This window comes from Phalacrocorax aristotelis, chromosome 13 (assembly GCF_949628215.1).
Source record: "Phalacrocorax aristotelis chromosome 13, bGulAri2.1, whole genome shotgun sequence".
In the NCBI taxonomy this organism is placed as follows: Eukaryota; Metazoa; Chordata; class Aves; order Suliformes; family Phalacrocoracidae; genus Phalacrocorax; species Phalacrocorax aristotelis.
In genome coordinates, this window is record NC_134288.1 from 2,168,192 (window position 1) to 2,305,316 (window position 137,125).

The window sequence follows — 137,125 nt, forward strand, 5'->3', positions numbered from 1 at the left end:
CTTAGCGAGACTGGAAACAGTCCTTTTTTGTGCCAGGCAGGAAGTTAAAACATCACTTTTTGCTACTTAGCAAAATAATGGCAAAAATAATCAAAAGAATTGTGTAGCAGGGACCCCATGAGCATCTCTCTGCTGGGCATCACAACTAGCAGTTACCGTCTGCAGCAATGACAGCTCTGGCTCTGCCGGGCCAGACTCTGCTGTGTCCCATGTTAGACATGTCCGATGCCTTGGCAAACCCTGGGCAGCTGGTCTTCAAAAAATGAACCACTGTTTGCAATATACCAAAGTTACCCAAGGATTTACATTAACGAGAGATAATTAAACTTCCAAATCAGACTCTCACAAGATGTCTGGTGGCACACCAGCGGCTGGCCCTGCAGCACCGGGACACCAGCTGAGCCACCCGATGCTCACCGAGTGCTGTCTGGCTGCTCCTGGCTTCACCCACACCTAACGCGGGGCTGTGGGCCTGACGTGCGAAATGGTTGACCTGCCGTTGGCTACAGCAACCTCAGTGGAAATGGTACTTTGCATCAAGTCCTAGTCAGATTTGTGGAAGCAGGTTTAGGTGGATCCAGGGACAAGAGGCAAAGGGGAGGCTGAGCAGGGCATGTCCTCGTACCTCTGCCTGATGAGAAGTGGCTCATCTGAGGATGCTCCCAGATGATAGCCTCACTGTCTTCTCAAGTGCTGATGAATGTGACATGTAGGATGAGCACTTCTGGGTCTCTGGTAAGAGCTGATTATACGCAGCTAGGCTAATATCAGCAACCAGACAAGCTCTTTGGTGTGGAAAGGGAAAAAGCAGACTGGAAAAACTAAAAAACTAACCTGATCCCAAATCACTCCCAAAGAAGTTAACATCTTCAGTGATCCATCCACAAGAATAAACCCTGGAAAATCCCCTGGATTGTGATCAGCCATTGAGAGACTGGATCTGCAGGCTACAACAGCGAGGACTGAATGTGTCAATGGAATGGGACAGACTGAGTTGTTGGTCTACATTGGGAAAATTAACTGCAGCTCAAAAAACAACACAGAAATTAATTCTTCCTGCTCTCTCTATGTGGCAGTCACTGCAGCAGGGAATCGATACCGACATTTCTGAAGGTTAGGAGCAGTGCCACGCTCCCCTTCACCTTCCCTGGGAGCACCCCCTACCCCAGCACCCCTCTCTCCTTGGCCCATCCACTTGGCTGCAAAGGCAGCCCACTGCTTCCAGCACCCGCAGCACCCTGGGCTACCACCATGGGGATTTTCCTTCCATGGGGACACTCACCCTGTGGAGTGCCCACAGGATGGTGGGGAGCTGCCTGCTGCCCAGCACTGCGCTTGGGCACCTCCAGGTCCCACGGGTGGCAGCAGGGGCAGCTTGTGACATTTACATGGGTGCTCATCCCTGAGCAAAGAGCTTTATCGAGCCACTGCAGTCAGAGAAGGGTTGCATTCAGCCGTGAGCACTCAGGCTTGTGACTGGTCCAGGGAGCAAAGGGAAGTGACAGCTCAGGCAGGACTGGGGTGCAGCATCTCCTGGGAACGGGAAGCACCCTGCAGCCTTTGAGATCATATGTGGTGTACTGGGCTGATCTCCATTCCTGGATGCCCAGGAGCCTGCTCGCTTCTCCTGCATGTGGAGACCTCTGGCAGCCAGCCAGCATGTGAGAGCATGTCTGGAGCTCACCACAGGCTTTGTTCCATCTGCTGGGGATGATGCCACTTGAGAGAGGAGGACAGCTTCCTTTCCCACTGCAGGGAAGCTGCTCCTGAACCAGTCCCTGAGCCCTGTTGGGAAGAGCACAGAAGTTTTGGGCAGTGCAAAGGAGGAGAGCGGTGACTGCAGTGCCCCAGCAATGGCTGATGAGCAGTTCAGGGCAGGGTATCAGATCCCTGCCCTGCTCAGCACTCCCCACACCTGCTGTCCAACCAACCTTTAAGCCGCATCCCAAGGATGCCCACCGAGGGAGGCTAAGACACATCCAGGACAAGAAGGTGTCCCAGACCTGCTCTCTGCAGCAGGAAATCACTCACACATGTGCATGGGGGCACAAGACCCAGGGCGTTGTGCTAGGAGCTCTCCGGTGCCTGCTCCACCACCCACTGCCAGCACCAAGCAGGCTGTGTCCACCTCTGCTGCAGGAAGGCAAAGAGATCATTAGCACTGGACTTTGCTGACACCCAGATGAGAACATGGGGTCTTGCTGGGGTGTCTGGACTTCTCTCTCCGGCTCCATCTCAGTGTCCTCATCACAGAACTAACAGGACCTCTGCATCGCCTAGGGTGGAGTCGGCAGTGAGTGTCTGGGGTGAGATCAGGAGTGCGTGCTTGGCTGATCCCATCCCACCAGATGCCACCTCCCCTCTCTCCCACCACTTACAGTTCTCTTACCTCCCACCATCTTGCTTTATTAATTGGGCCTATTGCCTTTGCACTAGTCCCTGTGGGCCAGGATGCTCTTTTCAACCTGCAGACCTTCGGAGCAAGAGCAAGAGCAAACCACACTCATGGGGATATGCTCCTAAAGCACATGGCAGGCAGCAATGCATCAAGTTTTATCCCTTTTCCTGGATGAGGGGAAACTATTTCCCTGGTTCTCATTCTCCTGCCTGGTGGGTGGAAAAGGCAAATCCTTCCATTGTGCCCTTTGGATTTGTGTCTGGTGCTCAGCCCTGCTCCCTGCTGGAGCTCCAGCCTGGCAGGGTTCTGCGATGCTACAGTCCCCCCAGTCCTATGGGAAGCTCTGCATGGTAGTGGCCTTCTGTGCCCATCATGCTCACCAGTGTCCTCCTTCAACATCTCCTCCTCTCCTCAGCACCCACCTCAGGAGGCAAAGACATAGGAAAGATGCTCAGGAGGTCACAAGCCTGGCAATCCATGAATCCCAAGCAGAACTCCTAGATCATCACCTCTTCTGGCTGTTACCCTGTCTTGCTTTCTTTTTACTCATGAGAAACATGCTTCTTTAACTTACTCTGCTACCTCCTCAAAGACCTGGAGATGTTCTGGGGTCAGCAGCAGCTGGCTGGTGGTTGGAGGGACTGCAGGCTCCTCTAACAAGTCCTACCTGCTTGGTACTGAGGACATGAGCACTGGAGGAACTCTGGTCTTGCTGCTTTTTTCAGTCACCTGGGGAAATCAATGCTGTTCCCTGTCAGCAAACTCTACCCCTGGGGAGATGCTCTTGGAGAATCTAACATGTGCAAATTGCTTCAGAGAGAATGCTGCAGCTACTGCCCCAAGCCCATTACAAGAGAGAGCAGTGGGGAAAGAAAGAGAAAAACCCATGTCAGCTGGTTAAATCAGAGGCTGATTCAGCAGCCAACAATTATTTGGACAGAAGATCTCCAAAGAGATCTCCAAAGAGAGTTTGGGAAGAGCCCAAGCCCTCTACTACAAAGGGCCCTGTTCCAGACAGAGAAAACCTTTTTCTGGCAAAGGAATTTGAAGAAAGCACTTATATTATCTCCGGGAGGAGAGAGCTCATGTTTGCCGCCTGACTGTCAGGTTTCTCCTACTTAGTTTGCACAGCAAACATCTTTTTGCCCTGCCGCTGTGTAGCACTGCGGACTACAAAGTCCCAGCCCGTGCCTGGTCTTCTAACATGCTGCCGGCATCCTGGGAACCTGCAGGCAGTGCAGACGAGATCTGCAAGTGTGAATTCTTTTGCACTATTGCCTGTCTCAAAGTGGTCCAGTCCTGCAACATGGGCTGCTGCCGGGAGGAAGCCCAATGTGCCAGGAGCAGCACAGATTTCAGTCACTGCTGGCCCAGTTCCCTTCATCTGCAGGAGGACTCGGAGGAGGAGGCTAAATGCTAGTAAATAGGGCAGTGTCAGGTCAAACAATCTATTTTTTCATCCCCTCCCAGCAACTCCAGCATTATTAGAAGGTGCTGATGTCTCCAGATTGATAAACAAGAGCAGAGGAGCTACAAGGGAAGGCCACTGGTAATAACATGTGAGACAGGCTGATTGCTTTTTCATGTAGCCAAATGAGGCATTTTGCTTGTGAAGTGTCACCCTCCAGGCTGAACTTTACCCTCAGGGATACCTTATCGCAGAGAGGGCACATGATACACGGGGTCCAGGCCAGTTTCTAACCTGCCCTCCCGCAGCTCTCCCTGTCCAGGCGTGGGAGCACAGGGCTGAAATGCAGCCACTCCACTCCAGTGCCTGTACTGCCTAAACAAAACCAGCTTTCCTTTCCCACTGTCCCTACAGACGGCTGAACGTGTTTTCAGCTCTAATGCCTCTAATGCTCACCCTGCACACTCTCCTTTTCTTCTGTGTCCCTGTATCTCCCTGACTGTATCCACCTGTGCAGTGTGTTTCATACAGGGACTATAAGCCAGGGCTGCGTTAAGGTCTGGCCTAGGGCAACCTTAAGTGCATCCGGAGGTCAGACTTGCTGTAAGGACTTGAAAGCACAGATTCAGCTGGCCAAGTTGCACCTAAACCTCTTATTAGCTGCTCAAGGCTTCATTCCCAATGACTGCTACGCAGAGGTAGAAACAAGCCATTTAAGAAGCTTTCAGAAGTGGTTGGTGGGTCAATTCCCTGAGAAAGATACAGAGTTCTTTAAAAAGGTTGTGTCTGCCCCTGATAACCAGGTCTTTCCCAGGGCTGTCGTGGTGATCACCAACGCAGTGCCCCGTCTGAGAGGACTGTGGGATATCTTGCTCCAGGGCTCAGCCCAGCTTATGAGGGCTCCCGGTTGGAGCAGGATCAGATGCTGGAGGCAGTGGGAAAATCGCTGCTCATCACCCACACCACCACAGATGTAACATGTGGTAAGATCACTGTACTGATAGCAAGAGGTTTTCAAGGTCCTCTGTGCTGTCTCATTGAAAACCTCTGATCCACACCTGGTTTCAGCTGAAACCCACAGACCTGCTCCCCACGGCCCCGAGGAGCCTGGGCAAGCTCTCTGCGCTGCTGTATGCAGGAACCACCAACGTGCTAGGAGTGTAGCCAGCCCCAGTGTCTTCGTACCACATGGCAAATGCTACAGGCATGGTTGATAACCCAGTTTTTGTTATTCTGAAACAATGGATGCATTTTAGGTTTTATTGAAATGGAAAAAAAAAAAAGATTTAGCTTATTAAATAACTCCCAATCTTCTACCTAGGTTTGTACTCAGTGAAAACTAAACCATTCTTATAAGCAGGCTTGTCAGCAAGCCAGCAAGTCGTGGGGAAAGGGTAAAATTAAGCCATGCATGGAAATCTTTTTTTTATATGAAAATCTGTAATGCCTTCAAAATGGAAGGAAACTAAAAAACAATTGACTCAATGAAAACTGGGGAGAGGCAAATTAATGAACTATTCTTACAGAGGCTACCTTTTCCTGAAAATCCACAAGCACACTGATCTCCTACGCTGTGTCATTTAAAAGGCACAAAAATGTTCTCATTTCAGTAGCGCCTTCCATCCCGGGCTCTGTAAGCACAACGCAAAAGACTGCCCAATTGTGCAAGCAGTTACCTGCACCAGAGTCATTCTTCCATTTAGTTCTGTGTGGCATTAAATCTCTCTCACACACACACATGGCATAGCCCAGAGAAGTTTTGCTGGATTCACCAGGTTAATTCTGAAGTCTGATCATGTAAAGCTGTGGCAGAGAAAAATAAACTCAAGGCATCTTAATTCAAAGCCCAAAGATATAACCTTCAAGAAAAGCAGTTTCACTGCTGAGAATAAATCTCTATCTCTGATCATGTATAAAGATCTAAGAATAAATTATTTGATAATGCTTACCCTTGCAACATGTGTGAAAATCTTGTGTCATTCTTTAGATGTTTGGCTTTCAGGATAAGCAGATGAACACTGGCTGCTTGTCTCTTGATTTGACAGAAATGCTCTGAGGTCCTACCAGAGTGAATGAATTACTTTTTCCCTCCCTGGGCAGTAAGGGGCCATTGCCTGAAGGCCATTGCTGAGCCCAGTCCTGCTCCTGTGCACCAGGAAGCCTCCGTCTGCCCACCAGCCCTGGCCCGGCGAGGTGGCGTTACCTCATCCATCACCATCGCATTTCCTGCCTGCTCTTCCCCAACACCTGTGCTCTGCTCACCAGATCTCCTGGGGCTGGGGCTCCTCCACACTTCTCCAGAGTCTCTGACAGCAGGGTCCCACTCTCCTGCTTGGCTCCATCACAGTGCTCCGGCTGAAATCCCTACCAGCATCCCAAGGAGAGCCTCTCACCCACCAGGCCAGCACAGTTTGGAAGACCGAAGGGCACGTGCACAACCTCCACCAGTTCCATGACGGCTGCACTAGCAGGCCAGACATTTTGCTTCAAGCCTTAACCCTCCACTTCCTTCCAGAAACATTTTTATTCATGCTCCCCCTGTCGCAAACCCTGCTCCTTCCCTGTGGTTTGGAAGGAGTTCTGACAGGTTCCTTCTCTTAGGTAGATCATGTCTTTGAATTTCCAGCCCATAAGGGTTTAGGTTTTATTAACACTGTTGAGAGTGGGTTTTTAATGCTAAATAAGTTTCAGCCTGACCCAAGTGTCATGGGCAGGATAGAGAAGGATTCAAAGAAGTTAGATTTTGGGGCTTTTGGGTTTTTTTTATATAAAAAAGAGCTGTCATGAATCTTCTTAATGCAAAGAGCATTTTCTATGACATCAGTTTAATGAGTCAACACTTCTGTCACAGTGTTGCTAAGTCCCTCCAATCATCAGCTCCTGAAGTCCAGAGAATTTCTGCTTTTTATTCAGAGTAAAAAGTGCTGAAACCCAGGAAGAAGGAGAAGAGCCGGAGATGCACCTGGATGGCATGCAAAGAGGCTCAGCAAATCACCATTCTCACACCAGACTTGAGGTTTTGGTGCCCCGTCTCAACCCACCTGCAAACCTATGCCTACACCCAGGCTTTTCATACCCGCTCCCCCGAGATCCCCCCACGCTGGAGGCCACCATCCTGATCTCTGCTGTGCTAGAGGAGGGCTGTAAGAGCAGGGCACGAGCCCTTCCTCTGCCCACGTCTCCTGGACAGGGACACAGGGACTGCCTGCGGGGACAGGCAGGGCTGGGTTGGGCAGACCCTGCCTGCGCTGCGGTGGCCAGGCACTGATAGGCATCATGGCCACAGATCCGGCAGGTGGCATGGGCAGTGTCAGGGACGGGCAGGCAAGCACTCATCAGGGCATCCCAGCGGGCTGCTTGCACTGCGCCTCCAAAGAGCCATCCCGTGGTGGCAAATTTCAGCCAGGCCTGACACAAACCGAGAGCAGATGGACGGAGGCTGGAAAGCAGATGGAAAGAAGGAAATTTGGACATAATTTGAAGGCCCTGAAGTGTCTCCTTAGGAAAACACACATCACAGCAGTGGCAGACCAGCCTATCATGAATGCGATGGTGGAAAGGAGAGGATGCAAGAGGAGGCAAAGCACCACTACCACTCATGAGCAAGTCATGACCTGCTCCAGTCACCAGTGGGGTCAAAGGACAGCCAGAGCTCCTGAGAGGTACCACGCACCTTGCATCAAGCTTGCCAGCCTGCCCAGATGCGGACAGAGATGGCAGGTTTTCTCAGTTCTTGAAGACATCCAGCCCACACCACTCCAAGCAAATAAAGCCAGGAAAGGCTGGAATCTCTGTCAGCCCCTGAAACAGCCTGCCTTCACCTCACACAGCAGCAGAGCAATCCTGGGGGTTTCCTTCACCTCGTGCCCTCAGCCAGAAACCCTCGTGCTGGCAGACGCTAGGCTGCTGTCTCGTCCAGGCGCTGCCTGCAGCACGGGAGCAATGGGCAAAGCACATCTCCAGCACTGTCCCCAAAGCAGGTCAGTGGAACTGGGCCACAACACTGCAAGCTCCTGGCTGGCTTGGCAGGCTTCTCATCTCCTCCATTATCATCTCCTTCCCTGCCTTCTCTCTTTCCCTGCCACCCCCACGCCAGCCCCATGCCTGCCTGTGGGCAGCAGGGCTGGCTCCAGCACTGTGGCTCAGCAGATGAGTCCCCCTGGGACCTGTGAGCCTGTGGTCCTCAGCCCTGAGGCTGCCAGCGCTCAGGATGCCGAAATGAGAGCAGGAGCTGCTTGCCAGAGAGCAGGATGGGAAAATGGGGGAAACTGGGAGTGAGTTTGCTGTCTGTATATTGTTTTCTACATCCCTCTGCTGGACAGTCAGCACAATTGCTAAATGATGTGGCAGAGTATCGCAGTGATGGGCAGGAATGAGGGCTGGCAGGATTTCCCAGTGTGGGACACCGGAAATTTCCCAGTGTGGAAGATCTCCACTGGCCCTACGGCCAGCCAAGCTTAAGTCCGTGTTAAAATCCCCTGGCCCTGTTCTGCCTGGGGCGGGATAGGATCAACTTGGAGATTTTCTTCAGGAGAATCACTGAAAGAAAAATAAGCTGGGAATCCTTGCCCTGCTCTTCCAGATATCTGGATATCTAGAAGACCTGGAGAGGAGGCATATATAAAAAAAATCCCTCATCTTTTATATTCTCATAAGGCAGCACAGGTTGGGGATTCAGGCTTGGAGGCATCCCAGATCAGAGTTTTTTTAGTCTAAGATCAGCCAAAGGTTTCACAGGCATCTGTGACACGTGTGTTATGGTTTAAACCCAGCCAGCAACTCAGCCCTACACAGCCGCTCGCTCGCTCCCCCCACAGTGACGTGGGGGAGAGAATTGGAAGGGTAAAAGTGAGAAAACTCGTGGGTTGAGATAAAGAGAGTTTAACAGGGAAAGCAAAAGCCGCATGCACAAGCAAAGCAAAAGAAGGAATTCATTCACTCCTCCCCACGGGCAGGCGGGTGCTCAGCCATCCCCAGGACAGCAGGGCTCCATCACACGTAACGGTGACTGGGGAGGACAAATGCCATCACTCTGAACATCCCCTCCTTCCTCCTGTTTCCAGCACAAATCCAAACCGTAGCCCCATACTAGCTACAGTGAAGAAAATTAACTCTATCCCAGCCAAAACCAGCAAATCTCCACCATTTATGTCATGCTCAGGTCCCACACTATCCAATACATCCTCATTAACCACCGGCCTCCTTCCCATCCTTTGATATAATACACAGATATCATTCCCTTAGTCTCTGGACCACCGCTGTAAAAAGTCCATAAAATGTAATGTCCACAATTGTCCACAAAATGTCCACTGAGTTAATTCACTCCATGACTTTGGTCTCCACCTGTTCTTGTGGTCACGCAGGACAGGAGAGGTGGGGTGTTGCGTGGAGTTACTGGGCACCAAAGCCAGCTCAGGCCGGGTCACTGCTGCACTCGCACCGCTCCTTGAAAGGCTTGTCCTCCCTCGGGTCGGCTGCTTCCTGCTGTGGTAACATGCAACTCAAATAATGGGCTACAACAATTCAAAGGTATTTCCATCACAATCTCCACCCCTGGTCCCTTTGGACCAGACCATCGAGGTTAACGTTGCAATGAACTCCTCCTCTCCTTGCCCTCGCTCCAGCTTGGACTTACCCACAGACTGCAGTCCTTAGGGGTGTACCTGCTCCAAGTGGAACCTTACCTATGAGCCACAGCCTCTCCAGGGGTGTTACCTGCTGCAGTATAGGCTTATCCACAGCCACAGTCACTTTGAACTGCACCTGTTCCAGCGTGGCCTTCTCCATGAGCCACAATGCCTCTAGAGATATACCTGCTCCAGCATGGCCTTACCCGCAGCCACAGTCCCTTCAGAAGTGAACCTGCTCTGACATGGCCTCCCCCATGGCTGCAGTCCCTCCAGCAGCGTCCCTGCTCTGTTGTGGGCTGACCCATGGCCACACACTCCGAGGTGCTCCAGCATGACCTCCTGCACAGCCACTGATGCTTCGTGGTGTACTTGCTGCAGCATGGACTTATCCACAGCATCAGATGCTTTGTGGTGTACCTTCTCCAGCGTGGAATTACCCCCAGGCCACAACCCCTTCAGAAGTATGCCTGCTGTGGCACAGACATAACCACAGTCACAGATGCTTCGAGTTACACCTGCTTTGACATGGGCTTATCCACGGCCACAGACGCTTCAGGGTGTCCTGCTCCTACGTGGACTCATCCACAGGTCACAGTCCCTTCGACTCAAGTTCACAGCCTGTCCAGTGCAGCAGCACAGAAGCAGTAGTGATGCGCTGGCCATCTGCCAGCCCAGGCGTGTCCCCATTGCTGTTATCAGAGAGTTCCCAGGCACAGCAGAGGAAGGTGATAAGCAGTACAGCAGTACAGCACGCAGTGAAAGCAAAAAGCAACCACTAACAAGCACTAGACTCTAACACATTGGGCGCCAAAAAGGACTATCATGGTTTAAACCCAGCCCTCATGGTTTAAACTCAGCCCTACACAGCCGCTCGCTCGCTCCCCCCACAGTGACATGGGGGAGAGAATTGGAAGGGTAAAAGTGAGAAAACTCGTGGGTTGAGATAAAGACAGTTTAACAGGGAAAGCAAAAGCCGCATGCACAAGCAAAGCAAAAGAAGGAATTCATTCACTCCTCCCCACGGGCAGGCGGGTGCTCAGCCATCCCCAGGACAGCAGGGCTCCATCACGCGTAACGGTGACTGGGGAGGACAAACACCATCACCCTGAACATCCCCCCTTTCTCCTTCTTCCCCCAGCTCTATATGCTGAGCATGACATCATATGGTGTGGGACATCCCTGGGGTCAGGTGGGGTCAGCTGTCCCGGCTGTGTCCCCCCCAGCTCCTTGTGCCCCCCAGCCCCTTGCTGGTGGGGTGGGGTGAGGGGCAGAAAAGATATGTGCTTACTTGGTGTAAGCACAGCTGAGCAGGAATGAAAACTTCCCTGGGTTATCAGCACTGTTTTCAGGACAAATCCAAACCATAGCCCCATACTCGCTACTGTGAAGACTATCCCAGCCAAAAGCAACACATTATCAACCCAGCAATGTGTCAGCTATATCTAGGCACTTCATATAGATAGGTCAATTGATTTTATGCAAATATACATAGGATGAGCTGCAATGACAGGCCTTTGTACACAGTCCGAAATTGAATAATACACGAAATTTGGGTTCAGAGGGTAATTTGTGCTTTGGCTGGGCACAGAATGGATGGCATTCCTCCTGTGACCTTCCTCAGGGGCAGGCAGGACCTCCACCTGGAGTAGAGAGGGAATTTTTGCTGGAGTCTATGAGCACGTAGGAGATGCAGTAGTACACATAACATCAGGCAGTGCTACTGGGGAGAAGCACAAACACTTTCACAGCCCCAGGATATCCATTTTCCCCTGTATGTGTATGTCCTAGCTGTATAAACACCCATTCAGACCCATGCTGGGTCCCCCTGCTCAGACAGAGGGTCCATAGGGGAATGAGACCCATTTGCAGAAGAGAGAGCAAGAGACTGAAAGCCACTAAGGCCCACATGCATCTGTGCTTGGCTGCTGTCCTGAACTGGGTGCTTCAAAGAATATGCCCAGAGGGGACTCACAAGGAATATGAAGACATTCACTCACATATTGCAAAAAAAAGCAGCAGAAAAAGTCACACCCTAGCCACCAATGCATAGAAACAGCCACGGTGAGCTCACCAGTTCTCTACCTATGTGTCAGGGGTCCCATTTTGGTCCAAAGCCCAGACTGATGCTCATGAGCCAGTGTCTGAGCTGACCTAGCGTGGTGGTTCCCAAGGAGCTGCTAAGGCACGGCAGATGAATGAGCTGCTTGAACAACAGCTCCTGGGAGCTGTTAACATCTCCCAGCCTTGGCTCACTTAGAGACATTTTTAGTTTGTGCCATGACTGGATGACGATAGCTTTTGTAGCTCTCATGTTTTAACAGGTTGGTGCAGCTGGAGGACTAAACATCCATAGGAAATCACCCATTTAAACCACGCTGATTTGCAGTGGCCTGTCTCTGAGACAGCACTTCTTTGTCATTATGCTTTCTTCCCCCCTTCCTATGGAAAAGAACTTTATCCCCTGCAGTGCTCCTTGATCCTGAATTTTGGGGAGGAGGAGCCACATGCGAGAAGATGGGACCCTTGCAGGCAGGGCCTGCCAGACAGCTGTGGGGAGACCTCATGCCCCCTGGTCCCCCTAAGCCTCCATCCCCCACAAACAAAATGAAGGTGCAGGAAGGTCCACAGTGAATTACCCAACGATCACAGTACCCAGACACACCTGCCAAAGACTTGAACCACGTTTTGCATGTGAAGCCCTCAGGGTCAGTGCCTATGGGATTCACACAAAGGAGCTGTGGGAAAAGGTGAGGAAACCAGGCAGCGTGCCAGCCTGCCCATTTTGCCTCTTGAGCAGCACCCGGGTTCAGAACTGGCTTCTCTGTCAGAGAGATGTGATGAGGGCAAGGCGATGGGACAGGGAAGTGTAACACAAACAGCCAGCATCCTGAGATGTCAGCCTTGCAGCAAACAGTTGGTGCATAAGGAATTCATGATATGGATATTTTATACTGTTTTCATGAGACACTCGCATATGGCCATACCCGCTGCTGACAAGACTGGAGAAAGAACACGAATTTCACAGTGAGGGCTCCTCTGACAACAGATTATAAGAAATAATCACTAGCCAAATATGAGCCCTCGACAAGCCAGATGAATTACATGTGCTACTTTTTATTGGACTAACAATAAAAGACTCGTAAAAGGTTACCAGAGCTCTGCTTTGGATCTCACAGATTATAATTAATTACAGACTTCAAGCCTTTGTACCGAGACATTAGAGCCTTTCACCCTTAGGAGGAAAGAAGATCAATTGCAATTTCTTCTTATGACGCTCCTCCCACCTTCCACTGTGGAAGTGGTACAAAAAGACTGTAATACTTACCTTTCTCCATTTCTCTCTGTCTTAAGTGCCCAGGAAAAAGCAGCAAAGGTTTGAACTATGTAGCTGAAATTTTCCAGTTCTGCCATGCAGATTTGGCGGATCAGGCCCTAAAACTAATGCATTTGAGATGCTTATCCCAGGTTCCTGGGGGTCAGGAACACATGTCCCTCTGCATGTGAGAAAGGCTATTGATTCAAAGGCTGAACCTGGCTGCTGCATGTGCTCTTGTACTTCAGGAATAGGACTGTTAAGTCAAGGGTGTAAGAATAATAGGACACAACAGAGATCGGTCAGGGAAATGGCCTGGGACCACTGATCCAAAAGGATGAAGAAGATAATTGGATCTTATCTGCACCTCCTTTGAGCAACATCCACCAGCCTGTCCGGACTGTGTAAGAGGTGAGGTTCATCTCTGGTCACTACGTCACTCTTTTACAGCCACTTCTTGCCTGCCAGGGTTACCAACAGACCATAAGAGAATGCATAAGACTGCACAGGGCTGAGGTCATTCTAATTACAGCCAAGGCTGGTCAGAGAGGTCCCTAAATGGCCTTGGAACAGGGGGAGGTTTTGTCCTTCTTCTAGGCATCAGGCCAGTCCTAACTCAGCCATAAGGCCCCGCAACGTGGGAGAAGGCTAGAGGAAGAAGAAACAATCTGAGGGACAATTATGAGGGACAAGTTTCGAAAAAAGGGCAAGGATGTGAGAATCAAGGATTTGAAAATGGCTGGTGCGGGCACTGGAGGGGGACATGGAGCATGGCATCCAGCGAGGGGGCACACTGAAGGCTCTTTATCCCTCCTCATGTATAGGAACAGAAAAATGAAACAAGGCTGCAAGATCCTAATGTGAATCCTCCCTCACTATCCATGTGGCCTCAGCAAATCTCTGTCTGTTGTCACCTGTCAAGAGCTTTGAGATGTCCTCCCAGAGAGGGCCATCATATAATGGGGGACCCTTGGAAGCCTGAAAAACACACCAGCCAGTGCTGGTGCACCAGTATCCCGTGGAACATGGGACATAACATCCCAGATGGTCACAACCTCTGTATACTTCTAAAAAGCACATAAGGCGCAGGCACTGACACTTCTTTGGAGAAGCAGGCACTGCGCGTGTGGAGATACCTGCATCCAGATACTCTGTCACTGGATGCGCTCAGCACATGTACAGTGGAGAGCTGTTCTGCAGGTGCGATTTCTGGTCCAGAACCAGGGCGGTCCCCAGTGCCTCGGGCCCAGGCGGCTCTGCTCGCCTCATCAGATGTGCGCTTGCTAGTAACAAGCCAGACCAGGCAGAGACGGAACCAGGCAACTGTCTCTCCTTTCCCTTCCTAGACACTCCCTTCACCCAGCAAATGCATTTCTAGTGCCATGTGTCCCTTTCCCGACCCCTCTCTCTTCTGCGCTGCTTTGTTTCTTACTCACTTGGGGATTTTTTCAACCTGACGTTGCATTTGGGAGTGGGTTTGTCTGATCGTCTCATTACAGGAGGACCGACTCACTTGTTTGCTTTTGTTTGTTACTGCTTGACCTCCAGCGCTCAGGATAGGTCCCAAGCTCAGCTCTTTGCATAGAGAAAAACAGGCCAGAAAGTGCAGGACTGCTTGTGCTCTTCACGCTCCATACAGCCCCTAGCTGAGCAGACTTGTTTTCATCCATTTCTAGGGTACTGGGTGGGGATATTCTCCTGAGAAAAGGCAGTGATGTAAACACCAGCTGAGGTCTCAGAGCTCAGAGGATGCATGGACAGTGCTTTTGTCATGAAGAATTTATTCTTCCCTGTTGGAAGGGGGAAAGAAATTCCTTATACTGAGAGGCAGAGATGCTGAAATGAGTGTCATCACCTGTGACAGAGCAGCTTTTATGGGCTATGGGGAAAGTACAGAAGTGCAGATCTTTCGGGAAAGGCAGTTATTTAAGGCTCTGATCCTGAAGATCACCCACTTGCAGGGAAGCCCTTAAGAACAGACTTAGTTTTCCTTCTTACCCTTGAACTTCAGTACAGGCTTACATACTGCCTTCAACTTAGCACAGGATGCTTTAGCAAGATCTAATCGAGTTGTTTCCAGTGAGTCTTAGGGTGCAGCTCTCCTACTCCATAGGTGCCAGCACAGACAATTTCAGAAGAATGCTCCTATCCAAGGTTTTTAAAATTTGGGCCAGTGAATCATTATACTCTTATGAGAACAGGAGTGGAAAATAACGCAATATAGCTGTAGCGGGGAGAGGACCTTTATGATCAGACATTATAACCTGCAGTGATTTCAGAAAAGACACAAATGACTTAAACAAATGGATCTTTTCATACTTCTAAGTTTTTGGTAGAAGAAGCCATCCTTTCGGTCTGTGTATACAACACTCAGTGCAATGGTACTGCTGTCCATGGGAGAGGCTCAGAGACAGTTACATTTTGGCAATAAACAGCTATACTACTTTTCCCACTGACCTGCTTCGGAGAAAGCACTGGTACTTCAGAGCCTTTTCTCTAAACAGAACAGCTGAAAGTTGAAGACCGTGAGTGTGAGATACACCCTAACTCTTCCAGGAGAGCTTTTATTTCAGTAGGCTCAGGGCAAGATACCACATACTTTGTGCTGTTCCCCTCTGTGCCAAGCTATTCAGGATGAAAAAAAAAGCACCTTTTGAATTCTCTACACAGAGCTGATAAACACTACAGCCTGGCTAATGGTCAAACTTACCCTCAAGTCAAAATACCTCCTGGTGATATAGAATGAAAAAACTACAGAGGACTGTAAATTAGTGACTTATCTGCGTAAGCCTTCCTAAAAGCAGACAGAAAATACTCAATGAACTCATGAAATCTTCCAAGCACCATCCACTATAATGAAAGAAAAAAAGAGGTTACTCATCATCTGTTGTACTATACAGATCAAGCTTTCATTTAATGAGAAAAAAAATGAGACTCAAGAGATTCCTCCCCCCCAACTCAGACTCAGCAGTTCCTTTGTTACAGATTAACTCAGGGCAATGTCCCAAAAATTGAAGGCAATCGTGTTATCTTTGGTGTGTTGCATTGCTGACATCAATGCTCACAGTATTGAAGCTGTAGGTGAACGAGCTGCTTTCCATGCAGCTGGGAAAAATCCAGCAGTAGGGAGTAAACGCAGCCTTTTCACCTTGAAGTTGTGGAGTACACAATACAAAAATATCACATGCATTTCAATAGAATATATACTTTCTATCAAACATACAAATTGTAGCATACACTACAAAACGGTGTTACTGAAAGAGCGGTTTTATTAATGTATTGGGAGGGTTTTTCTAAATCAGAACTTATATTAAGAGACACCAGGACACAGGGCTTGGCACCTTTGGGCTAGCGCTAGTGAACGCTCCAGCAGCTCCACAGAGAAAGGCCTCCGGCCTCCCTGGCCCGTGAGGGCCCAGCCGGGCGCGCAAGGGCCGCTCCTGCCCTCCCATCCGTACAGCTGGCTGCAGCGGGCCCGCCCGGAGCCGACCAACAAAGGCGGACCGGGCTGAGGGGACTCTTGCAGCCACGGTGCCGTGAAGAGCAGCCGCCTCAGCGGGACGAAGCGGGAGGGGCGTGGGACGGCACAGCAACAGCGTAGCGCACAGAGCTGGCGAGCCCGACCCTGGGCCGCCCCCTCACGCCCGGGTAGGCGCTCGTGCGCATGCGCCAGCGCAGCCACCCCCCCCGGAGCCCGCCAGCGTTACGCGCATGCGCAGGGTGGGCCGACGCCTCGCGAGTACGGCCACGGAACCTCCGCGCATGCGCGCGGCCACGCTCCCTTCTCCCCGCCTCGCCACCAGAGCGTGATGACGTCAACGCCCCGCGTCCCCACTCCCCTCCCGGCCCGCGCCGTGACGCCAGCGCCGGTCCCCGCCCCCCACTATAAAAGAGGCGGCGGGCGGCAGGCGCCATTGTGCTGCGGAGCGGGCCGCGGCTGTGGCAGTGTGTGGGCCTGGCAGCACCGCTCCCCGAGCCCCTCGCGCCGCCTTGCTTGCTCTCCTCTCTTTCCTTTTCCTCTTCTCCTCTCTCTTTCCCTCCTCTCTCTCCCCTTTCTCCTCCTCGTCCTCCTCTCTCCCCCTCCCCCCCCCCCCGCCGCGGAAATGCCGCGCGTCTATATCGGCCGCCTGAGCTACCACGTCCGGGAGAAGGACATCCAGCGCTTCTTCAGCGGCTATGGCCGCCTGCTCGAGGTCGACCTCAAAAACGGGTGAGGGCCGTCCTGCGGCCTAGGGTCCCCCTATCCCAACCACTCCCGCCGCCCCCGGGGCCGGGCGGGCCGCGCCCGCCGCCCCTCCCCCCCTCCCCCATGTTGCCGCGCTGCCGCGTGGCGCCCGGCTCAAGATGGCGGCGGCGCGGGGGGAGCGGGGGCGCTGCGGCGGGGCCGGCTGCCATTGTCCCGCCTCGGCTCCCGCCGCGCCCCCCCCCCGCCCCGGGTGCTGCCTGTGACGGGACCGGGTCTTCCTTCTTGTTCCCACCCCTCAGTTACGGCTTCGTGGAGTTCGAGGACTCCCGAGACGCCGACGATGCCGTTTACGAGCTGAACGGCAAGGATCTGTGCGGGGAGCGCGTTATCGTGGAGCACGCCCGCGGCCCCCGCCGCGACAGGGACGGGTACAGCTACAGTAGTCGCAGTGAGTACGGGCCCGTCTTCCTGCGTGGTTACAGGGCGGCGCGGGGGGCGGCTCGGCTGTGTCGGCAGGGCAGAGCCGGGGGTGGCTGAGCGGATGGGGCTGAGTCCCGCGGGGCTGAGGGGCGTTATTTGGCGGGGCGGGGGGAGGGTCGCTGTCCCTGCGAGCGTGGTGGTGGGGGATACCTGGTGCATCGCTGGGAGCGGGCGAGCTGCTGGCTGAGCGCTGCAGGCGTTTTGCCTGCCACCAGCGTTGCACTCAGATATCCCCTCAGAAACTTAGCAGGGCAGATAGTGAAGCCGTTCTGGCTGCAAAATTGTGGCCTTCTAGAAAGGGTCTCGTGTTAACTAGGAACGATATGCTCTGCTAATTTATGGGCTCCGGTGTTTTTGGGAGCGTTTTAGATGAAACAGTGATGTTGCATCACTAATGTTAATAAGTAAATACCGTTGCATAATTGGGGTAGAAGCACTCCGCTTCTAACCTTCGTGTGAATGTTTCAGCTGAATTTGTAGAAGGGGTGGGGGGAGGTTTTCAAGCAGGAATCTGTTGTACTAAGTGGGGGATACTGTAAATATTTCTGCGCTCGGCTAACTTGTATAGCTGCTTGAGCTGAGCTATGTAGAGCTTAATTGGCTTAGTACTGTAATTAAAAGTACTAAGGCTTGCCTTTCAGTAGTCTCTAGAAGCTTGGTGTTTGGGGGGGGTGGGTATCTGTCTTTTTTAAAAAAGAATCAAATGTATGTTGTTTAAAATTGTTGCATGTTCAATTCAAACTTTTTAACAAGTCCTTGATGTTTCAATTTAAAAGTGACCAGTGGGGCTGAGGCTGTGTCCACTGAGGCTAAGATGACTGCCTTTCCTGATTGGCCATGGCTTTTCCATACATTGTGTGACCCTTGCCCTATGACCCTTTGGCTGACCTTACCGGAAGCCATGACGACAGCAGCCTTTTGCCATTAGACGCAGGGTGATGGTGAGGATTCCAAGGGTTAGACAAAACTGGTTAAACTGAACTAGGTGACTGTTACCTTGCGTGTTTTGTGGCCAAACCACCACCAAAAACCTCATACTGTGATGTAAGTACTTAGTGTAACTAGTAAACGTTTTTGTAAAATGTAGAAATGCATGTAATCAGTTAAGTTTTATATTTTACAATGTTCTGTAAAATAAAACTTAGCAAGGTGAATCTAATAAGGAGCAGTCACTCTCTAACAGATCTTAGGAGCACAGACTTGTAGGATTTTAGTCTGTTTGATTTGCCATTAATATAGATTATGGCAAAATTGCAAAGTTTATTGGAGGCTTAGAGAAATAAAGTCCTACTCCAGTAAATATAACTGTTTAACTAACTTTTTCAGAACATTTAGTTTCCTTCATGCTAGGAGACGGTCTAACTTTATTTCTTTGTACAATAAAGGTGGGGGTGGTGGCGGATATAGCAGTCGGAGACAATCTGGAAGAGATAAATACGGACCGCCTGTTCGTACAGAATACAGACTGATTGTTGAAAACCTTTCCAGTCGCTGTAGTTGGCAGGATTTGAAAGTATGTATTAATGTTCTATCGTAGAGTCTGTTGTGACTAGAAGGAAGCAATAACTTCCTTTATCGATGTTTGTTTTGATTTAAGTGGAAGTAATTGAGAAGTATTTGTGCGTGAATGTTTACAGGCAATTAATACCTCTTGTATTTGCTCAGACTTGTCTTAAGCTCATGTACTTGCAGAGTGTAAGTGTGTGGAACGGTTATATAATTCTTCATCTGCTCCCTCAAGGATTTCATGAGGCAAGCTGGTGAGGTAACCTATGCAGATGCTCACAAAGAACGTACAAATGAAGGAGTGATTGAATTCCGATCTTACTCGGACATGAAGCGTGCCCTGGACAAACTGGATGGCACAGAGATAAATGGAAGGAAGATCAGGCTGGTTGAAGACAAGCCACGGTCAAGCCATCGGCGATCTTACTCTGGCAGCAGGTCAAGGTAACTTTCAGGACACAGCAGCCTCTGCAATAAGACTACTTAATTAAGAATGGGTGTAGGTGGCCCTACCTGCAAGAGAGGCTGATGCTCTTCAATTCAGACTCTAAATTCAAATCCCAATATCAAAATTAGAGATTCAAACTCTTACCAGTTCAGTTGATATTTTAGGAATAGGGTGATGCCTGAGAATGTAGAAGGAATTTCTTCACGTAATACAGGAAAGCCAGGCTTGAGAGTTCTTCACATGTGGAGCATCAGGTGTAATTCACTGACAGCATATCGAATCCAAGTGGACTAACAGTATGTCTTGATGTGGCCATGCTTGTTTTAGCAAAGTTCTTCAGCTGCTTTTCTCTGTTAGATAGCACAGCAGGGCACACCAGACAAAGAATAAGAGGCAAATTCCATTTTACATGTTTCTAGGTCACGATCTAGAAGACGGTCTAGAAGCAGAAGTCGTAGAAGTAGGAGCAGCCGCAGCAGGTCCCGTAGTGTCTCCAAAAGCCGTTCGCGGTAAGTGATGCATTGTTTGCTATTAGTACAAGAATTGTATTTATTAACTGGTAGGTATTTAAAACTGCTGTAAGTACAGTTCAGTTCATGCAGAATAAACTCTGTCTCTTTTTGAAAGATCTAAATCCAGGTCACGAAGCAAAGACCGCTCACGTTCCAGATCTAAAAGCAGGAAGTCTAGATCAAAGAGCAAATCGAAACCCAAGTCTGACAGGGGTTCACGCTCTCACAGCAGATCCAAGGAGAAGTCTGAGAAGTCTCGGTCCAGATCCAGGTCCAGGTCTCGATCTCCCAAAGAAAATGGTAAAGGAGATGCTAAGTCTAAGTCCAGGTCAAGGAGTAGGTCTCGTTCCAATTCTCCGCAGCAGCAGCCATCTGCCAAGGCTCGTTCAGAGTCGCCACCCAAAAGAGCTGCATCGAGGTCCCGCTCCAGATCTCGTTCAAAATCTCGCTCACGATCAAGATCTAGTTCAAGAGATTAAGACTAGAACTCTCCTCTTACATTGCACACTATTACGGAACATTTTCCTACTTGTCAGGCCATTAGTGTTACGTTAGTACTTCAGAAGTTGGGTTTTTTTCTCTTGCAGGAGTGAATGGCCTAAGAACTAAGTAATGAGCGTAAAGGTTTAATTTGTATCCCAAATATGAAAATGAGATCGGATGGTGGTACAAAGCAGGAAAAGTCCCCCTTTTGTAGAAATACAGCTAAAAGTTTTGATTTTATAGTATTTCCGCAGGAGTAACTTAAGTACTCTTAAGTGCAAAGTGGTTTTTATATTAAAAATAAACTGAACATAAACATGCTTAAATCTGGGCTTTTTTGAAAGTATCATTTTTTCCTTTTTTTTGATGGTTTTAGAACTATGGGTATCATTAGCTTAATAGGTTGCAGCTTGCTACCAAAGGCAGGATTGCCTTGCTGGGCAGGTCAGATGATTGCCTGGTTTATCTGTGGAAGTGGGCTGCAAACTATATAAACCAGTAACAATACTAGGAAGGTTTTTTAGACCAGCAATAAACTCAAGTTGAAGCATTTCTGTTGTATCTTAACTTGCCAAAAGGGCGTTCTCCCCTGTACTGTGACTGTATTAAAGGTAATAAAGGTACTCTTGGAACCTGTATCATACAGTATTGCTGAAAAATCCTATGTTTCAAATTTGAAAGAATGAAAGCTTTCTGACTTTTTTTTGCTTGAATATCAAGTGTCACTCAGTTGTCAGACACTAACGTGTCTCTTGGATGCGGTCCAAGTCACTAGTATGTTGTATGGTTTGTCAGCCTCTAAATACCTATTGGATATGAAAAGTAGGTAAATAAAAGTCTTTCCTCCCTTTTGACTCACTTATGTTAACATTTTACTTCAGACTGGGAGAACTATAATCCTGTTGTGTGTAAGTCTGAACTTTGTTGGAAATGTAATCTCTTTGAGCTAGAGTTCTAGTCTTAACAAAGGCTTTGCTAAACCACAGTTGCCAATTCACTTAAATTGTGGAATAGGACTCATCCCAAAAATTCCCCTTTATAGTTGAATTGATTTTTTGTAACATGCAATAGCAAACATTAGAACTGCCTTGTACTCTTTATACAATGTGTAGTTTGACTTGTACAAAATTAAATTGGTGACTCAAACTCTTGTGTTTATTGCAGTGTAATGGGATTCTTTTTATGCCTTTCATGCTGAGGAAGTCACTGTTTTCCCTACTTACCTCTTGCTGGAGTAAATTCTTTGTTTTAGTAGGAGACATGGGAGCTCTTGAAATGTGCTTGAGGCCACATGGCCAGCTAAGCACCCTTTCTTCAAGTGTACATTGTCCTTCGAGTGTGAATGCAGAAGCAGCACCTCTGAAGGATCAGAGTTGTCCACATCTGTTCAGACGGTTTGGGTCAGGCACAAGGAGCATGTCAGGTGCACGTTCAAATGCGACTTGCTGCCGACTTCTCTTTCCTGGATTTGCTTTATGATCTAAACAGTTCTCGTGAAAATTAAGGTTCAGTTTTTTACTGTTTCTTGATCATACCTAGAAAGCTTGAGCTTTTGCCTGTTGCGTGTGAGTATCTGTGCTGGTACAAGAAAGGATCCCAGGATGGGGAAAGTTAGTTTCCTCATGGGACCTGAACGGATGATGCGATTGTGTGGCTTGTGTTGCCGTAAAATGGGCTTACTGGTGTTTTTCCATGCTGTTTCTATCCCAAGCATCAAAAAAGCTGTATTTGAGCTGCTCCGTGTAACCATGGAGCCTTAGAGGTGTTTCTGGCATGACCAAAACCACCCTTCTGCAGAGTGCATTTAGTGCTAAAGTTTTGTTCTCTGCACTCGGAACGAGGTGACTCCTGTGTTTAGGTCATTTGTGATACATATTTTTTTTTAATGGGCAGCTGTTCTAGTTAAGCTCTATTATCGTGTAATGACTAGAAAAATGACATGCTGAAGTTGTGATCGCTACAGGTAATACCTTCTCTATGTTGGATTTCAAATGTGAGGGGAACACTGGGAGCTTTGTACGGACATCAGACTGTGCAAGAATAGTTTAATGCAGGTTTACAGCTCCAAGCTACGCCTTGGAAATATTTACCTCCCTTAAACTTGTTGACACAAAAGCATTGTGCCCCTTTGATTTTATATATCATGGAGTAGGTCAGACCTCATGGAGAGCTGCTCTTCGGTGAGCCTCCAGGGGTTATCAGCAAAATATGTGTCACCTTCCTCAAAACAAGAATTGAGCTGGCAGTTCAGTAGATTAAAAGGTATATATGTGTATTTTCAGTATCCTCTATGTGTCTTTGTGGTAATAAAACAAGATGTTAATAATTCCCTTTTTGCGCATCCTTGTACATACTCATAATGGCTTGTTTCTAAAACTGATTTCCAGTGCCAGCATGAGAACGTCTTGGCCTTAGAGCAGCTGTTAGCCCCCCCAGTCTTGGTTAATGATGATTTTTACCAACTATATTCTTAGCTTTCTGAATTGAGGTTGTTATGACAATGGGTATGTTTGAAGTCATCTTTATTCATGAATTACAGGGAGGGCATAAACTGGGTTTAACCCACTTGCCTGTAACTCCTTTAAATATTGAAGATTTTTTTTTTTTCTGTTACTGGCCCCACATGCGATGTCTCTCTTGGCTGCTACACAAAAGAGAAATGGCCCTTTACTGTGCAAATGAAGCAGGAATTGCTTGGCATGACTTACATCCTTCTGGACTTGTTTCCTCTGGAAAGCTAGTAGGATTTCAGTAGTGCCGGATACTGAGCCAGTGCAATTAAGCACAAGGCTTGTGGTAACTCTTCAAAGAACCCACCAACAAAATCCAAACACTGTAATCCCTCTCGTCTGTGAGCACCATTTTTTGTAGGAGTGGAAGACACCGCCTGGTGTGTATTTGTGATCACAAGTGTGATTTTTTCTGAGATCTCTTGTGGATGTTGAAAAAGTGGTTTGGATAAAGGTCTTCATAGGAGAGTAGAAGTCGCGTGCTTGCTGCGCTTTGTAGCTGTAGCATGTGCTTTGCACTGGCCTGCAGTAGTAGCAATAGTCGATGGCAAAACCTTCTGGTGTTGCTCATATCTTGGCTTTTAACCTAACTGTGGAGCCATCTTTTCAGGGATGTGCTTTAGTGTGAGGCATCCTGACTTCCCCCCCCCGCCCCCGTATTTGGGATAACTGATACAAATTTGTTCTTAAAAAAGAAACTCCTCATCTGGTGTGGAGTGCAGGATTGACTTAAAATGTTCATGTCCTATAGCAAATTGTGAAGGAGAAATCAATGCTCTACTCTAAAAAAAAAAAAAAAAAAGTGAAACTTAGAATCTGGGGCTGTATTTGAGCCTGTTCCTAGCCTTTTCCTGTATTTAAAGAAGTGTCCCTCCCTGTAATTTGGTGTTTGACATAAGTGCAAGTTCCATCCTTAAATCAGCAATTCATATGATGTAAAATATCTGCTTTAAAGTTGATGAAAACACCTTTCCCCGTTACTGTGTCTCACTTAAACCCCAGCAGATAGCAGGAAAGCTTTTCTGCTTGACGTAGGTGGTGAGTCAGAGTGCCCTTTGTGGAGCCACCTGCAGCCTTGGAAGCGAATCGAAATCTGCCTTGCGCTGTCCCCCTGGACAGCAGCGATGCTGGCTATCACACACAAATGGGGAAATCTGGTATTAAACAAAATCCATTCTTGCTCAGAGTTTCTCTGACCAATGGGGGATACGTGTGCTTTGAACTTCATCTCTTTGCTTGTGTCAGGAGGTAATCAAAGAGAATTCTTTTTCCTAGCTCAAAAAGGTGTTTTCTTCCATGCTTTGGCTTCTGGCTCAGTGCTTTGATGGAGAAGAGAACAATCCCTAGTGTACCTGGTCTGGTGAGGAAGCAAGCTGCAAAATGTGATTATTCCTGATCTAGGCAGGTGACTGACTCCAGTCCTGAAGCATGAAATGAGGTAGTGCCTCCTGGTTTGGGGACTACAGTGAGCATCTAGCTGGCAAGGAAAGTAATCTGATTGTCCCCAAAGCCAATGAAGGGGGCAGATGATGAGAGGTTTGTACTTTCTCTTTGATGCCAAGGCCCAGAAAGGCTTACCTCAGCCTTTACATCCACAACATGGGATTTTCAGAAGCTGGTAATGCTACTATTGGAGTCCATGCAAGTGCTTCTGCTTCAGCAAGTCCCTGTGCTGTCACAAAAAAGAATGCAGCATGCTTTAATAGGCAGACATATAGGCCTGTTCTGTGCCAAGTGTTCAGAAACCATTGCTTAAAAAAGAGCAGGAGATGGACTAAGAACAAGAGGATTTAAAACCTGCTGTCACAAAACATGCCCTGTGAAATGGCCAATTACATCACTACAAGAAAACAGGCACAGTGTATTGGCTTGCTGTAAGGAAGAGCACAACTTTTGTGTCTGAGGTACACCAGAAGAAATACCTCACCTAGCAATATTACTATGCTTAGAGTGTAACTGCGAGTGGCTAGAATAAGCGACACTCCTTTTTCCTACTGTAACATTCCTACCTCTAAATTTTGTGGTTTTAGAGTCCATTTACTCCTGCCCTAAACAAGATTGTAACTGCCTTTGCATGAGCAATGTGGAGGGGCATTTAAGGTGTCATTGCTGGATTTATTATTCACATGTGGAATAACCTGAACTGTTTCCGATTCCTACTTAAATCTAGTTCGGGTTGGCATTGTAACATCTGCATAGCATCCACAGAGCAGTTACCTAAGTCAAAGAGCAAAAGCTGGGAAAGTAGGAATTTGGCTCAGAAGCCTGGAAATCCAGAAAATTTCATTGAGCTGGTGTTCGGTATGTCCTTGAGAGATGATGCAAAACACTGCGATGATTTGAAAAATGCATAGTTAAAATGTTGATCAGGAGGTAAAGTTCCTGTGACACAATTAGCAGATCTTTGCCGTGTTTGTTTTGCTCTTTGTAATGTCTGTTTGATGTGAATAGGAATGCCTTCCTTCAAAAGGTGAAAAGCAAAACATACAAATACTGCTTTGCATGGTGGCAGCTATTAACTGTTCAAGAATGTTAACTCTCTGTTCTTGGGATCATAACGGTATCTGTTAACATTGTGATCAGTGCTTTCCCCCCGTGTTTTGTTTTGTGGTTAGGTGGAAAGAATCAAATAGCAGAATGTGGGCTCTTAACTCTCAAAGCTTCTTCACACATTACTATTTTTTTGAAATGTGTATGTTGATGCTGGAGGGGAAGTTTCAGTTGTTTCATAATCCAATAAAAGTTTAAATAAACAAACTGCTCTGAAGTGGCTCATAGACTTCCACCCTTTTAGCTACATCTGTCAATAACATGTCCAAGTTGGTTGGATGAGCGTAGCTGCACTCCTGTGTAAGAAGGAATGGACCACAGCAGCTGGTGTGATCCATACCACTGGAAAAGTAGAGGCAATAGGAAGATGTCTACAGGTAACGCGTGCTTCGGGGTGTACTTCACAACAGTTTGTATGAATACCCGAGGTTTGGATGTGATGCTGGGTGATTCTCTGACTCAAGGGCTACATCCTCTTCCTCCTGTTCACAGGAAGTGACTTCTGCAGGGTGGACTACTTTAATTTAGAATATCTCAAATAGTAATTTTTAAAAATTAAGTTTTTTTCATTTTAAAAGCAAAAACCTAAGTTTTGATCCAATGTTTTGCCTTTGGGCAAGAACTGGGGGCAGTGATCTGTCCAAAATCCTAAAAATAGTGAAGGGAGACCTCTGTGGGTGACACCACGGTTGGAGGTGACTGGAAGATGCAGCCTGTGCTGTCATGTAGATGGAGTTGTGGGGGGAATTACTTGTGCAAATTTATTACTGGAGCATGCAGCTCCCGGAACAGGATTATCCTGTAAATGTGAATAAGAACAGTTAGTGCCATTAAGGCAGTAGGTGTTAAATAGATCACATCTTATCTTCTTGCTGTAATCACACCCAGTCTATATGCTAGTCGAAGAGCAATGTTTCTCCTAGAACTGGGTCAAGTCCAAAAAGCTTTCCCATGCAGTGTTTGTATTCCTTGTTCTGCTCAGTGTCAGCTGTCAGCATCCTCGCTCAGCACCAACATGAGAGAAAAATAATACAGCAAATAGTCTCTTGCGATCACAGTGGCACAACAGCGATGCTGTACAGTCAACCTGGGGGGGGCAATGGTGGGGTGCAACAGCTACCCTGGGGTGGCATCTCCTGTTCTGCTCGGCGCTCTGGCACAAGCATGCCACTTAGTGCGGAGCAGGTGCTGACAGTAACTGGGGAGACAGGAGAAAACATTTTGAAAGAGGCTCTCTGCTTACCTCGTCTGGGTCTATTTGCTGACAACTGAAAATTGTTGCTCTGTGAGCTGACAGTGCAATCCACCATTTGCCATAATATAGGTGTCACCTAGGCACGTTTGACAATCCAGAGCAGATTGGTTTTTAGTTCTTCATACACAAAAGCCCCCAGAGAGCATGAAACTGAGGCAGAGAATTGCAGTGAACTGCCTAGTGGGAACAAAAGCTACGAATGCCAGGTTGCACTTCAAACTTACTCCTGTTGCTTCATGTTTTGTAAAGTCTATCAGGCTTTTGCGTCAAACGAGCGTGGGACATGACTGTGGGTGAGGACAAAGGGAACTGCACAACCACCTGCAGATGCTACCATCCGGTGAACAGCAGAACGTGTGGGACTGAATCCTGGCCTAACGTCTCCCAGAGCATCTCCTGTTAAGCACAGCCCTGATGCAGTCTGCACTAGTTAGGCCTGCTGGTATTAATGGCATAGCGGAATCTGATAAGCCATGTCTCAATAAATAAAATTGTAATAGCATTACTAAAAGCTAAGTTTAAATAAACAAAAGTCCATAGAATCACAGAATGTCTCAAGTTGGAAGGAACCCATAAGGATCATCAAGTCCAACTCCTCGCAGGACTACCTAAAACTAAACCATATGACTAAAAGCGTCATCCAGACGCTCCTTGAACTCTGACAGGCTTGGTGCCATGACCACTTCCCGGGGGAGCCTGTTCCAGGGACCGACCACCCTCTAGTGAAGAACCTTTTCCTCATGTCCAGCCTGAACTTCCCCTGACACAGCTTCATCCCATTTCCTTGTATCCTATCGCTGGTCACCAGAGAGAGGAGATCAGCACCTCCCCCTCCGCTGCCCCCCTCGAGGAAGGTGTAGCCTGCGATGAGGGCACCCCTCAGCCTTCTCTTCTCCAAGCTGAACAAGCCAAGTGACCTCAGCTGCTCCTTGTAAGTCTTGCCCTTGAGACCTTTCACCATCTTGGTCGCCCTCCTCTGGAGACGCTCTCATAGTTTGATGTCCTGTGTATACTGAGGCGCCCAAAAGCACGCATAGTGCTCGAGGTGGGGCCACACCAGTGCAGTGTTGGGTGGGCCAATCCCCCCTCCCTCAGCCGGCTCGCTGTGCTGTGCCTGATGCACCCCAGGACACAGCTGGCCCTTTGGGCTGCCAGTGCACACCATTGATTCAACTTGCCATCAACCCAAACCCCCAGATCTGCTTCCATGGGGCTGCTCTCCAGCCTCTCATCCTCCAGTTTGGATGTGTAAGTTAAGAAGTTTTACAACAGAGGTTGTGGATATGGAATTTGAGGCACCAGAGGGAGAAATGGTTGGGTATTACATCAGCCAGAGGGCTTGCTGGGAAGCCAGGGATGCCTTGTTTTTACCTAAAGTAGCTGTTTCCCGGGAATTCATTCTTAATTCATGATTTTTTCATGGCAAGCATAGCCAGGAATGGGGAAGTAACGGGAGAAGGTGAATATTGGGTTGCTTTCCAAGTGATGGGGTTTCACTCTGCTTCCGATTCAAATCTTTTTGAACCTCCCACTGCAGCATAAAAGGATTTATATGGGAAGACCTTTTTCTATATTGTGCCACTGAAGGTCTATTTGAAAAGGGAGAAGGCGGCAGTAGCAGCAAAGCAAATACTTGTTACTTACTTCCTGATTTTCAGGATCTAATTGCTTCATCAGAGTCTCAGACTTCATCTTTTTTAATGCATTAAAATTTGTGGAGAGCAAAACTCAAGGTGATAAAAAGCTAGCAGATCCTCACACTAGAAAAAAAGAGCTTGTTCGCGCACTGCCTGAAGTGAGCAAGAACACGCCTTGCCCTGGGTTCGGTAAGACAGGAGCTGGCTAGCAGGGGAGCAGGCGGTTGCCTCTCCCCGGCCAGTAAAATGTGTGAGTGCCCTTCTCAGCGGCTTTTTGTGCAGTTTGGTCCTGGTGCTTCCAGTCTCAGTTCCTTCCACTACCACCTTCTGCGGACAAGTGGGACAGCCATCACGTAAATGTCTAAAAGGCACACTTCTTGTGTGGCCATAAAATACTACAGGGCGGCAGGCAAGCTGCCCTGGTTTTTGACCAGAGCACTTAGGAAGCACTACTCAGCACCGTGCAAGAGCAAGCCCTGCATCTCCTCCAGCGAACGTTCGAGTGATCCATTTGCTTCCCAGTAACCGTGGGGATTTCCTGTTAATGTTCTCCGATTATTCTTTGGGCCTGTGGTAGGACCGCTGAGGAGGAGAGGCTTCCTCAGCTCTGCTGGGGCCTGCCTGCATCCGGCAAGGCCTGGGGAACTGGTTTGGTCTCCAGGGCCTCTTGGCTGCTAATGTGAGGAGGACACGCTGTGGGCAGCAATGGGGTGCAACTGCTCTCGCAGGGGAGTTAGGTGAATATTACTGACTTAGAGAAAAAGCTGGCTTTCAAGCCCCCCGTCGCATCTAACCCAGGAGAGAACAGCTGAAACCGGTGCGCGGGCTGCCTCGCAGCCCAGGTCCGAGGCGAGGGCGGGGGGCGCAGGGACCCCCGGGGTCCGCCGCGAGGTGACCAGCGCCAGGACCCTCCGCGCCGCGGGGCCTCCGCCATGGGGAGGGACGGAGGGGCGAGGGGTGGCGGCCTCGGGGCTCCCCTCCCGGGCTGGGGGCGCTCCGCGGCCCGGCCCCTGCCATGGCGGACGCCCCCCCGGCAGCTCCCCGAAATCTTGCGGCGGGATTAACCACCGCCACTGCGGCGTGGAGGAACCCGCGGGTTGCCATGGCGACGGCGCTCATTAAGTGCATGCATTCCCACCCTGCCCGATTACCGCCCCCTCCTCCCGCACACACTCACGCACACGCACTCCCGCACAAGCGGCCCGGCCCCGCGCCCCTCCCGCCGCGGGCTCCACCGCCCGCCGCGGCCCTGCTCGCAGCCCCGCCAGCCCCGGGCCGGGCCGGGCCGTGCGGGCCCGAACGCGGCTCTGCGCCGCGCAGGCCGGGCCGTGCAGCCCCCGCCGCGGCTCGGAGGAGCGCCCTGCCCAGGCCCCGGCCGCCGGACCCCGCCGTGGAGGTAAGGAGCGTGGCCGGGCACGGCCCAGCCCGTGGACCGCTCCCCCGGCCAGGCCCGGCCCGGCCGCCTTCGGGTCTCCCCGCGGGCGAGGGCCCGGCCGGGTGAGCGGGCCCGCGGCCTGCCGGGGCTGGGATGGCGGGGCCAGGCCCGCTCCGCGCCGCCCCCTGCAGCCAGGGCGGCCCCGGGCCGGGCGGGGGAGGGACGCTGCGCGGTTGCCGCCGTGTCTCGGCAGCGGCCCCGAGCGGGCGGGGCGGCCCAGGCCCAGGCCCAGGCCCGGCGGCGTCGCCGCGCCCGGGCCGAGGCGGGCGGCGGGGGGACGACGGGGCCTGGGGCCGTGGCTCGGCGGGGGCGGCCGGGAGCGGAGTGGGCCGGGGTTCCTGTCCCGCTCCCCGACGGCCGCCCAGGCGTGGGCCCTCAGGGCTGTAACGTTTATGTGCAGCAAAGCGGTTTTCCTCAAGGCAAGGCACTGCACCCGATAGTGGGGCATAGCTCACCAAAAATTTAAAAAAGGAAGAAAAAAAAAAGAACGTGCAGGTGCTTATCTCCTTTGGACAAGTCCTGTGCTGGTGTACCTGCAGGTCCTACTGGGCTGACTGATCCCACCTGGGGGGTGTGTGCATGTGTGGTGTGAGGCACTGCCCAGGCGTCACCCAGCGGTGCCCAGCAGAGACAGGGAACAGCACTGTTCTTCTCTGGCTTTCCCAAGGGATCCTCTCTGGGACACGCAGAAGTTAGAAGCCCTTTCCAGGGTAGTCGTTGGACCATGTTCCTTCAGGTGTTTCTCAAACACTGCATGAGCACAAGCTGTCCTGGAGCCTGAAGATGTCACCAGTGTGGTCCTTTAAGCGGTCCTGCAGCATGGAGGGTGTTAGTCCAGCCTAGCAGGACACAGATCACACAGCTCTGACTACAGAGAGAATGTTCCACATCCTCTAGGACAGGTTCTGGATTTATTTCTTTACTAGTTATAAAAGACTGGACATGCTGAAACATTTCGGGATCGTGTATCAGTCGCCTTTGGATGTTTCCGCCTGCTTATAAATGTAACTTGCACTTGTGGAAAAATGTCCTGTCTTATGCCCTCCCTCTGCGCAGGGTTGGATGCTGCAGCAGGGCTGGTGCTATCAGTAGGCAGTGGCTTATGGCAGCGGAGTGGAAGGTGGGATACGGGTGTCCCCTTTGTGCTTCTCTCAGCAGTGGCTGGGTGTCTGCGCCCAGTTGGAGCTGCCCAGGCTTCAGGCTGCCTTTTGGCCTCAGTGTTGAGCCTGGATGGCGTCACCTTGAGCCCTTTGAGGTGGCACACGAGATGGCTGGTAACTGCTCATTCTCCCTGCCTACGGGTCTGAGCAGATCCACAGGCTCAAGAGCTAATCCTGGTGGCAGTGACGCTCCTGGGGACAGCAGGTGACACCCACCTCAAGTGTCTCTGCTCTGTTAGCTGTGTCTGAACCTAAAGTGGAAGGCAGTTTACTGCTTTCTCACCCTTCTCCCTCTGATCTCTATCTTCACAGAATCTATTTGCTATTTTGAAACGTGCAACACAAACAGCCTCTTACTGCATGAAAGGACATTTCATCCTGTTTTGAGATGTTGATAAATACCATGGTCCATTCCAGACCTCACCCCGTGCTGCAGCAGCACCTAGGAGGACTTTGTTGGCCCCTGGCTTATTCCAGAGGAGGCATTGCCTCCTGGGATTAAAGCAACAGTCAGATTTGGAAGGGAGGAGGCATCTGTGTTTGCCATTGGGCCACCCGCCTGTGCAAAGGGTGTTACTGAGCATGCTCCTGCGTGTATATGGAGTAAATACTTTTGCAGTGCCATTAGTCTCTTAAATGCCTGCCCTGGGCAGTGCAGAAGATGGGAAGACCCAAGGGACTAGCTCCCAGCCCACCATGTCTCTGCAGTGCTCTGGTGTACCACTTGCAGTTTTAGCATGATCCCAGCTGGTGTTTTCTCTAAGGGCTCAATTTTGCCACGGGGAGTTATTAGTAATCCATACTTCAGCTGTTGTTAAGGATGGAGAAGTTCTCTGTTATGGCCGAGGAAATTCCTGAAAAAAATAATTCACAGAATCACATGATGATTGAGGTTGGAGGCACCACAGGTGGTCACCTCGTGCAGCCCCCTGCTCCATCAGGGCTACTCGGAGCCAGTTGCCCAGGACCGTGTCCAGGCAGCTTTTGAGTGTCTCCACAGATGGAGACCCCACCGCCTCCCTGGGCAACCCGTGCCAGTGCTGGGTCACCCTGACAGTGGAAAAGTGTTTCCTGATGTTCGGAGGGACCCTCCTGTGTGTCAGTTTGTGCCCACGGCCTCTGGTCCTGTCCCTGGGCACCACCGAGAAGAGCCTGGCTCCGTCCCCTCTGCACCCTCCCTCCAGGTACTTACATGCACCGATGAGGTCCCCTGAGCCTGCTCTGCTGCAGGCTGAGCAGTCCCAGCTCTCTCAGCCTCTCCTCATAGCAGAGACACACCAGTCCCTTCATCGCCTTCACGGCCCTTTGCTGGACTCTCTCCAGTATGTCCCTGTCTGTCTTGTACTGGGGAGCCCAGCACTGGACCCAGCACTCCAGGAGTGGCCTCAGCAGTGCTGAGCAGAGGGGAAAGATCCCCTCCCTCCACCTGCTGTGGCACCCCTCCTGATGCAGCCCAGGACACCGTCCGCCTGCCTTGCTGCAAGGGCACATTTCTGGCTCATGTGTCCATCACATCCATGGGGTGTCCATCAGGGCCCCCAGGGCCTTTTCTGTCAAGCTTTAGCTTTCCAGCTGGGTGACCCCCAGCGTATACCAGTGCAGATTTCAGGAATATTTAAAAATCTGAGAGGCCACAAATCCAATAAACATGCTAATATTGTTTGAAATACGTTTTTTTTAAGCCAATTTTGTGATGAAAAGAAACGCACATTTTGACTGACTGTGCTTTATAAATTGTTGATGGGGCTGTAAGTTATCTCTGTGCTGGGAGTTGTTTTTCTCCATGCTGCTCTATGGTGTATCCCTCCTCTTTCCAAACAGTGAATCGTTCCCTGCTTTGCTGTGGTTTTGCAAGAGGGTGGGTGTGAGACTGTGGCAGAGTTGGAGGCTCATGCGTATCGCATTGCTTTCCAAGCCCCTGCGTCAGTGGTCCAGAGCACTCATGTACTAACATCCAACGTTTCTTGTTTGATGATCTAGAAACTTTGTGAGCAGCAGAACCAGTGAAGCGTGGTTGCCTTAAAACGCATGTTTTGTGGCCAGTTTCCTTTGCCTGTGTGAATATGTGTGTGCAGATCAGCCGTCCCCAGCTGCTCTCTGGTGCTCAGGAAGTTCAGCCTGTGCTGAGGCCCTCCGCTGTGAGGTGAGGGGCAAGGCAGAGACCGTGTTCTCTGTGCAGATGCTTGGTTTCCCAAACTGGAAGGTTTTACTCTGATAGAGACCAGTGTTACAGAGATGTCTAATCTTGCTGTCAAAACTGGTTGAAATAGGCTGGTGGGGCCTGACTGCAGACCGATGGCCATACACATGCACTCACTCATACATGGAAAACGTGTTTGCAAGAACTGCTTTACTGGAGAAAAGCAGGGCAAGAAAGGGAGCGCTTCTGGATGAAAGTTGTATTGAAAAATTCCTCCTTCCAGCCAACATGTTGTGGTGGTCTCTGGAGGGACCACGTGTCAATGTGTATGTGTGGCCAGGGTTTCCTAAGGTGGCTTTTCTCCTTTCTGCCTTTTCCAGAGTGGGAGCCTGAGGTCCTTGGCTGTCCCTCAGCAGAAGGCAGAAGAGAGGAGTGGATGTGCGGAGTTTTAGGTTCCTGTGGATCTAAAGAAAAGTCTGAATAGCAGGCTTCTTGGGGAGTGGGGCTGACCTACACCCTCTGTAAGACATACTGAATTATACTCAATACCAGGAAAAATTGCGAACTTGGTGGCCTCACACCAAAATAGCTTTCACCTCTACAATTGCTTGCTATTTTAAAATCTGGATGGTGGGATTTTTGAAAGCTGCTAAGTGTTGGCCTAATTCTGGTCCTGTTGGGATGGGCAGAGTTTTATCAGGTGTCACTGGGGCACATGTAGGCCAAAAGCTTTTTAAGATCCCAAATAAATAAAAAATTTAGAAAATAAATACACCTTTGGTTCATCATCTAGAACAGTCACCAGAAAGGGAACATGTTAGTTTGTTTTGCTAATTGTTGTGCTAATTTGCAGGAAGTATGGTTTCCATCCTGGGAGGTTTTCAAGGCCAGACTGGATAAAGCCCTGAGCAACCTGGCCAATCCCGTAGCTGACCCTGCTGTGAGCAGGAGGTTGGACTACGGACCTCCTGAGGTACTTCCAGCCTGAAATATCTGGCAATCCTTAATGGGTCATACCAGGGCTTGCAGGAGACCACTTGAAGTGATCTCTGGGGTGGTGGTACCTGCTGGGGCTTAGAGATGACCAGGCTTGTCTCAGCCACAGGCATCCTCTCCCTGACATCTGTCAGAGGCCCTGCTGTCAGGGAGCAGGGTTGTCCAAAGGGATGTGTCCCAGTGCCTTTTTCCTGCTGTGACAGTGATGTTAGGGCAGATTGTAGCTGTGGTTGTGCTCCTTTACAGAGATTCTTGTTGTCTTTTCCCCTTTTCCTCATATGCTGCTCCTGGCCTGAGATATTTCACGGCAGTTTGGGTTTCCAGGGGTTTTTCTGCCAGGGTTTTGAAAACTGTGAGCTGCAAACAGTGTCTCCAACCCTGATTCTCACCCCTCTGGGTTGGGGATGGAGCTCTGCAGCCTGGGTGTCCTGTCATGCCCACACCTGTCCCACCAGCAAGGCTCCAGAGCATTGTGGGGCAGTGGTCCAGAGCAGTGCTCTAGGGCTCGGGACTGTTTGCGCGGGGGTTATCTCAGAAGTCCCGAGTTAAAAGTATAACAATGTGTGCTGTGGTTGATGTGAGCAGTGTTGGTGGTAAACTGTTCTCTAATACCATGGAAGCCCTTGACAAGAGGTGTGAGAGCCCTGGGAGTCGCTGGGTTTCAGCTGTGGCAAGGATATGCTTACAGGTTCACACCCCCGATGTTCTTGCTACTCATGTGTGGCCCTGGAATATCTTTGGGCCTCTCTGCCACCATGGATCTTAAAAGAAATGTGGCTTGAGACGTCTGTAAGCATAAGGCTTTGTGGTGTCCAGCACCTCAAAGTCTTTGCTCCCCTGCGGGATGGAGCAGGATATGTGCTGGGGGAGTTATTTGCAGAATTTGTGCTCCACATGTGCCCGAAGGGCAGGAGTTGGGGCAAGGTGTTAGGGAAAGGTTTCCGCCAACAAGGAAGACGTTGCTCTGGCCAGAGGTGCTGGGGGAAGCACGGACACTGCTGTTGAGGGGCAAATAAGAGGAACAGGGGTGACTGTTGCAGGGCAGGGCTGGATGGGCTCCTCTGCCTCCTTCAAGCTCCTTGGAGGGCTCCTGACCCTCTGAGCTGGGCTGCCTAGCTGTGGTGCGGTGGGGGGACATGCCCTGTGCTGCAACGAGGCCTTTCCCAGGAGGTTGTTGGAGGAGGGATTGTCTGGAAGTTAAGTCCTAAATCTCAGTTATTTAGTTCTTCCAGTTTAAGGAATAGCACCACAATCTAATCCAAACTCATTCTGTTCATCCTGAACTCATAAGGCACAGGAGAACCCGTCTTGACAGCAGGCAGCCCTGCAAAGATTTGGAGAGTGTTTGACACATGATTATTACTGCTGGTTATTTCCTGTGCAATTATTTGGTTTTGTGTTCACATCATAGACTGCTGTACAGAGATGAGTTTGAGCATCACCCAGCTTGGGCACTGGATCCAGTTATGTCTTTTCCTTTCTAGGCATTTCCAGTCCCAAGTTCTATTTAAATAATAATTTAAAAAAAGCCAACAGCTCACGCAAAATGAGGAGTTGTCCTTGAAACATTTGACCCAAGTGATGAATCAAGGATAAATATCAGATTTAAGTGCCTAGGAAAACAGATAGGTTCCTAGTGGGTATTAGGAAGCACCAAGATAGGTTGGCTGCCAAATTCATTTTGGAGTCCTGTGTCCAGCTGAGTTACTAATTTCCTTCAGTTCTCCTGACACTTAACAGTGGTTTTCTGACATTTCACCTGGAGGGCCTTAAAGGTCCATACCATCTGTCAGTTAAACATCAGGTATTTCTGATCACAAACCTGACAGCACTGTGATAGAGGAAGAAGTAGATCTTCCCCTAACGCCATCCCACTCTTTTCCCTCTGGTTGTCATACCTGTATCTTAATGTCTCAGGTTTTAAAATTCCATACTTTGCCCTTTGTAGCCAAGTTCTTATTTAACTGTGCTTCACTGAAATGTTTGTCCTGGTTTCCACATGGCTATCTTCTCTTTCAAATTTAGGTTGCATCAAAAATAACCAAGACATGAGCATGGTCCCCTACTTAGCCCCATAGCAGCCCTGCCTCCATCCCAGCAGTCAGTGCTTAGAAGAGTCTGTGGGAAAGAGGAGAGGTCCAAAATCCTTTCCCAGTCCAGTGTCCTCAGACTGTGCAGTCCCTGGGACACTGGGACCATCATTTCCAATAGGCAAGGAGAGATCTGCCTTCCCTGAGACCATCTGATGATACTGCTGGTTTTCTGCTTAGCTCTGTGTGTCTGTTGCGTTTTTCACCAGGGCAGGAGTGGCACCGAGAGCCCTCCCTTGCTGGGGTGCCCTGGGCACCAAGAGACAATGCTGTTCTTCCCTCTGGCTTGCAGGCAGGTCCTGATCTGGGGACATCCTGGTGTAGGCACTGTCCTGCCTGCTGGCAGGAAGGTGGCTGGCAGAGCCACTGTGGCCAGGTCCAGCTAGGAGCTCGGGTCACCAGGCAAGGTCTGAGATGAAGCCAGAATGCCAGCCAGTAGGTCAGGTCCTTCTGCTGCCAGACATCAGCTGGAGACCAGCACTGCTGCAGTGCAGCATAGGCAGGCTGAGGGTGACATGAGGGTGAGCTGACATGGAGCCTCTGGGCCCATGGGTGGGAGTCCCAGGGGAGGCTGGTCAGGGCCGGTAAGGCCCAGTAGTGCCCTCAGGGCCCTGACACCTTGCCTACTCCTTGAAATCCATGGTTAAATGGGTTGAACGTCACCAGTTCTGTGAGAAACTCAGCTGCATGTAGTGGAATTCATGTCTGTGTCATTCCCCTCTGGTTAACTCCTGTCACATGTGAAATTCTCTCATACAGCTGGTTAGAAGACCAAAGGTGACTGCCCAACAGGAGAACTGGAAGGGGAACTTCAGGGACCTCCATCTTCTCCAGGGTAGGATTTGCCAACCCTCTGTCACAGTCTGCATCAGAGTGGTGTAGGCCCCAGAGGGAGCCAGGAGCAGCTGTAGCTTGTGGTGAACCTGCTGTGCTTGTACCATCTTATGGTGGTGTCAGGTAAGAAAAAAACCTTGGTGTTTGCAGGGTCTGAGCTGGGATCTTGCGACGTGGACTTTACTATGTCGTGGTGCTACCAGCTGTGACCTTCATGCTGTTCTCTGCTGGGTTTGATGGGCTTTTAATACGTCTCACACGGGTTTCTGCTGGGAGATGGTGGAAACATCCTCCACAGTCTCTTTCTCACTCCTTTGTTGTGTTTGTACTTGTACCCAACTCAGCTTCTGTCTTGCTGTCTTCCAGTGTCACGCACCGTGCCCAGGTAAGGTGATGGACAGCAGAGCAGAGATGGAGGTTGTGAGAAGCACAAAGGGGAATGCTGCTGGGGAGGTCAGCGTCCATGTGGTCACCACCGAGAGCACTGTGCAGAGCACCCACCTGCCAACAACTGCCTTCATCATACCAGGTATGTGGAACTGTCCTCTCTAAGTAGAGCCTCCCCAGCCTTCTCCCCGCGTATTGATACCTCACACTCCTTGTATATCTGTTCTGCTCCCAAACCTTGGGAGGCAAAGCTGTTGCCATCTTAGAGGTTCTCTGAGCCTATCCCACATCACCAGATGACTTGTGGCTGATCAAAACCTCTTGAATTTTAAACCAAAGCCCTGATGTTTGGGACCTAGTGGGCTGGGAGCCTGCTCTGCAGGGCATGTGGGCTCCTGGGTTGCCGCATTATCATAGAATCACAGTATATCTCAAGTTGGAAGGAACCCATAAGGATCATCAAGTCCAACTCCTCGCAGAACTACCTAAAACTAAACCATATGACTAAGACCATCGTCCAGACGCTCCTTGAACTCTGACAGGCTTGGTGCCATGACCACTTCCCGGGGGAGCCTGTTCCAGGGTCCGACCACCCTCTAGTGAAGAACCTTTCCCTCATGTCCAACCTGAACTTCCCCTGACACAGCTTCATCCCATTTCCTTGTATCCTATCGCTGGTCACCAGAGAGAGGAGATCAGCACCTCCCCCTCCGCTGCCCCCCTCGAGGAAGGTGTAGACTGCGATGAGGGCACCCCTCAGCCTTCTCTTCTCCAAGCTGAACAAGCCAAGTGACCTCAGCTGCTCCTTGTAAGTCTTGCCCTTGAGACCTTTCACCATCTTGGTCGCCCTCCTCTGGAGACGCTCTCATAGTTTGATGTCCTGTGTATACTGAGGCGCCCAAAAGCGCGCATAGTGCTCGAGGTGGGGCCACACCAGTGCAGTGTTGGGTGGGCCAATCCCCCCTCCCTCAGCCGGCTCGCTGTGCTGTGCCCGATGCACCCCAGGACACAGCTGGCCCTTCGGGCTGCCAGGGCACACTGTTGACTCATGTTCAACTTGCCATCAACCCAAACCCCCAGATCTGCTTCCATGGGGCTGCTCTCCAGCCTCTAATCCCCACATTTATACATATGCCCAGGATTACCCTATCCCAGGTGCAGAATCTGACACTTGCTCTTCTTAAATTTCATACAGTCAGTGATTGCTCAACTCTCTACTCAGATCTCTCTGTAAGGCCTCTTTGCCCTCAAGGGAGGCCACAGCTCCTCCTAATTTAGTGTCATCAGCAAACTTATTTAATGTACATTTGACTCCTGCATCCAGATCATTTTTAAAAACATTGAAGATCATTGGCCCTAAAACTGAGCCCTGCGGTACCCCACTGGTGACTGGCTGCTAGCCTGATGTGACCCCATTTACTCTAAGTCTTCGAGCCCGACCTGTCACCCAATTGTTCACCCATTGTACTCTGGACTTGTCTAGCTGTGTGCTGGACATTTTGTCCAGCAGGATACTGTGAGAGACAGTATCAAAAGCTTTGCTAAAATAAAAAAAAAATACCACATATACTGACTTCCCTTTGTCAACCCGATGGGTGACCTTTTCTTAATAGGAAATTAAATTAGTTAAGCAGGACTTTCCCCTTGGGAACCGGTGCTGGCTGTGACCAGTGACTGTGCTGTCTCTCAAGTGTTTTTTCACTAACGTCCAGAATAACCTTCTCCATAATTTTAACAGGCAATGAAGTGAGACTGACAAGGCTATAATTACCAGGGTTGTCCTCCTTACCTTTCTTGAAAACCGGGATGAAAATTTTCAGCCCAGTTGACCAGCATCTTTCAGGAGGTGTGTGAGCAAAGCAAGAACGTGTGTTAGGTGAGAGCAGGGGTGGTCTTTAAAAGCAAATCTCCTGATTTTTCCTGCGCCTGCTGCCTAGGTTCCCACTGCAGAGAGGCCCTGGGCAGCACAGTGTGCTCCTTTTAAATGAAACTAAACTGGAAGATGAAGTCCAGGAGCTCACCAGCACGCTCCTGCCACATCAGGGCATCCTGGTCATGGGGACAGTCTGAGGTTAGGCTGAACCCTTGAATGTGGCTAGTGTCGGTGCCATGCCCCAGCACAAGCCATTGCTGGCTGCAGATCTCGTTGGGTTATGCTGCCGGGTTGTGGGTGCTTTAGCCCACAGCACTGAGCCCTTGTCTGGGAGACTATGTCTGCTCTGTCATTTTGAGCTGCCTTTGAGCCTTGTTTGCATTAGTTAAGTGTTCTGTGTATGCCTCTGGTTGTTTCCTTTCTTCCCTTCTCAAGCAAATGCCACTACCATCAACCTCCCCACGAGCACCTTAGAAATTCAGCGATTCCCCCGGGAACCACAGAGAAGCACAGGGGCTGAGAGGCCAGAGAGGGGAGCAGGGAGTGAGCCCATCACAGCTACTGTCATTCCCCAGATCAGCGGGGTGCAGACCTGCAGCACAGTCCGTGTGCTGGAATGGAAAGATGGGGTGGCTACTTTGCCTGGGAGTAACCTGCGGGTAAGTGGAGCCCTGGGCCACCATGTTTGTTCGTCCCATGTCCCCCTCCCTGCCCCCCCAATCCCTGCAGCTCCTTGCCCCTGTAAGTGGCAGTCCCCCAGCCAGTGCCAGGCAGGGACCACCAGGATGTGATATGGCCCCTGGCAGTGCCTGCCTCCCAGCTGGAGGATCCCTCAGCTGTTCCAGCTCTGCAAGGCTCTTCCTGTGCCCCATCCCTATGCCCTTCCCATCTTGTGAGCTTAGCACACACGTGATGCCTGGGGCCCTGCACAAGGAGGCAGAGGGATGCTAATGTGCTGTGCAGGGCATCTTTTCTTTCCAAGCTGTGCCATGGAGTTGGCTCTCACCAAACTCCTGCACTGACCATGGAAACAGTGGCCGTGAGCTCATCAGACAGCGAGTGCCTTTAGGTATACCCCTTGGTACATGAAATAGTTTGTACAAAATGCATCAATTTCTCAGCTGCTGCTCAGCCTCAGGGCACCACATCCCCCAGCCATCACCCTGCCCCTCATGCAGCCAGCTGGTGCTGGTCTCACCCAGGTGTGGGCAAATGTGCTTGCCCTGGCAGGCTCAGCCGCCAGCACAGACTGCAGGGAGGGGCAGCAGGACAGGTGACTTCGGTGCCGTGCTGGCCTCTATCATTGGAAGAGTCGTCTTCTTGTTGGACACACTAGTGACTGACATGTCTCTCTCATTCTTCAAGCTCACATGCACCCGCTAGCTATCAAGTTATATTTCTATCCTCCTTGTTAACTATGTTTCCATGTTTTTTGGTTCAATGACATAGTTTCGAATAAATGAGTATGGGACGCTGAAGGTGGTGAGCGCCGATAAGATGCCTCCAGTGGAAGCTATAAAGGAGTGTCGTACAGACAAAGATGGGGACTCAGAGGTGGCACCCACCAGCAGGGACAATCCTACTGTGGCTCAAGGTATGGGCACCACAGTGGCACTTCTGGGTTGGGCACTGTCATCCAGCAGTTGCTAACTGGCATAGGCCCTGAGCGAGGCAAATGTCTGCTGCATCTTTCTCTCCTTCCTTTTCTGCACCTTGTGCCTCACTGCTCGCCTTCTCTCTGACTCAGATGTGCTGGAGCAGACCAAGCTGCCAACAGCAGAAAGCATGTGCCACTGTGATACCTGTGGCCGGAGACACGTGTCAGACGGAGCCCGGGAAGGCAGGGGCTTCTGCAGTGAGCACTGTCACCAGCAGTTCAAAGAAAGGTAAAGGAAGGGGAGTCTGCTCCATGCAAAGCCATATCCATCTGTCTGTCTGCCCTCCCTCCCCTGGTCCACATGGTCCAGCAAGGGATGCAAACGCATCTGTCTCCGACAGGTGCAGGGGACCCCACTTTTTCCCCTCTTTCCTGTAGACAGAGGGCCTTGGCTGCAGCGTTGGGGGGGATGAAGACTTGTCCCAGGGGGCAGCAGGAAGCACAGGAGCCAGATTTTCTCCTGCCCAATTTGTGGCTTCATAAACATGTATTTGCTGGAGCCGGGCTGCAGCAGGAGGTTGCTGCAGTGGGTGCTTCCAGGCTGGGCAGCAGTGGGAAGCGTGGGTCACAAGGGCATTTCCAGCCCCTCTGCTTACTAATATGTGACTACTGGGACTTGTTTTGCAGCATCTTGTTCTGATTCTGATGCAGCTCAGAGCCCTGCTATGAAACTAGATCACTTTTGATCCCTCCCTGTGTTCAGATTTCTGACACCCAAGGGTCTGAGGGTGATTTTGGTCTGTACTGGTCTGTACCCTGGTTCTAACCTCTTGCCAACTTGTGCACTAAGAGGAGCACATACAATAGTCAGGAGGGATGGGAACATGTGTGAGTGAGAAATGGAGCGACAGTGATTCTCCAGCAGCCACTCCCTTAATGACACCCCAGCCATTGCTATGTACTGTACCGCAGTGGTTTACTCTCCCTTCCTCCGTGCAGGTCTGTCATTGTGGAAAATTCTTCCAGCAGCACCAATGCCACTGAAATCCTTAAGCCGGTGAAGAAACGAAAGAGGAAGGACTACCAGAGCCCTTCGGAGGAAGAATATGAATCTGAACAAATGGTAGGAATGGGGCAGGGAGGGCATGTGCACACATGTGCCCATGTCAAGGGTAGGCCATGGGCCACCCCTGGATGCACTGTGGGTGTGTGCAGTTCTCATCGGGGCTTTTTAGTGCCATGTCAGCTATATGTTGAAGGGGTAATCTGTTGGCTGTTAATGCCAAAAAGACTTGAATGTTTGGAGCATCAGGGCTTCTAGGCACTTGGCTGGCTGTTTGGCATGCCGAGCACCTCGGATTAGGCAGTGCTAGACACATCTTGATTGGGCTGTAGGAATCAAGCACTCCCAACTGCTCTCTTGAGTCTGGGCTGCCAAAGTAAGTGTTGAAGTAAGAGAGTGTCTATCTGCATGACATGTATCCTGGGGAAGGGATAAGGAAGCTCTGCTTCCCAGCCCTGACTGTAGCAGATCCACTCCAGGTGTGATTGCCACCACTCAGCACCAAAATCCCCCTCAGGCTCCCATCATCAGAACCTCTTGGCTGCCCATTTCTGGGCCAAGTATCAGTCAAATCATGGATGTTGCAGAGGCACGGTATGGCTCTTGGCACTGGTGCAAGGGTACAACACACAGCGTAAACCTCTGTGCAGACCTCCAACACGATGGGTTTCTGTTTTTTCTGCTCTCATGTCTAGGAGGAAAAACAGGAAGAGAAAAAAAACTCTGCAGGAGACTCTGCCATGAGCAATCCGGAGGCTGATGCATGGAACGGGAGCCAACACGGTATGGAGGGCTGGGCAGGTGGTGGGATGAGTGTTCCCCCCCATGGCTGTGGGGTTCCACTGTGGTGCTGTGGGGCTGGACCAGCATTTTGGTGCTCCAGCAGAGTCAAACACTCAGCAATGGCTAGTACATGTTCCTGAAGGCTTATAAGCTCCTCTGCTTGCTTGATCCTGCTCTCTCTGTCTCTTTCCATTTCTCTCCTTTCCTCTCTTTCTCTCCATGGGAAGGGTGCACCCTTACAGATACGGCTGTGTCTTCTTCAGACATTGGGCCGTACTGTACAGTGCTTTCTGGTCCCTCCCCTTGGGAGCTGAATTTCTACTTACTCGTGGATACCATGTTTGCTCTGAGAGGCACTACCCTGAGCAATAATGTGACTCTGTGCCACATCTGGCTTTGCTCCCCCACTTTTGGATGGTCTTATGGGGAACTTCCCTCATATGATTGGGAGCTCACAAGTTTGGTAGCTCCTCTTGTAGGTCCAGTGCCGCTGAAGCTGGGTGATTTGGGGTTGTCTCATCTCACGGGGATCTGTTGCTGGACCGTATCAGAGGAGATCTCCAATGCAGAGCTGTTGACACAGAGGGAAAGGAGACAAGCTGTGGGGTGCAGTGTTTACTTTTTTGTTTTTTTTCCCTGCAGTGCAATGGGAGTGAGGGGGAAGGCAAGCTTGGGAAAATACTGAAAATAAACATTTATGGGAAACCTTTTGTCTTTGAATAGTGAAAGGTCATACTCAAAGTAATTTTAAAATGAAACTGTTCCAGCTCCATACTCCTCTCCATAGCCAAATATAGGGACAGTAGCAGGGGCCAGATGTTGTAACCCTTGATGCTACACTGAGTTAACCGCTATTAAAAAGGGATCTCATACTCGCTTGCCAGGTCCTTTTCTCAATAGTCTGAGCCCTGAGTGTGTAACCTTCCCTGCCGCATACAAATAAGAAATGCTGAGCCTTCTTATTTCAGCATTTTGTTTTCTCTTATTTTAGAAGAACATCAGCAAACAAAATATATGCCTGGATTCTTCAGTGCAGTAGAGTCGGTGTATACTCTATCTCCAGGTGTATTTGTTATTCTCCAGAAGTGCAGAACTTGTACTTGTGGATTCCACAAACATGCCTGCACTTTTTTCCTATGTCCTAAAAAATAATAAAGTTGTTGGTCACTCTTAAGTATTAGTGAAGCATCTAGGTTAGTAACCTTGCTCACTGAAGCTCAGCTTTAATTTCTTCTGCAAGTTCGTGTTTTTTCCATCTCCACTTCCCCTAAGCCGAAGGGAGGAAGGAGTTGGTCTGTTTTTCCACTGCATTTCTGGTCTGATCTACCCAAGGCTGTCTGCCATGGCTGTGAATTACTCAGTGCTGGACTTACTGCACAGCACTCTTGGGGTCCCTTCAGGTGCTACGAAGCAGGGAGAGAAAGTGGCTGGGGAGCAAGACACTTGGGCTGTATCTCATGTGCATCAGGCAAGGCCTTTGTGGCCTTCCCAAGGGGGTTGAAGGCGTGAAGGATCACCTCCCTGCCTATGAAGAGACGATGCTGTCTTCTTTTCGTCAACACCATAAGGGTAAATGTGTCTCTAGGATATCAGGCTGGCCCTGGTGTGCCAAGGGGGGCTTATGTGTTTGTCTCAGAGCAGAGGATGGCAGAGCTGATGCCTCTGGAGTGGCAGCAGGAGATGAGCCTACTGCTGGTTTGACTGGCTGGGAGCCCCTTGCAGCTGGGAGTGATGCCCAGACCTCTGGACGGATCCTGCTGGCTGTCCCAGATCCATCAGTGCTGTGGCCATTTCGGATGTACTGGCTGGAGGAGGACTGGTTGCAGAGGAGTCCTGATGCTTTGCACAGGATGGCTTGTCTCTCAGGCTCCTTAGGTGCCTTAGTAGAGCATTGTACAGCGACAGAGGACATTTGGGTCATGGCGACCTATGTGAGAGGGGGCCTCTTGGCTCTGTCCCTCCTCAGACAGCCAGACAGGTTTGCTGGAGAAGGGGCTCTGGTAGGATGGTGCTGGAGCTTTGCAGGGATGCAGAACTCTGCGTGAGAGCGGGATGCAGCCCCAGCAGGACCCCTGCACTTGCCTGTCCTCCATGCTGTGCCGAGGCAGGCAGGCAGGGACAGAGGCTGGAGCAGACCCTCAGCAGCGCCTCTTGTGTGTGCGTTTGTGCTGCGCTCAGGTGCCAGTGAGGAGAAGAAAGAAGGCTGGTCTTGGGCGTCCTACCTGGAGGAGCAGAAAGCTGTCGCTGCCCCTTTAGATCTCTTCCAGGATGTGAGTTGGGATTTTCCTGTCTTTTTCCCTCTTTCATCTTCTCTTTTCTTTCCCTTTTTTTCCCACCCCTCCTCCTTCTCCTGTCTGTCTTCCTTGCTTCTCTGTTTTGCGGGACTCTGAGCAATAAGCAAGCTCCCATCTTTACCTGGAGGTGACCAGTCACCCTCCAGTTTTGATTTGCCCTGAGTCCCCCTCCCCAGCAGGGTGCTGTCCCCCATCCTAAGCATCCACATTTGCCTAGGACACCCCTGTGGCTCTGGCAGGGTGGCGGAGCTTTTCTGGTCCTTCCTTGAAGCCAGGTGTGGGCTCTCCTGAGACCATGTTGCTGTGCTGCGTCTCTGCTCCCAGGCGTCTTGATTGTCAGGGTGCAAGAAGAGCCAGGCCCATGCCCACTCTCCCTGGCCATGGCTGTTAGCCCAGGGACACCCTGCCCTGCCAGTAGCAAGAGATGCAAACCCACAAGGAGGTGGAGGAATGTGGCTTTCTGTGGGAAAAGAATTAAAATTTGGAAGACAACATAACCTGTGGCCCACAATCTCCTGGTCCCAGCAGCTTCCATTGCCTGATGGTTGCTCCTTGGGATGCTTCTAGACCCAACTACATGTGTCGTTTTTTTACATTGTAGTTTATTTTTGTTTCCAGTACCAAGTAGCTTCCCAGCACAAGAATGGCTTTAAAGTGGGGATGAAGCTGGAGGGGATCGATCCACAGCACCCATCTATGTATTTTATCCTGACAGTGGCTGAGGTAAGGTGCCTCTGGTTCCCCTGTGTCTTGGTTCCTCCTCGTGCCCAAGCTGCGGGAGGCTCTGGGGGAGGGGAGGTGCTGCTGGCTGGCCTGTGGAGGAGACGGGCCTTGGGCCCTCGCCTGCATGTTGCTGCATGAGCTGAGCTGATGCTCCAGCACCTCGGTCAAGCGAATGGGGAGTTTCCTTCCAGTTTGCAGGGGCAGAAGGCAGTCCTGTGGAGCAGCTGTCATGCCCCAGCTAGGCTGGTCTGTCATCACCCTGACACAGCAGGGCCATGGGGAGAAGGACTGTGGTGATGGCAACAGCTTCTTATCTTCAAGGTGATGCTCCTCAGACAGGTCTGAGCCCTTGAGATGGAGGGTGTGGAGGCATCCCATTGCTCTTCCTTGTGTCCATGGAGGCCCTCTGTTTGTGGGGCTCTCCACTCAGACATGTGGTAGCCGAACCAGCCTTGCCTCACAGTGCTCACCAGGCAGCCAGGGAGATCACCCATACAACAGTGGCTGCTGTTCTTGCTGCTGGAGAGATTTCACAAAAGCAGAATGGCATTTACCCAAAACCCCTGTGCCAGCATCTCCCTCGGGTGCAGAAAAGGGAATCTTTGCACTTGCTGGACTCAGGAAGGTGCCCCACTGTGGGATCTCATGCACCAGCCTGAACCTCCCTTCTTAGGGCTGGCTTGTGGTGGCCTTGCACTTACCTTGTTCCGTGCTGGACACCTTTTGGGACTGGCATGTGCCTCCTGTTTGGGCACTGGCCTATGGTTGACCCTTGGCTTCCCAACGTGATATGCTGAGATTGTGTGCAGGAGTGGAGGTGTGTGCGACGCTCAGCCAGGGACAGCAGGAGGTTTCCATGGCCCTTTCCTTTTCCTGCCCTCCCTGCTGGTAGGTGTGCGGTTACCGGATGCGCCTACACTTTGATGGCTACTCTGAGTGCCATGATTTCTGGCTGAATGCTGACTCCCCTGACATCCACCCTGCTGGCTGGTTTGAGGAGACAGGGCACAAACTCCAGCCCCCGAAAGGTAAGGAGTTAGCAGGTCTCAGTTGGTGGGTCCTGTTGAAGGAGGGGGACAAGTAGTGGACCCCCAAACACAGAGCTGGAGATGGGGACAGTGTGGCTCTGTGGGGCTCAGCAGGGGATGCTACTGTGCTGGGGGGGTTCCCACAGGACAACCTTTCAGGTGGCCGTCACACTAAAGGTCTCTGCTTGCTCTCATTTGGGGCAAAGCCCTGTCATCCTGGATGTCCCAGTGCCAGGCTGGAGCCAGGAGCTGTGCCCCAGGGCAAGTGGGACTGGTGGTCTCCAGGGAGAAGCTGAGCTCTGCGTTTCCACTCCACTGCTAACATTTTCTAGCACCCTTTCAAAGTCAGCCATCGGGCCTAAGCCACAGGCTTTGGGTTTCCCAGGGCTGCTGTAGATCCCATCCACCACAGCAGGATGGGCCTGGCAGGGTGAGGGCTGGTCGGGAATGGCTGGGCTCAGCCTCACAACCTCGTGGCTGCTCTCTGTGAACTCACTGCTCTTATTTCTCTTCCTGAGGGGTTGTAGGTTATAAGGAAGAAGAATTCAGCTGGTCAAACTACCTGAAGATAACAAAGGCTCAAGCAGCTCCTAAGCACCTCTTCGTGGTCCGAAACACTGTGAGTAGCAGCTTCTCCTTCCTGCCAGAGCTTACAGGTTCAGGTGTGACTTCTTCCCCTTTGGCTGAGCAGAATGCCTCTGCCAGTGCTAGGCTGTTGTCTGCCCACCTCGCATTTCTCAAGCCCACAGTGCAGAGGGCCAGGAGGGTGTACTGCTGGTATTGCTTAATGAGATGTGGCATGCTTTGCTGCTGAGGATCTGTAGCTTGGACACTAGTACGGTATGCCCCAAACTGGCATGGGTCTGACTCACAGTTTCATCCAGGTCAGTCTCCTGGACAGTTAAATCTCTTGCAAAAGTACTGGTAAGGAGAAGTAACTGCTACTCTCAACAATTACTTTGCCAAAAAACATCAGTTACTGTTTCATAAGTCTAATTCTTTTGTCTCTGTTTTGCATCTTCATTGTTTCTGTCTCTGTGTTTGTTTTTCATGTAGCAATTTGGGTAAGGAAAGTGGGAATATAGCGGGGTGCAAAATGTTGATGATTTCTTTGTCAGCTGCAGGAGACTAAACCTACTGGTAAATCAGTCTCTCTAAGTTATTTATTGTGTCTAAACCCCTCCTGTTCATTGCTGTAGCAATCCCACTAGCGTGTGTGATACGGTGTTTTGCACAGATTTTGGATCCAAGAGATAAAGGCAAGGTGGGATGAAGGGCCCGAGCCCAGTTCCTCCTGACAAGCCTAGGGCATTGGTTGCTGCTAACACTGGAGGAGCGTGATCACAAACAAGTGTTTTGTGACAAAATCTGAATCAGCTTAAGTTGGCGGCTGTTTTTCTCTTGGAGGTTACTGCTTATAGAAGATCCAGAGGGTCTGAAGATTTCTTCTCCTCTTTCTTTGTGTGGTCAAGCTGAGTTACTTACCCTCTGCCTCTCCTCTTGCATGCACAGCAGGGCACCACCCTTCTGGGATCCTAAGTGGTCCTGGGTCTGCCTGGAGGACAGGGAGGGCCTGGTTTTGGGAGGGTTTGGGCTGGTGCCTCTTTGCAGCAGGCAAGGGAAGTGGTGAGGAGGCTGCTGGGACTACAGCTCTGAAAGAAACCTGCCCCTCTCTCCTCCCAGCACGAGGCTTCCCCAGGCTTCGAGGTGGGCATGAAGCTTGAAGCTGTGGACCGCATGAACCCTTCCCTGATCTGTGTTGCCACAGTGACTGACGTGGTGGACAATCGCTTTTTGGTGCACTTTGACAACTGGGATGATACTTATGACTACTGGTAAGTTCACAGAGTCTCTTGGGGTGCCAGTGCTTCAGCCAGCTCGGGAAAGCATGGGACAGTCCCAGCGTGCTTCTGCAGACAGGCCACCAGTGGTTCAGTGAGGTAGAGGGTCACCCCCCTGTGCTGGGGGACAAAGCTTTACTTGTTCCATGTCACCTCCTGGAACGTTGCCATGGCGCTGTAGTTAACATGAGGCAAAGACAGGCGTGATCACATACTGTGCACTTGCCCTGAAACCCACTTGGGAGATGGGCCCACCTGCAGTGCAAAGACTGAAGGCCTGATCTTAAAAGGAGCTCCTGCACCTGTAGGCAGGGGATTGTGGCTGGGGCAGGGAGGTGTCTCAGCTGAGGCTGGTTAAGGCTGGTTAAAATGGCCAATTAGCACAATCAGGGTCCTGAGAGCAACTTTGTTCCCTTTGTGGCTGGAGTCCTCTGACCGTCTCTTACCTCTTGCCCTGAGGAGCTGCGGGGCTGCAGTGTTTGTCCACGGGTCTTCCCCACCCACTGGTGCTGAGCAGCAGGGCAGACCTGTGAAGCAGCAGTACCTGAGTGTGCTGTGGCCTGCTGGGAGCCGTGACCCAGACACGAGATCCCTGACCGCTCAGGTCTCACCATTCCAAGCTCTGAAAGGCATGGCCTGACTCCCCACTTGCAGCAAAGGGTTGCTGTTCCCTGAGCAGCTCTGTGGCAGGGCTTGCACCCGCGGTGTGTTTGTGTCCTGCCCCCTGAGCGGCAGTCCCCCTGCTCTAGCCCGTGCCTTGCCTGGGCCCATGGTTCCCTGGGTCACTCAAGGACAAGGGTGCTGTAGAAGACCTCAGCTTTTGCAGGGGCTTGTGTTGGTGCTGCACAGCTGGGGGCTGCTGCCAAGTGGCCTGCCCTGGGCCCCTGCAGCCCACACTGTCTGGTGGTGATGAGCTGGGTTATCTCAGCCCTGTGTAAGAGTTTGGGTGTGTTTTCTAGGTGTGACCCCAGCAGTCCATACATCCACCCAGTTGGATGGTGTCAGGAGCACGGCAAACCCCTCACACCTCCTCAAGGTGAGTCAGTGTCCTGGGAGTGCTGCCTTCACTGGCACATCCCCTTGGGAACAGGCTTCCCAAGGTGGCATGGGGAGCCTGGAGTGTAAACCCCATGGCTCTTGCTTGTCTGCAGGCCCAGGCAGCTTCCTTCAGCAAGGCCACAGCCAGGGAGGCAGCATGCTTCTGCCAAGGCTCCTGTACACATGTTCAGGTGCAGCATGGTGGTTGTGTTGGGCCAAGTGGAGACACGAGGACCCAAGCTGTCTGTGCAGTGTTTCTGCTTCCTTGTACCCTGGATTTCATGGCCCGTGAGAAAATAGTAGCACTTCTTGATGTCTCTTGGGTTCCTGTGTGCCTGGCACAGGCTTGCTTGGTCCTTCAAGGCAGTAGATGTTCTGGGGTACTTGCTGTCTTCCTGCAGGCATGTCTCACCTTCTGCATCATCCCCCTCTAGATTATCCTGACCCCGACAACTTCACATGGGAAAAGTACTTAAAGGAAACAGGAGCATCTGCTGTCCCAGCTTGGGCCTTTAAAGTGGTGAGTGCTGCATCATCTGCTTCACTGTGCCTGGGCAGGAATTTGGGTCATCACTCCTGCCACAGGCCTGGGGTTCAGATCTACACTCAAGTTTCAGAAGTCAGGGCAAATAGTTCAAAACTGGGAAAATGGGAAGTATGACCATCCTCTCGGCTAGATGGGAGCTGGGTGATGGGAAATCGTTTAGGCTTGCCTGATAGTTTTCTCCAACTGCAGCAGCTGCAGCTGTGTCCAGCCAAATGTGGCTGCAATATAGGTCCCTAAAATGAGTCTCTTGGAGACCTTCTTCCTATGGGCACAGCTTTCCCATCTTGTTAAACACAGCTCAGATATGGAGGGCCTGTCCCCACTTTCTGCTGTTGCTACTGTGAGCTGGGATGGCTCTTACCTGGACAGGCCAGGGCTGGGAGCTGGGCTTGAGGAGCACACGTTGCTGGGAAAGCTGCTGAGGAGCGCGGGAGCCCGAAGCATGGCCCTGCTCCTGGCTGACCTGGATTCTTCCTGGCCCCAGCGCCCACCACACAGCTTCCTGGTCAACATGAAGCTGGAGGCAGTGGACAGGAGGACTCCTTCCTTCATCCGAGTGGCTAGTGTGGAGGACGTGGAAGACCACAGAATAAAGGTGGGTGCTGGAGTCTTGGTGCTGAGCCTGGGTCCAGGCACTGTGCTGGCTTGCTCCTGTCCTTCCCAACTCACTGCCAGTTTCAGTGGCAAAGTGTGTGGAGGTCTTGGAATCACACCATGCAGAGGGTGGCAGGTCCCAGTGCCTGGCTCCAGGAGTGGAGGAGAGCCTTGTGCTGCAGTTCAGCTCTACACTGCTGCTTGCTGTCAGCTTGGAGGGCTCCAGAGCTCCTCAGGGAGGTGCCCTGAGGTTTGAAGGGTGACTTCTCTGCTTGTCTCCCCAGATCCATTTTGATGGCTGGAGCCACGTCTATGATTTCTGGATTGATGCCGATCATCCAGATATCCACCCCATAGGCTGGTGCTCAAAAACTGGACACCCACTGCAGCCTCCTCTCAGTAAGTCCTGCACCTGGGTGAGTCCCTCGTACCAGGGCCCAAGTGTGCCAGATCCCCACTGTCACTACCACCATGTGCAGAAATGGGAGGGCAGGTGCTGGCTGAGGATGGGCAGGGAGGAAGGGCTTTGCTGTGGAGTTGAGAGCTGGAAAAGTCCTCCCTGTTTGGTGCAGGCTGGGAGCCCAGAGCCCTGGCTCTGCGTGCGGCTGCAGCCATGACAGTCTCTCTCCTGTTTCTTCTCCGGTCTAGGGCCAAAGGAACCAGCCTCCTCTGCCCATGGGGGCTGCCCAACCCTGGGCTGCAAGAGCATCCCTCACACCAAGAGCTCCAAGTACAGCTTTCACCACAGGTGAGCTCCCCAGCACAGCTCAGAAGGGCATAGCTTCCCTGCCGGCCTGTGCTTGTCCCTCCTTCACTCCTCCGCACCTGCCACCCCCACCAGCATCCAGCTATTCCCTGCACCCACCCCAGGCTTGGCTCTGCACCCTGCTTAGGGGCTCTCCCCAAGCTGGGCCCCAAGGCAGCCTTGAGCCTGCACCTAGTGTAACTTCCCTAAGCTCCTGCTCTGTGCCTGTCCTGTGGCACGCAGAACCCCTGGGGGTGCCCTATGTGCCCCTCTACCTGTGGAGATGCATAGACTACGTAGGGGACAGTGCCTCTAAGATGCTGTTCACTGATACCAGCTTCGAGGACAATTTTCCTCCCACCCTTCATGGATGCCTTTCACTGTGAGGTTGTGAGGTGGGGAGTCCTGAGAAGGAACAGTGAATCTCCCCCAGCTCAGTCAGTCGCTTGTGTGACCTTTTCCAGGGGAAACCAGCCATGGTGTGGTGCTGACCCCAGCACAGCAGGCTGGTGTCAAGAGGAGTGAATATGGTGGAGCATCCCTGAGGATGGAGAAGGCATGTCTGGCTCCCAGGGTTTTCTCTACTGGCTGCACTTGTGACACTTTCTTCCTCCTCACTCTGAGGCTAGTCTGGATACCTGTGGGGGCAAGGAAGGGAAGAGGGAGACTCTGAACCCCAATGACTTGCTTGATCAGCACTGTGGTGATTTGCACAGGGTCGCTGTGATGGCAGTGGAGAAGGTGGGATGGATATTTTTACCTGGAGGGACTGGGTGTGCCCTGCCCATGCACCCAGTGCCCTTGACCCAGGGAATTTGTTTAGTACATCTTTACTCTGCTTTACGTTGCCAGGGCTACAGCTTCCTATGCTCAGGGGTAGAGGGGTGGCCCTGCTAGCTCGCGCCTCCATGCTCCTCTGAGCCAGGTCCAACACTTGCCTCCACTCTATTCTCTAGGAAGTGCCCCACACCAGGCTGTGATGGGTCAGGACACGTGACTGGGAGATTCACAGCCCATTACTGCCTCTCAGGGTGCCCACTGGCAGAGAAGAACCAGGGCAGGCTTAAGGCGGACTTGTCTGACACTGAGGCCTCAACTCGCAAGAGGAACCTGATTGGCTTCTCTCAGCGAAAGAAATCTCGGCACCACGGGAGGTAGGAGCAAGTCCAGTGAGCACCGTGCAGCAGTGCAGGGCCCCTGTGCCGTGACTGCCATCTCTGGGAGGGATGGCCAAGCCAGAGAGGCTCCATGACTGCGGGGGAGCATGGTTGCTGGCAGCTGGCGTTTGTCCTTCCAGCTCTGTTGGGCACCTCTCTTGGTTTTTCTTCCCACATGTTGTGTCTTTAGCTGTCGACCCTTTGCGTGAGGGTCCAAGAGGTAATCCTTGCTCCCACTGCCAAGGCGTTGCTCTGTGCGGTGTGGAGGAGGGCCCTCGGGCCAGTCCTAACCCAATTGGAAATCACTCTTCCTGTCTCTTTAGAGGGCGACCTCCAAAGTACCGGAAGATCCAGCAGGAAGACTTCCAGAGTAAGTGCTGTCCTCTGCCATGGTGTCATCGCAGGGTCAAGGCTTGAGGAGCTGGGGTGGTGACTGGTGGCAGGTCTCCCTTGGCTCGCTCGGTCAGACCTCATGCAGGTCAGCACTGGTGAGGAGCTTGTGGTCCACTGCCAAAGTTGACCATCTGACAAGGAGCATCCCTGCCTCTTACCAGAGTTCTGCTAGGCCCCTCATCATGTCTCTTGGTTTATGTCTGTGAATCTTTGAGCGCTCTAGGGCAGGGAATTAGGATCCTCTCTCTATGGCAGTGCATTTTCCCTGGCACTTTGTTCTCTTCAGAGAGGGATGCTGTGCCTTCATCCTGTGGCTGCTCTACCCTGAAATGTCAGTGTGGTTGTGAAGCACCAAATTACTGCTGCAGCGCAAAAATCTGATGCTGGACAGTTTGCTTGGCTTTTAGTTCTGATGACTGACATTTATTCCAGCCTGTCTCCATTTTACCATGGGCTGTCCTGCTGCCTACCCCAGTGCTGGGGGTGAATGAAGAGGATCTCTTCTTGGGAGCCATGCTTGACTCCTTGGAGCAGAGAGCAAGGGGAAAGCTTTGTTAAAAACCCAAAATAAAATGAATGATATGGGATGGCATTCTGATGTGAAATTTGATATTGAAATCTAGTTCAGAATGGAAAATGAATGACTGAAGGTGGTAAGAACAAAGCAAAGCCAAGTTCATCTCTGAACTTCTTCCCCTGCCATCCCTAATCCCACCAAACCAAACACTTGGATACACTGATATCCTCCTAATTCAAGGGACAAGCACTAGCTCTTGACACCTGGACCCATGAGACCATCTGCTGCTAGCCCCGTGCCCTCCCCTGAACATGGCCCTCCCCGAGGCTTGTAGGGTAGGATGGGATGGGATGTTCTTATCCTTCTACCTTGTATCACATCTTGCATTTTCATTGCCAGCTATTCCTTCAGACAATATGCACCAGTCGCTCTTCATGTCTGCCCTGTCTGCCCACCCTGACCGCTCCCTGTCGCTCTGCTGGGAGCAGCACTGCAAACTCCTGCCAGGGGTGGCAGGCATCACAGCAACTACAGTGGCCAAGTGGACCATTGATGAGGTAAGATGATTTTGAAGACTGCGTGCTGGCTCCTATCCAATTGGCATGGCTGGGAGCACTCTACCGGTGCTTCAGTGGCCACTCTCCTGGGCTAGCGATATGCTTGTGGGGTACCATGTGGGCAGCTCCAAACATGAGCCGTGATGGCAGCTTCTGGGAAGCACGTGCAGAGCTGCCAGGTTCTTGCTTGGCTTGAATGGGACCCTAGCCTGGGGCAGGCAGCTTAAGGCAAACAGCAGTCTTCATTCAGCATGTTACAGTTTGCCAAAGAGATCAGTTTCATCATTGCCAAGTTAAAAAATTAAACCATAGGCTTTGCAGATAACGAGTTGCTTCCCTGATTCTCTGAAAAAGAAATCTTTACCTCAGATTTTTCATTATCACCTTTATTCACTTGGGCATCTGTGATGGCCCTTCTTAACGCCTGGGTAGCTGGAACTCTGGCACTGGCCCCAGCAGCCAGCCCTGCCTGATTTCCCCATTAACCTCCTGTATGCCCCGCTCCTGTCCCCACCCCTCAGTGGGAATCGTCTTGCTGTGCTGGAGAAGAAGCTGCTGTAGCATTTGCTACTCTGGGGCTGGTGGAGGCTAGCAGCTGTGCCCTGGTCCAAGGGTGATCTCTAGGCATGGGAGGTTGCTGCAACTGCAGCCTTTGCCCTAACAGCCACATGTTACCTTACAGGGCACAAAATGCCTCTGTGGAAGTGAGGGTGTGGGCTGTGGGGGTCTCCAGCCAGAAACATTGTTGGTGTCTTGACATTTTTCTCTGTTTATTCCAAGGTCTTTAGCTTTGTTCAGACTCTAACGGGTTGCGAGGACCAAGCCAAGCTCTTCAAGGATGAGGTGAGAAGGACTGGAGGATGAGTGCAGGTGGCCAAGGGCAGGTGTTTGCCAACAGCGCAGGGAGGAGCAATTGCTCAGTGGCCTTCCTGCAATAGATTGCTGCTGAATGCTGAGAGCATGTCCAGCAGCTGGCAGTGATCCCACCCTGCAGCCCTGGGGGCAGCAGCCCCACTGCATTCGAGTGTGCAGCTGTTTGCCTGTGCGGTACGGGGGCAGGAGGGGAGGTGCTGACCCCCGAGGAGCTGTGCTGTCCAGCCCCTCTTGGCATGGGTGAGGGAGGGCCCCTCTGAGGAGGCTAGGTTGGGGGAGCAGGAGGAGGATGGTGCTGCAGCCTTAATAGCACCATCACCTCCTCAGGGAGGCTGTTTACTCCTCACCTGTTCATCCATCCCTGCCTGCATCCTCTCACCAGCACATCAGTTCGGTAGCACTGCTGTCTGTCAGACAGGTTCATTTTTTTTTAGACCCCTCTGTGGACAGGTGTGCAGGGAGGCTGCTTTCTGTCATGTGCAGTACACCCAGAGCAGGCTGGTCTTGAGCACACGTGGATACAGCAAGTGTCCCAGCCCGCTCATAAATGGCCCCTGTGCTTTAAGGGTACTCAGGCATGCAAAGCTGAGCTGGGGGCAGCCTCCACGTGTGCCAGGAGTGGACGGGTGTTTGCCCAGAGCAGGTTGCCTACTGGCTCTGTGTTGTGCCTGTTATGCTCTGAGGCAAAAGCCCGGGCCAGCTGCAGCGAGAGCTCCTGGGGCAGCCCCTGGAAAGGCCTTTCCCCCTCTCTGCCCTGATCCTGAGGGGTGAGCTCCCAGCTCTGGTTTATCTGGAGCAGTGTGGGAGCACTGTGGGTAGCCCCTGCCCTACTCCCTGGGACCATCTGTGGCACCTGGCTGAGGGTGAGTGCGACTGTGCGTGTCCTCAGGTCATGCCCATTCTGGCTGTCCCTAGGAATTCACAGCCTGTGTTTTCAGTGAGTGCCTTTGTCCCTGCTCTCCTCCAGATGATCGATGGTGAGGCATTCCTCTTGCTGACGCAGGCTGACATCGTCAAGATTATGAGTGTCAAGCTGGGCCCAGCACTCAAGATCTATAATGCCATCCTCATGTTCAAGAATGCTGATGACACCTTAAAGTGACTTTTCCTGGCCCCATTGGGACCCTCCCTCAGCACCGGTGCTGCCAAACTGTCTGGTCAGGACAGATTCTCCCCGACTGACTGCAGCTTGTCACGTCCTGCTCATGTCCTCTCGGATGCTGCATCTCCACTCCTACCAGTTCATCTCCCATCCTCTCCCCTCCACTCCACACTGCTCTCCTCCAGCGCTGGGTACAGGCTGACCCCAAGCTTCAGGGGTGGCTGCAGGGCCAGAGGATGGAATGGGACTAGCCCGTCTTAGAGTGACAGCTGCCCCCCATGTCCTGCTGTGACTGCACCGATTCAGGGGTGTGTGTTGACGGACAGGGGAGCAGTGTGGCGAGTGTAGAAGCTAGGGGCTGAAACCACTACTCAGGTCAGTCAGATGGGAAGGGACTGCCTGCCTGTGTACGTACTTGCACCCATTTAAAGGTTGGTCTTGGCTTTGCTCAGCAGCTAAGAGAGATTTCCCCCCTCCCCCCCCCAATGTGTTCCTCTGGAGGGGGTGCTTGTGCTAACGTCATTTCCAAGGGAGGCTCTCAAGGAGCTTCTGCTCACTTTGCCTTTTTCTTTAAAAAAGAATTCACTTTCCTTTTTAAGGCCAGATGATGACTTTGCTTTGCCCCTTCACCACACTGGGAACCATTGGCCCACCTCTTGCCCGTTCCAGGGAGCAGCGTGTCCTGGCTGCTGCTCTGCCTACAACCAGTGTTTGTGCTTTATTCCTCTTTGCTATAATGCAGCAGCCCCAGGGACCTGCAGGGCCAGGGCCAGGGTGGGTGCAGAACAGACTCCATTTCCTCTTGCACTTCAGGCTGTCTTGGCCAGCACATCTCTGGGAGTAAGGATGTTTGGTTAACTTGTTCTCCTTGCAACAGTTAAAAAATCATCTGCAAAGGAAGGTCAGGCCCGCTTTGGCCCACATATTGGGAGCAAGGCCCTTTCTAGAGCAGAGACAGTTGCCAAGGACAAGAGACAGCCATTCCTCCATAGGCTGATCCACAGCTTGCTTCTGAAGGTGTTCCCGAGTTGGCTGACTCAATCCTGCCAAGGCAGCTTCTCTCCCTTTTTGCCCTTGCTCGAGCCCCCAGGTTTTGCTGTCTTAAGAGCAGGACCTTCTGCTGTCCCTGGGTTCCTTACCTGCAGAGCTAAAAGCAATTCAGCAGTTAACTGGTTGGGGTTTTTTTTCTGTCCTTTTAGTAACATAGCTCCTTTTCAGCAAGGGTGCAGGCACTTTGGGAATGCCCACGTAACACTGTTACTTGTAATGGAGGAGAGGCCGAGTAGGCTAGGACAGCAGAGCCAGGTCCTGCGGAGTCCCAGGCAGCTTCTGATAGTCCCTGTGTCCCCTGGCAGCACCCGTGCTGCTCTCGTTGTGGTCTGTCACCCTGTGCACACCTGCTGTGGGTGCTACTGGAGCGGTGGTGTGGCAGTGCAGTGCTGGAGGGCAGCCACCTGCCCCAAGGGCTCTCTGTAGCCTGCAGTGATGTGATCTGAGTCCCACATCCGCTTTCTTTCCCGTTCCCAAGGATGACATATCAGTAGCAAAACAGTTTTTCCCCCTTTCCCAGTGCCCAAAGACAGGGACGAAGGGATCTTAGCTAGTGCACCAGCAATGTGTCTCAGAGCAGTGCTGCTTTGGGAGCCATTGTCACACCTCGGTCAATCTGTTCTAGGCTTCCCATGGAAATGTAGCATTTGACTCTTTCTTATTGAATATTTGGGGTTGCATTTGACCTGCTCTTGAAATGTCTGCTGCTTGCCCTTCATGCAGGACTTGCAACTAGTCCATGTATTTGTTTTGTCAATGCTTGGGTTTATTTTAGGCAGCTCTCCCTCTCCTTTCCCATTTTATTTTCTTCCATCTCTTCAAGTACTGCAGTGTGGCTGGCTGTGGAGAGAGGGAGTAGGAAGGAACAGCCATGTCCCTGGGTCCTATAGTCACTCCCCAAGTCATCCATCACCTGCAGTAAATGGTCCTGCAGTTGGTCTCTTCAGTCGGTGGGGAGTCTCTGGGCCACTGTGTGCTGGGGGAGAAGCGGAGCCCTGGGACGTTCAGCGGTGAGAGTCTGTGCAAACAGTGCCAAGAGCTCTCGAGGTGTGATCTAGAACAGAATGGCTCCCTTGCACAGGACTTGGTTATTGAGCATATGGGGAGACATCTTATGAAAAGAGCCTATTCTCATCTGCTTCATTCCCTCATGCTAAGTCATTCCTCCTGTTGGGGAAGGGACTAAGCGCCGTCCCTGGGTGCTGGGAGAGGAGTTGCTACCCACGTATCAGATGTGAAGGATGGAGAGCCTTGTTTCTCACAGGGCTGTCTTGGACAGCTGAGGTGGTGGTGAGCTCAGTAGATCCCTGCTGAAGGGGGAGAAGAGCCATGAGCCAAGCCATGGCTGGCCCACAAGACTGGGTGCAACGCCATCAGCTCGTTGGGTGCCATCAAGCCATGCTCTCCAGGCTCTGCCAGCCATGGGCATCAGCAGGAAGCGGTACCCAAGGGGTGTACTGCCTTACCTGGGTTCTTTTGACCTCCCTCTAAGAGAGCAGACGCAAATGGGACAGGACTGCTGAGGTGCTCTCCCTTGGCTGTGGGGTCTGGCTGGAGCCCAGGTCTCTGCTGGGACTGAGCTCTGCGCAGGGAGTGGCTGCCAGGAAAACCAGCCCCACTGGGAGGGTGATGTGAGATGGGAAGGTCTCTGTCGTGCACACTTACCTGCTGTCTTGAGCATCAGTTCATCAGCCTGTTGGGCTGACTCGGCCATTTGAGTACAAAGCTGCTGGATTCATCTGGGTGAGAGCGTTACAGGGTTTGTAAGGTGGTCAAGGGCTATTTACTGTTAAAACTTAGAACCTTCTTGTTTCCTTAAATACCAAACCAAACCCAAAGCATTGTGTGTGTACGTGTGGATGGGTGTTTGCAGAAGTACCACAACGCCATTTCCCCTACTGTTGGTGTGTCGCTGTTTTAATGTGGTGGTCTGTGGAGGCGGCAGGACCTGGTCCCAGGGTCTTGGGTGGTGTGTCCTCTGTTAAGCAGAAGTTGCCTCTGGTCCCAGGAGGGAAGTCAGGAGAAGGAAGATTTGCTGCACCCCTGGCCTTGGCAGGTCCTCCATCTCTACTGAGCCCTGGTTGGGAGTTTCCCCTCAGGGAGCATCAAGGGCAGCTGTGACCAAGGCAGAAGCACCGAAGCTTTTCTTCCTTTCCCTGTTGCCTGACCAGACTCCTCACAGGGCCAGACACTGCAGTGTCACTAAGAAGCTGGAGAGGACAATGGGGCTGAGTCTGGCCCACAGGTTCTTCACTGGGGTCTTTCTGAGAGATGTGACTGCAGCCAAAATTTCTGTCAATGAAGAATTTCTCAAGTCAAATTTTTTTTGAGTGGAGGCCCCCAGGCCTGTGCTCCTGTCATCTGACCCAGTTGCTGCAGATGGTGTTGGCAGGACTTAGGTGGAGCCATGGGAGATGTCCTACCACACACTCCAGGTTTGGGCATAGCGTGTCTTCTGGGGCGGCTGGTCTGCACGTGACTCCGGGTGCACGGGAGCAGTTGGAGCCTCTCTGGAAGGTGTTTCTTCCTCCTCGTGGAATTGGGCAGCACTGTGACAGCACAAGGCTGAGGCCTCCGTTGCTGTCAGAGCAGCCAGCCTGAAGCTCAGCACGGAGGGCGGCTGTGCCCACCTCGCCAGAGCCCAGCTGCCTGCCTCTGCCTTCCTCCAGTGGTATCCGTGGCGATCACAAGCACTTTTCTAAAAGAAAGAAACCTTCCAAGTTGCTTAGGAGGGTTGGGGGCCTAGGGCAGCTGCTGCTTGCAGAGGCAAATCTGGGGACATGAGTGCAATGAGGGGCGTTGGAGGAGGGAGCCATGAGAGGGTTGTGGCTTGGCCGCTGCTGCTCCTCTGCTCCTCACTCCGTAACCTCTGGGAGGGAACCCCTCGGTGCAGAGGAGAGGGAACGGCTGGTGGGCTGCAGCCTGGCGCCCTTCCTCCAATCCCCCCCTCCCCTCTGGGGCCCGAGGCTTGCTTGTCCTGGGAGGGAGGAAAAAGGAGGTGTATTTTGGAAGGAGTGTGATTATGATAACAAAAGCTTTTTTGCACTTTCATTCATTTTGCACTCGTTTTTAATTTCTTTTTTCTGCGTTTTTGATATTTGCACCACCTCTTTGTGTGTTCATAACAGAAATACTTTTGTTGTAGCCAGTGAAGCTATTCTGGAACTTTGTTGTCCTGAGTATACAGAGGTTTAAAGGTCATATATATATAAATTTATACCTGTATAAAAGTAAATTTATATATATAGATCATGGTGTGATGTGTTTTGTCAATGTTTTAAAATAATAAACGAATGTGAGCAATGGAAGTCTTTGCAGCTGGAGACTGGTTATGCAGCCCTGCTGCCTCCCCTGCGGAAAGGTGCTTGTCCCCGCTGAGGACCGGAGGAAGCGGACAGACGCATGGACACACAGCAGGGCGGGGGCAGACGGCGTGGCCCCCGGAGCTCCGCCCCCAGACCGGAGCCCCGCCCCTCCCACGGGTCCTGCTCCGAGCCCCGCCCGGAGGCCCAACCCCTCCCGCGCCCCGCCCCAGCCCGCAAGCCCCGCCCCCGTCCGGCCCCAGCTGCTCCCACCGGGTCCCGCCGCCCGCCCGCCCCGCACTGACTCCCGGAGGCCGCCGGCTGGGGAGGGACGGTTTATTTATCCCACTGCGAGGCGGTGGGGCGGAATCCCAGTGTTCCCTCACTGGTCCCAGTCACGGGCAGCGCGCCGACGCCTCCGGGGGCGGCGGTCCGAGGGGAGCAGGGCCCGCGCCTAGCAGGGCCTTGGCGGGCGCCGGTGGCTGCACATGGCCTCGGCCACGATCAGCCCCAGCAGGACCAGGACGCCGGCACCCAGGGCCAGGCGCACCACGTTGGTCCGGGTGTAATCTGCAGGGGAGGGGAAGGGACGGTCAGTGGGGGACCTTGGAGGAGCCCCCCGGAGCTGCCAGAGCAAAGGTGCAACAGGGGACCCGAGGGGATGGAAGAGGTATGCGTGGGGCTCCCAGGACAAGGGGACAAGCTGGGGAGCTCCTGGTCTAAAGAGGGATAAAGGGAAGTTCACAGGGAGCAAAGGGAGCCCCCAGGTCTCCTGCCGGCTCTGCCTACTACATCCCTGCCCCGGGACACCCCCTGCCCATGGCCGCTGATCCCCCAGAGCGGCACCAAGGACGGGGAAGGAGGAGAGGAACGTGGAGCTGGCCCTCACCTGCCGCTGCCAGCCAGACAGTGCCACTGGGCTGCGACGAGATGTACAGCTTTCCCTGAGGCTGGTAGGTGTGGGCCCAGGTGTCCCCTTGCCCGCCCTCCGCCCCCCCCAGCTGGTAGCCTAGCAACCCTGGGTCTATAGGGTCTATAGGTCACCTGTAGGGTCTCTGGGGAGTTGGCAAGGCTCAAACACAGCTGAAGGAAGCTGTAGTCCTCTGCTTGGACCCCTACCACAGCGGCTTTCTTCCCCTACAACCTCTTTTCTAGTTCCCCCGGGATGTGGCAGGTGCCAGGGAGGAAGAGAAGAGTAGGATGTGGCTGGGGGGATGTCTCACCTCTCACCACCAAATCCAGGGTCTGGCTGGCAGCAGACCATTCAAGTTTGGCGAAACACTGGCAGCTGTAGCGGCCTTCCTTTTCTTTACTGACACGGGGGAGTTTGAAATTCTCTCGTTCCTCTGGGTTTAAGCGCACTGTGAAGTGGCCCTCCAGGTACAAGTAACAGGCAGCACTGGAGTGTTCAATGGTGCAACGGAAAGTCACGTAAGCTCCTGCAGCCACCTCAAGCCCGGGCAGGACAGAGAGGTCAGGTGTGGGGAGATGGAAATCTGTGGAGAGAGGAGAGGACATGAGAAGGTGTGCAGGCCTTTGACATGGTGCCAGGAACGTCAGGATCTCCATGACCCCACCACCTGGCTCAGGCAGAGGTGAAGGTGGTCCCCACCTCTCCAAGACCGGGAAGAGGGGAAAACCCTGCCCACCATGTGGACGGGGAAGCCAAGTAGCGACGTGCTTCCCAGTCTGCCCCTGTGGCGTCTGGCCCCACGCAAAGGGGTAACATCACATCCCTCACCTTGCACCATGACTTCCAGGGTTTCGCTGCGAGCCAGCACAGTGCCTCCATGTATGTAATGGCAGCTGTAGGCACCTGCGTCCTGGTGGGTGGCGTTAGAGATGGAGAACTCGGCCCTGCTGCCATGCAGCTCCAGGGTACGGATCTGGTAGCCGTCCTTGTACAGCACAAAGTTCCCACTGTCACGCTGGCAACTGCAGCAGATGTTGGTGGAGCCTCCCGGTGAGATCACCCCCGGTGGCCTCAGGAAGATGGAGATTTTGGGGGCATCTGCACAGGGAGAGAAATGCTGCCAGGCAGGCAGGCAGACAGACGGAGCCCCCAGTGCCGAGCTGCCCTACGGTGAGCCTGGAGCTGGCTCTGGGCCCCGTCTCCGCACAAGGGCAAGTCTCATTCTGTGGGGCTGGGGAAGAGCCCTGGGAGATGGGCGGCGCTCAGAGATGTGTCCAAACTCCCCTTCTGCCTCCTCGCGATACTCACCTGGCGTAGCCTTGCTCTGTGTCACCAGCCAAGCACCTGCAAGAGAAACAGCCATGTAACATCCCTGTGGAGTCTCCGGAAGCCTCATGTCCCTCTCTGGGAGCCCACACAGCCTCTGGCGCTCACCGAGGGCTAGCATGTGGGTCACAGGCAGCATCATGCCCCTTTTGCTCCCCCTGTCCTCAGGTCAGTCAGGGCTTCTTCAGAGGAAGACGCTGGCCAGAGGCACCGAGCAGCTCTGTGGTTTCTTGTGGGTCCTGATACGCCCTCGTTGCCACAAGCCACCTTCCGTCCCACAGCTTGGCTTCTGCAGACACAGTTGCAGGGCTGCGTTGGTTGAACTGGAGCCAGAACGTCCCGGTTACCTGTCCAGGGCTGGGCACCCGCGATGACCTGGTCTTAGGATCCTGCGGACCTTAGGAGAGAAGCTATCAATCAGGGGCTGTTTGTTTCTCTTTCTCAGCTCCGGTCACTTGATAGGGAAATGGCTTCCTCTCAGCCCTTGCGAAACAGGGTGATGTTCTGCAACTGGGGCGGGGAGAAGAGACAGCACAGGCCTCTGAATCTTGGTGAGAAAGCTCCAACAAGTGGCATCATAAAATAGCTGTTTTATTAATAAGACAGAATAAAAAGGGGACTAGAGATAGCAATTAAATCTTACATCCCTTTGGAGGCAGGGCACCCCACTTTCCCACAGCACTGATGGACCCCGGATAGATTTTCCCGTAGCATGCTGCGCAAATCCCATCTGTGGAGGTGTGCCCAGCACCTGAAGGGGAGTAAGATTTACTTGTGATCTATATTCCTATATTCTGTCCCATTAAAGCAGATATTTTATTACTCTGTTTGTTGTCAGACCTTTCTCACCAAGGTCCGGGAAGACCTCCGCACCAAGTCGTGCCCCCTCGTCATGCCCAGAAGCCTTGCATGGTGCCCCCCGCCACAGTGTGGACCAGGGGGTGGGTGGGGGAAAGGACACCATGTCCAGCCACAGGCTGTGTCTAGGCTGTGCTCATCCCCACGGCTGTGGGGCAGGTTTGGTGGCTCCACAGAGTGGAATTGGAGGGAAGTAACATGGCTTCCCTGTTGGCCCCCTCAGGGGCTGTTTCGTCCCACCTGGCCTGTGGTGTCTTTCGATGGAGGAGGGACAGCAATATCTTCTACCTGTAGGACTGGATCCACCCCACAGGGCTGGCCCCATTCCTCATCCCTCCAGGCCTCCCAAGTCCTGTGCTGAGCAACAGCAAGGTCCTTACTCCAAATAACCGCTCGCTTCCACCACACCTGGAGCCTGGCCTCCAGGCTCCTCAGCTGCCAGCTAGTCTGGGTTGTCCAGTGGTGTGACAGAGCTCCCTTTGGCCATAACGAAGGGCTAATTAAACAGGGGAAGTTGCTTGCACGTTTGGGTGATGTGGGAGTGAGGAGAGCCGGGAAAGAATGGGTTGTGGCACTGGAGTTGTGTGGGACAAGTGGCAGCTTGTCCAGGGATCCCACACTGCTGAAGGCTGCAGCATCTGTAGCTCCCTGCCCTCCTGCCAGCTGCCGGCCAGCACATCCTGCCCTGCTCTGACTGCGCAATCTCTGTGCAGCTGGCCCCAGGAGGAACAAAACCGCAGGGCTCGGGGCTAGGCAGATGGTGTTTATATGACTGTAATCTAGTCCCACATTCCCCACCTGGACACATGTCCTGGTCCTACCTCACCCCAGAAACCCCTATGGATGGCCATAGGTCCAGCTCTGTGCCCAGCTTGAGTCTACAACATGGGTCCTTGCTGCCCCCGTACCTCACCAGTGCCTCTGTCCCTGACTGACCCTGGGCTCAGGGACTCTGCAGTACAGGGACAGCCCAAGTCCTTTGTTTACCAGTGCCTTTCTCAGTGCCCTCCAGGTCCTTGTACCCTCCTATTCCCTCTGTCCCCACATAGTTCTTGTGACTGGGGGATGTGCTCGGCTGCCTGTCCATGGGGACATACCGCATAGGGTCCACCAGGCAGGGACATCCCTCTAAGAAGTGACCTTTTTTAAAGAGTCAGGTGGGCTCATGGCCACCCAGAGTCTCCTTTTGACCAGTGGCACGGGGAGCTGGAAGACACCTGCTAAGACTTCCTTATATGAATCCCACCATAGCCCTTCAACCAATGGCCATGTACCCCCCCACCCCACAGCAATCCCATCCGACAGACTTGTCCCAAAGTCCTCCCTACCCCATAGCTATGCCCCACATGTACCTATCACCCATATACATGCTCCACATCCTCCCTGCCCCACTTCCATGTCTCCATGTTCTCCCACTCCACTGCCATGTCCTCCATGCACCCACCATATAGCCGCATCCCAGTGTCTCCCTGACCCGTAGCAATTCTACCCCATAGCTATGTCTCTATGTCCCCACATGCCATAGTGATGTGGCCCTGCTCAGATCAATCCCACCCCACAGCTATGCCCCACGTAACTCCATCACCCCATAGCTGTATAGCCATGGTTCCCATGCCATTGCCATGGCCCCATGGCCACGTGCCCCATAGCCATATCCCCATGGACCTTGCCCCACTGCCATACCCTAGCGGATCTCATTCCACTGCCACGGTCTTGCGGGCCCTGCCCCATAGCCATAGACCTATGGCCCCTGCCCCATAGCCATGGCCCCGGGCCCCACCTACCACCCATCGCTGTACCCTCCTGACCCTGAGCCTTCCACCCATCCCCCCCTCCCTTCCATGCTTCGGTTCTGGGTCTGGGGAAGAGCAACGAGCCCTGCGCGACTGAGAAACGAAACTACTCGGCCGGGGGGGGCGGGGCCAGGGCCGCGGAGCCGGGAGGACCCGGGCATCCCGGGGCATCTGGGGGCACCTCATCGGCGGGGACGCAGGCGGACCCTCTGCAGCCTCCGAAATGGCCCTCAAGCAGCCGAAAGCGTGAGTGGGGCTGGCGGGGGGGCACTGGGGTGTTATCGGGGTTTTATGGGGCCACAAGGGGAACGGCTGGAGGGTTCCGGCGGTCACTGGGGGCTATTGGTGGGACTGGGGGGCTCCGGGCTTAGTGGCGAGACCGGAAGGCTTACTGAAGGAGGTGGGGATTACGGGGGGCTCAGGGCTTGCTGGGGGGATATGGGGGAGTTTCAGGGTTGCTGGAGGATCCCAGGAAGAGATGGGGGACTTGGGGAGGTGTGTGTGTGTGAGTCCTTGGAGATGGTTGTTTCAGTGGGTCCTGGGAGGAGATAGGGTCCGTTGTCCCCCAAGGAGGGGGGCATCTTGGGGGATCTGAGGAGGACATGGGGATCCTGGTTACCCATGGAGCCCCCCCCCGCCCCCCCTTCTGTCTACTTTGCAGGGAGGCCTTCTGCCAACAGGCACCCATCTTCCTTGACTACCTGCACAGCATCCTGCAGAAGTACCCTGACGGGGGGCAGATCCTTAAGGTGAGACCCCCAGGGAACCCAGCCACCTGGGCCCTCTTGCCCAGCTGGGCATACAGACCCCAGGCAGTTGAGGAGGGCGGTAGTCCTTGCCCAGCACCAGTCCCTGGACCTTGCTGCCCAGCTGGGAGAGTGGGTCAGTGCTTTTTCTCTGGGGGCTAGGGGGACCAGCTGTTCAGGCACTGATTCTCTTAACCCAGGAGCTGGTGCAGAACGCGGACGATGCTGGCGCTAATGAAGTTGTGTTTGTGTCTGACGAGCGGGAGTTTGACATCACCGGAGGGGGCCTGGAGGGCACCCAGGGTGAGAGGCGCTACGGGCACCGGGAGAGTCTGGACGAAGCACAGGGCTGGCACTGGCAGGCACTGGGAGGGATTGGGGGATACTATTGAAGAATTGAAGAGGGATCAGAGCGGAACTCGGGGAACTGAAACCAATGAGGTGTTCTGGGATGTGCTGGGGGCACTGAGGCTACTGGGAGGACTCGGAGGTAGTGGGGGCACTGAGGAGGTTTCTGTGGGACTGGAGGGGGGACTGAAACTGTGGGGACACTGAGTGTGGGTTGTACGTGTCCCAGGTTTCCCCTAACCCATGGTCCTGACCCCCCAGGCCCAGCACTGCTGGCCTACAATGATGCCGTGATGTCCCCCCGGGACTGGACAGGGCTCCTGCGCCCAGGGGTGTCTCACAAGCAGAAGGACCCCAGCACCGTGGGGCGCTTTGGCCTGGGCTTCACTTCTGTCTACCACCTCACTGGTGAGCGGCACTGGGGGCCTCAACTGCAATTGAACTGGGGACATGGGCTGTACTGGAGGCTCTGAACTACAGGGCTGTGGAGTACTGGGGGGGCACTGAGGGAGTGCAAAGTGGAGGGATGTGTCTGAAGTGAGGAAACCTGGAGCACCAGGAGGCTGGGGGGAGGCTGGGTGGCAGTGGAGGGCAAGGCTGCAGCGGCAAACTGAGGGGGGACTGATGAATTGGGATTAAGTTTGGGATCATGGGAGGCACTGTGGGGTTGAATTTGAGGGTACTGGGTGGGCACTTGGGGCACTGATGGGTCTGGACGATCTGGGGAGGCAGTGGTGTCCTTGCCATTGCTGTTACCTCATGGTTCCCATATCCCCAGACCTGCCAGGTGTGCTGAGCCCCCCGTCCTTGGGGGTACTGGACCCGGAATGCCAGGTGCTGCTACTTGCCGGTGCCCGCTGGGATGTCTCTGCAGCCCAGGACCTTCCTGGCCTTTTTGAGCCCTTCTGGGCTGGCCTAGAAGCTGTGGGACAGCACCGTGACTCTGCCCGGGGCACCCTCTTCCGCTTCCCCCTCCGCCGGCAACCCTCGGGAATTTCTGCAGGGGTCTCCAATCCTGAGCGCCTCTGTAGCCTTTTCCAGACCTTCCTCACTGAGGCCCCTCTTGCCCTCCTCTTCCTCCGCCATGTCCGCCGCATGGCCCTGTACCGCGTGGCCCCTGATGGGGTCCAGACCCTCGTGGGGACCCTTGCGGCATCCTCTCAACCTCTCCCTGTCCCAGGGCCATCAGGGGATGCGGGGATGAGTCTGGCATGGCGCCTGGTGGCCCTGCATGGGGATGGGGTGGGAGATGGGAGTGAATGGCTGGTGGGCACGGGCAGGGCAACAGAGGGGCCAGCTGTGGCACTGGGCGCAGGGCTGGGGTGCTGCCCCGAGCTGAGCCTGGCGCACCCTCTCCATGGGCCCTGCCAAGGGCGGCTGTGCTGCTTCCTACCCCTGCCAGCCACGGAGGAGATGGCCACAGGGCTGCCCGTCCATGCCAGCGCCCCTTTTGCCCTCTCCGATGACCGCCGCCACCTCCGCTGGCCCGAGGAGGGTGAGGAGGGCACGGAAGACGCCCGCTGGAATGCTCTGCTGCTCCTTGGCCTTCTGCCGCGGGTCTACGGCCACATGGCTGTCGTGGTCACAGCTCTGCCTGGCACAGAATCGTACAGCATCTGGCCAGACCCAGAGTGCACGCCCAACAGTGGCCGCATCCGCAGTTTGGTGACCCATGTTTGCCGGGAGCTGGCGGCTGCCCACACCCTGGTGCCAGCCACGGAGGGAGCCACAGGGCGGCTGCGGCCCCCTGAGGCTGTGCTGCTGCCGGAGGCTGGAGGCGATGTGGCTGCACGGCGGGTGGTCCAGGCCTTGCTGGTGGCAGCTGGGGAGCCAGTGGCTGATGTCCCAGCCCACGTCCGGAGGGCACTGGCTTTGGGGATGGCAGAAGGCATGCGGGAGGCCACGGCGGGCCATGTGCGGGAGGTGCTGCGGCACCACGGGGCCGTAGGCCTCCCAGCTGCCGACCGGCTCTCCCTGCTGCGCTACGTGGCCAGGGATGGGTGCCATGCTGAGCTGCGGGGTCTCCCCCTCCTGCCTCGTGCCGATGGGACCTTCGTGGCCTTTGGGACTGCGTCAGCCATTGTCTACATGGACACGTCCGACTGCCCCAGGTGAGGCCGCATCCCCAGGCAGCCCCCTTCCCTGCAGGAGTGGGCAGGTGAGCTGGTTGCCCAGGGTGCAGCTCCCGCTCTTGAGCTGAAAGTGGAGCCAGGGTCAAACCTCGACGTTTGGGTACCTCACCACCCTCATCCTCTCCCCCAGTCACACCGAGTGGCAGCTGAGCCAGGTGTCCAGGAAGCTGCCTGCCCCCCATTACCCCTCTAGTTCCCCAGCACCTCTGTTTGTTCCCACAGGGAGCTCCTGCCCGGCCTGGCCGGGTCCTTTGTGCCCTCAGACCTGGAGCCAGGCTTGGACAGCCTCCTGCGAGGCATTGCCAAGGCGGGTAAGAGACGGGGGCCCTGGCCCACCTTTGGATCCCCTAATCTCCCTCTAAACCCCAACGTCCCTAGGCACACTTGTACACCCCTGGGCTCCTCTGCAGGCCCAATATTGCCCTGTACCACACTGATATTCCTTGTACACAGCTGGGGTCCCTGATCGTGCCTGAGGTCCCTTTCATGGCTTCCCCCATCCATTCAACAGCACTCCAGATCTTGAGTCTCACTGCCGCTCTCCATTTTGGGGTGTGTTGTCTGAGCCCAGGGCCACCTCTCCTATCCTGCATCTCCCTGTGTCTCTGGGGACTCGCCTGTCCTTGCTGTTCTTCCCACATTCCTCCGTCCCATCTGTGCTCCCTCGGATCCTGGGTCTCTCTGTGTTTCCCATCTGAGGATCCCAATACTGGTCCCCCTAACACCTCTTTCCCTCAGATCTCCTGTATCACCACCGGTCTGGGGATGCCCTGTTCCTCCTACTTAGCGTATCCGCTGTCCCTCCAGAGCCCAGGTCCTCCCATCCCCAGTATGGGGGCCCCCCATGCCCTGCAGATCTCAGGTTCTTTCCCCAACATCCTGCGTCCCTCTGCCAGGTCCCAGGTCCCATGTACTGCTTGTCCAGCCTCTGCCTCCTACACACAGGTCTCTTCCCCAACCTGGTTCTGCTGGACCCAGCCGTGACTGTCCAGACCCTACGCTCGGCTCTGCCCCTGACCTGGACATCCCAGTCTTCAACCCCAGTGACCTGGTGCCCAGCCCAAGGCCTCCCCCAGCCTCCAGCCTCCTGGTTCCCAGCCCTGTGGAGATTCCTGGCCAGCCACGTGGAAGACCTAGGCCCTCTGGAGGGATTCCCTCTCATCCCCCTGTCCCAACTGGATACCCCCAGCATCCGTCTGGCTCCACTGATACCCCAGTCCAGTCTTATCTTCCAGGCATGGGAGGACCAGTGCCTGCCATCTGCTGTGGCCTCTGTCCTGGAGGTCCTGGGTTGTTCAGTGGTGCCGCCAGGCATGTGGCATCGCTCCCTGCCCTACTATGTCCTGCCTCCATCCCCACTCAATGCCCTGCGGGCCCTAGGCAGGCAGGGGACTTCAAGTGTGGCCTCCCACCTGGCCTTACTGCCTGCTGCAGATGTGCTCACCCTCCGGCTCTACCTGGCAGACATCCCATCCCTGACAAAGCAGGACAGGGACACACTGGCTGCTCTGCCCCTCTTCATCGCACTGCCGTGCTTGGCCACCCCGCAGCCCATGGAGCTGGTACCAGCCGGTGCCACCCCAGCGCTGGAGCCAGAGCTGGAACTGCCGAGAGATGTGGTGCTGCCGAAGGCCATGTTGCAGTGCCGGGATGAAGTTGACCGGCGGCTCCTGGGGCGGCTTCAGAGGCCCCTCATCAGTGCAGCCCACATGGCGCTGGAGGCCATCAACGCCGTGGCCGAGGGCGCCTATGCAGGGCGGGCAGCTGAGATACAGGCTCTGCTGCTCTGGGTGCTGCAGCATGGAGACATCCTCTTTGCACAGAGCCCCTCACTGCAGCAGGCCTGCAGCAGGCTGGCCTTCCTGGAGACTCCCAACGGCCCCAAATGCCCGCAAGACCTCTACGACCCCTGCGAGAGCACCTTGCAGGCACTGCTGGGCCCTGAGCACTTTCCTCCTGCTGCCTTCCACAGTCCGCCTGTCCTCCGTGCCTTGAAAGCCCTGGGTTTGCGGCATGGTGAGGGCTGCCTCGTGCCTTCAGACATCCTAGAGGCTGCAGCAAGTGTGAGTAAGGGTGACGCAGCGGCTCTGGACAGGGCTCAGGCACTGATCGAGGTCTGCAACTGCCCCAAGGAACTGGCTGGCTTCAGCGCTGAAAAGCTCAGGCAGCTCCAGGAGCTGCCATGGGTGCCTCGTTCCAAATGCACTGGAAATCCTGGGCAGCCCTTCCTGCCCCCCAAGGAGCTGCGGTCCACCCAGTACCAGGCCTTGGTGGGGCTTGCCATGCACCTGACTGGTGCCTTTGTGCCAGAGGCAGAGAAGAAGCTGGGGCTGAGCCAGACACCACCGCCAGAGAGAGTGTGGGAGCAACTAAGACAGCTGGCAGCATGCAGCAACATGGATGAGGTAGGTCCTGCACTCCGGCCTGTCTACCAGCACATGCAGGAAGACTTGAAGACCTTTAGGGCTGCTCCGGATGATGCTGTCGTGTGGACTGGTGCTGGGTTTGTCCTGCCATGTGATGCTGTGCTGGGCTATCCAGAGAAGCTGGAGCTGGGGATGCTGGTGCCCTGCGTGCCCCCTGACTTCCTGCCCTATAGCTGCCTCTTTAGGGCTTGGGGGGTGGAGGCAAGGGTGAGTGAGGAGAGGGTGGTTGCAGCTCTGCGCCGCCTGGGCCAAGACATAGACACACGCAGCTCAAGAGCTGGCACTGCAGCAGAGTTGGAGGTGGCTCTAGCTGTCCTGGAGTGGCTTAAGAGCCAGGGGCACCATGGCGAGGGCACAGTGCCGATTCCTGTGAGGATTCTGGATGGCTCAGGCTTTGCCCTCCGCCCGGCTGCCTCTACTGTGTACCTGGACATGGAGCTGGAGGCAGAGGAGGATGTTCAGGAGGTGGTACATGAGGCAGTGCCATGCAGCACGGCCAGATTCCTCGGCACGGAGCTGCTCAGCACGCGGGTGCTAGGGCTGGAGCCATTTACAGCCTGCGGCCCCTCAGAGCCCATCACCTTACGGCTTCACAACATCCTCCAGGAGTATGGTGAGGAGGGTGACCTCTTCACAGAGATTGTCCAGAATGCAGAAGATGCTGGAGCTACTGTGTGCCGCTTCCTCCTGGACCTCCGACACCCCAGAAAGGCCACCTCTGGGCTGCTGGACCCTGGCATGGCTGCCTGCCATGGCCCAGCCCTCTGGGCCTACAACAATGCCCTGTTCACGGAGGATGACCTCCGTAACATCACACGGGTTGGGGCTTCTACGAAGGAGGGCCAGGCAGGCCAGATCGGGCGCTTTGGGCTGGGCTTCAGCTCTGTCTACCGTGTCACAGATGTGCCAGCAGTGCTGAGTGGGGAGACACTGCTCATCTTTGATCCCAATGGCACCCACCTGGCCAAGCACATCCCCAGGGCCGGCTGCCCTGGCATCCGCCTGGACTTCTCCAGCCGACCACGCATCCTCCGTGCCTTTGCTGAGCAGTTCTGGCCGTACCATGGTGTCTTTGGGTGCCACCTGCCTGAGCCAGAACCCTTTCCAGGGAGCCTTTTCCGCCTGCCTTTTCGCACTGAAGAGGAAGCTGTGACATCACAGATTTGCTCAGAGGCCTTTGGTACAGAGCGCATCCAGTCCCTTGGCACCAGCTTCCTTGGCTCGAACCGACTCCTGCTGCTCTTCCTGCAGAGGGTGAGGGAGATGTCCCTGGAGATGCTGCCAGACATGGCTGCCTCTGCAGAGGATACCGTGCCTCTGGCCATGCTGTGGCAAAAGGAGATCCGAGACTTGGGGTCCTCTGGGGAACCCTCAAGCTGGGCAGCCATCAGGCAGCTTACAGCCCGTGAGGAGGCATCCAAGACCACATGGCACTACCTAGTTTTGGTGTGTAAGGATGATGGGGAGTTGCTGGAACTGTTTCACCGGAACACAGAGGCAGGGCTCCATCCTCTACCTCCCATGGCTGGTGTGGCCCTTCCCCTTGCCCTTACTGCAGATGGCAAGTGGGTCCCACATCTGGGTGCTGAGGAGGGGCAAGTCTTCTGCCACCTTCCCATGCCAATTACCTCAGGGCTGCCAATCCACGTGCATGGGGCCTTCAGCATCCTCTCAAACCGCAAGGGGCTGTGGGACACAGCAGAGCGGGGTGAGTGGAACCGGGTGCTGCTCCGCAATGCCGTGCCAGTTGCCTGGCTCCGGGCGCTTGACCACCTCCGCACCATGCATGAGGCAGGTGAGTTGAAGAACTATGAATATCATGTCTTCTGGCCAGACACTGACACTGCCCGTTACCCATTTACGGAAGCTGTGACTGGTTTCTACCATGCTGTGGCAGCCAGGGATGGCCCCAGGCTCTTTTCTGATGGCTACTCATGGTGCTCACTGCAAGATGCCCGCTTCCTTCACCAGGCTGTGGTCAGACACCCCAAGCTGGGTGCTGTGGCAAAGCGTGTCTTTGCCACCACCCTGCCCCATCCCTGGTTAGCTGTGACCTTGCCAGAGAAGGTGCGGAGGGGCCTTGGGAAGGCAGCGGATGCTGGCACCTATGACTGGCCCCGCTTTCACTGCGAGCTTGTGCTTCCCAACTTGAAAGACCTGTTGGCTGTTGACCGGGACCCACTGCTTCTCCATGCGCTGGATATGTCCCATGATGATGTGGACAAAGTGCTGCAGAGAGTGCCCTGTATTCCTGCCACCCCTCACGGCCACCTGCAGCTCATCAATTGCCTGGTGCATCCCAGAGGCCGCATTGCCTCTTTATATGACCCTAAGGATGGGCGCTTCCCCACTGGGGATGCCTTCCTCTCCCCAGAAAGACTAAGCCGTCTGGAGAGGCTGGGCATGGTTAAGGACACAGTAACCCTGCCTGAGCTGCTGGAGCGGGCAAAGACAGTGCAGCTTATCTGGACTGAGGACTGTGCCCAGGGCTGTCAGAGGGCTACCTGCATCCTTGAGCTGCTTCAGGATGCAGTGGAGGAGAGGGTGAACAACACCATTCAGGCAGCTTTCCAGACTGTGCCCTTCCTCCCCGGTACACTGCCAACTGGTGAACATGTGCTGTTGCCAGCTGCCCAGCTCTACCATCACCTCCATGCCCCACTAGTGGGACTTGTCCATGCTACCTTGGCTCCTAAAGTGCTGGGAAAAAAATTCAGCCTTCCCAAGGAGGTTGCATCCTTCTTGGGGCTGGACCGGCAGCCACCAGCAGCTACAGTCCTTGAGCAGCTGAAGGCACTGAGCTGTAGCTCCAACGCTCTCCCTTTGAAGACCCTGCAGGAGAGTGCCTGCTGCTGCTACAGTTACCTACATGAGCTGCTCCAGAGAGATCACGCCAGCTGGGGTGAGGTGGCTTCTGCAGTGGCCCAAGGGGAGCCCTTTATCTTGGTGGGCTCCCGCTTTATGCCGGTCACAGCTGTGGCTAAGATGCTGTTATTTAAGGCTGCCCCATATCTTCACCAGCTCCCAGAGCAGTACCAACACTACAGCCAGCTCTGGGAGTGTGTAGGCCTGCGCCACACATTCACCTGGGATGATTACGCCCAGGTGCTCTGCATCCTGGCAGAGATGCATGCTGGAGAGCCACTGCCTGCTGCAGAGCTGGCTCTGGCCTTGAGGCTGGTGTCTTGTGGCCTGATGGCAGTTGACAAAAAGCCAGATGCCTACCAGACCCAGCAACTCTTTCTACCTGACCAGGAGGGCATTTTGCGTCCACGGGACAAGCTCCACTTCAATGATACACCATGGATGCCAGTGGACAGAGATGTCCTGCTGTGTCATGAACAGCTGTGCCGAGCCACAGCCCTGCACTTTGGGGTGCCTACTACACGCCACCGGGCACTGGAGAAGAGCCGCCTGCTCACTGCAGATCTGAGCCTCTGGGTGCAGCCATTTGGTGCCCATGAAGACTTGCCTACACGGCTGAAGAACATCTTGGGTGAGTACTCAGCAGCCCCTTGCGATATGGTGAAAGAGTTGCTCCAGAATGCAGATGATGCTGGTGCGGGGCTTGTGCATTTTGTGTGGGACCGCCGGCAGCACCCCGTGGATACCACTTTCAGTGAGAACTGGAACTTCCTGCAGGGCCCTGCCCTCTGCATCTACAGTGACAGACCCTTCCAGCAGCAGGACATTGAAGGCATTCAGCAACTGGGGGTAGGTGGCAAGCGAGGCCGGCAGGACGTCACAGGCAAATATGGCCTTGGCTTCAACACTGTCTTTCATTTTACTGACTGCCCAGCCTTCCTTACTGGAGACAGTGCCCTGTGTGTCTTTGACCCCCATCTCTACTACGTGCCCGGAGCCACAACTGAGAGGCCTGGCGGGATGTTTGCTGTCCACCATGAATTCAAGAGGACCTTTCCAGACATTTATGGCACCTTCCTACCTTCGTTCTTCAACCTGAACCAGGGTGTCCTTTTCCGGCTGCCCCTCCGCACTGCAACTGGACCTGCCATCTCCAAGGTATCCGACATGGTTGTGCGGGACCAAGACATCATGGCTGTGGAGACAGTACTGGCTGAGGAAGGTGAGGACTTGATGCTCTTCCTCCGGCACCTCCGCACCGTGATCTTCTCTGAGATCCCCCCAGATGGGGGGCAGATGTTGGAGAAGCTGCGGGTGGCCACACAGCTGACAGATAGTGATGCAGAGCTAAGACAGGCTTTCCAAATGAGATTGAGCCAAGCCATGGATGGGTTTGGCCCCACCTCTGTCTCCTATATCATGAGAGTCAAAACCAGCAAGTCCAGGGCCAGCACCATGTGGAGGGTGATCTCCCAAATTGGGGTGCAGGAAGGGGCTGAGGAGTCTCCAGTGCCTGGGCAGATGCCCTATGGGACTGTGGCTGGCTGCCTGACACCATTGGACTTGAACAAAGTCAAGAGCAAAGCTTTCTGCACCCTGCCACTGCCGCTGACCACAGGGCTGCCTGTGCACATCAATGCCAACTTCTCTGTGAATGCGGCCAGACGCAATCTCTGCCAGGACCCAGGCAGCACAGAGGCAGCCTGGAATGACTTCTTGCTCCGTCACTTGGTGACTCCACTATACTGTGCCTTTCTCACCAGGCAGTGGAAAGCCCTGGGGCCTGAAGGGCTCCAGTTCAGGTCTCTGAAGGTCTGCCAGAAGCACCTTGTCTCCCACTACCTCCAGTTCTTCCCTACTGTTACAGAGGTGCTCCCTACCTTTCAGGACCTGGTGAGGAATGTCTACAGGCACCTCAGTCATGAACGCCTGCCCCTGGTGCCAGTGTACCATGTGAAGCCCCCTGACAGCATGGTGACATTGACCTGGGCATGTCCAGGTGGTGGGGATGTGCTAACAGAGCCATACTTCCTCCAGGAGAAGCTTGATCCAGCTCTCCAGGAGGTGCTGCAGCACCTGAACATGAACCTGGTGCCATCATTTGCCCAGCTGCAGCTGATCTATAAGGGATTCATTGAAGCCCAAGTGCAGGCTGTTGCCTTGCAGCCAGCCTCTCTCCGGTGCTTCCTCCAGGCCCTGGCCAGCCCCCTGCCCTGCGTGCTGGCTGAGACACCCCTGAAGACCCCAAGGAGCTGTTCTGTCCTGCTGAAATACTTCCTTCAGGTCAATGCAGAACTGGAAGGCCTGCCCTTGTTGGCCACACATGATGGCTGCCTGAATGCCCTCAGCACCCACCACCCAGTCTTCAAAAACACCTTTGCCCACCTCTTCCCCCACCAAAGCCATCGCTTTGCTGATAAGTTAATTTCTGACTTGACCCTGCCTTGCTTTGTGAAGGACCTTGGCCTCCTGGAGGTGATACCACTCATCCAGGAGGCACTGGGTCAGCTGAAGAGGACCACAGAGGAGGAGTGGCTCAAGGAGCTGTGGAAGTTATTCAGTGCTGTGGTCAACACAGCGGAGGGCATGGATTCATTCATGGATGGTCTCCGGGATACGGTGGTGCTGCCTGTTCAGGGCTATGAAAGAGACTCGAAGCAGCTACTGGCACTATCCTCCCTCCCCAGTGTTCTTTTTAACTGTGACTCAGAGGTGGCCAAGGTGCTGCACAAACTGGGCATCCCTGTGCTCCAGAAGTCCCTGCTGCCTTTTTGTTTTGCCTACAGCTACCTGAAGAAAAGGACACTGCAGGCCACAGAGCCCAAGGCTGTGGTGGCCCAGCTGGCGGCCACCAGAGATGATCTCCGCTGGAGGGACTTAAATGAGAGAGATGTTTTATTCCTGCTGTACTTTGTGCAGGGAAAACTGGATTTGGTGGCACTGGAGCAGCTCAAGCTCCTGCCTCTCTTTCGGAAGTATGGTGGGGGCTATGTACCTGTGGCATCCTACCGCAAGGTGCTGTTGCTCAAAAGCCATTTCTCAGAACTGCCCCTGGGTGTCCAAGCCCTGTACAACCTGGAGAAGGGCATGTTGCTGCTCACAGCAGACAAGATCTACCTGAATCTGCACGAGAATTTGCAGTGGAAGCTCATAGATGACCAGCAGCTCTTCTTGACCGTGGTGCTGCCCCGGCTGTCCCAGCTCACAGCTGCAGAGCTTATGGAAGCTGTGCGCTTGTTCCTTACCCTGCGACACCACTATAAAATTAAGTTCAACAAAGATGATGTGGCAGCTTTTCAGACTGTGGCCTTTATACCCGATGCCAACGGTGTGCTGCGCCTGGCCTCCTACTTCTATGACAACACACCCTCCTTCTGCACTCTGCGGCTCCAACACCGCTTTGTCCCTGAGTCTTTCTTTAAGGAACTAGGTTACAACCAGAATGCTGCTCAGGGCTTCCTGCTTGAGGCAGGTGTCTGCACCAACCTCTCTGTGGAGGATTTTGTGGCACTGGCCCAGGAGATAGAGCATGAAGCCACTCAGGCTAGGTGCCACACTGAAGAGCTGCTGGCGCGACAGCAGGAGATGCACCAACAGCTTGTTAGCCTGTTGAAGAATCCATTGCCAAAGCATTTCCTACAACAAATTGCCTCAATCCACTTCCTGCCTCCACTGGACATCCCCCCAGATTTGATGAGCCTCCATCCCCCTTTTGCAGCCTGCAGGAAGCCTGTGGCCCTGAAGGGCAGCGTTTACTGCTGCAAAGAAGATGTGGCTGAGCTCCTGTGGACATCAGCCACCATCCTGCCGAAGTCCTTGGAGCTCAAGCAGGACGAGCTGGAGGCCATGGGAGTCTGTGTAGAGATACCCACTGCCTTGGTGGTGGCCAACCTGGAGCAGGTGTGCAGGGCAACATGCCAGACGCCTCACCAGGTGAATACACGGGTCAGAGTGCTCAAGAAAGTGTACCAATTCTTACAGATCCATCTGAAGGAGGTAGATGCAGAGCACCTTGCTAAGTTGCCTGTGGTGCTGGCCAAGTCAGAGCACATGGCCATGCCGTGTCAAGTGGTGACATCACTCCCAGATGAGGCTGACTTTTACCCTTACCTCCTCACGCCTGACCCACGCGTGGCTGTCTATGGAGACCTCTTGAAACACCTTGGGGTGGTCCTGCTCCCCACACTAACTCACTACAGCCATGTCCTGGCCCAAGTCTACCAGGAGAGCCATGTGAGTGGGACCCTCAATACTACCCAGAAGAAGACAGTCCTGCTGGCCACACAGCACTTCTTCCAGCTGCTGCGGGAGGCACAGGAGCCCCCCGATTTCTCCACTGTGACTGAGCTGTACTTGCTAAGCACTGCTGACTGCCTAGAGCCATCCCACAGGCTATACTTCAATGACTGCGTGTCCTCAAGTACCTTTAGGATCTTGGAGAAGACTTTTGTGTTTATCGCTGAACTGCCAGTGACCGGGTGTAATGCCTGGTGGCTGCTGCAAATGCTACCACAGCACCTGCGGCCACGGGCGCTTTCAGAGGTCACAGAGCAGCAGCTGGAGGAGGGCGGTCTGCAGCTATGTTGCTATGGTTCTCACTGCCCTGGGCAGAGGCGTCTGCAGACCCTCCTGGTATCACCATGGTTTAGGATGGGGCTGGAAGCCTTGCTCCGGTGGCAGAGTCACAGGGCTATGGCAAGAATGGAGGGGGATGGTGGCTTTGCAGTGGAGCAGCTGAAAGTGCAGTGCTGCAAGGACATCCGCACTGTGCTGATCCACCATGGTGCAAAGGTGGAGGGCAGCTCCCAGCCACGGGTCATCCATGTGAGCCTGTCTGATGGTGCCCAGCGACTCCTCTACATCCGGCATGCAGATATGGTGCTGAACCGGCACCAGCTGAGGGTCGTGGAAACACTAGCGCAGGAGATCAATATCATCCTGGGTGGACAGCTGGAAGCACCCGCCTTGTCAGTGCTGCGTGAAATGCTGGTCTGCCAGGAGCCACAGGATGTGGTCTTTGTTCTGGAGGAGAATGACGTGGCACTGGTTGGTGCTGCACCAGAGTTGGAGCCGGAGCTGGAGAAGCAGCTGCAGGAGGAGGCTGTGGCAGAAAGGAAGCCATGGAAGGATTGGCACAGCCTGATGCCAGAGGCGAGTGGTGATGGGGATCACAGGCTCGCAACCTTGTGGCAACCAGGGGCTGTCAAGCAGCCAAAGGTGTTGCAGGACCTCTGTGGCCAGTACAACACTGCAAGCGCCATGGAACCAACTCCATCCATCCCAGAAGCCCAGCGGTGGCTGCGACAGGCCGAGAATGACCTGCAGGCAGCTCACAATGACATCAGGCACTGCTGCCCCAACTGGGTCCTCTTCAAGGTGCATCAGGCTCTGGAGAAGGCGCTGGTGGCTGCTGTACTTTGCCATGGTGAGGCCTCTAAGGCCCCAGTGGGGCTGGTGGGGCTGGCCCAATGGCTGGAAGCAGTGGAGCCAAAGCTGAGAGGCCTGGCAAAGAAGGTGGAGTGGTTGCACGGCTGTGGCGTGGATGGCAAGGCCACACAGTACCCGAGTTACCACCCCTTCCCCATCACCCCCAAAGAGGCCTTTGACAGTGTGGGTGAGGAGGAGATACTGCAGCAGGTGCAAGGAGTGCTGGGGAGGCTGCAGGACCACGTGGACAGAATGTGAGGACGTCCCCACAGAGGGGGCACTGGCAACTGGGCCATGGGACCACCATGGACCCACCATGGACCTGTCATGGACTCACCACAGACAATTCCAGACTGCCCAGCCCTGCAGCAGGGCTGGACTAAGGTAGGAGGGATTTGGGGACGGATAGGGGGTCTAAGGCTGCTGAAAGTCACAGGGTGGCATGTGCTGTTGGCATGCCTTGAGAGCAGGGGAAATAAAGTACAATAATAAATGTTGCGGTGCTGGTAGAGCCTTCACTAACAGTGTGGTCAGGGGACATGGAGAAGTGGTAGGTGACTTGGGGTGTGTGGAAGGTGAAGCTGGCAATGAAGGGGCTTAGAGGATTGTGGTGGGTTGACTTTGGCTAGCCACCAGGTGCCTAGGAAGCCACTCTATCACTCCACCTCTTCAACAGGACACAGACACATAATGAAAATCTCATGGGACATGATAAGGACAGGGAGGTCACTCACCAATTGCTGTCACAGGCAAAACAGACTTGACTTGGGGAAATGAAATTAATTTATTGCCAGTTAAACAGAGTAGAGTAATGAGAAATAAGAATAAACCCAAAATACCTTCTCCCACCCCTCCTTTCTCCCTGGGCTCAACTTCACTCCTGACTCTTCTATCTCCTCTTCCCCGAGTGGTGCTGGGGGATGGGGAATGTGGGTTGGGGTCGGCTTGTAAGACTTTGTCTCTGCGCTCCTTCCTCCTCACACTGTTCCCCTGCCCCAGTGTGGGGACCCTCCCATGGGAGACAATTCTGCACTGATTTCTTCAACATGGGTCCTTCCCATGGGCTGCAGTTCTTCAAGAACTGCTCTGGCATAGGTCCTTTACTTGGGGTGCAGCCCTTCAGGAACAGACTGCTCCAGTGTGGGTCCCCCACAGGGCCACAGGTCCTGCCAGAAGACCTGCTCCTGCATGGACTCCTCTCCACAGGCCGCAGCCCCTGCCAGGAGCCTGCTCCAGTGTGGGCTCTCCATGGGCTGCATCTCCACCAGCTGCACTGTGTTCCACTGTGGTCCTCCATGGGCTACAGGGCAACAACCTACGTCACCATGGTCTTCACCATGGGCTGCAGGGGAATCTCTCCTCTGGCACCTGGAGCACCTCCTTCCTCTCCTTCTTCACTGACCTTTGTGTCTGCAGAGCTGTTTCTCTCTCATATTCTCCCTCCTCCCTCCCAGCTGCTGTTTCACAGTGGTTTTTATCCCTTCTTAAATATGTTATCACAGAGGCGCTACCAACACTGCTGATTGGGTCGGCTTTGGCCAGCAGCAGGTCCAGCTTGAAGCCAGCTGCAACTATCTCTGGCCGACATGGGGGCAGCTTCTGGTGTCTTCTCACAGAAGCAACCCCTGCAGCCCTGCCACTACCAAAACTTTGCTACATAAACCCAATACAAGGATGATGTGGTGGTCTCAAGGGGAGCATAGGGGACTCAAGAGGGCACGACGAAGGTGAAGTAGCAAGACGGGCTTGAAGTTTCAACAGGCTGGAGTCATTGCTGTAGGCCCAGAGGCCATCACCAAAGTCAAAGTTTGATTGTGTTGGTATGTTGAGGTGAAACAGCGTGATAGGGATCATGGGTCCAGGGGTTGCCAAACTGCCATGTCATCACCTCCAATTGTTGGGTGATCCCTGCCATGAGGTCAAAGGGCAATTCCTGGGGTGACCAGATCATCTAATTGGGCCAAGACTACACGATGACGATGCCATTGCTCAGTGCTGAAGGCTCACTGTCAGGTGCCCTGACTTTCGACCTTTGAAAATAGAGGCTTATGTGCCTTCAAGGCTGGGAAGGCTGAGCATGTGGCTCCTGCCTCTCTTGTCTGTGGTCTCCCCTGTGGTGAAATAGGGTGGAAGAAGGGGCTGAGGCCAGATGTGACATCAGTGGGCAGGATGTCTGTGAGCTTCAGGAGACCATAGAAATGAGGGGTGGCTCCAATGAGGAAGATGCAGTGCTGCCACTCAGCAGGGCCCTCTGCCTCAGTGGCACAAGAACTCTATAAGCAGGACAGGCACCAAGGCTGTGGCTTCCAATGGAGGCTGGTGTGGGAGCATGGCAGCTGGGCTCCTCCATGGGACCCATCACAAGATTCCTCTGTGGGGCCCTGTGCCCTGGGCTCTAGGTTCTTCTGCCAGCTGGGTGGGAACCTTGAGGTTAGAGCAGGTTGAGGGTGCTTTGACCCCGCATGCATTTGTCCTCCCATGGGTATGAGGAAAGTGGGGGCTGAGGGAGTCCTGAACACCTGGGTCCTCCTCCAGCTTGCAGTGAGTAGGTTCCTTATGTCCTGGATGTTTGGCTGCTTCTGCCATTTGTGGACCAACTGTCCAGTGGAAAGAGAAGGGTAGGGTGAGTGCAAACCTGGACACCTGTGTTTGTCAGCCATCTGTGGGAATAAAGTCCAGGAGTTCGAGCAGGGAGCATGAACTAATGCCTTGGTTGTCTGTGTTCTCCCCAGGGCTCTGGATATCTGCATCTTCTTCTAGCTAATCAGCAAGCCACACCTCCCTCTGAGAAAGGCATACTCCAATTAGCATCTTAAGAGTAGTGGCTAATAGCGCATTTGAGAAGATCCTGAGGAGAAGCATGCAGTTATTATTATAGAAGTGTTGGAAAACCCCTCCTGTAGCGGAGAGGATGCCTGTGAGGGTACACTCACCTGAAAATCCAGTTGCTGCTTTTCTTGGCTGCTGTCTGGGGCCAGCTCTTCCCCTCCCTCTCCCGTTGGTCCGGGTGTAATCTGCAGGGGAGGGGAAGGGACGGTCAGTGGGGGACCTTGGAGGAGCCGCCCGGAGCTGCCAGAGCAAAGGTGCAACAGGGGACCCGAGGGGACGGAAGAGGTATGCGTGGGGCTCCCAGGACAAGGGGACAAGCTGGGGAGCTCCTGGTCTAAAGAGGGATAAAGGGAAGTTCACAGGGAGCAAAGGTCTCCTGCCGGCTCTGCCTACTACATCCCTGCCCCGGGACACCCCCTGCCCATGGCCGCTGATCCCCCAGAGCGGCACCAAGGACGGGGAAGGAGGAGAGGAACGTGGAGCTGGCCCTCACCTGCCGCTGCCAGCCAGACAGTGCCACTGGGCTGCGACGAGATGTACAGCTTTCCCTGAGGCTGGTAGGTGTGGGCCCAGGTGTCCCCTTGCCCGCCCTCCGCCCCCCCCAGCTGGTAGCCTAGCAACCCTGGGTCTATAGGGTCTATAGGTCACCTGTAGGGTCTCTGGGGAGTTGGCAAGGCTCAAACACAGCTGAAGGAAGCTGTAGTCCTCTGCTTGGACCCCTACCACAGCGGCTTTCTTCCCCTACAACCTCTTTTCTAGTTCCCCCGGGATGTGGCAGGTGCCAGGGAGGAAGAGAAGAGTAGGATGTGGCTGGGGGGATGTCTCACCTCTCACCACCAAATCCAGGGTCTGGCTGGCAGCAGACCATTCAAGTTTGGCGAAACACTGGCAGCTGTAGCGGCCTTCCTTTTCTTTACTGACACGGGGGAGTTTGAAATTCTCTCGTTCCTCTGGGTTTAAGCGCACTGTGAAGTGGCCCTCCAGGTACAAGTAACAGGCAGCACTGGAGTGTTCAATGGTGCAACGGAAAGTCACGTAAGCTCCTGCAGCCACCTCAAGCCCGGGCAGGACAGAGAGGTCAGGTGTGGGGAGATGGAAATCTGTGGAGAGAGGAGAGGACATGAGAAGGTGTGCAGGCCTTTGACATGGTGCCAGGAACGTCAGGATCTCCATGACCCCACCACCTGGCTCAGGCAGAGGTGAAGGTGGTCCCCACCTCTCCAAGACCGGGAAGAGGGGAAAACCCTGCCCACCATGTGGACGGGGAAGCCAAGTAGCGACGTGCTTCCCAGTCTGCCCCTGTGGCGTCTGGCCCCACGCAAAGGGGTAACATCACATCCCTCACCTTGCACCATGACTTCCAGGGTTTCGCTGCGAGCCAGCACAGTGCCTCCATGTATGTAATGGCAGCTGTAGGCACCTGCGTCCTGGTGGGTGGCGTTAGAGATGGAGAACTCGGCCCTGCTGCCATGCAGCTCCAGGGTACGGATCTGGTAGCCGTCCTTGTACAGCACAAAGTTCCCACTGTCACGCTGGCAACTGCAGCAGATGTTGGTGGAGCCTCCCGGTGAGATCACCCCCGGTGGCCTCAGGAAGATGGAGATTTTGGGGGCATCTGCACAGGGAGAGAAATGCTGCCAGGCAGGCAGGCAGACAGACGGAGCCCCCAGTGCCGAGCTGCCCTACGGTGAGCCTGGAGCTGGCTCTGGGCCCCGTCTCCGCACAAGGGCAAGTCTCATTCTGTGGGGCTGGGGAAGAGCCCTGGGAGATGGGCGGCGCTCAGAGATGTGTCCAAACTCCCCTTCTGCCTCCTCGCGATACTCACCTGGCGTAGCCTTGCTCTGTGTCACCAGCCAAGCACCTGCAAGAGAAACAGCCATGTAACATCCCTGTGGAGTCTCCGGAAGCCTCATGTCCCTCTCTGGGAGCCCACACAGCCTCTGGCGCTCACCGAGGGCTAGCATGTGGGTCACAGGCAGCATCATGCCCCTTTTGCTCCCCCTGTCCTCAGGTCAGTCAGGGCTTCTTCAGAGGAAGACGCTGGCCAGAGGCACCGAGCAGCTCTGTGGTTTCTTGTGGGTCCTGATACGCCCTCGTTGCCACAAGCCACCTTCCGTCCCACAGCTTGGCTTCTGCAGACACAGTTGCAGGGCTGCGTTGGTTGAACTGGAGCCAGAACGTCCCGGTTACCTGTCCAGGGCTGGGCACCCGCGATGACCTGGTCTTAGGATCCTGCGGACCTTAGGAGAGAAGCTATCAATCAGGGGCTGTTTGTTTCTCTTTCTCAGCTCCGGTCACTTGATAGGGAAATGGCTTCCTCTCAGCCCTTGCGAAACAGGGTGATGTTCTGCAACTGGGGCGGGGAGAAGAGACAGCACAGGCCTCTGAATCTTGGTGAGAAAGCTCCAACAAGTGGCATCATAAAATAGCTGTTTTATTAATAAGACAGAATAAAAAGGGGACTAGAGATAGCAATTAAATCTTACATCCCTTTGGAGGCAGGGCACCCCACTTTCCCACAGCACTGATGGACCCCGGATAGATTTTCCCGTAGCATGCTGCGCAAATCCCATCTGTGGAGGTGTGCCCAGCACCTGAAGGGGAGTAAGATTTACTTGTGATCTATATTCCTATATTCTGTCCCATTAAAGCAGATATTTTATTACTCTGTTTGTTGTCAGACCTTTCTCACCAAGGTCCGGGAAGACCTCCGCACCAAGTCGTGCCCCCTCGTCATGCCCAGAAGCCTTGCATGGTGCCCCCCGCCACAGTGTGGACCAGGGGGTGGGTGGGGGAAAGGACACCATGTCCAGCCACAGGCTGTGTCTAGGCTGTGCTCATCCCCACGGCTGTGGGGCAGGTTTGGTGGCTCCACAGAGTGGAATTGGAGGGAAGTAACATGGCTTCCCTGTTGGCCCCCTCAGGGGCTGTTTCGTCCCACCTGGCCTGTGGTGTCTTTCGATGGAGGAGGGACAGCAATATCTTCTACCTGTAGGACTGGATCCACCCCACAGGGCTGGCCCCATTCCTCATCCCTCCAGGCCTCCCAAGTCCTGTGCTGAGCAACAGCAAGGTCCTTACTCCAAATAACCGCTCGCTTCCACCACACCTGGAGCCTGGCCTCCAGGCTCCTCAGCTGCCAGCTAGTCTGGGTTGTCCAGTGGTGTGACAGAGCTCCCTTTGGCCATAACGAAGGGCTAATTAAACAGGGGAAGTTGCTTGCACGTTTGGGTGATGTGGGAGTGAGGAGAGCCGGGAAAGAATGGGTTGTGGCACTGGAGTTGTGTGGGACAAGTGGCAGCTTGTCCAGGGATCCCACACTGCTGAAGGCTGCAGCATCTGTAGCTCCCTGCCCTCCTGCCAGCTGCCGGCCAGCACATCCTGCCCTGCTCTGACTGCGCAATCTCTGTGCAGCTGGCCCCAGGAGGAACAAAACCGCAGGGCTCGGGGCTAGGCAGATGGTGTTTATATGACTGTAATCTAGTCCCACATTCCCCACCTGGACACATGTCCTGGTCCTACCTCACCCCAGAAACCCCTATGGATGGCCATAGGTCCAGCTCTGTGCCCAGCTTGAGTCTACAACATGGGTCCTTGCTGCCCCCGTACCTCACCAGTGCCTCTGTCCCTGACTGACCCTGGGCTCAGGGACTCTGCAGTACAGGGACAGCCCAAGTCCTTTGTTTACCAGTGCCTTTCTCAGTGCCCTCCAGGTCCTTGTACCCTCCTATTCCCTCTGTCCCCACATAGTTCTTGTGACTGGGGGATGTGCTCGGCTGCCTGTCCATGGGGACATACCGCATAGGGTCCACCAGGCAGGGACATCCCTCTAAGAAGTGACCTTTTTTAAAGAGTCAGGTGGGCTCATGGCCACCCAGAGTCTCCTTTTGACCAGTGGCACGGGGAGCTGGAAGACACCTGCTAAGACTTCCTTATATGAATCCCACCATAGCCCTTCAACCAATGGCCATGTACCCCCCCACCCCACAGCAATCCCATCCGACAGACTTGTCCCAAAGTCCTCCCTACCCCATAGCTATGCCCCACATGTACCTATCACCCATATACATGCTCCACATCCTCCCTGCCCCACTTCCATGTCTCCATGTTCTCCCACTCCACTGCCATGTCCTCCATGCACCCACCATATAGCCGCATCCCAGTGTCTCCCTGACCCGTAGCAATTCTACCCCATAGCTATGTCTCTATGTCCCCACATGCCATAGTGATGTGGCCCTGCTCAGATCAATCCCACCCCACAGCTATGCCCCACGTAACTCCATCACCCCATAGCTGTATAGCCATGGTTCCCATGCCATTGCCATGGCCCCATGGCCACGTGCCCCATAGCCATATCCCCATGGACCTTGCCCCACTGCCATACCCTAGCGGATCTCATTCCACTGCCACGGTCTTGCGGGCCCTGCCCCATAGCCATAGACCTATGGCCCCTGCCCCATAGCCATGGCCCCGGGCCCCACCTACCACCCATCGCTGTACCCTCCTGACCCTGAGCCTTCCACCCATCCCCCCCTCCCTTCCATGCTTCGGTTCTGGGTCTGGGGAAGAGCAACGAGCCCTGCGCGACTGAGAAACGAAACTACTCGGCCGGGGGGGGCGGGGCCAGGGCCGCGGAGCCGGGAGGACCCGGGCATCCCGGGGCATCTGGGGGCACCTCATCGGCGGGGACGCAGGCGGACCCTCTGCAGCCTCCGAAATGGCCCTCAAGCAGCCGAAAGCGTGAGTGGGGCTGGCGGGGGGGCACTGGGGTGTTATCGGGGTTTTATGGGGCCACAAGGGGAACGGCTGGAGGGTTCCGGCGGTCACTGGGGGCTATTGGTGGGACTGGGGGGCTCCGGGCTTAGTGGCGAGACCGGAAGGCTTACTGAAGGAGGTGGGGATTACGGGGGGCTCAGGGCTTGCTGGGGGGATATGGGGGAGTTTCAGGGTTGCTGGAGGATCCCAGGAAGAGATGGGGGACTTGGGGAGGTGTGTGTGTGTGAGTCCTTGGAGATGGTTGTTTCAGTGGGTCCTGGGAGGAGATAGGGTCCGTTGTCCCCCAAGGAGGGGGGCATCTTGGGGGATCTGAGGAGGACATGGGGATCCTGGTTACCCATGGAGCCCCCCCCCGCCCCCCCTTCTGTCTACTTTGCAGGGAGGCCTTCTGCCAACAGGCACCCATCTTCCTTGACTACCTGCACAGCATCCTGCAGAAGTACCCTGACGGGGGGCAGATCCTTAAGGTGAGACCCCCAGGGAACCCAGCCACCTGGGCCCTCTTGCCCAGCTGGGCATACAGACCCCAGGCAGTTGAGGAGGGCGGTAGTCCTTGCCCAGCACCAGTCCCTGGACCTTGCTGCCCAGCTGGGAGAGTGGGTCAGTGCTTTTTCTCTGGGGGCTAGGGGGACCAGCTGTTCAGGCACTGATTCTCTTAACCCAGGAGCTGGTGCAGAACGCGGACGATGCTGGCGCTAATGAAGTTGTGTTTGTGTCTGACGAGCGGGAGTTTGACATCACCGGAGGGGGCCTGGAGGGCACCCAGGGTGAGAGGCGCTACGGGCACCGGGAGAGTCTGGACGAAGCACAGGGCTGGCACTGGCAGGCACTGGGAGGGATTGGGGGATACTATTGAAGAATTGAAGAGGGATCAGAGCGGAACTCGGGGAACTGAAACCAATGAGGTGTTCTGGGATGTGCTGGGGGCACTGAGGCTACTGGGAGGACTCGGAGGTAGTGGGGGCACTGAGGAGGTTTCTGTGGGACTGGAGGGGGGACTGAAACTGTGGGGACACTGAGTGTGGGTTGTACGTGTCCCAGGTTTCCCCTAACCCATGGTCCTGACCCCCCAGGCCCAGCACTGCTGGCCTACAATGATGCCGTGATGTCCCCCCGGGACTGGACAGGGCTCCTGCGCCCAGGGGTGTCTCACAAGCAGAAGGACCCCAGCACCGTGGGGCGCTTTGGCCTGGGCTTCACTTCTGTCTACCACCTCACTGGTGAGCGGCACTGGGGGCCTCAACTGCAATTGAACTGGGGACATGGGCTGTACTGGAGGCTCTGAACTACAGGGCTGTGGAGTACTGGGGGGGCACTGAGGGAGTGCAAAGTGGAGGGATGTGTCTGAAGTGAGGAAACCTGGAGCACCAGGAGGCTGGGGGGAGGCTGGGTGGCAGTGGAGGGCAAGGCTGCAGCGGCAAACTGAGGGGGGACTGATGAATTGGGATTAAGTTTGGGATCATGGGAGGCACTGTGGGGTTGAATTTGAGGGTACTGGGTGGGCACTTGGGGCACTGATGGGTCTGGACGATCTGGGGAGGCAGTGGTGTCCTTGCCATTGCTGTTACCTCATGGTTCCCATATCCCCAGACCTGCCAGGTGTGCTGAGCCCCCCGTCCTTGGGGGTACTGGACCCGGAATGCCAGGTGCTGCTACTTGCCGGTGCCCGCTGGGATGTCTCTGCAGCCCAGGACCTTCCTGGCCTTTTTGAGCCCTTCTGGGCTGGCCTAGAAGCTGTGGGACAGCACCGTGACTCTGCCCGGGGCACCCTCTTCCGCTTCCCCCTCCGCCGGCAACCCTCGGGAATTTCTGCAGGGGTCTCCAATCCTGAGCGCCTCTGTAGCCTTTTCCAGACCTTCCTCACTGAGGCCCCTCTTGCCCTCCTCTTCCTCCGCCATGTCCGCCGCATGGCCCTGTACCGCGTGGCCCCTGATGGGGTCCAGACCCTCGTGGGGACCCTTGCGGCATCCTCTCAACCTCTCCCTGTCCCAGGGCCATCAGGGGATGCGGGGATGAGTCTGGCATGGCGCCTGGTGGCCCTGCATGGGGATGGGGTGGGAGATGGGAGTGAATGGCTGGTGGGCACGGGCAGGGCAACAGAGGGGCCAGCTGTGGCACTGGGCGCAGGGCTGGGGTGCTGCCCCGAGCTGAGCCTGGCGCACCCTCTCCATGGGCCCTGCCAAGGGCGGCTGTGCTGCTTCCTACCCCTGCCAGCCACGGAGGAGATGGCCACAGGGCTGCCCGTCCATGCCAGCGCCCCTTTTGCCCTCTCCGATGACCGCCGCCACCTCCGCTGGCCCGAGGAGGGTGAGGAGGGCACGGAAGACGCCCGCTGGAATGCTCTGCTGCTCCTTGGCCTTCTGCCGCGGGTCTACGGCCACATGGCTGTCGTGGTCACAGCTCTGCCTGGCACAGAATCGTACAGCATCTGGCCAGACCCAGAGTGCACGCCCAACAGTGGCCGCATCCGCAGTTTGGTGACCCATGTTTGCCGGGAGCTGGCGGCTGCCCACACCCTGGTGCCAGCCACGGAGGGAGCCACAGGGCGGCTGCGGCCCCCTGAGGCTGTGCTGCTGCCGGAGGCTGGAGGCGATGTGGCTGCACGGCGGGTGGTCCAGGCCTTGCTGGTGGCAGCTGGGGAGCCAGTGGCTGATGTCCCAGCCCACGTCCGGAGGGCACTGGCTTTGGGGATGGCAGAAGGCATGCGGGAGGCCACGGCGGGCCATGTGCGGGAGGTGCTGCGGCACCACGGGGCCGTAGGCCTCCCAGCTGCCGACCGGCTCTCCCTGCTGCGCTACGTGGCCAGGGATGGGTGCCATGCTGAGCTGCGGGGTCTCCCCCTCCTGCCTCGTGCCGATGGGACCTTCGTGGCCTTTGGGACTGCGTCAGCCATTGTCTACATGGACACGTCCGACTGCCCCAGGTGAGGCCGCATCCCCAGGCAGCCCCCTTCCCTGCAGGAGTGGGCAGGTGAGCCGGTTGCCCAGGGTGCAGCTCCCGCTCTTGAGCTGAAAGTGGAGCCAGGGTCAAACCTCGACGTTTGGGTACCTCACCACCCTCATCCTCTCCCCCAGTCACACCGAGTGGCAGCTGAGCCAGGTGTCCAGGAAGCTGCCTGCCCCCCATTACCCCTCTAGTTCCCCAGCACCTCTGTTTGTTCCCACAGGGAGCTCCTGCCCGGCCTGGCCGGGTCCTTTGTGCCCTCAGACCTGGAGCCAGGCTTGGACAGCCTCCTGCGAGGCATTGCCAAGGCGGGTAAGAGACGGGGGCCCTGGCCCACCTTTGGATCCCCTAATCTCCCTCTAAACCCCAACGTCCCTAGGCACACTTGTACACCCCTGGGCTCCTCTGCAGGCCCAATATTGCCCTGTACCACACTGATATTCCTTGTACACAGCTGGGGTCCCTGATCGTGCCTGAGGTCCCTTTCATGGCTTCCCCCATCCATTCAACAGCACTCCAGATCTTGAGTCTCACTGCCGCTCTCCATTTTGGGGTGTGTTGTCTGAGCCCAGGGCCACCTCTCCTATCCTGCATCTCCCTGTGTCTCTGGGGACTCGCCTGTCCTTGCTGTTCTTCCCACATTCCTCCGTCCCATCTGTGCTCCCTCGGATCCTGGGTCTCTCTGTGTTTCCCATCTGAGGATCCCAATACTGGTCCCCCTAACACCTCTTTCCCTCAGATCTCCTGTATCACCACCGGTCTGGGGATGCCCTGTTCCTCCTACTTAGCGTATCCGCTGTCCCTCCAGAGCCCAGGTCCTCCCATCCCCAGTATGGGGGCCCCCCATGCCCTGCAGATCTCAGGTTCTTCCCCCAACATCCTGCGTCCCTCTGCCAGGTCCCAGGTCCCATGTACTGCTTGTCCAGCCTCTGCCTCCTACACACAGGTCTCTTCCCCAACCTGGTTCTGCTGGACCCAGCCGTGACTGTCCAGACCCTACGCTCGGCTCTGCCCCTGACCTGGACATCCCAGTCTTCAACCCCAGTGACCTGGTGCCCAGCCCAAGGCCTCCCCCAGCCTCCAGCCTCCTGGTTCCCAGCCCTGTGGAGATTCCTGGCCAGCCACGTGGAAGACCTAGGCCCTCTGGAGGGACTCCCTCTCATCCCCCTGTCCCAACTGGATACCCCCAGCATCCGTCTGGCTCCACTGATACCCCAGTCCAGTCTTATCTTCCAGGCATGGGAGGACCAGTGCCTGCCATCTGCTGTGGCCTCTGTCCTGGAGGTCCTGGGTTGTTCAGTGGTGCCGCCAGGCATGTGGCATCGCTCCCTGCCCTACTATGTCCTGCCTCCATCCCCACTCAATGCCCTGCGGGCCCTAGGCAGGCAGGGGACTTCAAGTGTGGCCTCCCACCTGGCCTTACTGCCTGCTGCAGATGTGCTCACCCTCCGGCTCTACCTGGCAGACATCCCATCCCTGACAAAGCAGGACAGGGACACACTGGCTGCTCTGCCCCTCTTCATCGCACTGCCGTGCTTGGCCACCCCGCAGCCCATGGAGCTGGTACCAGCCGGTGCCACCCCAGCGCTGGAGCCAGAGCTGGAACTGCCGAGAGATGTGGTGCTGCCGAAGGCCATGTTGCAGTGCCGGGATGAAGTTGACCGGCGGCTCCTGGGGCGGCTTCAGAGGCCCCTCATCAGTGCAGCCCACATGGCGCTGGAGGCCATCAACGCCGTGGCCGAGGGCGCCTATGCAGGGCGGGCAGCTGAGATACAGGCTCTGCTGCTCTGGGTGCTGCAGCATGGAGACATCCTCTTTGCACAGAGCCCCTCACTGCAGCAGGCCTGCAGCAGGCTGGCCTTCCTGGAGACTCCCAACGGCCCCAAATGCCCGCAAGACCTCTACGACCCCTGCGAGAGCACCTTGCAGGCACTGCTGGGCCCTGAGCACTTTCCTCCTGCTGCCTTCCACAGTCCGCCTGTCCTCCGTGCCTTGAAAGCCCTGGGTTTGCGGCATGGTGAGGGCTGCCTCGTGCCTTCAGACATCCTAGAGGCTGCAGCAAGTGTGAGTAAGGGTGACGCAGCGGCTCTGGACAGGGCTCAGGCACTGATCGAGGTCTGCAACTGCCCCAAGGAACTGGCTGGCTTCAGCGCTGAAAAGCTCAGGCAGCTCCAGGAGCTGCCATGGGTGCCTCGTTCCAAATGCACTGGAAATCCTGGGCAGCCCTTCCTGCCCCCCAAGGAGCTGCGGTCCACCCAGTACCAGGCCTTGGTGGGGCTTGCCATGCACCTGACTGGTGCCTTTGTGCCAGAGGCAGAGAAGAAGCTGGGGCTGAGCCAGACACCACCGCCAGAGAGAGTGTGGGAGCAACTAAGACAGCTGGCAGCATGCAGCAACATGGATGAGGTAGGTCCTGCACTCCGGCCTGTCTACCAGCACATGCAGGAAGACTTGAAGACCTTTAGGGCTGCTCCGGATGATGCTGTCGTGTGGACTGGTGCTGGGTTTGTCCTGCCATGTGATGCTGTGCTGGGCTATCCAGAGAAGCTGGAGCTGGGGATGCTGGTGCCCTGCGTGCCCCCTGACTTCCTGCCCTATAGCTGCCTCTTCAGGGCTTGGGGGGTGGAGGCAAGGGTGAGTGAGGAGAGGGTGGTTGCAGCTCTGCGCCGCCTGGGCCAAGACATAGACACACGCAGCTCAAGAGCTGGCACTGCAGCAGAGTTGGAGGTGGCTCTAGCTGTCCTGGAGTGGCTTAAGAGCCAGGGGCACCATGGCGAGGGCACAGTGCCGATTCCTGTGAGGATTCTGGATGGCTCAGGCTTTGCCCTCCGCCCGGCTGCCTCTACTGTGTACCTGGACATGGAGCTGGAGGCAGAGGAGGATGTTCAGGAGGTGGTACATGAGGCAGTGCCATGCAGCACGGCCAGATTCCTCGGCACGGAGCTGCTCAGCACGCGGGTGCTAGGGCTGGAGCCATTTACAGCCTGCGGCCCCTCAGAGCCCATCACCTTACGGCTTCACAACATCCTCCAGGAGTATGGTGAGGAGGGTGACCTCTTCACAGAGATTGTCCAGAATGCAGAAGATGCTGGAGCTACTGTGTGCCGCTTCCTCCTGGACCTCCGACACCCCAGAAAGGCCACCTCTGGGCTGCTGGACCCTGGCATGGCTGCCTGCCATGGCCCAGCCCTCTGGGCCTACAACAATGCCCTGTTCACGGAGGATGACCTCCGTAACATCACACGGGTTGGGGCTTCTACGAAGGAGGGCCAGGCAGGCCAGATCGGGCGCTTTGGGCTGGGCTTCAGCTCTGTCTACCGTGTCACAGATGTGCCAGCAGTGCTGAGTGGGGAGACACTGCTCATCTTTGATCCCAATGGCACCCACCTGGCCAAGCACATCCCCAGGGCCGGCTGCCCTGGCATCCGCCTGGACTTCTCCAGCCGACCACGCATCCTCCGTGCCTTTGCTGAGCAGTTCTGGCCGTACCATGGTGTCTTTGGGTGCCACCTGCCTGAGCCAGAACCCTTTCCAGGGAGCCTTTTCCGCCTGCCTTTTCGCACTGAAGAGGAAGCTGTGACATCACAGATTTGCTCAGAGGCCTTTGGTACAGAGCGCATCCAGTCCCTTGGCACCAGCTTCCTTGGCTCGAACCGACTCCTGCTGCTCTTCCTGCAGAGGGTGAGGGAGATGTCCCTGGAGATGCTGCCAGACATGGCTGCCTCTGCAGAGGATACCGTGCCTCTGGCCATGCTGTGGCAAAAGGAGATCCGAGACTTGGGGTCCTCTGGGGAACCCTCAAGCTGGGCAGCCATCAGGCAGCTTACAGCCCGTGAGGAGGCATCCAAGACCACATGGCACTACCTAGTTTTGGTGTGTAAGGATGATGGGGAGTTGCTGGAACTGTTTCACCGGAACACACAGGCAGGGCTCCATCCTCTACCTCCCATGGCTGGTGTGGCCCTTCCCCTTGCCCTTACTGCAGATGGCAAGTGGGTCCCACATCTGGGTGCTGAGGAGGGGCAAGTCTTCTGCCACCTTCCCATGCCAATTACCTCAGGGCTGCCAATCCACGTGCATGGGGCCTTCAGCATCCTCTCAAACCGCAAGGGGCTGTGGGACACAGCAGAGCGGGGTGAGTGGAACCGGGTGCTGCTCCGCAATGCCGTGCCAGTTGCCTGGCTCCGGGCGCTTGACCACCTCCGCACCATGCATGAGGCAGGTGAGTTGAAGAACTATGAATATCATGTCTTCTGGCCAGACACTGACACTGCCCGTTACCCATTTACGGAAGCTGTGACTGGTTTCTACCATGCTGTGGCAGCCAGGGATGGCCCCAGGCTCTTTTCTGATGGCTACTCATGGTGCTCACTGCAAGATGCCCGCTTCCTTCACCAGGCTGTGGTCAGACACCCCAAGCTGGGTGCTGTGGCAAAGCGTGTCTTTGCCACCACCCTGCCCCATCCCTGGTTAGCTGTGACCTTGCCAGAGAAGGTGCGGAGGGGCCTTGGGAAGGCAGCGGATGCTGGCACCTATGACTGGCCCCGCTTTCACTGCGAGCTTGTGCTTCCCAACTTGAAAGACCTGTTGGCTGTTGACCGGGACCCACTGCTTCTCCATGCGCTGGATATGTCCCATGATGATGTGGACAAAGTGCTGCAGAGAGTGCCCTGTATTCCTGCCACCCCTCACGGCCACCTGCAGCTCATCAATTGCCTGGTGCATCCCAGAGGCCGCATTGCCTCTTTATATGACCCTAAGGATGGGCGCTTCCCCACTGGGGATGCCTTCCTCTCCCCAGAAAGACTAAGCCGTCTGGAGAGGCTGGGCATGGTTAAGGACACAGTAACCCTGCCTGAGCTGCTGGAGCGGGCAAAGACAGTGCAGCTTATCTGGACTGAGGACTGTGCCCAGGGCTGTCAGAGGGCTACCTGCATCCTTGAGCTGCTTCAGGATGCAGTGGAGGAGAGGGTGAACAACACCATTCAGGCAGCTTTCCAGACTGTGCCCTTGCTCCCCGGTACACTGCCAACTGGTGAACATGTGCTGTTGCCAGCTGCCCAGCTCTACCATCACCTCCATGCCCCACTAGTGGGACTTGTCCATGCTACCTTGGCTCCTAAAGTGCTGGGAAAAAAATTCAGCCTTCCCAAGGAGGTTGCATCCTTCTTGGGGCTGGACCGGCAGCCACCAGCAGCTACAGTCCTTGAGCAGCTGAAGGCACTGAGCTGTAGCTCCAACGCTCTCCCTTTGAAGACCCTGCAGGAGAGTGCCTGCTGCTGCTACAGTTACCTACATGAGCTGCTCCAGAGAGATCACGCCAGCTGGGGTGAGGTGGCTTCTGCAGTGGCCCAAGGGGAGCCCTTTATCTTGGTGGGCTCCCGCTTTATGCCGGTCACAGCTGTGGCTAAGATGCTGTTATTTAAGGCTGCCCCATATCTTCACCAGCTCCCAGAGCAGTACCAACACTACAGCCAGCTCTGGGAGTGTGTAGGCCTGCGCCACACATTCACCTGGGATGATTACGCCCAGGTGCTCTGCATCCTGGCAGAGATGCATGCTGGAGAGCCACTGCCTGCTGCAGAGCTGGCTCTGGCCTTGAGGCTGGTGTCTTGTGGCCTGATGGCAGTTGACAAAAAGCCAGATGCCTACCAGACCCAGCAACTCTTTCTACCTGACCAGGAGGGCATTTTGCGTCCACGGGACAAGCTCCACTTCAATGATACACCATGGATGCCAGTGGACAGAGATGTCCTGCTGTGTCATGAACAGCTGTGCCGAGCCACAGCCCTGCACTTTGGGGTGCCTACTACACGCCACCGGGCACTGGAGAAGAGCCGCCTGCTCACTGCAGATCTGAGCCTCTGGGTGCAGCCATTTGGTGCCCATGAAGACTTGCCTACACGGCTGAAGAACATCTTGGGTGAGTACTCAGCAGCCCCTTGCGATATGGTGAAAGAGTTGCTCCAGAATGCAGATGATGCTGGTGCGGCGCTTGTGCATTTTGTGTGGGACCGCCGGCAGCACCCCGTGGATACCACTTTCAGTGAGAACTGGAACTTCCTGCAGGGCCCTGCCCTCTGCATCTACAGTGACAGACCCTTCCAGCAGCAGGACATTGAAGGCATTCAGCAACTGGGGGTAGGTGGCAAGCGAGGCCGGCAGGACGTCACAGGCAAATATGGCCTTGGCTTCAACACTGTCTTTCATTTTACTGACTGCCCAGCCTTCCTTACTGGAGACAGTGCCCTGTGTGTCTTTGACCCCCATCTCTACTACGTGCCCGGAGCCACAACTGAGAGGCCTGGCGGGATGTTTGCTGTCCACCATGAATTCAAGAGGACCTTTCCAGACATTTATGGCACCTTCCTACCTTCGTTCTTCAACCTGAACCAGGGTGTCCTTTTCCGGCTGCCCCTCCGCACTGCAACTGGACCTGCCATCTCCAAGGTATCCGACATGGTTGTGCGGGACCAAGACATCATGGCTGTGGAGACAGTACTGGCTGAGGAAGGTGAGGACTTGATGCTCTTCCTCCGGCACCTCCGCACCGTGATCTTCTCTGAGATCCCCCCAGATGGGGGGCAGATGTTGGAGAAGCTGCGGGTGGCCACACAGCTGACAGATAGTGATGCAGAGCTAAGACAGGCTTTCCAAATGAGATTGAGCCAAGCCATGGATGGGTTTGGCCCCACCTCTGTCTCCTATATCATGAGAGTCAAAACCAGCAAGTCCAGGGCCAGCACCATGTGGAGGGTGATCTCCCAAATTGGGGTGCAGGAAGGGGCTGAGGAGTCTCCAGTGCCTGGGCAGATGCCCTATGGGACTGTGGCTGGCTGCCTGACACCATTGGACTTGAACAAAGTCAAGAGCAAAGCTTTCTGCACCCTGCCACTGCCGCTGACCACAGGGCTGCCTGTGCACATCAATGCCAACTTCTCTGTGAATGCGGCCAGACGCAATCTCTGCCAGGACCCAGGCAGCACAGAGGCAGCCTGGAATGACTTCTTGCTCCGTCACTTGGTGACTCCACTATACTGTGCCTTTCTCACCAGGCAGTGGAAAGCCCTGGGGCCTGAAGGGCTCCAGTTCAGGTCTCTGAAGGTCTGCCAGAAGCACCTTGTCTCCCACTACCTCCAGTTCTTCCCTACTGTTACAGAGGTGCTCCCTACCTTTCAGGACCTGGTGAGGAATGTCTACAGGCACCTCAGTCATGAACGCCTGCCCCTGGTGCCAGTGTACCATGTGAAGCCCCCTGACAGCATGGTGACATTGACCTGGGCATGTCCAGGTGGTGGGGATGTGCTAACAGAGCCATACTTCCTCCAGGAGAAGCTTGATCCAGCTCTCCAGGAGGTGCTGCAGCACCTGAACATGAACCTGGTGCCATCATTTGCCCAGCTGCAGCTGATCTATAAGGGATTCATTGAAGCCCAAGTGCAGGCTGTTGCCTTGCAGCCAGCCTCTCTCCGGTGCTTCCTCCAGGCCCTGGCCAGCCCCCTGCCCTGCGTGCTGGCTGAGACACCCCTGAAGACCCCAAGGAGCTGTTCTGTCCTGCTGAAATACTTCCTTGAGGTCAATGCAGAACTGGAAGGCCTGCCCTTGTTGGCCACACATGATGGCTGCCTGAATGCCCTCAGCACCCACCACCCAGTCTTCAAAAACACCTTTGCCCACCTCTTCCCCCACCAAAGCCATCGCTTTGCTGATAAGTTAATTTCTGACTTGACCCTGCCTTGCTTTGTGAAGGACCTTGGCCTCCTGGAGGTGATACCACTCATCCAGGAGGCACTGGGTCAGCTGAAGAGGACCACAGAGGAGGAGTGGCTCAAGGAGCTGTGGAAGTTATTCAGTGCTGTGGTCAACACAGCGGAGGGCATGGATTCATTCATGGATGGTCTCCGGGATACGGTGGTGCTGCCTGTTCAGGGCTATGAAAGAGACTCGAAGCAGCTACTGGCACTATCCTCCCTCCCCAGTGTTCTTTTTAACTGTGACTCAGAGGTGGCCAAGGTGCTGCACAAACTGGGCATCCCTGTGCTCCAGAAGTCCCTGCTGCCTTTTTGTTTTGCCTACAGCTACCTGAAGAAAAGGACACTGCAGGCCACAGAGCCCAAGGCTGTGGTGGCCCAGCTGGCGGCCACCAGAGATGATCTCCGCTGGAGGGACTTAAATGAGAGAGATGTTTTATTCCTGCTGTACTTTGTGCAGGGAAAACTGGATTTGGTGGCACTGGAGCAGCTCAAGCTCCTGCCTCTCTTTCGGAAGTATGGTGGGGGCTATGTACCTGTGGCATCCTACCGCAAGGTGCTGTTGCTCAAAAGCCATTTTTCAGAACTGCCCCTGGGTGTCCAAGCCCTGTACAACCTGGAGAAGGGCATGTTGCTGCTCACAGCAGACAAGATCTACCTGAATCTGCACGAGAATTTGCAGTGGAAGCTCATAGATGACCAGCAGCTCTTCTTGACCGTGGTGCTGCCCCGGCTGTCCCAGCTCACAGCTGCAGAGCTTATGGAAGCTGTGCGCTTGTTCCTTACCCTGCGACACCACTATAAAATTAAGTTCAACAAAGATGATGTGGCAGCTTTTCAGACTGTGGCCTTTATACCCGATGCCAACGGTGTGCTGCGCCTGGCCTCCTACTTCTATGACAACACACCCTCCTTCTGCACTCTGCGGCTCCAACACCGCTTTGTCCCTGAGTCTTTCTTTAAGGAACTAGGTTACAACCAGAATGCTGCTCAGGGCTTCCTGCTTGAGGCAGGTGTCTGCACCAACCTCTCTGTGGAGGATTTTGTGGCACTGGCCCAGGAGATAGAGCATGAAGCCACTCAGGCTAGGTGCCACACTGAAGAGCTGCTGGCGCGACAGCAGGAGATGCACCAACAGCTTGTTAGCCTGTTGAAGAATCCATTGCCAAAGCATTTCCTACAACAAATTGCCTCAATCCACTTCCTGCCTCCACTGGACATCCCCCCAGATTTGATGAGCCTCCATCCCCCTTTTGCAGCCTGCAGGAAGCCTGTGGCCCTGAAGGGCAGCGTTTACTGCTGCAAAGAAGATGTGGCTGAGCTCCTGTGGACATCAGCCACCATCCTGCCGAAGTCCTTGGAGCTCAAGCAGGACGAGCTGGAGGCCATGGGAGTCTGTGTAGAGATACCCACTGCCTTGGTGGTGGCCAACCTGGAGCAGGTGTGCAGGGCAACATGCCAGACGCCTCACCAGGTGAATACACGGGTCAGAGTGCTCAAGAAAGTGTACCAATTCTTACAGATCCATCTGAAGGAGGTAGATGCAGAGCACCTTGCTAAGTTGCCTGTGGTGCTGGCCAAGTCAGAGCACATGGCCATGCCGTGTCAAGTGGTGACATCACTCCCAGATGAGGCTGACTTTTACCCTTACCTCCTCACGCCTGACCCACGCGTGGCTGTCTATGGAGACCTCTTGAAACACCTTGGGGTGGTCCTGCTCCCCACACTAACTCACTACAGCCATGTCCTGGCCCAAGTCTACCAGGAGAGCCATGTGAGTGGGACCCTCAATACTACCCAGAAGAAGACAGTCCTGCTGGCCACACAGCACTTCTTCCAGCTGCTGCGGGAGGCACAGGAGCCCCCCGATTTCTCCACTGTGACTGAGCTGTACTTGCTAAGCACTGCTGACTGCCTAGAGCCATCCCACAGGCTATACTTCAATGACTGCGTGTCCTCAAGTACCTTTAGGATCTTGGAGAAGACTTTTGTGTTTATCGCTGAACTGCCAGTGACCGGGTGTAATGCCTGGTGGCTGCTGCAAATGCTACCACAGCACCTGCGGCCACGGGCGCTTTCAGAGGTCACAGAGCAGCAGCTGGAGGAGGGCGGTCTGCAGCTATGTTGCTATGGTTCTCACTGCCCTGGGCAGAGGCGTCTGCAGACCCTCCTGGTATCACCATGGTTTAGGATGGGGCTGGAAGCCTTGCTCCGGTGGCAGAGTCACAGGGCTATGGCAAGAATGGAGGGGGATGGTGGCTTTGCAGTGGAGCAGCTGAAAGTGCAGTGCTGCAAGGACATCCGCACTGTGCTGATCCACCATGGTGCAAAGGTGGAGGGCAGCTCCCAGCCACGGGTCATCCATGTGAGCCTGTCTGATGGTGCCCAGCGACTCCTCTACATCCGGCATGCAGATATGGTGCTGAACCGGCACCAGCTGAGGGTCGTGGAAACACTAGCGCAGGAGATCAATATCATCCTGGGTGGACAGCTGGAAGCACCCGCCTTGTCAGTGCTGCGTGAAATGCTGGTCTGCCAGGAGCCACAGGATGTGGTCTTTGTTCTGGAGGAGAATGACGTGGCACTGGTTGGTGCTGCACCAGAGTTGGAGCTGGAGCTGGAGAAGCAGCTGCAGGAGGAGGCTGTGGCAGAAAGGAAGCCATGGAAGGATTGGCACAGCCTGATGCCAGAGGCGAGTGGTGATGGGGATCACAGGCTCGCAACCTTGTGGCAACCAGGGGCTGTCAAGCAGCCAAAGGTGTTGCAGGACCTCTGTGGCCAGTACAACACTGCAAGCGCCATGGAACCAACTCCATCCATCCCAGAAGCCCAGCGGTGGCTGCGACAGGCCGAGAATGACCTGCAGGCAGCTCACAATGACATCAGGCACTGCTGCCCCAACTGGGTCCTCTTCAAGGTGCATCAGGCTCTGGAGAAGGCGCTGGTGGCTGCTGTACTTTGCCATGGTGAGGCCTCTAAGGCCCCAGTGGGGCTGGTGGGGCTGGCCCAATGGCTGGAAGCAGTGGAGCCAAAGCTGAGAGGCCTGGCAAAGAAGGTGGAGTGGTTGCACGGCTGTGGCGTGGATGGCAAGGCCACACAGTACCCGAGTTACCACCCCTTCCCCATCACCCCCAAAGAGGCCTTTGACAGTGTGGGTGAGGAGGAGATACTGCAGCAGGTGCAAGGAGTGCTGGGGAGGCTGCAGGACCACGTGGACAGAATGTGAGGACGTCCCCACAGAGGGGGCACTGGCAACTGGGCCATGGGACCACCATGGACCCACCATGGACCTGTCATGGACTCACCACAGACAATTCCAGACTGCCCAGCCCTGCAGCAGGGCTGGACTAAGGTAGGAGGGATTTGGGGACGGATAGGGGGTCTAAGGCTGCTGAAAGTCACAGGGTGGCATGTGCTGTTGGCATGCCTTGAGAGCAGGGGAAATAAAGTACAATAATAAATGTTGCGGTGCTGGTAGAGCCTTCACTAACAGTGTGGTCAGGGGACATGGAGAAGTGGTAGGTGACTTGGGGTGTGTGGAAGGTGAAGCTGGCAATGAAGGGGCTTAGAGGATTGTGGTGGGTTGACTTTGGCTAGCCACCAGGTGCCTAGGAAGCCACTCTATCACTCCACCTCTTCAACAGGACACAGACACATAATGAAAATCTCATGGGACATGATAAGGACAGGGAGGTCACTCACCAATTGCTGTCACAGGCAAAACAGACTTGACTTGGGGAAATGACATTAATTTATTGCCAGTTAAACAGAGTAGAGTAATGAGAAATAAGAATAAACCCAAAATACCTTCTCCCACACCTCCTTTCTCCCTGGGCTCAACTTCACTCCTGACTCTTCTATCTCCTCTTCCCCGAGTGGTGCTGGGGGATGGGGAATGTGGGTTGGGGTCGGCTTGTAAGACTTTGTCTCTGCGCTCCTTCCTCCTCACACTGTTCCCCTGCCCCAGTGTGGGGACCCTCCCATGGGAGACAATTCTGCACTGATTTCTTCAACATGGGTCCTTCCCATGGGCTGCAGTTCTTCAAGAACTGCTCTGGCATAGGTCCTTTACTTGGGGTGCAGCCCTTCAGGAACAGACTGCTCCAGTGTGGGTCCCCCACAGGGCCACAGGTCCTGCCAGAAGACCTGCTCCTGCATGGACTCCTCTCCACAGGCCGCAGCCCCTGCCAGGAGCCTGCTCCAGTGTGGGCTCTCCATGGGCTGCATCTCCACCAGCTGCACTGTGTTCCACTGTGGTCCTCCATGGGCTACAGGGCAACAACCTACGTCACCATGGTCTTCACCATGGGCTGCAGGGGAATCTCTCCTCTGGCACCTGGAGCACCTCCTTCCTCTCCTTCTTCACTGACCTTTGTGTCTGCAGAGCTGTTTCTCTCTCATATTCTCCCTCCTCCCTCCCAGCTGCTGTTTCACAGTGGTTTTTATCCCTTCTTAAATATGTTATCACAGAGGCGCTACCAACACTGCTGATTGGGTCGGCTTTGGCCAGCAGCAGGTCCAGCTTGAAGCCAGCTGCAACTATCTCTGGCCGACATGGGGGCAGCTTCTGGTGTCTTCTCACAGAAGCAACCCCTGCAGCCCTGCCACTACCAAAACTTTGCTACATAAACCCAATACAAGGATGATGTGGTGGTCTCAAGGGGAGCATAGGGGACTCAAGAGGGCACGACGAAGGTGAAGTAGCAAGACGGGCTTGAAGTTTCAACAGGCTGGAGTCATTGCTGTAGGCCCAGAGGCCATCACCAAAGTCAAAGTTTGATTGTGTTGGTATGTTGAGGTGAAACAGCGTGATAGGGATCATGGGTCCAGGGGTTGCCAAACTGCCATGTCATCACCTCCAATTGTTGGGTGATCCCTGCCATGAGGTCAAAGGGCAATTCCTGGGGTGACCAGATCATCTAATTGGGCCAAGACTACACGATGACGATGCCATTGCTCAGTGCTGAAGGCTCACTGTCAGGTGCCCTGACTTTCGACCTTTGAAAATAGAGGCTTATGTGCCTTCAAGGCTGGGAAGGCTGAGCATGTGGCTCCTGCCTCTCTTGTCTGTGGTCTCCCCTGTGGTGAAATAGGGTGGAAGAAGGGGCTGAGGCCAGATGTGACATCAGTGGGCAGGATGTCTGTGAGCTTCAGGAGACCATAGAAATGAGGGGTGGCTCCAATGAGGAAGATGCAGTGCTGCCACTCAGCAGGGCCCTCTGCCTCAGTGGCACAAGAACTCTATAAGCAGGACAGGCACCAAGGCTGTGGCTTCCAATGGAGGCTGGTGTGGGAGCATGGCAGCTGGGCTCCTCCATGGGACCCATCACAAGATTCCTCTGTGGGGCCCTGTGCCCTGGGCTCTAGGTTCTTCTGCCAGCTGGGTGGGAACCTTGAGGTTAGAGCAGGTTGAGGGTGCTTTGACCCCGCATGCATTTGTCCTCCCATGGGTATGAGGAAAGTGGGGGCTGAGGGAGTCCTGAACACCTGGGTCCTCCTCCAGCTTGCAGTGAGTAGGTTCCTTATGTCCTGGATGTTTGGCTGCTTCTGCCATTTGTGGACCAACTGTCCAGTGGAAAGAGAAGGGTAGGGTGAGTGCAAACCTGGACACCTGTGTTTGTCAGCCATCTGTGGGAATAAAGTCCAGGAGTTCGAGCAGGGAGCATGAACTAATGCCTTGGTTGTCTGTGTTCTCCCCAGGGCTCTGGATATCTGCATCTTCTTCTAGCTAATCAGCAAGCCACACCTCCCTCTGAGAAAGGCATACTCCAATTAGCATCTTAAGAGTAGTGGCTAATAGCGCATTTGAGAAGATCCTGAGGAGAAGCATGCAGTTATTATTATAGAAGTGTTGGAAAACCCCTCCTGTAGCGGAGAGGATGCCTGTGAGGGTACACTCACCTGAAAATCCAGTTGCTGCTTTTCTTGGCTGCTGTCTGGGGCCAGCTCTTCCCCTCCCTCTCCCGTTGGTCCGGGTGTAATCTGCAGGGGAGGGGAAGGGACGGTCAGTGGGGGACCTTGGAGGAGCCCCCCGGAGCTGCCAGAGCAAAGGTGCAACAGGGGACCCGAGGGGACGGAAGAGGTATGCGTGGGGCTCCCAGGACAAGGGGACAAGCTGGGGAGCTCCTGGTCTAAAGAGGGATAAAGGGAAGTTCACAGGGAGCAAAGGGAGCCCCCAGGTCTCCTGCCGGCTCTGCCTACTACATCCCTGCCCCGGGACACCCCCTGCCCATGGCCGCTGATCCCCCAGAGCGGCACCAAGGACGGGGAAGGAGGAGAGGAACGTGGAGCTGGCCCTCACCTGCCGCTGCCAGCCAGACAGTGCCACTGGGCTGCGACGAGATGTACAGCTTTCCCTGAGGCTGGTAGGTGTGGGCCCAGGTGTCCCCTTGCCCGCCCTCCGCCCCCCCCAGCTGGTAGCCTAGCAACCCTGGGTCTATAGGGTCTATAGGTCACCTGTAGGGTCTCTGGGGAGTTGGCAAGGCTCAAACACAGCTGAAGGAAGCTGTAGTCCTCTGCTTGGACCCCTACCACAGCGGCTTTCTTCCCCTACAACCTCTTTTCTAGTTCCCCCGGGATGTGGCAGGTGCCAGGGAGGAAGAGAAGAGTAGGATGTGGCTGGGGGGATGTCTCACCTCTCACCACCAAATCCAGGGTCTGGCTGGCAGCAGACCATTCAAGTTTGGCGAAACACTGGCAGCTGTAGCGGCCTTCCTTTTCTTTACTGACACGGGGGAGTTTGAAATTCTCTCGTTCCTCTGGGTTTAAGCGCACTGTGAAGTGGCCCTCCAGGTACAAGTAACAGGCAGCACTGGAGTGTTCAATGGCACAACGGAAAGTCACGTAAGCTCCTGCAGCCACCTCAAGCCCGGGCAGGACAGAGAGGTCAGGTGTGGGGAGATGGAAATCTGTGGAGAGAGGAGAGGACATGAGAAGGTGTGCAGGCCTTTGACATGGTGCCAGGAACGTCAGGATCTCCATGACCCCACCACCTGGCTCAGGCAGAGGTGAAGGTGGTCCCCACCTCTCCAAGACCGGGAAGAGGGGAAAACCCTGCCCACCATGTGGACGGGGAAGCCAAGTAGCGACGTGCTTCCCAGTCTGCCCCTGTGGCGTCTGGCCCCACGCAAAGGGGTAACATCACATCCCTCACCTTGCACCATGACTTCCAGGGTTTCGCTGCGAGCCAGCACAGTGCCTCCATGTATGTAATGGCAGCTGTAGGCACCTGCGTCCTGGTGGGTGGCGTTAGAGATGGAGAACTCGGCCCTGCTGCCATGCAGCTCCAGGGTACGGATCTGGTAGCCGTCCTTGTACAGCACAAAGTTCCCACTGTCACGCTGGCAACTGCAGCAGATGTTGGTGGAGCCTCCCGGTGAGATCACCCCCGGTGGCTTCAGGAAGATGGAGATTTTGGGGGCATCTGCACAGGGAGAGAAATGCTGCCAGGCAGGCAGGCAGACAGACGGAGCCCCCAGTGCCGAGCTGCCCTACGGTGAGCCTGGAGCTGGCTCTGGGCCCCGTCTCCGCACAAGGGCAAGTCTCATTCTGTGGGGCTGGGGAAGAGCCCTGGGAGATGGGCGGCGCTCAGAGATGTGTCCAAACTCCCCTTCTGCCTCCTCGCGATACTCACCTGGCGTAGCCTTGCTCTGTGTCACCAGCCAAGCACCTGCAAGAGAAACAGCCATGTAACATCCCTGTGGAGTCTCCGGAAGCCTCATGTCCCTCTCTGGGAGCCCACACAGCCTCTGGCGCTCACCGAGGGCTAGCATGTGGGTCACAGGCAGCATCATGCCCCTTTTGCTCCCCCTGTCCTCAGGTCAGTCAGGGCTTCTTCAGAGGAAGACGCTGGCCGGAGGCACCGAGCAGCTCTGTGGTTTCTTGTGGGTCCTGATACGCCCTCGTTGCCACAAGCCACCTTCCGTCCCACAGCTTGGCTTCTGCAGACACAGTTGCAGGGCTGCGTTGGTTGAACTGGAGCCAGAACGTCCCGGTTACCTGTCCAGGGCTGGGCACCCGCGATGACCTGGTCTTAGGATCCTGCGGACCTTAGGAGAGAAGCTATCAATCAGGGGCTGTTTGTTTCTCTTTCTCAGCTCCGGTCACTTGATAGGGAAATGGCTTCCTCTCAGCCCTTGCGAAACAGGGTGATGTTCTGCAACTGGGGCGGGGAGAAGAGACAGCACAGGCCTCTGAATCTTGGTGAGAAAGCTCCAACAAGTGGCATCATAAAATAGCTGTTTTATTAATAAGACAGAATAAAAAGGGGACTAGAGATAGCAATTAAATCTTACATCCCTTTGGAGGCAGGGCACCCCACTTTCCCACAGCACTGATGGACCCCGGATAGATTTTCCCGTAGCATGCTGCGCAAATCCCATCTGTGGAGGTGTGCCCAGCACCTGAAGGGGAGTAAGATTTACTTGTGATCTATATTCCTATATTCTGTCCCATTAAAGCAGATATTTTATTACTCTGTTTGTTGTCAGACCTTTCTCACCAAGGTCCGGGAAGACCTCCGCACCAAGTCGTGCCCCCTCGTCATGCCCAGAAGCCTTGCATGGTGCCCCCCGCCACAGTGTGGACCAGGGGGTGGGTGGGGGAAAGGACACCATGTCCAGCCACAGGCTGTGTCTAGGCTGTGCTCATCCCCACGGCTGTGGGGCAGGTTTGGTGGCTCCACAGAGTGGAATTGGAGGGAAGTAACATGGCTTCCCTGTTGGCCCCCTCAGGGGCTGTTTCGTCCCACCTGGCCTGTGGTGTCTTTCGATGGAGGAGGGACAGCAATATCTTCTACCTGTAGGACTGGATCCACCCCACAGGGCTGGCCCCATTCCTCATCCCTCCAGGCCTCCCAAGTCCTGTGCTGAGCAACAGCAAGGTCCTTACTCCAAATAACCGCTCGCTTCCACCACACCTGGAGCCTGGCCTCCAGGCTCCTCAGCTGCCAGCTAGTCTGGGTTGTCCAGTGGTGTGACAGAGCTCCCTTTGGCCATAACGAAGGGCTAATTAAACAGGGGAAGTTGCTTGCACGTTTGGGTGATGTGGGAGTGAGGAGAGCCGGGAAAGAATGGGTTGTGGCACTGGAGTTGTGTGGGACAAGTGGCAGCTTGTCCAGGGATCCCACACTGCTGAAGGCTGCAGCATCTGTAGCTCCCTGCCCTCCTGCCAGCTGCCGGCCAGCACATCCTGCCCTGCTCTGACAGTCTTCCCACTCCCTTCTCTCCTTCTCCCTCCCCCTCTTCTTCCTCTCCCTCTCCTATTGTTCCCCACCCCCAACATAACCTTTGCCTAAATATAGTCAATGTCTGATATCGGCTGTAGATGTCAGCTGAATGTCACTATTTCTGAAAGTGATTTTGACATAAACTCTTACTAAAATAATAAAAAAAGCACTTTCCACCACCCACCCTTCTTTAAAATACAATTCCCAGCATCTTTTTTCACCACCACGCTTTTTTTTTTATTATTTTAACAATTGCAAACTATAGGTTTAGTTTTTGTTTGCAATGAGTAAACTTTCCTTCTGCTCTCCCTTTTCTTCTTCCTTGAATTTATTCTGTGCAGAGTCATATAGAATTTAAAGTTTTAACCAGATATAAACTAGCTCATTACCAGGAGCTGAATCTGCTGATTGTGTCTTGAAAAGACAGCTTGTTCAAACCGCAGAACAGCCACACAAGAAGTAGCTGTTCTCAAGATAAAGACAGTGTTAACTTTGTCTCAACTGTTCTTGAGCTTTGTCAAGAACTTTTTAGACTCTGATGTGTAAAACATATCTACACTGAATTGCTTGATGGGAGCAGGAGCACTGTTGGTTAATGGAAAGGACCACGGATCTGCCCTCTACCTGGGAAGAGTTCTTCTGGTAAGGTTTCAGTAAGCACTTCCTCAGGGTTATTCTTCTAATTGATTATACTTTTAATAAGTGGTTTATACATTCAGACCAGCTCTGGCAAGAAGAGTTAGAGAATACCTTTATTACAAAAAAATAAAAGCAGTCTGCTGACCAAACAGGTCCACCAGTACTGAGCCTGCTGCTTTAGTAAGTTTTCCACTCACTTCACCATTCACTTATTCAGTCTATATCTCATCAGTTTGGCTACAGGGAGACGGGGTGACTGTTGAATGTTTTGTTGATCTCCCATTATTCACAGAGGCCTTCACTTCTTTGCCAAAGCCAATCAGCTTCATCAGCCATGGTTTCCCCTTGGTAAATCTGTGCTGGCTGTTCCCATTACCCTTCCCTCATTGGTGCTTGAGAGCGGGTTCCAGGAGGATTTGTTCCATCACCTTCCCAGGAGTTGCAATGGATTCAACTAGCTTGTAGTTCCTCAGACCCTCCTTTGTGCCCATCTTGAAGGCTAGTGTAATACTCTTTTCAGTTGTCAGGAGCCACCCTCTATTGCCACGATTTTAAAAAGATGATAGACAGTAGCACCCTCTGGTCCTATGAACTGGTGTATGTCTGACTGGTTCAAGAGCTCTGGCGTGATTTTGGCTGAGAGTAGCTGGCATAGTGCTGATGTTTAGTTGTTGCTAAGTAGCGCTTACGCTAGTAGAGGACTTTTTTTCAGCTTCCCGTGCTCTGCCGGGTGCACAGAAGCCAGGAAGGGAGGGGACACAGCTGGGACAGCTGACCCAAACTGGCCAACGGGATATTCTATATTGTATGACGTCATGCTCGGTATATAAACTGGGGGGAGTTGGCATGGGGCAGCAGCGATGGCAGCTTGGGGACGGTCTGGACGTCGGTCAGCAGGTGGTAAGCAATGGCATTGTGCATCTCTTGTTTTGTATGTTCCATTATTGTTGTTGTTGTTATTATTATTGTCATGATTGTTATCATGATTACTTTATCTTCCTTTGCTGCCCTATTAAACTGTCTTTATTTGAACTCATATCTTCTACTTCTGTGTTCAGATTCTCTCCCGGGTGCCACTGGGGAAGGGGGGGAAGGGGGTGCGAGTGGCTGCGTGGTGCTTTGTTGCTGCCTGGGGTTAAACCATGTCAGTCCTTTTTGGCACCCAACACGGGGCTCCAAGGATTGAGATAACAACAGAACTCACCAGAGCGTGTTAAAACAAATTGGTTATAAGTAGTCATTATGTTAGTTTAGTAGTTGCTGGTCCCAATGTCGATTTATTTGCTCTCAAAGTTGTGTTATGTAACACCTGTCTTGCCATATATACTGTGTGTTAGTATTTATGTGCTGCTTATCACCTCTGGAAGATGGATTAAGGTTATAACTTTGCTGTACTGTGTAACGCTGGCTGATGGCATGATAAAATGATTGGTTGTGAGATCAGTCTGGTATTTGTACTCAGCATTGCCGTCACCTCTGTGCTTCGGGAGCCATCTATCGGAAATTATTAATGATTGCACTTTTTATTTTTTCTCCTGCGAGAGCCAACCTAGGGGGGAGCCACCTTTCTACATCTTCCCCTTCTCCTCCAGGCTAATTACAATAGCTCCTGAGAACTGTCAGTATCCTTGGGACGTTCAAACCAGCATGTTACTATTGCTGTGTGTCCCGAACGTGTGTCAGTTCTTACGTCTCCTGAACACGTGCCAGGTCTCTCTTAGGGTTAGACAACTATTTAAGAATACTGTTCTGCTCCAACCCCGTCAACCGGCACTACAGATGAACCAGAGAACCAACCCATGCTGGTATCAGTCGCCCCCACACACAAGCAGAAATCCTGGAGGCGGGAGTCAACCTGTTTAGAAAGGGATGAAGCAGCTCCTCCTAAGAGGGAGCAGGAGGAAGAAGCATACTCTCCCGATGGTAAAGAGGCAGACTCTTCTAAACCAGGGCCACCACGAGAACGGGAAGAGGAAGAAGAATAATCCCCTGCTTCCCCTGAGGAAGAATTTGGAACGAGGGTTCTTCCTCTTCCTCAGAGGGAGAGGAAGAATTCATAAATGAGACAGTAACCACCTGATCTCTATCCCTGAGTGAGCTGCAAGATATGTGAAAGGATTTCAGCCATTGTCCAGGCAAGCGCTCTCAGCTGGCTGCTCCGATGCTGGGATAATGGGGCCAGTAACCTGCAGGTAGAGGGTAAGAAAGCCAAACCACTGGGATCCCTTTCTAGGGAAGGGGGCATTGACAAAGGGATTGGGAAAGGGGCACAAGTCCTCAGCCTCTGCGGGCCGCTCCTGTCAGGCATGAAGGAAAGGTAACCCTTCAAGGACGGTGTTATACGTCGCCCAGGCAAAGGGACCACCATGGAGAGACGTACCCGGCGCCTAAGGGAATCAGCCATGCTGGGGGTGATATATGATGACCCGGGCAATGAGCAGTTATCCAAAGAGCCAGATTAAGTCAAGTGCATGCAACCACCTGGCAGAAGTTTCTATGGAGTGCACCATCATCATGTGCCAACTCATTGGCAGTAATACCCTGGAAAGATGGAGAGGGGCAAATGATGCATCAATTTGCTGGCCAGCTCCAGCAGTATGAAGACCATCTCTCTTCCTCCGTACGGGCCTCCATCTTGGCTGTGGAGAAACTGCTGGACATGCTAGCCGAGAAACTGTCCTGGGAGTCCCAACAATTGAAAGAGGATGTATCCTGCTCCCCACCTCTACGAACCAGTATCTTGGCTACTAGGAGTAAGTGTCCCTCTGCCCAAGAGAGAGGATATAGAGAGTACACACCATGGGCCACCCTGTGGTTTTACCTACGTGACCACGGAGAGGACACAAGGAAGCAGGTGGAAAATCTACCTCAACCCTAGAGGCATGGCTTCGTGAGTTGCAAGGAAAGGCAATCTCAAAAGGGCGCTCTTCCAGGAAAACTGCTGCTCCAATTTCCAGTGGGCAGTTCCCCAAACAGAGCAGAAGGGCTGATCTTACTTCTGATCATAATGAAGGGACTCCTGACTCATATCTGCGATCTCACTGATCACCCACTGGGCTCGAATAGGAAACCCCAGTTGCGCAGGAATCTTAGAAGTGATCATGGACTGGCCGAAAGGCAAAAATTCTGGATTCTTGTCAGAGGAGGAGATAACATGTGCCAAAGGGGCCCCACTGTATGACAAACTGCCAGAAAAAGAGAAGTAATAGGCCCTGTTCGCTGATGGGTCCTGTCGTCTCGTGGGAAAGCATCAGAGGTGGAAGGCTGCGCCTGCTCTGTGGAGTCCTATACAAAAAGTCCAGAAACTGCTGAGGGAGAAGGTGAATTGAGTCCGTTTGCAGAGGTGAAAGCCCTCCAGCTGCCTTTAGACATTCCTGAATGAGAAAAATGGCCAGTACTTTATACTGACTCCGGGAGGGTGGTAAACGCCCTGTGGGGGTGGTTGCAGGAGCAGAAGCAGAGCAACTGGCAGCGCAGAGGCAAACCCATCTGGGCTGCCGCACTGTGGCAAGATATTGCTGCCCGGGTGGAGAACCTGGCTGTAAAAGCGCGTCATGTGGATGCTCACGTCCCCAAGAGACGGGCCACTGAAGAACATCGAAACAACCAGCAGGTGGATCAGGCTGCCAAGACTGAAGTGGCTTAGGTGGATCTGGACTGGCAGCATAAGGGTGAATTATTTCCAGCTCGGTGAGCCCATGACACCTCAGGCCATCAGGGGAGAGATGCAACATACAGGCGGGCTTGTGACTGAGGGGTGGACTTGACCATGGACGCTATCCCACAGGTTATCCATGAATGTGAAACGTGCTGCAATCAAGCAAGCCAAGCAGTTAAAGCCTCTGTGGTATGGGGGACGATGGCTGAGATATAAGTATGGGGAGGCTTGGCAGATTGATTATAGCTCACTCCCCCAAACCTGCCAAGGCAAGTGCCATGTGCTTACAATGGTGGAATAGGCTAAAGTCCCTGTAGTGCATGTAAAAACCATGCTGGGGCAGACAGGCTAGGTTACTCCTGCCACGGGCAAAGGCAAACCCATTTGTGGGATTGCTTTTGCTCAAGGACCTGGGTGCACTTGGTGGGTGATGTGGGAGGATGGGGAGGGAAGTCCAATGTGCACCTCAGGGGGATTTGATTTTGGGTGAAACTAGCCGGTGAACTGAATGGTGTTATGTTAATTGCTATATAACACTGTATGTCATCACTTTTATGGTTGCTATATGCCACATCAACGGTATTACAGTAAGCATCATCCAGGTTAATGAAGAAAAAACTTTGAGGACACCAAGCAAAGTGCAGCGGTGATGGAACCAGAACTGGCTTCAGCATGCAACGATTCAACACCACACACCAGGTCTCCTGCCCCAAAAGACTGTTGTGAAAGATGGAGCCCAAAGTCATGGACTAAATGAACTCAACAAACATTTTAGAGGGATGATCCACAGACCAAGGGAAAGATATATTGGGGTATATATATCAAAAGACAGGGAAAGTAGTGGTGATTAATTGAAATGTATTGGAAAGGACCTGGGCATAGCTTAGATGGTATAAAATGAGGGGTGGATGCTGTCCTGGTTTTGTCTGGGATAGAGTGAATTTTCTTCCTAGTAGCTGGTATAATGCTTAGGATTTAGGATGAGAACAGTGTTGATAACACACTGAAATTTTGGTTGTTCCTAAGTAGCGCTTGTACTAGTCAAGGACTGTTCTTCAGCTTCCCATGCTCTGCTGGGTGCACAAGAAGCCGGGAGGGGAGGGGGCACAGCCAGGACAGCTGACCCAAACTGGCCAAAAGCATATTCCATACCACACGGAGCAGTATATAAACCGGGGGGAGTTAGCCAGGGCAGGGATCGATGTCACGGACCCCTGACAGATGTTCTGCGGAAGACCGTTACTGTCAGCTTTGCGCTGCTTAGATCGCTTTGCCACACACCCTCCACGCGAGCAGGCGCACAAACAGTTTCTGTCACTCGCCAGCCAGCCCTAAGCGCGCGCCTTATGCTCCAGTCGAACAGGCTGCTCTGTTTGCGCGACCTCATTGCTTTTGCCTTGCTTAAATCTTCCTTGGCGTTCCCACGCTCCCGCCTCTGTTTCTTGCTGCCGCGCTGCTTCAGCTCGAGGACGTGTCAAACAGCGCTAAGTTCCTTGCAAATTCATCCCCTACGAGCCAGGGGGCAGCAATCGCTGGGATGGTCTGGGCATCGGGCAGTGGAAGGGGGCGGTTGCATCATTTCTTTTTCTGGGTTTTGTTTTTCTCTCTCTCTCGTTTTCTTCTTCTTCTTCTACTCCTACTGCTACTACTGTTAAACTGCTCTTATCTCAACCCGCAAGTTTCTCACTTTTGCTCTTCAGCTTCTCTCCCCCATCCACCGGGGAGCGATAAAGTGAAGGAGCAGCTGCGTGGTTCTTGCTTGTTGGCTGGGGCTAAACCACCACAGGGTGCCAGGACTAAAAGCTGTCGCTGGTCCCCACCTTCCCTTGGCAGCCCTTTCACAGCCACACCAACCCCGGGGCTCTGTGCCTGCCCGGCCTCCCAGTGGTCCCAACACTCTCTCTCACTCTCTCGCTCACTTTAGATGGAGCCAATTCTGCCCTACTTGTGAAAGCAAGCACAAACACCCACGGCCCCCCGCGAATTTCTGTGATCCAAATTCTAGCACTGCCAGTTCATTTCCATTCAAACGTAAAGCCCTGAGAAGCTGAGAAGCGTGGTTGTTGATGGATTAAGCTCCAAGAAACAGCCAGGGTGGCAGGCTCTCTTCTGGGTTCTGTCAGTCTCGAGCGCTAGCAGCACAGGTGAATCGTTTGTAGTTAACAGCCATGAAAGCAATGGCGCAGAATTTTCACGCTTTAGCTAAATGCCTTTTTTGTGCAGGGCAAGCTTGTCAGACTTTAGATTCTGGCTTATGCGGGTGAGACTTTGCTGTGCTTTGTTTTTCTCCAGAAATGTATTGGTTTTGTAACCCAACAGAAGCAAAAGCAACTTAAGCTGGATCAGGAAAGAACCTCATGCATTAGCAGGTGTAAAATGTGTTCATCTGATTCGTGTCAATACGGAATTGTTTGTGCTTGTGTAACCGAGGGCCGTGCAATTGACATGCTAACTGTCTGAATGGTTGGAATGTTGATTGGCGATTTGTTGCTAACAGTGGAAGCATCCTGATACAAAGCGGAGTGCCAAGATGGGGGGGGGCACAGGTCGGCCAGTGGTGATGGCAGGGAACTTCTTGGCTCAGAAGGCGCTGAAGCATGGAAACTGGGGGAAGGGTAATGCCGGCAGGGGGAGAGTGCGACCACCGACCCAATTCAGGACCAAAAAGACTTGCCCCCCCCCACCCGTAAAGAGCATGCGGGCTAATCTACATGGCAAGCGTGGCTAATTTAACTACGGCTGACCGACGGCAAGTGGGATGCTTATCACTGACCAGTGAGTGTAAACTTAGGCGTGTTTTTACTAATTGTTATTAATTAAGTAACTGAATATAAACCCTGTAGTATTGTATGACGGGATGCACGTTAGGTGGAAGGATCCCCCGTGCATCCAGCGCTGCTTGCTTGCCTCTATTCAATAAATTGTAAACTTTAATTGGAATTCCGTTTAAGGCTAAATTAATTATAACAATTGGGGGCTCGTCCGGGATGGTCTTGGTTCCTGAATTCTGACTTGATCTAGGAGTGGCGCCCCACCATTTGGTGGCTCCTGGTCAGGTTGGGTCAGGGCTAACGCCATCCTGAACCCGAATAGGGACAAGCAAGGAATTTAATTTTTATAAGCTCCCTTGCCGGCTGCAGCAGTTTGTTTTGCCCGTAATTCTGCGCGCTAAGATCCAAACGAAGACGACGGAGTCGTAAGTATTTAGGCTGTATACCGTTTGGTTGGGTGGGATTCGGTTGCCTGTGTGTGTAAGAGTGTGACTGAGACGGAACCTAGTTCTGAAGTGATTGTGGAGGTCTTCTAACCGCGGTTCCAATCTCCCGCGAGGGACTTGGCCGGTGAAGGACCGAAGTGATTCCTATAGGGTTCGTGGGTGGGTGATAGGTCCTAAACCCCCTGCAAGACTCTTACCGGTAACCAAGGGCTGTAGGAATTGCCACAGTAAAATTCCTAGATGGGTCAGACAAATTCGAGGACCCAGGACCAGAAGAAAGGGAGCAAATTACCAGACATACCATCAGAAAGTCCATTAAGAATAATGATTAGAAATTGGAATAAAAGGGGCCCCAGAAAAGGAAAAAGTAAATTAAAATTGGTTCAATATTGTATGGCTGAATGGCCGAAGGAACCTTTAAGACCACTTGTCTTTTGGCCTGTTTTTTGGATCTTTTGAAGACTGGATTTGCCAGGCCTTGAATATATATGTTAATTCAAAGGAACCTTTTAGTCAGGAGGAAAGTGATTATGTAGAATTGTGGATCAGGACTTCACGTCCTTTTCCAGCCTCAATACTTACATTAAAGAAAAGAGATGAAAACTTTGAGGAAGAAGAAGGAGATAAAAATGAAAAAGAAAGGGAAAAAGACAATAAATGGGAACCACTGGATAACCTGCCGCCCCCATATCCTAATAATCCACCTCCGGTAGCAGGTTCCCCTCCAGTGGCCGTAGTACCTCCACCAGTCCCATCGATATCCCTGCCCCCCCCCACCAACAGCACCGGAATTAGATCAACTGCCGGCTGCATGTACGAGAAGTAGGACTGCTATATCTGAGAGGGCTTCTCTATATCCCTTACGAGAGGTACCCCTCGGAGGCAATCAGGGAGGCATCGGGTTTGTGACAGTCCCATTAAATACCACAGATGTAAGGAACTTTAAGAAAGAAATGGGGACCCTATTGGATGATGCCCTCGGAGTAGCTGAAAAACTAGATCAATTCCTAGGCCCCAGTACTTATACCTGGGAAGAAATACAGTCCATTTTAGGAATCTTATTTACTGCTGAAGAAAGGGGAATGATTAGACAAGCTGGAATAAGGATTTGGGAAAGACAGAATCAGGTAGGACCCCCGGGAGATCAGAAATGGCCAAATGTGGATCCCCACTGGGATCATCAACAACTCCACGGAAGACAGAATATGAGGGATTTGAGAACATTAATCATACAGGGAATAAGGGAAGCGGTTCCCCAAGGGCAAAACATTAATAAAGCATTTAATGAACAAGGGAAAGACGAATCTCCAACAGAATGGTTGGAGAGGTTGAGGAAAAGCTTACAAATGTATTCTGGAATTGATCTGAATACAGTGGCTGGGACCGCACTCCTTAGAACACAATTCGTAGCCAAATCTTGGGGGGATATAAGAAGGAAATTAGAAAAACTGGAAGACTGGCAAGAAAGAGGATTAGAGGAGTTACTTAGAGAAGCCCAGAAAGTCTATGTTAGGAGGGATGAAGAAAAGCAGAAAGCAAAAGCAAAAATTTCTGTAGCAGGAGTAAGAGAAAGTCAGAAAAATAAGACTCCATCTGGAGAGAAAGGAGAAAAAAGAATAGAGCAGACACCCCGGGGACAACCTTACCGAGAGAGATTCACAACTCCCGTCTGTTACTACTGTAACAAGAGGGGACATGTTCAGAAGAACTGCTGTAAACGGGAACAAGATGAGAGAATGTTTAAAGAAGAATAGGGGTGTCAGGGGCTGTATCTTCTGGGGACTTCAACATCAACAGAGCCCTTGACAAAATTATTAATTGGTCCCCATAAAGAGGAAGTTTTATTTTTAGTAGATACAGGAGTCGAAAAATCAACCATTCAAAAACTTCCAAAAGGAATAGAAAAAGGGAAGAGCTATATGTCTGTAGTTGGGGCAAAAGGAGAACCTTTTAAAGTACCTATTTTGAAAGATGTAGAAGTAGAGACAGAAAAGAAAATTTGCCTTAATGATTTACTTTTGCTCCCTGAAGCAGAGTACAATTTATTAGGAAGGGATTTGATTTTGAAGTTAAATTTGAACATTCAGAGTAAAGAGGATAAATTGCAGATTAAATTATAGACTTTAACACAGAAAGACAAAGAAGCTATTAACCCCTCAGTGTGGTATAAAGAAGGGGAAATTTGAAAAATAGAAATGGACCCCATAAGTGTTTATCGCCCAATTAGAATCAAGGAATATCCTATACCCAGGGAGGGCCGAAAAGGATTAAAACCTGTAGTTGACAGACTTTTGGAAAAAGGAACTTTGGAACCATGTATGTCACCCCATAATACACCCATCCTCCCTGTAAAGAAAACGGATGGGTCATACAGGATGGTACAGGATTTAAGAGCTGTAAATCAGCGAACGATCACCAAGTTCCCTGTGGTGGCAAATCCTTACACTTTACTGAGTCATATTTCTCCTAGATATGCTTGGTATAGTGTAATAGATTTGAAGGATGCTTTTTGGGCCTGTCCTCTGGATGAGGAATCCAGAGATTATTTTGCCTTTGAGTGGGAGGACCCCGAAACAGGACAAAACAACAATTAAGATGGACTGTACTACCACAGGGGTTTACAGAGTCACCAAATCTATTTGGACAAACTTTAGAGAAAATCTTACAAGATTTTACATTACCCAAGGAGGTAAAATTATTACAATATGTGGATGATTTATTAGTAGCAGGAGAAACTGAAGAGGGGACCTGAGAGGCCACCATTAAATTGTTAAATTTTCTGGGGGAGAAGGGATTGAAGGTGTCCCGATCAAAGCTACAGTTTGTAGAACAGGAAGTAAAATACTTAGGACATTGGTTGAGTAAAGGAAGGAAGAAGCTAGATCCTGATAGGATATCTGGGATTCTATCCTTGAGGCCCCCACAAACCAAAAAGAAAATTCGACAAATATTGGGATTATTGGGATACTATAGACTGTGGCTTGAAAATTATACTGAAAAGGTAAAATTCCTATATGAGAAATTAACTAATAACGAACTCAAGTGGTTTGTAGAAGATGACCAGAGATTCGAGGAAATAAAAAAGGCATTAATACAAGCACCTGTATTGAGCCTCCCAGATTTAGAAAAACCTTTCTATCTTTTTGTAAATACATCAAACCAGACAGCACATGGAGTTCTTACTCAAGACTGGACAGGAATCAAAAAACCTGTAGGGTATTGCTTTAAGTTACTTGATCCAGTAAGCAGAGGATGGCCTGCGTGCCTCCAAGCTCTGGTTGCTACAGCCTTATTAATAGAGGAAGTTCGAAAAATCACGTTTAGTGCTCCTTTAAAGGTGTATACCCCACACAATGTCAGAAATCTTTTACAGCAGAAGGCAGAAAAATGGTTAACAGACAGCCGGATCCTAAAGTATGAAGCAATACTAATAGGCTCCCCTGACTTAGAATTGAGGGCGACTTCTGCCCAGAATCCAGCGCAATTTTTGTTTGGAGAGCCATCAGAGGAGGAACTACATCATAATTGTTTAGAGGTAAGTGAGGCCAGATTTAAGGGATACTGAGTTGGAAGATGGGGAGGTGCTGTTTATAGATGGTTCCTCCCGAGTGGTGGAAGGGAAAAGAAAATCAGGATATGCAATAATTAATGAGGACCTAGAACTTGTAGAGTCAGGACCTCTGAGTCCATCATGGTCAGCTCAAGCTTGTGAGCTGTATGCCCTCTGTAGGGCCCTGGAATTATTAAAAGGCAAAAGAGGGACTAAGAAAGAGGTTTAATTAATACTCAAGGGAGAAAGCTAATAGATCAAGAATTAATAGTAAAAATTTTAAAAGCATTAAGAGAACCAAAGGAAATAGCAGTGGTACATGTGAGAGGACACCAAAAGGGATTAGATTACCGAACTCGAGGGAATAATTTAGCGGATAAAGAGGCCCAGGAAGCAGCCCTGAGGACTCAAGTCACTAACATTAATGTAGTACAAACACAGGAGGACATCAGCAAAAAAACACAGGAGGAGAAAGAGAAGAAGTTTGCCCCTGAAGAAAAGATAAAATTGGAAAAAATAGGGGCTAAGTTAGAACAAGGAAAATGGACATTGCCCGACCGGCGAGAAATGCTGCTGAAAGCCTATGCCAGACAAATATTGGAGCGTTTGCATGCGCAGACACATTGGGGTACAAAGGTGTTAAGTGATCATTTTCTTAAACAATTTGGCTGTATTGGGATTTTTGAAATAGCAAAGCAGATTACACAAGGATGCTTAACCTGTCGAAAGGTAAATAAAAAAGTGTTTCGACAAGTGGCAATAGGAGGGAGAAAAACAGCTTACAGACCTTTCGAGAAAGTACAAATAGATTTTACTGAACTGCCTAAAGTAGGGAGAAACGGCTGTGAGAACTGCTGAAAAAGGGTGGACACATGTGTCGTGAGTGAAAGGTCCAGTGAAGGAGTGGAGAGTCACATCTGAACCCGGAGAAACTAAGCTAACCATCAGAAGAACCTGAAGAGGCCATCATCAAAGAACATAAGCTAAGTTGCTGTGGGAATTTTATTGTGACTACTCCTGTAGAATTTGTAAACTGAGAAGCTCCTAAATGAATACCCATTAGGGAAGACAATTTGTCAATAACAAGGAAATATTGGTTCCTGGGAATAGCAATAGGCTATCCATGGTATACACTGGATTTTTTTTTTGAGACATAGCATACGAATTGGAAAAAGCCAATCCTTAAATACTCAGGAAAGGACACCCCTTAAGATTAAGGAAGAGGGCAAGACCAGATAGGGAACTGGTGCTATGGTTTGAAAAGGTCTGCCAAGGGCTGCAACCCCTTTGGGCCGCGACCGCCAATCACTATGGCCCTTACCGGACCTCTTCTAGTCCTACTTGGGGTGAGTTCCTTAACCCTGGCTATGACAAACAACTGCAGTCAATGTGTAATATGACTGTAAAGGCCAGGAAATAGGAAGCTGCATTATGCTTTATGCAGAGAAGGTAACAGGACCGTATGCTATGATCCAAAAGAACTCACAAATTCGGAAGTAGGAAGACTAATTGGCAGCATAGACTGTTCATGAAATATAAACAGGAGTAAAATATGAAATTCCCACAGTTGCTAAAAATCTATTTGTAACCAATTATTATGTTTGTGCATTGAATGTAACCAATTGTTATGTTTGTGGTGGAACAAACCAAGGTGAAAAGAAATTAAGAAAATCGCATACGTCCCAGTTCAAACTTGGAATGGAATCAATCTAGGAGAATTAGGGGGGAACTTTATGGACGGTCTGTATTGGGGATATGTGGAGGACTGTTAATAATTCCATGTTTAATACCCTGTTTTACTAGACTAATACACTCGGTTATACAAGGAATGCAGAAAAATGCAACGAAAGAAGCCAATTCCACAAGTATTGACTCGATTGGAAACAAAAACACGAATCAATGCCATAAAAAAAAAAAAGATGAGGGATTGTAAAATGTGTTCATCTGATTCGTGTCAATACGGAATTGTTTGTGCTTGTGTAACCGAGGGCCGTGCAATTGACATGCTAACTGTCTGAATGGTTGGAATGTTGATTGGCGATTTGTTGCTAACAGTGGAAGCATCCTGATACAAAGCGGAGTGCCAAGATGGGGGGGGGCACAGGTCGGCCAGTGGTGATGGCAGGGAACTTCTTGGCTCAGAAGGCGCTGAAGCATGGAAACTGGGGGAAGGGTAATGCCGGCAGGGGGAGAGTGCGACCACCGACCCAATTCAGGACCAAAAAGACTTGCCCCCCCACACCCGTAAAGAGCATGCGGGCTAATCTACATGGCAAGCGTGGCTAATTTAACTACGACTGACCAACGGCAAGTGGGATGCTTATCACTGACCAGTGAGTGTAAACTTAGGCGTGTTTTTACTAATTGTTATTAATTAAGTAACTGAATATAAACCCTGTAGTATTGTATGACGGGATGCACGTTAGGTGGAAGGATCCCCCGTGCATCCAGCGCTGCTTGCTTGCCTCTATTCAATAAATTGTAAACTTTAATTGGAATTCCGTTTAAGGCTAAATTAATTATAACAGCAGGTACTCCTTTAGTGACGTTTGAGACCATTTTGCTGTTGGTATTCAAACTATTTTAAAAAAATGAATAAGATTTTGCTGCTTGTGTTTGATTCTCAAACGCAGAGGTTTCTTGAAATATCCTGTTAGTGTGTTGAGACGATAAATGCACGGCATTACATATAAAGTTTTGCTTTTCTGTCTCTAAAGGGCTTCTCTGGAGTGCTACGGCATTACATATTACTGTGCGTTCTTACAAATTGACTAATGCTTTTTTCTGTATTTCTGTTGTTTTCAGAATACACAGATGATAATGCCCTGATTCCTAAGAACTCATCAGTAATTGTTAGAAGAATCCCTGTTGGAGGAGTTAAAGCACCAGCAAAACCTCTGTTATGTAAGTATCAATAGAGCATCAACGGTTGCATGTCTCTTTCATGATGAGTAGCATGCAGATATAGATCAATGAGTATGTGGAATCTCAGCAAGCTTTCAAGTGTAATAAATATTTCCTAAAATACTGCAGCATTTTCAAGATTCTCTTAAAGCAAGTTCTGGCAATTAAGACCTTTGTTTGGTCAAAGGGCTCCTAAATCACACCAAATCCTAGGAACAGCTTGCAGGTAACATTCCTACTACTATTTTTAGTCAGTATAGCATATGTAACACCTTTAGTATTTTGGGACTTTCATGGCTAAGTATGGTAGATAGCTGACCACAGTGCTTGGGATTCCACAGAGAAACACTGCTCTAAAGACAATGCTGCTGATGTTTTTGTTATTTCTTTGTCAGATGACTGATTTTTTTCACCAAGGAAACTTGCACTTCGAAGTGTCTGGGCTATCACTGTTCTTCCTTAGAAACTAAAGTACTCTCTCTAGCACCTCTTTGTAATACTAGGGATATAGAGACTGGCTAAAGGTACCTTCATATTTCGATGATTGATTATTTAAGCGCACAAAACTGTAGTACAGACTTCATATTTTTGATACTTACACAGCAGAGCCAAAGTACCTGAGGACTTCCTCTTGCACTGTTGCCTTCTATATCTGTACATCTGAGAGTAATTTGTGACAAAGTAGAAATGGGATTTGGGGGGGGTTTTTTGGTTGCACTCAATGTACCAAAAGAGGACAGTTTATGTACATGAATAAATTTCCACATTCTGTAGACTATCAGAGCATAATATTTTGGTGTTCAGGTCTTATAATCTACTGTTACTGCTTGATGATGGGTACCAGTGCTCTCTTTTAAGTTCTGGTCACCTTTATTGCTTCGTCTAGAAGTGGAACGTCAAAGGCAGTATGTAAAAACACAGTCTCATACATTTTCCTACACACTGCACTTAACTCTAAACAAGGAAGCCTTGTATTAATTTTCCAAATATTAAATTAATATATTTTCCAGTAAAACATAACTTAGTGTATTTTCCTGACGCTACTCAAGAAGCACTTGGACAATGCCCTCAGACACACGGTGTGAATTTTTGGGGCTGTCCTGTGCAGGGACAGGAGTGGGACTCGATGATCCTTGTGGGTCCCTTCCAACTCACGACATTCTGTGATTCTACGACAGTATATGTTGTAAATCCAGAGTATTTGATTCAGCATAGTAAAAACTGAGTAATGCCATCATTTGCACAGTTCCACTGTGAGTATTGGTATTTGTGCATTGTATTTCATATTGAATATGCTCGGATATTTCCTGAATAACTTTGTGTTGTACAGATCACGTAGGATCGTTTTTAGATCATGTAGGTTCAAGGTTTGCACAACTGAACATGGTGCCATGTTCTACACCTGCCTATAGCTAATGATATGAATGTTTGTGTAGCTTGCTCTGTGCTTTTTGACATTTTCACCTTGTATCACTTGGCTTTGTTTTTAAATGCTTGTTTTGCCCAATGGTTTTTGAAAATGTTATCAAAACCCCCTGGGAAGCCATTATTGTTAAACTTGGTTCAGTTTCTTACTTTTGACTTGGGGGTTCAAACAAATGCCAAAGCCAACATATCCCATACGTTTTAAGGACAGTTCTGTGGAGCTACACGATTCCTTTTCGTGTCCTTGAATACTTGGGTATTTGTCCTAAGGCTGTATAATTGAAGTGATATTGTTTGGGGCCTTCTGAGTACACAAATGTCTTTAACAGATTGCTGGGAATGTAGATAGCATTGCTATACACAGTGGTGTTCTAGAGTTCTGCATTTGCGCCTTCCACTTTATCTGATGAAACAGTTTAGTTTGATAGTTTGCCTGCAAATGACGATCCCTAAAACACAGTGTACAATTCTGGGGGTAATTTCCCAGGTAAATTCCCTGTCATTTTTCTTAACCTCTGCTTACAACACATTTTCTGAAAGGTTATTTTTCTCTTTGTTTACTAGCATGTGTATAAACACAAATCACGTGTTCATCGATTAAGTCATCTTTATTTGAGCCTCGCGTGTTACATTTCTAAGGAGCCTCTTACCAGGAGCTAACATAGATGTCTCAAGATGTCCAAGATCCACACTGGATCTTAGCGTGGTAGGAAGAACTCACTAGAAAGCTTGCCAATTATTGTTGAACAGTAAAGCAGCAAAATTAAAAGTAACGATTTTGTTGAAAAGCATGCACAAAAGCTTACCCTTTGAATATTTCTTCATTGCCTTGCTCTTCTGTTAGCTGTCATTCTACACTTGCAAATTTGTGCTGCTGTCCTACTGTTACTACAGCCAAAGCAAGCAAGTGGGTCCTTTTTGGTTTAGTATTACTATTTCAGTAACTGCAAGGATCTCTGGTTGGTATTTGTCCTTAGAGGCTGCAGAAATGCAGAGAGCCATATCCATTGTTTTAGCACCATCAAGCTCAGCTGGGATCCCTCCTGGCTGAATTTTCAGTTTAGCCAAGCTATCGGGCGGTAGGAAACCACCGCAACTTGAATGTAGCACTCCAGCAGTGAGATTAGCCTTTTCCTCCTATTTTCTGTCCTCTTTCCAATTGCTTTGTGTTAGTTTCTGTTTAGTCTTCTGCTTCTGGGCTTCATTTCTCTCTCTCGTTATTTTCCATTTTACATTCTTCTTCTTCTGCTTCTTCTTATTATTATTCTGATGATGATTATGATTATGATTATGGTGGTGGTGGTTGTTGTTACCATTACTATTTTATTTTAATTATTAAACTGTTCTTATCTCAACCCATGATTTTTCTTGCTTTTGCTCTTCCAATTCTCTCCCCCATCCCACACGGGTGGGGGCAGTGAGCGAGCGGCTGCGTGGTGTTCTGTTGCCGACTGGGGCTGAACCACGACACAAGGAGAACAATAGTAAATTCTCACCCTTCCCAAACGAATTTGGATAGTATGGCCTGTGATCTAATAAAATACCAGGAATCAGTTCTCTCAGATTTTGTAGGCTACGCTGTCATGGTAAACACCCTTTATTTTGATCCTTTGAGCAGGGCTGGTGTTTTTCTTTCTAGGCAAAATGGTGGGTTACTTCTATGGTGGATATTTTGGATTGGTGTTTTTATTTGGGTTTTGTGGGATGTGGTGAGTTTGGCATTTTTAAACTTACTGACAGGAGGGGCAGAGTTCATGTTTCAGGGCTGATACGCCTGTGCTTTACTTTGACAGGCAGCTACTGTGTTTCTAAAAGCATAACCACGTGCATTTGTAAATGGTGAGGCATGAACTGATTCATTTACAAACTAACATGAAAATAAGTTTCCTGTGCTCATGCTTCCTTCTCAAATAAACTTAAATACGTTTTTAAATCCCTTTTAGCTGAAAATTGACAGCTTCCTTACCCCTTTGACTTTTAAGCAGTTTTGAGCATTTGACAAGGGTCCCTCTCCGAGATATTCTGGAGCAACAAGTCGATCTCAAGCAGGTTTGCTTATTTAGTTTCTTTTTGTTAACCGCACAGGCACTCTTAAGGTGTCATAGGTTTGGGCTTTGTTTTGAACAAATACCGCTGACACTAGGTTGGAAATGCCTCTTTCAGTGACACTTGGAGGATGCAGTGCAGACTTTCAGACTAGAGTAAATGTTAACTTTTGCTATGTTTGGATTGTAGAACATGAACCTGTCTTTTTTTTGTGAACAGATCGATGACTTCTGCACCTATTTCTCCAGCCCGGCTTCCTAAGGGGTGAGGGGGTGTGTGTGCGTGTGTGTATATATATATTCTTGTCGAATACTTAAAAAAAAGAAAGTGTTTACTTCATATTTTTAAGTTTCATACTGTGATCTATATCTGGATAACTGTTGTAATGTGAACAAAACTTGAATTTAATTTTTAATAATTTAAAGTATTTATTTTTTCCTTAAAATGTGTGTATATTTTGACCCTATCCTGTGAAGAGCAGTTGCCAGTTTGGGAAGACAGAGGGGGGGAGTACCTTATCAGCCTCAATGGAATGTTGCCGTGTTACTCATCTTCAAGACGTGAAGCAGCAGCACTTCAGAAGCTGTTTACCATTTTTCATACGTTTCATTAATTTTGATTTGGAAACCAACACAATTCTCAGGGCAGAATTCAAGCGGCTGCAAGTGATGGCCATTTCAGGGGGGGCTGCAACAGCAAAACTAGAGGCGTTTCTGGAACATGGACAATTGCATGGCTATTTTTGAATTACTAGACATTATAGTTATAGATCCATTCTTTGAACGCTGCACAGTTTCATAAATTGCATTACATATACTGTGGACAACACAATCTAATTTGTTTGGATGCAGACTATGTAAATTGTGTAAATGTACCTAATTGTTTATATGAATACACCCACGTGGATGTGTGGCATGTTATCAGATGTGACCCCTGGAACTGTTGTCATGCCATGTTTTGCTATGGAACTGCTTGCAATTTTTGCCCAACGAGGTGGAACTTTGTCTGGGAAAGTGCTAGTGGCCGCACTTTGTGAAATGGCACAGCGCCAGGCAATTAAATTACTACTCTTTAAAGTTACAAAGACTAGAGAAGGTAGGGCCCAGTGCAGAGGCGCTACTTCTTCTGAAAATAAAGGCTGGACTTCATTTCTAAGAAAGAGAACTCTCTTCCCACCAGTAACTTCTTCTCCCTCTCACTGCAGAAATTAAATTGTGTACATTTGAGGGGAAAAAAAAAATTAATCTGGAAGGTAGCCACCAAAAGACATTGGTCTTCATGGGTGCTATCCCTAAACGCCTATCTAGTTAAATCCTCGCACGTACGGAAGGATGAGTATGAGAAGAGTGTGTAATTGTGCGGGTGATTACAATATCAGATACTGAAATGTGTTTAGTCTGTCCACAGCCCTTTCTCTTATCCAAAATTATAGAGCCAGCTCTGGTGACTTACTGTGGTCTGCACCAAATACATACATTCTCCTCCACGGGAAAGCTGGTTAAAACCTTCAGAACTTGAACCTACTAATGTTTTTTTGAGATGAGATTTATTCATTAACCTTGAGGTTGGTGACATCTAACTGTACTAGATACTGGAAAAAAGACTAGTTGAAACATCAAGACACGGCCTACTCTAAAAACTTACCATTTTGAAAATGTTTGTCTGCCTCTAAGCTGTGAACAACTTCAAAAATGGAACCGGCCATGTGAAACGGCTTTGTGAGCAGATTTGGCAGCAGCAGCAGCTGCCACCGCCATCACCACTCATGACTCTCATACCTCCTGCTGCTCTGGCGACTGCTGCTGAACTTTCTTCTCTGTCAATCAGCAGTTTGTTGGAAGAGAAGGTAAGTTTATTTCAACATAGGCAGTGATTCTTGCATTTTAGTTGAGCTTATTTTCCAACTGTTTGCATTTATTCACCAGGGCTGTTGGTTGGGTGCCTGTACTAAGATAAGCAGCATTACCAAGTCTTCTGGACCCCCAAGGACAATCGATACCCACAACTGGTAAGCAACTATAACTTCAGAATTGCTTTTAAAAAAATGATATTCATATCAACTAACGGGATTTTTTTCTTTTCCCTCTCCCTACTCCAAAAGGTCATCCAATGAGAGCCAGTACAGTTTGCTCAGCGGGTGGCAGACCAGGCTGTGAACTGTCACTGTTCCACAGAAATTCAATATATTACTACTGGTAACCTGTTCAACGAGGCTATAACACATAACTTATACAACAGTTGATTGCTAATGAAATAAGTATGCACAGACAGTTGTGGAGAATGCAAGTAACTGCCCCTTGTCCTGTCATTGGGTGTGACTGAAGAGAGCCTAGTCCCCTTGACAACCACCCTTTAGATATTTATGGATGGATGAGATCCCCCATCAGCCTCCTCTTCTCCAGGCTGAACAAACCCAGGTCTCTCAGCCTTCCCTCACAACAGAGGTGCTCCAGTCCCCATATCATCTTGGTAGCTCTCTGCTGGACTTGGTCGAGCAGTTAGTTCCCTGTCCTTCTTAAACCAGGGGGCCCAAAACTGGACGCAGCACTCCAACTGCGGCCTCACTAGGGCAGAGTAGAGGGGGAGGATAACCTCTCTCCACCTGCTGGCCACACTCCTTTTCATGCAGACCAGGATATTGTTGGCCGTCTCGGCCACAAGGGCACGGTGCTGGCTCAGGGTCAGCTTGCTGCCCACCAGCACTCCCAGGTCCTTCTCGACAGAGCCGCTTTCCAGTAGTTCAGCCCCCGCCTGTACTGGTGCCTGGGGTTGTTCCTCCCCAGGGGCAGGGCCTTGCACTTGCTCTTGTTGAATTTCATGAGGTTCCCCTCGGGCCAACTCTCCAGCCTGACCAGGTCTCGTCGCCGGATGGCAGCACAGCCTTCCGGCATATCAGCCATCAGAAGAAAGTTTCATTTGTTTTCCTCTTTAAAAGGACGTCAGAGTGTAACAAACAGGGAGACACGTTGGATTTAAACGCGGGGATCCCGGAAGCGGCCCTCAGTCGGCGGGGCACGCGGCGGCAGCAACGGTAAGTCCTGCGGCCGGGCGCTAGATTGGGGCAGAAAAGGGGGTTTCCTGTGCCAGGGACCCTGACAAAGAGCCTGGTGGGGTTCTCGCGCCAAAAACAGCTCGCTGCTGTCGCCCGCGAGGCAGGCGGGGCTTGGGCGTTGCTGGGGCAATGGCGGGAGAGGTTAATCGGGCCCTGAGGGAGCGCGAGCGACCAGGAGCATGGCGACCAGGGCGTGGCGCATCAGTTTGCGCTCGCCTTGTGGCCTGCGCTCTCCCGGAAAAGATTTAGCCATGGTCTCCACTCAGACAAGAGCTATCGCCAGAAGGCGATACCTGGAAGCTCCCTAGGCTGGTGAAAGCATCTGATTATTATCCATTAGTGGTCGTTCAGGTCGGCAGTGATGAGTTAGCTGAAAGAAGTGCCAAGACAATCAAAAGGGACTTGAGAGAACTGGGGCGATTACTTGGAGGATCAGGAGCGCAGGTAGTGTTTTCCTCCATGCCGTCGGTAGCCGGGAGACATACGGAAGGGCACAGGAAGTCCCATCTCATTAACACGTGGCTCAGAGGCTGGTGCCCGTGGTGGAATGCTGGTTTTTTTGATCCTAGGACCGTTTAGATGGCACCAGGCCCGTGGAGACAGATGGGGTTCACCTGTCGCAAAAGGGGAAAAGGGTGCTGGCTCAGGAGTTAGCAGGCCTCACTGAGAGAGCTCTAAACTACATACGAAGGGGGAAGGGGATAAAACCAGGGTTGCTAGGAATGAGCCTAGGGGTGGCGTGCCTGCGTTGGAGAAGAGATCCACAGGTCAACTGAAGTGCATTTACACCAATGCACGCAGCATGGACAATAAACAGGAGGAGCTGGAAGCCGGGCCATACCGTGTCTGGGCATTTTCACTGCGGCAATCTCTCTCATCTTCTTCCCTCCTACAGCCTCCGTCACACTAAGACCTGATTTTAGAGGGAATCTTAACCACGGAGGCGAGTAGCCGCCAGCATTTTTGTCTTGTTTAGCAAGCTTTGCTGCCGGGCTAGTGGAGGGACAGGTCCAGTTCGAGGAAGCCTGGCTTTCACCTTCTGTGAGGGACAATGTTGGCCTTCGCCTTGAGATCCTTTTTGCAGGGCCCTTTCTCCTCAGGCCGAGCTCCCCCAGAAGCTCTGCACAGATAGGTGCTGTCACTGCGCCTGGGATGGGCGGTGGCCTCTCCACCCGGGGCCCGCTCTGCCACGTGTCGTTTGGGTCTGGTCTGTCCTGAGCGGGGAGGCAGGTATGTTGTGGAGGCCCAGAATGGTGCACGGGAGCAGGTTCCCGTGAGCAGCCTGTGCCAGGCCTCAGCATGTTGTTCGTGCCCTCTCCTCGACTGGAATGGCAAAACCACGTGACGTGGGGGTGAGACTATGTTTGTACCCAAAGCGGCTGGCAGGACGGAGACATGCAGCGCCACATCCCTCTGTCACCTTTGCACCCCGGCCCCTTGTCACGATCCACTGTTGGGTTGAACTGTTTGGGAGAGGTTAAACCCCCTTGCTTTCCAACTGACCTCAGATAATTCTGGGAGGTTGGGGGCGGCTGGGCTTAACTTCTGACTAACTCCAATGTGTTATCGTGACTAGGCTCCTTTTACATTCTCAGAAACAGAATTGAGACTCAAAACGGAGCTAAGTGCCAAGTCTGGCCAAGTATTTGGCCAGAAATAGATACAGGAGAGAAAAGCAAAGAAAAAGAGGAAAAATAATATGTGACAAAGGGAACGAGGGGGAAGGAGGGAGTGGGACTGTTGTGATAGCTATCACCACATATCTGCGGCAGTCTGTCCGGTCCGGACAGGGAGTCCGGGAATCTGATGCATCTTTGAGGCTGGTGGAAGGGGAGATGTTCCAGAACGCGCCACCGTCGTCTCTGCTAGTCCCCCTTTTATAAGGTTGCTCTCTTGCATAGCCAGTAACTGTTCCCCGTAGCCCTGCCTCCCACTCGGCGCTGTGGCTCATGCCCAGTACCATCGCTAGAAGGTGCTTAAAAGTTCTAGGGGGACTGAGCTCCGTATGTTGCCAGTCGGCCTTGGGCCCGGGCGTATGTGCAGTGTCTCTGTCTTCCTAGCTCGGGCACAGGAGACGGCACCTGGGAGAAGGAGCTACTGGGCTGATGGATCCGAGGCTGCTGGACCTCCCCCTCGGGGTCAAAATCCCTGTGTTGCCCGGCTCCAAGCCTGTCTTCTGCAGGGCAAAGCTGGGGGAAAAGGTAAACGAAGCAGAAAGGGGTAGAAAAGCTCTCTTCTTTTACGGGGTCCCCGTCATTCAGAGAAGGGGCGGCCTTGTGCCCACCTGCTCTACAGCGGGAGCTGCAGCCCTTCAGTCGCACAGGGCTGGGGAGGCGCGGGGAGCGCGTGGCTCCGTGGTGCCAAGAGGAAGGAGGACTTGCCCCATAGCAGTGCTCCAGGCTGGCCAGAGCTGGATGGAGAGGAGTCTTCCAGCTACCTTTAGCTTTGCACAAGCACAGCTTGGCACCTCTGGGGAGCAGCGCAATCCTGTTTTGCAACAAGGGTGAATTGCCTGAGGAAAAGGCATGGCTGTAGGCAGCATTGCAGCTCAGCTCCTTACAGGTGCAGCACGGGGTGCACCCCTCTCACCCCCGCAGTAAACAGCTCCTTGTCTGCCTCCAGCACCGGTAGAGATAGCCACCGGACGGGGGGGTGTAGGCAGAGGCCGCCTTCTCCACTGGAGAGTCTCTGATGTAGCGAGAGCTCTCCTCTGGGTGGGAAGCAAGCCAGGGATTAGCCTGTACCTCGGAGCTTTGGAAGTGCCAGCCTGTGTGTGTGAGGAGCTCGGAAGCGTGTTCGTCTCCGCTGCTCTCTCCTGACCTGGAGTTCATCCTCTGGAACATCTCCCTTACAGCTTCAGCGGCCCTCATGCTATTTTGACCTGGGAGATCCCTACGGTCGCCAACTGCCCACAGAGTACAACAGCCTGCACGACCCCCATCTCCGGGCCTACCACAAACACCAAGACAACCTGCAGAGGCTGAAGAGAGGGGGTTTCGTCACCAGCGATGGCAAGGTAGGTTTGGACGTCGTCGGGCCGATAAAAACGGTTCCCTCCGAGCGGGCTTCCCCGAGCGCAGAGGGAGCACGTGCAGAGGAGCAGCCCCCCTCCCGCTGGGTTTGGGCTGTTTCGGGGAAGGCAGCCTGCTGCCAGTAGCTGGCTTGACAGCGCTCGGGCGATTTCTGCCCTCGTCTCTCCGTAGGTGGTTTGCACTCTGAAGGAGTTCAACGAGTACAGGCAGTATCTGACCGGACTCAAGCTGGAGGCAGAGTACGTGTTCAGGCGAGAGGAGGTAGGCAAAGCGCAGTGTTGGCGGACGCCTGTCAGCGGCACGGTGCCGAGGGCTGGGGCTTGGCTCGCGGCATCTCGGGGGGGGGCGCTCAGTGCAGAAGAGACGAGGGCTGTGCTCGTGGGCCAGGCGTGGTGCCGGGGAAAGGACTAGCCGGCTCGGAGCTGAGCCAGCGCAGGGTGCTGGGGTGGGCACGGGCAGGAAGGTCATGTGCGAGCCCGCGTTGTCCTGAGGGAACCCTTCTCTTGTGCCCTCGCCGCGTGGCTGAAGCAGAGCGCTGGCCTGGGCCCGCGTGAAGCCTCAGCACGCAGGGGCGGGAGCGCTTGTCTGGGCAACGGCGAGCCACAACGCGGTGTCACCTTGCAGGAAAGGCTTCGGCAACGCCTGGCCACGTTAAGGGATGCCCACAAACCGCTGGGGACAATGGACGCTTCGTGCCTGCTGGAGCAGCTGCGGCAGCCTCAAAGACCATCTTGCCCACCTCCACCCGCGAGCAGAAAGATCTCCCTGAAATCGGGGCGCTGCAGGAGGCTGAAAGCAGCTTTGGACAAAGGCCAAACCTGCTCCCAACCTGAGCTGGGACAGGAAGGTGCTGAGCTGCCCAGGAGGGTCAGTAGCGGTGCTGACTCCGGCAAGCAGCCAGACCACGCTGCAGACAGCGTGTCCAGAGCTGCGTCTCAACAACAAGCCGCAACAGAAGCCCAGAAGCTTGAAGAGGTGGCTGAGGCTGTGGTGTGGGAAGTGTTGCAGAGGGTGAAGGCTCCTCGGGCTCAGGCTGCCTGCATTTTAAGGAGGGCTGCCCAGGGGATCAGAGGAAGCTTGTGTGGCAGCGCCGGAGGAGCAGAGCCTTTGGAGACTTCTCCTTCACTTTGCCAGCAGGAAATCGGACGGGTGGCCAAAGAGCTTGTAGCGACCGTGCTGGAGAGCTTGGCAAAGGCTTTGACATCCAGCACGGCCGCAGCGTGTGAGCCAGGGCCGGCAGGCAGGCGGAAGGAGCGACCTGTTGCCGGAGGAGCCACCCGAGCCGAGGAAGAGAAATCGGGGCAAGCTGAAACAGCAGCTTCCGATGGAGCGTCTGCAGAGGCTTCCCTGGACAAACTCATCAGAGAAGTTGTTGACGGCGTTTGCTGCACCTTGGAATCCTTTGCAACTTCTCAGGTTGAACGAGACCCTAGCTGCAAATATTCCAACAGCCTGGAGCTTCCTGGGAGAAATCTCTCCAAGAGACAGGCGCAGCCATCCCAGGCGCCTTTCTCAAGGCAGGCTGTGGAACAAGCACAGGGACTCCCCAGAGCATCTCAACAGCAGAGCCTGGAAGCAAGCAAGGGACCAAAGTCGCTTGCCTTGCAGCCACTGCCAAACAGAGCCGCTGCTGATGCCTCGCAACTCAGTGGCACGACTGCCGGGGAGAGCATCCAAAATGCCTCCTCCGGAGTTCAGCAGCACCACGCCGAACGGGCTGGGTATGCCACAACTGTTGTCCCCGAGGTTCCTGCAACGGCGCCGAAGTTCGAGCGAGAACTGACGCCGAAGCCGACAGCCTTAGCCAACACTTTGGCTATAAGGACCATGGCAAGCCGCATCATCGACTCTGTTTTAGAGCGGAGCTGTCAACCCGGGCCTGCCCTGAGTCCCAGACTGAATTTTGGAAGGTGCGTCGCAAAGCTGCCTGCACCATCAGATGGAAAGGAGAGCTATCCCGCTGAGGACGTCCTCCCCTCCGTGTGCCCACACTTCTCCGGACAGCCCGTCGTCCGGCGGGTGCGAAGCCCCCTGCCCGGGCAGGAGCACAGCGCAGAGCAGTGCGCGTAAAGCTTGTGCAAGGCGAGCCCCAGCAGCCCGTGTCAGAAAGGAGGGTGTTAGCTGGCAGGCTTGTGGACACTGTCCTGAGGAGGTGTGTGGCAGGAGAGGTGTAGAGCCCCTGGGCAGCTCCACCAGGCAGCACACACAGACCTTACGCCCTTGTGCTCGCAATAAAGAGCTCACTCCCAAGTGCTTGCTTGTGCCTACCTACGTTCGAGCCAGCCCAGGCTGTGTCTGGGCATTTTCCCTGCGGCAATCTCCCTCGTCTTTTTCCCTCCTGCGGCCTCCGTCACGCTAAGACCCGATTTTAGAGGGAATCTTAACCACGGAGGCGAGAAGTAGCCAGCATTTTTGTCTTGTTTAGCAAGCTTTGCTGCCAGGCTAGCGGAGGGGACGGGTCCGGTTCTAGGAGGCCTGGCTTTCACATTCTGTGAGGGACAATGTTGGCCTTCGCCTTGAGATCCTTTTTGCAGGGCCCTTTCTCCTCAGGCCGAGCTCCCCCAGAAGCTCTGCACAGATAGGTGCTGTCACTGCGCCTGGGATGGGCGGTGGCCTCTCCACCCGGGGCCCGCTCTGCCACGTGTTGTTTGGGTCTGGTCTGTCCTGAGCGGGGAGGCAGGTATGTTGTGGAGGCCCAGAATGGTGCACGGGAGCAGGTTCGCATGAGCAGCCCGTGCCAGGGCTCAGCCAGAGGGGAGCGGCGGGAGCAACCCCCTCTTGAACGGGAGCTCACTACCCTGCTGTGCCGCACACGGGCTAGGCCTTGGACGGTCTCCCATGGAGCATCCCCTGGGGAAGGGAGGCCTTCGGTCCCACAAGGAGACAAGGCCGAGGGTTGACAGTTGACATTCAAGCGCTAACTGCTCGGCGGTGGAAATTTGTGACCGAGGAACGATCCGGCATGGAGGGCAAGGAGGCCCCACTGCGAGAAGGGGTTGACGTGGCTGGAAGCAGGGGTGCCAGAGACAGCAGGACTCCCTGCAAGGGAGTGCAGTTTCTCTGGGTGATTAGAAACAGCCTCGGCACTGCCTTGTAGCCATCCTGGAACGGAAGCTCTCAGGGGCCACCTCTGACTGGCCAGCAGAGCTGCTCTGGGAGATGGGCCCACGGCCCAGCTGAGGTGCCCCAGGCAAACCGCTCAAACTGCTCACGGGATGGGCGCTGGTGCAAGGGGAGGGAAGGAACCTGCTTGTGACGCATCATTGCCGACTCCAGGTAGAGCCGCTCTGCCCAATGCATTGTTCGGGTTTTTTGGTTTAGCTTGGTGGTTCTTCGTATTCAAGCACAAACGTGGGTTTAGTTTGCCTCGAGGGGTGCCGTAAAAATTCCCCAATAGCAGGAAACAGAGCCCGGCCTACCCAGAGAACCTCTCGAGTCTTTGGTTTACCACTCTGCCCATCTGCAGAGAGAAAGTAACCCCAGCTGCAGGGAGCCTACAGCGGGCACCTGGAGGGGCCCTCACAGCCCTGCGACACCGGCAACAAGGGACATGTTGTGCAGGCGTTCTTTAGCTCTAACTTCTGGAAGGCCTTCCCACAGGAACTGCTATGTATCGGAGGCTGTGAGCAGTGGCTCGAGGTAAGGCGTGAGCTCCCTCAGTCTCTCTCTCCACCCCAGCCTCTTTCCCGGGACAATGCCAGCCCTTCAGGATCACCAGCACTCGTCCCCACACCTCCACAGCCAGCCCCTCTCTCCCCCAGGCTAAAGGCGTCCTTCTCTCCTGGCTGGCCAAACCAGAGGTCCCTCGTGTTCCCTGGCAAGACGGTCAGCACGCAGACGCAGAGAGGGAAATGCTCGCTGCAGGCAGCTAGGTATGCTCCCGAGCACCTTGGCTGCCCCTGGAGCAGCCAGCCCCTCGGGCCCTCTTCTCACTCATGTCAGCACCAGAAAACACCAGCAGCCAAACCACCTTCCCTCTGCTACTCCAGCCCTGCCCGGTCACTCTGGATTCTGTTCTGAATTGCCTTCTTTCTGTTCGTGCCCTCTCCTCGACTGGAATGGCAAAACCCCGTGACACGGGGGTGAGAATATCTTTGTAAGCAAACTGGCTGGCAGGACGGAGACACGCAGCGCCGCGTGCCTCTGTCGCCTCTGCACCCCGGCCCCTGCCGAGGCTTTCGGCAGAGACCGCCTTCCTCCTGCCCTCGCTGAGCTCCTGGGCTTCTGTGCCGTGAACTTCAGTGGGTCTCTTTGCAGGGACGTCACCACGCTCGTAACATCGCAGGCTGTCCCAGCTGATGTGTGGCCATGGGATCCTCTCCGTGAGCTTTACCGATACCCCAACACACCGCAGTGTGCTGGTTTTGGCTGACAAGGCGTTAATTCTCCTCCCCGTGGGGCGCCGGCTACCTTTCCAGCTTCCCGCGCTCTGCCACGTCGGCGGGAGGCTGGCAGGGGCACAGGGGCAGGGCCACGGCGGGGGCGGCTGCCCGCCGCTGCCCAATGGCATGTTCATTCCGTAGCATGTGACACCATGGCCAGTATATTAAGGGGGGGGCAGTTTTCGGCTCGGAAGAGGCGTGCCGTGGGGCGGGCGGGCGCCTGCGTCGCGTGGCGTATTTCCGCCCTTCATTCCCCTCCCCCGCCCCGCCCGGGTTTTGCGCCTCTCGTTGTTCTCATTTCCATTGCATTGTTGTTGTTTGGGTTTTTTTTCGAAATCTTAATCATCGAACTGTTCTTATCTGAACCCACGAGCGTTACCCTTCTGATTCTCTCCCCGATCTGCCCGTGGGGGAGTGAGCGAGCGGCTGTGCGGGGCTGAGCTGCCGGCTAAACCACGACACACAGGTAAGGAGCGGTCTCTGTTTTTAAAGTGATGGAACCCCAGAGGTCTGACACAACTTCCAAGGGGGTCTTAGTTTAGCTAGTTCCTGTCACTTTTGTGACTCCCTGACTTGCACTGCACAGGGCGTTCTGCTCTGCCTTGCCTGGCTTCTTACAGGCAGAGCCCGGCGGATGCACGGTCTGGCGTCTGCTGCGGCTCTCGGGCGTCCCTGTGCTTTCCAGCTGCAGAGGAACTGCACACAGGGCCTCGCACGTCCCCTACCGGGACCACATACAGCTCCGGCAGCGCTTCCTGAGGGTGCAAATGTCTGTGAACACGGCGCAAGGGGCGTCGCTGTTGTGGCTGAGGAGCCAACGCCGCAGGGAGAGGGGAGTCGGGGCACAGCCGATGCCGCTCCTGCGCTTGCAAAGCAGGAGAAGAGCGGCAGCTGGCGCATGTGCAAGAGGCTGCTTTGGAAGCAGAGGAGCATGGTTCCTGGGCCGTGCACTTTGCTGTTTCCCGCGAGACCCACGGTAATCATCGGCACGTACCATTTATTACTCTCCCTGTTTCTTGCCTTTGTTTAACAAGAGAGCCTGGCAGGACCTCTCCCGTTTCAAAGCTGCCACGACGACCTGAGGAGGACAGGCGACGCACCACCGATCCCAAACGCGGGCACGCAGTCGTTAGGCTCGATGGTCGGGCCGCCGTTCAGCAGGACCTAGACGGGCTGGAGGAAGGGGCCATCGGCGACCTCACCGCATCCAGCCCCAAAGCGGTAGGAAGTGAGAGCCGAAGCGAGCAGCAGAGACGAGGGCGGGGGAGGCTGACTGGGAAGGGGGCAGAGAGGTGCCTGGGCTGAAGGGGAGCCTGAGGAAAGGGCAGGGGAGGGGTTTCCCTCGGCCTCTGTTTGCCTTCTGCGTTGTTTCTCAAGACGCGAATCGGGAATTGGATGTTGACTGCTGTGGGCCAACAATCCAATTCAGTGCAGTCGCCTGACTCGAGGCTGCTTTGCCCGTGACAGGGAAGAGGTCTAAAAAGGAAAAGGGGGAAAGCTGAGCTAAGAAGGAGCCTCTCTGCTGTGGCCGTTCCTTGCATCTCTTCCCGCTTGTCGAGGATGCCTGCTTTGCTTCACAGAATCGCAGAGGAGTTGAGGTGGGAAGGGCCCTGTGGAGATGACCTCTCAAAGCGCGCTCAGCAAGAGCGGGTGGCCCACAGGCCTGTCCCATGGTCCGGTGGGCGGCAGCCGGGCGGCGGCACGGCAACGCAGCGATGTGACAACGCTGCAACGTGACAACACTGTGATGCGACAGTGCCCCGTGGCTCTATATAGCCGCTCGCTGGGAGCCTCTGGAGCGAGCGGAGTCAGCGCAGGGTCGCAGCTCCACGAGAGCTCTTGGAAGGAGCCGCGGAGCGCCGTCTCACTGCTGGCGTCCGAAAGGCAGACGCACTGCCGAGTGCACTGGGAGAGAGGAGAGAGGTGAGCAGCGGGGCCGACGGAGAGGGCTCAGCCGGGGAGCCCCGGGTGTGGCAGGGTTGCTCTGGGGCCTTGGCACATGCCCTTTCTTGCAAGTGCCATGCAGGAGGCTTCTTGAGCTGGCACCTGAGTGTCTCTGTCTTCCTAGCTCGGGCACAGGAGACGGCACCTGGGAGAAGGAGCTACTGGGCTGATGGATCCGAGGCTGCTGGACCTCCCCCTCGGGGTCAAAATCCCTGTGTTGCCCGGCTCCAAGCCTGTCTTTTGCAGGGCAAAGCTGGGGGAAAAGGTAAACGAAGCAGAAAGGGGTAGAAAAGCTCTCTTCTTTTACGGGGTCCCCGTCATTCAGAGAAGGGGCGGCCTTGTGCCCACCTGCTCTACAGCGGGAGCTGCAGCCCTTCAGTCGCACAGGGCTGGGGAGGCGCGGGGAGCGCGTGGCTCCATGGTGCCAAGAGGAAGGAGGACTTGCCCCATAGCGGTGCTCCAGGCTGGCCAGAGCTGGATGG

General features: G+C 53.4%; 7 protein-coding genes across 16 annotated transcripts; 4 read left to right on the forward strand and 3 right to left on the reverse strand.

Annotated features, from left to right (window-relative positions):
* Positions 1-16,644: 16,644 nt before the first annotated feature.
* On the forward strand, positions 16,645-21,510 carry SRSF6 (serine and arginine rich splicing factor 6). The gene is made up of 6 exons (XM_075108957.1): positions 16,645-16,959; positions 17,235-17,383; positions 18,801-18,928; positions 19,157-19,365; positions 19,789-19,878; positions 19,997-21,510. The coding sequence occupies exons 1-6, from the start codon at positions 16,853-16,855 to the stop codon at positions 20,358-20,360; spliced, it is 1,047 nt and encodes a 348-aa protein (XP_074965058.1). The 5' UTR covers positions 16,645-16,852; the 3' UTR covers positions 20,361-21,510.
* Positions 21,511-29,389: 7,879 nt separating this feature from the next.
* L3MBTL1 (L3MBTL histone methyl-lysine binding protein 1) lies at positions 29,390-60,435 on the forward strand. 5 transcript variants are annotated; one of them, XM_075108953.1, is made up of 26 exons: positions 30,040-32,095; positions 32,892-33,054; positions 33,432-33,572; positions 33,905-34,024; positions 36,897-37,094; positions 37,338-37,500; positions 39,667-39,890; positions 40,681-40,825; positions 40,979-41,117; positions 41,828-41,951; positions 42,587-42,674; positions 44,853-44,944; positions 45,587-45,691; positions 46,584-46,719; positions 47,238-47,338; positions 48,403-48,554; positions 49,520-49,596; positions 50,033-50,118; positions 50,630-50,740; positions 51,024-51,138; positions 51,388-51,487; positions 52,441-52,638; positions 52,965-53,011; positions 53,951-54,108; positions 54,889-54,951; positions 55,949-60,435. In XM_075108953.1, the coding sequence occupies exons 6-26, from the start codon at positions 37,365-37,367 to the stop codon at positions 56,081-56,083; spliced, it is 2,532 nt and encodes an 843-aa protein (XP_074965054.1). In that variant the 5' UTR covers positions 30,040-32,095; positions 32,892-33,054; positions 33,432-33,572; positions 33,905-34,024; positions 36,897-37,094; positions 37,338-37,364; the 3' UTR covers positions 56,084-60,435. The 5 variants fall into 5 exon arrangements, with proteins under 5 accessions (XP_074965056.1, XP_074965057.1, XP_074965054.1 ...); XM_075108955.1 differs by lacking the exons at positions 30,040-32,095; positions 32,892-33,054 and adding an exon at positions 29,390-29,712; XM_075108956.1 differs by lacking the exons at positions 30,040-32,095; positions 32,892-33,054; positions 33,432-33,572; positions 33,905-34,024 and adding an exon at positions 29,390-29,712.
* Positions 60,436-60,755: 320 nt separating this feature from the next.
* On the reverse strand, positions 60,756-63,169 carry LOC142064209 (osteoclast-associated immunoglobulin-like receptor). 2 transcript variants are annotated; one of them, XM_075108861.1, is made up of 6 exons: positions 63,050-63,169; positions 62,783-62,963; positions 62,657-62,692; positions 62,177-62,446; positions 61,659-61,931; positions 60,756-61,005 (listed from the first exon to the last, which is right to left on the reverse strand). In XM_075108861.1, exons 2-6 carry the CDS (start codon positions 62,814-62,816, stop codon positions 60,890-60,892), a joined length of 729 nt encoding a protein of 242 aa, XP_074964962.1. In that variant the 5' UTR covers positions 62,817-62,963; positions 63,050-63,169; the 3' UTR covers positions 60,756-60,889. The 2 variants fall into 2 exon arrangements, with proteins under 2 accessions (XP_074964962.1, XP_074964960.1); XM_075108859.1 differs by having other exon boundaries at positions 60,759-61,005; positions 62,783-63,153.
* A 2,119-nt stretch (positions 63,170-65,288) lies between these two features.
* On the forward strand, positions 65,289-80,032 carry LOC142064043 (sacsin-like). The gene is made up of 7 exons (XM_075108567.1): positions 65,289-65,571; positions 65,987-66,074; positions 66,272-66,374; positions 66,681-66,827; positions 67,198-68,530; positions 68,774-68,862; positions 69,497-80,032. Exons 1-7 carry the CDS (start codon positions 65,549-65,551, stop codon positions 79,525-79,527), a joined length of 11,814 nt encoding a protein of 3,937 aa, XP_074964668.1. The 5' UTR covers positions 65,289-65,548; the 3' UTR covers positions 79,528-80,032.
* A 1,595-nt stretch (positions 80,033-81,627) lies between these two features.
* LOC142064044 (natural cytotoxicity triggering receptor 1-like) lies at positions 81,628-84,422 on the reverse strand. Of its 3 annotated transcripts, none has more exons than XM_075108568.1 (6): positions 84,050-84,422; positions 83,924-83,959; positions 83,444-83,713; positions 82,926-83,198; positions 82,203-82,283; positions 81,628-81,866 (listed from the first exon to the last, which is right to left on the reverse strand). In XM_075108568.1, exons 1-6 carry the CDS (start codon positions 84,081-84,083, stop codon positions 81,628-81,630), a joined length of 933 nt encoding a protein of 310 aa, XP_074964669.1. In that variant the 5' UTR covers positions 84,084-84,422. The 3 variants fall into 3 exon arrangements, with proteins under 3 accessions (XP_074964669.1, XP_074964671.1, XP_074964670.1); XM_075108570.1 differs by lacking the exon at positions 81,628-81,866 and adding an exon at positions 81,977-82,053; XM_075108569.1 differs by lacking the exon at positions 81,628-81,866 and adding an exon at positions 82,005-82,117.
* A 2,134-nt stretch (positions 84,423-86,556) lies between these two features.
* Positions 86,557-108,469, forward strand: LOC142064025 (sacsin-like). The gene is made up of 7 exons (XM_075108544.1): positions 86,557-86,838; positions 87,254-87,341; positions 87,539-87,641; positions 87,948-88,094; positions 88,465-89,797; positions 90,041-90,129; positions 90,764-108,469. The coding sequence occupies exons 1-7, from the start codon at positions 86,816-86,818 to the stop codon at positions 100,792-100,794; spliced, it is 11,814 nt and encodes a 3,937-aa protein (XP_074964645.1). The 5' UTR covers positions 86,557-86,815; the 3' UTR covers positions 100,795-108,469.
* Positions 102,895-105,467, reverse strand: LOC142064027 (natural cytotoxicity triggering receptor 1-like). 3 transcript variants are annotated; one of them, XM_075108545.1, is made up of 6 exons: positions 105,328-105,467; positions 105,202-105,237; positions 104,722-104,991; positions 104,204-104,476; positions 103,470-103,550; positions 102,895-103,133 (listed from the first exon to the last, which is right to left on the reverse strand). In XM_075108545.1, the coding sequence occupies exons 1-6, from the start codon at positions 105,359-105,361 to the stop codon at positions 102,895-102,897; spliced, it is 933 nt and encodes a 310-aa protein (XP_074964646.1). In that variant the 5' UTR covers positions 105,362-105,467. The 3 variants fall into 3 exon arrangements, with proteins under 3 accessions (XP_074964646.1, XP_074964648.1, XP_074964647.1); XM_075108547.1 differs by lacking the exon at positions 102,895-103,133 and adding an exon at positions 103,244-103,320; XM_075108546.1 differs by lacking the exon at positions 102,895-103,133 and adding an exon at positions 103,272-103,384.
* Positions 108,470-137,125: the final 28,656 nt, after the last annotated feature.

Bases quoted from the DNA above. Each gene is read 5' to 3' on its own strand.
- SRSF6 (XM_075108957.1), top strand. From the start codon at position 16,853: ATGCCGCGCGTCTATATCGGCCGCCTGAGCTACCACGTCCGGGAGAAG. The intron at 17,384-18,800 runs GTGAGTACGGGC...TGTACAATAAAG, and splicing joins GTACAGCTACAGTAGTCGCA to GTGGGGGTGGTGGCGGATAT. The intron at 19,366-19,788 runs GTAACTTTCAGG...ACATGTTTCTAG, and splicing joins TACTCTGGCAGCAGGTCAAG to GTCACGATCTAGAAGACGGT.
- L3MBTL1 (XM_075108951.1), top strand. From the start codon at position 37,248: ATGGTGGAAACATCCTCCACAGTCTCTTTCTCACTCCTTTGTTGTGTT. The intron at 46,720-47,237 runs GTAAGGAGTTAG...TCTCTTCCTGAG, and splicing joins CAAACTCCAGCCCCCGAAAG to GGGTTGTAGGTTATAAGGAA. The intron at 49,597-50,032 runs GTGAGTCAGTGT...ATCCCCCTCTAG, and splicing joins ACCCCTCACACCTCCTCAAG to ATTATCCTGACCCCGACAAC.
- LOC142064209 (XM_075108861.1), bottom strand. From the start codon at position 62,816: ATGATGCTGCCTGTGACCCACATGCTAGCCCTCG. The intron at 61,932-62,176 runs GTGAGGGATGTG...CTCTCTCCACAG, and splicing joins CCTGGAAGTCATGGTGCAAG to ATTTCCATCTCCCCACACCT. The intron at 61,006-61,658 runs GTGAGACATCCC...CCTCCCCTGCAG, and splicing joins CCTGGATTTGGTGGTGAGAG to ATTACACCCGGACCAACGTG.
- LOC142064043 (XM_075108567.1), top strand. From the start codon at position 65,549: ATGGCCCTCAAGCAGCCGAAAGC. The intron at 66,075-66,271 runs GTGAGACCCCCA...CTCTTAACCCAG, and splicing joins ACGGGGGGCAGATCCTTAAG to GAGCTGGTGCAGAACGCGGA. The intron at 66,828-67,197 runs GTGAGCGGCACT...CCATATCCCCAG, and splicing joins TTCTGTCTACCACCTCACTG to ACCTGCCAGGTGTGCTGAGC.
- LOC142064044 (XM_075108568.1), bottom strand. From the start codon at position 84,083: ATGATGCTGCCTGTGACCCACATGCTAGCCCTCG. The intron at 83,960-84,049 runs GTGAGCGCCAGA...TTTCTCTTGCAG, and splicing joins GACCCACATGCTAGCCCTCG to GTGCTTGGCTGGTGACACAG. The intron at 81,867-82,202 runs GTGAGTGTACCC...TCCACTGGACAG, and splicing joins AGCAGCAACTGGATTTTCAG to TTGGTCCACAAATGGCAGAA.
- LOC142064025 (XM_075108544.1), top strand. From the start codon at position 86,816: ATGGCCCTCAAGCAGCCGAAAGC. The intron at 87,642-87,947 runs GTGAGAGGCGCT...CTGACCCCCCAG, and splicing joins GGGCCTGGAGGGCACCCAGG to GCCCAGCACTGCTGGCCTAC. The intron at 90,130-90,763 runs GTAAGAGACGGG...TCCTACACACAG, and splicing joins GCGAGGCATTGCCAAGGCGG to GTCTCTTCCCCAACCTGGTT.
- LOC142064027 (XM_075108545.1), bottom strand. From the start codon at position 105,361: ATGATGCTGCCTGTGACCCACATGCTAGCCCTCG. The intron at 105,238-105,327 runs GTGAGCGCCAGA...TTTCTCTTGCAG, and splicing joins GACCCACATGCTAGCCCTCG to GTGCTTGGCTGGTGACACAG. The intron at 104,992-105,201 runs GTGAGTATCGCG...CTCCCTGTGCAG, and splicing joins ACAGAGCAAGGCTACGCCAG to ATGCCCCCAAAATCTCCATC.